The following is a 122523-nucleotide window of genomic DNA, read 5'->3' as shown; positions in this document are numbered from 1 at the left end:
TACGAGAATATAAATTAAATTTTCTCAATATAACCGGTGACTTAATGATGATATAATGAATAACTAATAAATCTCTTCCTACATATTATATAAAATGTCACATAAAAAATACCAATAGTGATTATGATGGAATCAAAAATTAGTCACGAGGCAAAAATATCCGTTGGACACGAATTATGCTTGTAATGAATAAAAATTAATAATTTATATTAATTGAAATTAATAAAACTCCTATAATTCTTGATTGTGTAGACTTCTGAAGAAAATTTTTTATAAGAGAGATAGAGTGAAGACGGGATAAATTTTTAAACAGTGATGTATATAAGAATATGATTTATATGAGAACTTATAATCACTTGTAAAGAAAATTTTTAAAAGATAATTTTTGAGAATTGCACCCCAACTTAACGCTAGGCACATTCAATGTGACAAGTGATGATTGGTGGAATGAAATAAATTTTCTTGACTATCGAATGGACTTGAAAAAATCTTAAATACGCTGAGATATATATTAAATTGTAAAACTAATCAAATAATGTTATATAAACAATAAGAATTAAATATTCGAATATTTATAATAAATGATTTATTAATGCCAAATTTATTCAATTATTCTCGAGAATATACAATAATAATTGTTAATAAATTCCTAGGATCAGTTTCCTCATTGGGATAAAGTTCCGAATAGGTGAACCCTCCGATTTTTTTGAAACTACACTATTTTTTGTATTTTTGCACGCTGATTACGAATATGATAATGAAAATTTGCGACAAGATCATTTTCAAGGTCAAAACTAAAAAAAACTTAAAAAATATCACTTTTTTGACATTATTTCGATAAATATTGATGTAACAAAGAAATGTTTCAAATAAAAGTTGTAGTTCTTGTAAAAATACATTATTTATGTTCTATACATTGTTTTCGTAAAACTGATAGTTCTCGAAATAAATTAGATAAGAAGAACCCTCTCAAACATCAATATATTCTTCGTTTTCAGCCGAACCCGAAGTCAACGACGAGGATGTGACGAAGAACTGACTCCATTTAAGCACCGGACGATAAGAAAGAGAAGCCTTCACTTGCGCACAGTATAATTGAACACGTTGCAATTGCACACAGTGCTATTACGCACATAAAGTTGCGCACTGTTCTTTTGCGCACAGTTCATTTGCATATAGTTTTTTTTACACACCGTTCTTTTGCGCACAGTTCTTTTTTTTAGAACAGAAGCGTATCAATGCACACACACACACACACACACACACACACACACACACACACACACACACACACACACACACACACACACACACACACACACACACACACGGGGGGGGGGGGTGCAAGGGGGAGGGGGGCCTTCGGCCCTTCGGGCGAAGGTCCCCCTTCGGCCCCCCCTCCCGCACCCACCCCGCCGGGTGTCATGAGTAGAAGCACTGTGCGCAAAAGAACAGTGCGCGAAAGAACTGTGTGCAACAGAACGGTGGGCAATATTATGTGTCCAATAGCACAGTGAGCAATTGCAACGTGTCCAATTGTACTATGCGCAACTGAGCCTCTCCCGATAAGAGATAGACCTTACTTTGCACTAAAAGTCGCAAACCCATGTAAAGCAGTGTAATAATAAATTTTGCATCCAAAGCACCAAACGATGGGTGGTAAGCGTTGCTTTGCACGAAAAGTCGCGCACGAAAAATATGTGCGCGCAGAGTTTATATTTATTAAATCTTCGCCTTACTAAAAATATGATGAGTCTACAATATACTAAAAATATTAGATACAGAAAAGATTAGCAACACCCCTAAAAACTTTTGAAACTTTGAGGGGAGGATGGACAGGAACCATATCGGTTTTTAGTCTTTAACATCGATTTTCTCGAAAACTTTCAGTTTTACGCAAATAATGTATAAGGCATAAATGATGTATTTTTACAAAAACTACAACTTTTATTTGAAACATTTATTTGTTGCATCAATATTTATCGAAATAATGTCAAAAAAGTGATATTTTTTAAGTTTTTTTAGTTTTGACCTTGAAAATGACCTTGTCGCAAATTTTCATTATCATATTCGTAATTAGCACGCAAAAATACAAAAAATAGTGTAGTTTCAAAAATATCGGAGGGTTCACCTATTCGGAACTCCACCCCCTCATTGATATAACATATATATAATATAAACATAATAATATATATATAATATACACAATAACGTATACATAAACATAATAACATATATATAATATAAACATAACATATATATAATATACGCTATTGCTTGGTATCGTACCAAGAAAATTTGTGCCCTGTGCACACAAATAAGTTTCAACGAAAAACTTATTTTCTCGTTGAACTTACGCACTATCATCCGCGTTTAGCTCTTATGGCCTTTAAATTTAAGTTTATATATAATATAAACATATATACAGGGTTTACCAAAAGTGTGGAAACCCCTTAATATTTCGGAAAATACGCATTTTAAAAAAAAATGTTTCATACAAAAGTTATAGGGTTTTATGTGGCTCATTACACAGCAACATTATTATGACCTCGAATAGCGTTGTGAAGGTTATGTGAAGGTCACCTCCAACTTTTTAAATGGGACACCCTATATGTTTTTGTATATTCTTGTAGCTTATCTCGAGAGCTTTCCAAAACACTATAATTAAGTTAGTTTTCATTAAGTACTTTCCGAGTTATGAGGCTTGAAATCATTTTTTAATTTTACATAAACCGTAAAATATCTTGTAAAATATTCATTTTTCGATTATCTTACCTTAATACTTTTATGTACAAAATAATGAGAGGAATCAATTGGTGTAAAGAAAAAACATAGTTGTTTTTAAGAAAAAATATGGAATTGTTAATTGCAAATTACATATTTTTTCTTCAAAACAACTATGTGTTTTCTTTACACCAATTGATTCCTCTCATTATTTTGTACGTAAAAGTATTAAGGTAAGATAATCGAAAAATGAATATTTTACAAGATATTTTACGGTTTATGTAAAATTAAGAAATTATTTCAAGCCTCATAACTCAAAAAGTACTTAATGAAAAGGTACTTAATTATAGTGTTTTGGAAAGCTCTCGAGATAAGCTACAAGAATATGTGATGACAAATAGTAGGTTCCATTTAAGAAATTGAAGGTGACCTTCATGTGACCTTCAAATGACTCTTCAAGGTCAAACCAATGGTATTATCTTATGGCCCCCTCGAAACCAAACAACTTTTGTCTGAAACATTTTTCTCTAAAATGCTTAGTTTTTGAAAGAAAAGGGGTGTACGGGTGGTCTAGGACATCCTGTATATATGTATTTATTGGTACATATTAGCACATAGTGGTTTTAAACAAAAGAAAATAAATTTTGTGATTACACCTACGAAATTTTAGGATTGGTTAGTTACAAAAAGCAAAGTAGGTGAATCTGATAGATGTTTGATGTCTGATAGATGATCTGCTTTTTGCAACTGACTCTGTGTTATCAATGTAAAAATAATTTTTGTATTGCATTTTTTTATTTTTATTGCATGAACCTTTGTAAAGCTTGATTCTTTATATTTTTTTGTTTCCATAATTTAAAAAATTATTTTATTATTTTCAAAAGATTAGAATTAATTATCAAACAAAATTTTATTTAAATGTTAAAAATTTTATCAATATATTGACTTTTAAATTGATATAAAGGGCCTAGGGGGATAAGCATGTAAAAGTTGCCCCCGCCCGTATCAAGTCGAGATTGGCATCATAGATTGGCATCTATGTGTCTAAAAAATCCTGTAAATATCAACCTTAAAATTGCATTTTTGTAGGAGTTATGGAGAGGGAAAGCAAAATCAAAAAAGTGATTTTTCTCGAAAACGACTGAACCGATTTTGATGAAAAAAATATATGTTATGAACATCAACAAGACTATTTTAAGAATAAATTAAAAAAAAAATTCTGACCAAAAATACGAGTAAAAAAAATTTTTGAATTTTTCAAAATTTTTTTTGAGGTTATGTTTTAGAGATACACCTCCAATTTTTTTTTTTTTTAATCTTAAAATGTCTGCTTTAACATCTATTTTTTCCAAATTTTTCGTAGAGGTACTTCATGGCGAAAAATGATGAAAATCATGCATGCGGCGCGGTACCACGCTTTCACAGAATACTCTCGCTCCAGGCGCGTATATCGAATGTTCTAGTCTGGTTAGTATGCTGGATTCTTGAATTATTTTACGACAAAGTTAGTAGAAATGACAGAAAGAGATTTGAAAATCTTATTCACCGGTTCATACCAACGCGGTCAAGCCATATCATATTTGGCAGAAATGGTTGACAAAGATGGTAAACTAAAAATTGAGTATGTTAAAGATCAGTCAAATGTACTCAAATTGAAAGTTCCATCTCGTCATATTTGTCGAACAGCATATCGATGCTTCTTAAGATATAAACCTAACAGTGTTGGTGTTTCTGGTTTGACACATTACACATGTGAATGTGCCAATGGCAAACGGTCTGTTGGTTGTTGCTCCCATATTGCTGCAGTGGTGTATTATTTATCTCATGCTAGGTATTTATCAAAAATTTTCAAACCGGCCGAAATACTCAGCGAAGTATTCAAGAAATACAATTACATTCCAGTAATTGAGAGTGATAGTGATGAAGATTAAAAAAATAATAATCTCATCTCCTATAAAAAGTACCCGGTTTTCTGAGAGGCGAGGGGACTCACACTAACAAAGCACTCCGATAAGGAGTTCAACCGTACTGCATCCTTTTCATAGTGAATTCTGGACACTTATTTTTATAGACTAACTGCAGATCTGACGAACTGACGATCCTTATTTAAATACTTTATATACATAAAATGTTAACATTCTTTTTAACCGTTTTTCACGAAATAGATTTTCAATTATTTCATCTGATCTGATGAATCACGTAGGTATCGTTACAGAAATCATAATTTCACTAAAACTTAACTTTTTCGAAAGGCGCTTAAAATAAACGTACAAGTAAAAATAAAATCTAAATTCTTACTAACTTTGTCGTAAAATAATTCACGAATCCAGCATACTAACTAGACTAGAACATTCGATATACGCGCCTGGAGCGAGAGTATTCTGTGAAAGCGTGGTACCGCGCCGCATGCATGATTTTCATCATTTTTCGCCATGAAGTACCTCTACGAAAAATTTGGAAAAAATAGATGTTAAAGCAGACATTTTAAGATTAAAAAAAAAAAAAATTGGAGGTGTATCTCTAAAACATAACCTCAAAAAAAATTTTGAAAAATTCAAAAATTTTTTTTACTCGTATTTTTGGTCAGAATTTTTTTTTTAATTTATTCTTAAAATAGTCTTGTTGATGTTCATAACATATATTTTTTTCATCAAAATCGGTTCAGTCGTTTTCGAGAAAAATCACTTTTTTGATTTTGCTTTCCCTCTCCATAACTCCTACAAAAATGCAATTTTAAGGTTGATATTTACAGGATTTTTTAGACACATAGATGCCAATCTATGATGCCAATCTCGACTTGATACGGGCGGGGGCAACTTTTACATGCTTATCCCCCTAGGCCCTTTAGATTTTTATATAATATTCTGTGTTCTGTTATTAAAGTTCCCTTAATTATTCAAACCGTGTCATTATTTACGAGTGCGCGGGTGCCGCGTAATTAGCATGTGCCGATCGGTTGTGTCGCGCGCGTTCGATAAATATCGTTCCGCGGGCGCAATATTTTGGGGGCCCCTCCGGGATAAAATGTTGCGCCCGCGGAACGATATTTATCGAACGCGCGCGACACAACCGATCGGCACACGCTAATTACGCGGCACCCGCGCACTCGTAAATAATGACACGGTTTGAATAATTAAGGGAACTTTAATAACAGAACACAGAACTCGGAGAACACAGAATAACGATATTTAATAAGCCGCGGATCGAAACGTGTCCGCTCAGCTTGACAGCTGGCTTCCAACTTGACTGTCATTCGTCTTGTCAACATTCTTCTTGACGACGCGCTCGAAGACGATCTTCAGCCGAACGTCACGGGTGACCAAATAATCCGCAGGGAAGAAACACGGGGACGCAACAATATTATAAAAATTACTAATTAAAAACAATATTACAAAAACAAAATTACTAATTAAAATACAATATTACAACTTGATGAAAAACGTAATATTAAACGTATAACAATAAATTAAATTTCGTTGACAAACATTTCAATCCTCTCCGGACACTTTTTAATGTCGTATAAAAATTTGAATAGAAAAAACGAGTCGAAATATATAGTATATATAAATTCGGAAGCAAAGGTGACCAGATCTGATATACGGACGTCAAAACAAAACAGATGAAAAAACAGTCGCAATGTTTTAAACGCAATTAACGAAAATATGTCAATGTGTAGTCGCATATATAAAAAATTAATGTATGAATAAATTAAATAAATACATTCGAAGTAATTCGTAGAGAAAGCGCCGCCGATATGCATCCAGATAAGCTTTATTAAAGACGTAATGATATAAGCTAAGAAATGTGTCCGTCGTTATCCAATATAGTAATTATTACGCCTTAGCTATCACATCTGATTTAATTAATATTAACTATTTTGGAGACTATCTATAACTAAAGAAAACTTGCTTGAGTAAACTATTTTATATAGTTTAATGAAGAAAAATATATTCTCCTATATACGCAAGAATATATATATTATTGTATATTCTCGAGAATAATTTGACATTAATAAATCATTTATTATAAATATTCGAATACTTAATTCTTATTGTTTATATAACATTATTTGATTAGTTTTACAATTTAATATACATCTCAGCGTATTTCAGATATTTCAAGTCCATTCGATAGTCAAGAAAATTTATTTCATTCCACCAATCACTTGGTACATTGAATGTGCCTAGTGTTAAGTTGAGGTGCAGTTCTCAAAAATTATCTTTCAAAAATTTTCTTTACAAGTGATTATAAGTTCTCATATAAATCATATTCTTATATACATCACCGTTTAAAAATTTATCCCGTTTTCACTCTATTTCTCTTACATTCGATATCACTACATAATGCTCTGACTTTTACAGATACAGTGAAGAATGAAAATTTTGATATAAGATATGTTTTATCGCAACGTATGACGAGCTGTCTTGAGATCATAGACGTTTTTCTCCAACAACCATACCCAGTATTATCGTCTACGGTAATAGCCGAAAAACACAAATCTACAAATAACGACGACAAAATTGATCATGTCGCCCAAATTGTTGGCAAAATCCTTGGTATTGAAAACATCTCGGTAAATATTAATGACAGCTTCGACAAACTCGGTATCGATTCGCTAAGCTATATGGAAATAAAACAGATTCTTGAAAAAAAATATGATTTCATGTTATCGTTCCGAGAGATGTATGTCTTAACGTTAGGCAAATTATTAAATTTATTAGCGACAAGCAATGAATCTCACGATTCTTCAACGAGTTAAAGAGTTAAAAATGATTGCAAATCTTCTACAGAGAGAGATATATTCTTTAATTTTTTTATCGTCTACGATAGTAGCCGAAAAACACAAATCTACAAATAACGACGACAAAATTGATCATGTCGTCCAAGTCATTGCCAATATCCTTGATATTGAAAATATCTCGGTAAATATCAATGACATCTTCGATAAATTTGGCATCGATTCGTTAAGCTATCGATATATGGAGATAAGACAGATTCTTGAAAGAGAATATGGTATCTTATTATCTCCGAGAGATGTATGTCTTAACGTTAAGTAAATTGAAGGAGAGTGAATCCGTAGGGCTGCCCAAGTGCTTGAGTATTTTCCTAGAAATAAACAGATAGACCACCCGAGCACTTGAGTTAGGTATAAACAGATAGGTCGCTCGAGTATTTTACGGTCCGCGATACGAATAGTCTTTGTGTCGTTGCGAGAACGCGAAGACGTACGTTAGACGAGCGTATCTCTTTGTTCATATTAATCTTGTAATCCGACAAATAAATATCTCAGTCATTTGCCCTAAAAAGTATTCTATTCCATTTTACATCCTTATACCAAAATATCCTACATTATATTAAGTATATTATGTTATTTTTAAGTAAAGTTATATTATATACGTTATTATATTATAAGGTTATTCGATGCAAATAACGATAATAATAACTCGTACAATTATTTTATTTATTTTAATTATTTATGTGCTATTGGAAATTTGTATTTATTTATACTAGAACTAGTAGTTTTATACTAGAACTAGTAGTTTTATACTAAAAACGCTACGTATTGATTCAAACTGCATTATATGATTGTCACAGAAAACGTATAAATCATTTTTTAAATACATTATTACTTTTCTTATAATCAGAATATCTTTTTATATAGCAAACGTGCCTCTTATGCCAGAGAGAAGATACGGTAAATGTTTACTTTTGGTTACACAGCTCGAAAAATTTTCATTTTTACATATGTTGTAGAGGATGCATATTTTCCTAAGTAATACACCGTTTGAATTTTCCGGCGGTCTCTCTTCGTTCCTGAGATATGCGATTTTGAAATTTTATACTTACTTGTATCATCTTTTCGTTACATTCTAAATATGTTTATATATTTCTGTTTACATTTACCGAGGTCATCTTTCTGAATAACTTTCAACAGGTTTTAGCCGTTTGTTATTTATTAAAAAGTTATTAACAAAAAAAGTTTCATGAATAGAATATAATTTTAGTACATCATGTATGTTTAAGAAGAGAGAATATAGATAATTATGCATAAAAAGGGCCCAACAATTTAAATTTATATAGAATTTAATACAATTTAATACAATTAAAAAATATCACAAATGTATGTGTACACACACACACACACACGCGCGCGCGCGCGGGGGCTGCGAGGGGAACCTTCGGCCCCCCCTCCCGCAACCACACCGGCGGTAGGAGACGCATTGCAAAGAGTTCAGTCACAATGGATATATGCTGTAAGTTGTAAAGCGAAGTCCACCTTGCCTACCGGTGGGGTGGTTGCGGGAGGGAGGCCGAAAGCCCTCCCTTGCAGCCCCCGCGTGTGTGTGTGTGTGTGTGTGTGTGTACACATTTGTGATATTTTTTAATTGTATTAAATTGTATTAAATTCTATATAAATTTAAATTGTTAATCTTTTTTTTATTAGAATATTTATATTAGAATATTAATTAGAGATAGCAAACGTAAACAAAAAAATATAAACATACAAGTAAAATATAATATGAAACCGTGATGAACAAATGTAAACAAAAAATGTAAATATATAAATAGGATATAACGGAAAGATGACATAAAAATATGAAATTTCAAAAATGCATATCCCAGAAACGAAAAGAGACCGCCGCAAAATTCAAACAGTGTATTACTTAGGGATGTATCCTCTACAACATATGTGAAAATAAAAATTTTTCGAGCTGTGTAACCTAAAGTAAACATTTACCGAAGATACTCAGAAATACATTAATATGAAAAGTTTAATAAAATTCATTAAACAATTATATATACATATAATTACTTTTATTTATGCATAGAACTATTTTTGTTTTATACATATATAACTTTTTTGTCAAACAATTTTTAAAGATCTTAATTCTTTTTAATATAACGCGAGTATCTCCGTGCAGAAAAATAAATTACAACGGAATGTAGCTAATAAAACGTCATGGCAACACATGATCAGATTCATCAATCGAAGTCAGTTACTATTGTGATCGGTAGCCAAAACACACTACCGCGTTACTTATCGTTTGATTCAAACTGCATTATATGAATATTACAAAAAATTGTGTACGAATAGTGGATTTTGAAAAGCATACGTAGTAACACAGTCGTACGAAATGTCATAATTACATATTTAATAAAAGATATAGCAAATATGGAAGTGAATTCGATTATACGCTGCGTGTTCTTGAATATGGCTGAAAATGTTACAAGATCTATAATTCTATAATTTCTTTGATCGTTTGTAATTTGATTGTGGTTATCTCTTTATCGACGTTTTTCTACTATAATATTAATGAAAAAGGAAAGCTGATAATAATTATATTCCTGTATTCGCTATACAATCCAATGAATATGTATCATTTTGCATTGTCAATTGTTTTCCCAAAAAGACAGAAATTATTTACTTACTAAGAATTCTCTAATTTAATCTTAAAATATATACTGATCGTGACCATAAAGAGAAATCTAAAAACATAATATTAAACGATAATAACTTGTGATTCGTTAAAACTGAGTTTTAAGGAATTTATCGAAAATATATGTATATATATGAATTAATATCAATTCGAATAACACATCAGAATTAGTAGAGTAAGAAAAACAACTAATTGAAGATTCAACGGAAACCGATTGAGTGCAAACATTTACGAAAAATGCAAATTATGTTTGGAACAATTTTATGTGTTTTATTGAAAGGTTCAGTACTGACAAACGCAACTATCACTTCTATACCGAAGGATTATGCCCCTTCAAACAGCCTCCAGGAAGAAAGTGTTTCCAAATGTCCGGATTTAAATTTCACGCAGGTAAGAGATATTTTTCGCTTGATTAAGAAATAATTGAATATTATTGCAGCTAGTAGTGCAACTAAAAATGAATGATAATAAATTATATATTCTACCTATAATAAGATAAGATAAAATAAAACAATTCAATATGAAAGAAAGAAGTATGTACGATGTTGTAAAAAAAAAGATGGATAAAGTTTCCAAAATTTGTTTACATATGGATGTCATATAGTATATTAAATTTAATTAAATATTAAAGTATTTTAAAATTTGACTGTATTATTTTGTTTCTCTCACTCCCTCTCTCTCTCTCTCTCTTTCCATATATATATATATATATATATATAATTATTATTTCTAAAAATAACAATTTTTAAAATTAATGAAGTCTTCTGTCTACTATCTACTACATTAATATATACATACGATGGCACTTCAACAGATTCTTATGCTATTTCTCTTCAATTTTTAAAATTTCTTTATTTTCCTAGATATATATAATAATATTTATTGATATATAGTAAGCTTTAGACTAATGTAGATTTTATTTTATAAAATTAATTTAGAAAGTTAGCATCATTTCTTTGTGTTAAGGGTAATTATACATATAACGGAACAGAGCTACTAAATATCGAGATAGAAAGTCTGTCTAATAAAAAAATCATTCATCAAACATTCTTCAAGTTGTATCTATTAACACTAATATTTCAATCGACAATATATTCAATAACAATCACTAGAATTTATATTAATTTTCATTGTACATATATCCATTTATATACAATTATATCCACATATTTTTATCGAGGCATTATCGGTTTATACTATCGGTTTATACTATCATTTCCAAAGTTTGTTTGTGTTAAAAATATAACAACATTCGAGAAAAAACTTGACAAGGTAATAAATAAAAGAATTTATATAATTCTATGACTAATATTTAATAACTGTAAAGAAACAATATTTTTAACCTTTTTATTCTTGAAGTAAAAACATTAATAAGACTTTAGTAATATCGGCAAATTTTTAAAAAGAAATATGAGTTACGGTAGAATTGAGAAGAGTTAACTAACCTATCGTGAGAAAGAATCAAATCGTTAGACAAAATTGTTTTAATAATTGCAAAGAGCTACACTTTCGCTTGTTAAAAGCTGTTATGAATCCTCATTGACTCCCGTTAACCAATTAATTGATTTTATTTTTGACATGAGTTATGTTTGATATACAAGATGTCTTAAAAAAAATAAATAAAATATAAATTTTACGATACGAATAAAACTACATCATATTCAATTTATATAATTTAGGAATGGTATATATCAAACCGGTATTATTAAGCGAACAAAAAACGAATGGCAATTTTTCGTTTAATTTTATAAATTATCATTAAAAGCACCAGAAACAACCGCTTCAACAATACTCACTTAATTCTTTTCGTATGTTATACTTTATGAAGGATATTTCAATGTCCGAGAAAAGTGATCATCATATACTAAATTTCAAATCTGATCGGAGTCATTCTGATAGTACTGTGAGAAATGAGCGAGAAGTCGACGAAGTTACACTTGCAAATATTTCTGTTATCCCAGAATCTATCGGTAAGTTGCAAAGAAATACATAAAACATTAATAACAAAATCTATGACGAAAAAGTGTAAATATAATTTAAATTCAAGAGAGAGTGGAAATCAAATCTAAAAATATCTTCCAGTAGTGAGAAGAATATAAATTCTAATTCCGTCCAAAAAAGAAATAGAAAAGCATAATATAAACATAACATTGTATATAAAAATTGTCATAATTTAAGGTAAAGTCAATTTTATTAATATGCTACTCTGTTTTAAAGCAATCGCAAATATTATACTTCTGATTTCTTAAGCTATAGGAATTTTTCGAAAAGTACTTGTCACTTTATTAAAAGTTATTTATTCATTTTGTTTATGAATTAACGATTACTTTTCTAAATCTTAAATGACGCAAAAAATTCTTATATTATTTTTTTAAAGGTCAATACTGTGCTAATTTCCATATTTTGTAGTTTACATTTATTTTTTCTTCTTCCTTTATTTTCACATTAAATTGTTCTTTCTGATTTACTGAGATAATTCACTTAATCTTATATGTAATTATGTTAATATGTATGATCTTAAAATCTGTAGGAAGCAGTTTGACCAAGCCAACATCTCTCAGAGCATTTGTACAATTCGACAGTCAATTCACAGAAAAAGTAAACGACATTTTTGTGACGTTGAGGTAAGGAATCTAAATTCTCAGTTTGTATTTTTTCATTTTTCTCTCTTTATCTTAAATTCAACGACATAAATATATCAAAATGGTAATTCTGTTATAATTTTGTTAAATAAAGAAGGATAAAATTTTATTTTTTTACAGATGGAACCAACCTGAATTTACCGATGAAATAATACAAGGGTACACAGTGCAATGTTTTTTCATCGAGGACTTAAAAGAGATTCAAACCTGCGACGATAAAAATATCACAACTACAAAATTGGAGCACACGGTGCACAATCTAATATCTAACACGACATATTATTTTCGAGTACGTGCGCATACTAAAATTGTTGCTGGTCCTTACACGGATTTAATCAAAGTGTCGACTACACATAAAAATCCAATACCTAAATTATTAGTCACAACGAATCTAGGTATGGAAATATTGGACGTGGATTTAAACATTACTAATTTCGTAATGTCAGAGTACGTATACTGATAAAAAAAATAGTTATAATTATCATAAATTATTTTTAACACTATCTATAAAGTTAAAGTTATTATTATTATGCAAAAGTTTATTATTAACATTATAGCACAAATTTATTATCAATATTACAGTAGTAGTAACTGTAATATTAGAAATCTCAACTATAATGTTTTTACTATACAATTATAGTTGGCTCCTCTTTTTTTTAGATTAGTATCATGTGCCGTTTATTCGATACAAGAACATAGAATTTATTGGTGTACCAAAAATGTCCTAATGACATTGAAGATTAATGAAAATAAAACCACAAAAATAGCTAGCTTTGATCATTATCTACATAATCTTTGCATTAACTGGGTAGCAAGGAATCTGTATATGACCTATCACAACTTAGACTACTCTTATATTGTAAAGTTTGACTTAACAATGTGGGAAAATGGCATAATTAAATTTGATGAGATTTTCAAATAAAAAATTGCTAATGACCGTTTAAATGTATCACCGTCTATGGGGTACGTTTACTATCGTTCACCTGAAAAAATAATTTTCCATTAAAGATTAATGCATATTTGTAATTTTTCTATAATTTTACGTGGTTTTATAATTAAGATCATAAGTAAAAAAAATAATAAGTTATATAATTATAAGAATTTCGAATTTTCACTACCTACAAGTTTCTGTTTTTGTTAAAATAATGTTTTATAATGAGTAAAATAATTACATATTTTTTAGAATTTTATATCACGTATCATACAATTGGACGAATACAGAATATGATATAATGAAATATCATCTCGATGGAAAAATCGAGTAAATTGTTCAAATATATTTATCCCTTTGCCTATCTAGTATGTTTTATTATAGTCAATTAATAAAATTGACAACATGAATAATGAGGAGCCGTTAATTTACTCGTTAAGTATTGATCACATATTTGTGTCAGACATTAACGTTTCTATGTGCAATAAGATTTTACACAAGGAAAACATAAGTGATAACATCGTATTTCACTCTATGACGATTGACAAAACAAACATTTACATTATAGCAAGTGATTATTGGTTTCAATTTACTCTCTACGTTTTGAAAAAGAAATATGCAAATCTCAAGAGCGTAAATGCAGCCGAATATGTTGAAAAGATAAAAATAAGATCATATAAAAGGCTTTATAATATTTACGCTTTTGATCTTTACAACCATATCCTCCAATGAGATGTCTGGCACCTGACGAAAAAGTTTATAATTTTGAGAATGTGAATGCAACGGCAAACAGCATCGTTGTGAATCTTCCGGAGCCGGTTGTAAAGAGTGGATGCAAAAAATATAATTTACCAACTACTATACATACTATCTCTGTAAGCTGTTTAGACAACAATCTCAACAAGTCTGAAAAATTCAATGTGCTGACGTGCGAGCGTTATTACGAGATTCAAAACTTAATACCATTTACAGAGTACAAGTTGAAGTTTACTTTAAGCAATTTTTACTTTGATCAATTATCAATAAATCCTTTCGATTCGAATGTGATACTAATAAAAACTAATTCGGGCAAGCTTAATGCACCAGAAAACATAAGTGTTCTAGCTTTGACGTCTACTATAGCAGTAGTTCATTGGATGCCACCCAAGGAATTGAACTGCGTGGTCGTGACCTACGAAGTGCATTGGTCAGTTACATTAGTGAACGGCACGCAACAAAAGAGCAAACAATTTATCAATATGCCGAAACGTATGGCAGACGGCAGATTTTTCACAAAGATTAACTTGTCGCTACCAGTAGAAGATTACTTGATATACGTGCGTGTGTATCCAATTAATTTCAGCGATTTCTACAACGAGAATTTAAGCAAAATCGTTCATATATACTCAGAACCAAACAATATTACTTTGAGCGGGGTCAACATAAATAGCATGAACATTTCATGGATCTCAAACATTAATCCGACGGTCTTTTTTACACTAGAGTACAAAGATATTGCAGCAGAAAAGTGGCAAACAATGAATTATATTAAAATTAATTATAACAATAAAGTAATATACTATGTCGAAAATTTACAATCGGGAACTTTATACAAGTTTCGCTTGATATTGAGATATGTCGAATATGAGGAAAATTTTATATGGCCGGCTGATGAAAGATTTATTTTTTCAACACGTGGTAGCAAACGTGGTAAGCAAATAAAAATACGCATACAGCACAATAAGGTTGTGGATATATTGAAGAATAATTTCATTGAAACGTTGCAATATTGTAAATCGATTGCGAAACTCTGCTGAGTTATTGTTATAAGATGGTGATGAAGTTAAGCTGTCCGCTTTTCGCAATGAAATATTCTAGCAATATTACAGTGTAATATATTGGAAAGAATGCAATGTTATTGCAATCATATTTTTGTTTTTGATGAATGAATATCTTGGAAACATTTAATTAAATTAAAAAGCTTGATATAAATAGAAATTTGCAATATCTATGATAATCATATTTAAGATAACATTATTTTTATAGATAAATTAAAGAGTGTTATAGTTTTACAATGTTTTTAAAATATAAATATCATATTGCTATAATATCTAATTCATATTTTGTTCATTGCAATTTGCAATATTGCAATATTGTTGCAAAGTAGTTGTAACATTCTGTGCTGCATAGATATTATAATATTATGTGCTAATTTTTTTAGATATGAATTGGCCTAAAATTTAAAAAAATTAAATTTTTGTAATAAGGTTATAAGTAAAAATAAATTTGTAAAAACACACGAAGATATTAAAATTATATTTTTGCTTAATATAGATATTTCGAGTACTCCTGGAATAATAGCGAAAAAATATTACTTATTATTCATGTTAAGTTTTATCGTTATAGTTACTATAATCTGCGTCTGCTACCTTTATTGTTGTAAGTATATTTGATTTAGGTATCGACTTGAATTGCAGATTATACACATATATCTGATATAATATCTAAAAATTTACTAAAAATAGTAATTTACTTATATAAAACTATTCGAATAAATTTACTAAAAAACAGTAGATTTTATAATACATATTATTACATAATTAAGTCGAAATTTCATAACAGTGTATCGTCAACGCAGAGGTAATGAACAATTTTTGTCTTCAACAATGACCGATGTAGAATTGGCGATCTTACATGAAGTACCTTATCGAAACACTCAATTCAATATGATGTACAGTTCTATGTTACATTATAATCCGGATGAATGTGCGATAACTACAATCGCACGTAAACAAATTACATTTACAAAACTTCTTGGTAGCGGCGCATTCGGAAAGGTAAAAATTAATTTTTTCAAGCAATGTTTCAAATTAATTTCTGGATCAACAAAACAGATATGTATTTTCGAATAAAGATATAAATTACATGAATTTTTATAATAGATTATAAGTAATATAAAATTTAGATGAGACAACAAGCATGCACTTTATTATATATTTTTCGTTGATATATTTAATATAAAGTAAAATGTAATATTACTTGACATTAAACTATACATTTTCTAATGAAATGCGCATGTAAATTTGTGTGAAATATTTCGTAGGTGTTTCAAGGAAAGGTGAAGAATTTAGAAAGATCTGGCACAGAGATATCCGTTGTAATAAAAACGCTTCCAAAAAATGTTTCTTTCCGTGAGAAAAAGAAATTGTTAAAGGAAGCCAAGCTTATGAATCATTTTCGACACAAACATGTATTAAGATTGTTGGCCGTTTGTTTAGATGGGAATTCTCCGTTACTAGTGTTGGAATTGATGGAAACTGGTGATCTGTTAAAATATTTGAGAGATTGTCGAAATTTGCAAGCGTCAGATTCGCCTGCTCTGCGTTTACAGGATTTGCTCGCCATGTGCGAAGATGTTGCGCGAGGTTGTTGCTGCTTGGAAGAGTTGCGTTTCGTACATAGGGATCTAGCGTGTCGCAATTGCTTAGTATCTTCGAGAAATCGCGAGAATCGTGTTATCAAAATTGGAGATTTTGGACTAGATATCTACAAGGATGATTATTATCGCGTGGTAAATACAATTATTAAAAAAATTAATGATTAAAAAATGAATTCTTTCGAAAATACTTTCCATTTTTTATCATAATGGTATCGTGCATTGTTTGTTTAAGTAATATAGAATATAAATAGTTTTTATTTATATATAGCAAGAGATAAATGAACGTTTTTCATTTTGCACATATTCTAAAAATGAACAACTTGAACCAGAAAATTAAATTTTTGTTAAAATCATGTTTTAGAAAGGAGAAGGTTTGCTTCCTATTCGCTGGATGGCACCTGAATCTTTGATGATCAGAATATTTACTTCTCAAAGCGATGTTTGGTCATTTGGGGTATTAATGTGGGAAATTACATCGTTGGATGAGCAACCTTATATTGCCAAGACTAGTGAAGAAGTGATTATGTACAAATTATGTACGTGCTGGAGGCAGGTTGCCGATGACTCTTAACTGTCCGTCACCATTGTACCAGTTGATGCTACGTTGCTGGAGTTCAGCGGATGCTAGACCAAATTTCAAATTTTGTCTGAAAAATATTATAGCATTTAGAAAGAACATAGAAGATACCTTACTGAATCCAGTTGATATTATTTAGCCGATATAATTAAATTAATGTTTATCTTCTTTCCCGAACGATTCAATAAATCTTAATGTAGGAACAATATTTCTAGAATATTTCTAAATTGGTTCTGTTATTTTCAGATTTAATTTTAATATTAGATTTATCAATGAAGATAAAAGAAATTGTTTAATCTTACCTTCCATGAAATTTTGATTATTAAAAAATATTACATCCGTTTTCATACCCACAAAACATTATTGTAAGATATACATAGTATATACACTGTATATACATCCATGTACAATTATGTGTACCATGTATATGCTTTTGTGATGCACTGTATATACAAAAGATGTGTACAGTATGTGCAAATGTTATCGCAATGATGTACATTAAAGATTCTCTGTATATACACATGTACATAAAATATATGTGATTTATACTTTCTATGTATATACCCATAAAACATTAGAATATATGTCATGTACATACAATGTACATATAATCATGTATATACTTTGTGCTTCAATGTACATACAAAAGATATGAAATGAATGTACAAATGTTACCAAAATGATATGCTGAAATGATACTGAAGGTTCTTTATACATACACGTATATATAAAATGATTTACACATTTTTATGTATACAGGGTGATTCTGAACAGACGTTTGTCTTTAAAAAGATAAATTGTCGAGTCTATTCTAAGACGATTTTCCCTTTACCAAAATTGTCTACGAGGCTTAGTTTTTAAATTATTAAATAAAATAGTTCGCGAATTACGGAACGAGTACAAGAGGTCGACAGGGACGGCGCAACTCACCGTCCGATACAGGCGATCATGTGGGGCGCGCGACGCGATCAGCTGATTGCTGCACACGATGAGTGTAACAATCAGTGTGTGTGTGTGTGTGTGTGTGTGTGTGTGTGTGTGTGTGTGTGTGTGTGTGTGGGGTGTATTTATGCACGCGTATCCACACATGCACCGTACTCTCTCTCTTTCTCTCTCTTTCTCTCTCTTTCTCTCTCACTCTCTCACTCACTCACTCACTCACTTATTCTTACCTTAATAATGAGATTCTTCATACTGCTGATAAATAGCAGTGCCCAGTGTGTTGCACGATAATAATCGTCGTCGACGAGACGTCGTTTCTTCAACACGCAGTCTGACACAAATAAGCGAAGTTTTTTCTTTTATTACTTTCGACACTTTTACAAATTTACTCGTGCACTTAATCACTCACGATTGTTAAAAGGAGGAATTTACCAACGGTTACGGTACGAATTTAATAAACGGTTAACGCATTTAATTATTAATTACACACTCGATTAAAGAAATGCGTTAACAGAACGCGATACTCGCGCGTAATGCTACACGTTTATGTTTGGCAGCGCTAGAGGCACTAGTACTAACCTGACCTGCTTGTCGTCGGTCGTCGCGTCGCGCGCTTTGCATCGAGTATCGCGTTCTGTTAACGCGTTTCTTTAATCGAGTGTGTAATTAATAATTAAATGCGTTAACTGTTTATTAAATTCGTACCGTAACCGTTGGTAAATTCCTCCTTTTATCAATCGTGAGTGATTAAGTGCGTGAGTAAATTTGTAAAAGTGTCGAAAGTGATGAAAGAAAAAACTTCGCTTATTTGTGTCAGACTGCGTGTTGAAGAAACGACGTATCGTCGACGACGATTATTATCGTGCAACACACTGGGCACTGCTATTTATCAGCAGTATGAAGAATCTCATTATTAAGGTAAGAATAAGTGAGTGAGTGAGTGAGTGAGAGAGTGAGAGAGAAAGAGAGAGAAAGAGAGAGAAAGAGAGAGAGTACGGTGCATGTGTGGATACGCGTGCATAAATACACCCCACACACACACACACACACACACACACACACACACACACACACACACACACACACTGATTGTTACACTCATCGTGTGCAGCAATCAGCTGATCGCGTCGCGCGCCCCACATGATCGCCTGTATCGGACGGTGAGTTGCGCCGTCCCTGTCTACCTCTTGTACTCGTTCCGTAATTCGTGAACTATTTTATTTAATAATTTAAAAACTAAGCCTCGTAGACAATTTTGGTAAAGGGAAAATCGTCTTAGAATAGATTCGACAATTTATCTTTTTAAAGACAAACGTCTGTTCAGAATCACCCTGTATATCCTTATTCGTTTATCAATATGTACATGTTGTATAAAATATATATAAATGTGTATTTATGTATCATTATGGCACGAATATACATACAAATTTGTTTATATAATACATATATAGAATATGTACAGGATAATTCATCTTAATCTACTCAATTTTTCGAAAAATAATATTTCTCAAAAAACATATTTTCAATAAAATCTGTACATATTATATGTATACACATTTTTTATGTACGTATAATTAATTTTAATCTAATTAGATGCTTTTTTGGAAAAATAATGTTTTTTGAGAAAAAATGTTTTGTAGTTATATAGTTTTCATGGAGATATAATACAGCTACTTTGATTTTGGGAAGATTTCTCAAAATCAAGCTTAACTTAGTTTTTTAAACTATATGTATTTTTTCTAAAAATAATACATTGTGTTGGAAATACTTTTTTTGAAAAATATCTTATTTTTCTAAAAATTAATTGGTTAGATTAAAGTGAATTACCCTGTATATATTTTGTATATGTATATTATATAAACAATTTGTATATTAATGCCATAATGATACATAAATACACATATGTATATATATATATATATATATATATATATACATATGTGTATTTGTACAATAAAATAATTAGTACGTCATAAATGAAAGGAAAAACGAATTAAAACGAACATTATAATATTAATCATAATTATATAAACATAATTATATATGTCATACATAAAAATAAACATATAATTATATTTACAACATATGTGCACGTTTCGTTTTGCAAAAATATGAAAAATAAAGTTTCTAATAAAAATTCAAATTAAATTTATAATATATTATAACACATATGCTTAGAAATTTATTCTTAAATGGTAATAATTATCGTAATTAACATCTAAAATGCACGCAAAATTAAATAAACTTATTCTTAAATGTTATTAATTGTTACTTAGATTATAGAAAAATCTATCATAATATAGTATATGTTGCATAGTAAACTATAGTAAATATATATCTTTTTATTTCAAATATTTCCTAAATTAGTCTTTACGCTGCGGATCTTGTATATCCGGATTTTCTTCATTATTGAATGTTTCTGTATCTTCATCAACTATTTCTTTATTTTTATTATTATTATTAAATCTATCCTTGCTTCTAACAAGCCATGCTTTTACATTTATTATTTCAACATCTGTACAGTTTTGAGCATTCTTGTTAAGTCGTACGGCAGCTATAAAATAAATAAATATATTGTAGGAATTAGGAGGATTAATATAAGACATTTGTGTTTATCTCAACGAGTCAGGGCATCTTTGTCACTGCGAGTGAGACGCGATGCCCTTGTTTATGTAGGCAACAGCTAAGCGCGACGGTTGATCGCCTGTGCTATTCGAAACGGCAGAAGAAATCCGCGACAGAGGAAGGTCGTGAGCTCTCTCAAGTATCTTCCGAGGAGTGTAAAAGACGGACTCGAATAAAATAGGTTTAATCCGAATTCCTCGAGTTGGTTTAATTAACGATATCTCCCACAAGACCCGCGAATCCTACAATATTTGGAGGCTCAGCCGGGATCTGGTCGGGACGTCGTGCGCAGTTGCGCTGAGTGCGGTAACGTTGATTCTGAGTGAACAATACTAAGTGCGGTGATACTGAGTGCAACAGAGTTGGATGCGGGTCTGATGTCCCTGCGAGTCAACAGAAAAGACGAGATGAATTCCACGAAGAATCCGTCTGATTTTACGGTGGTTGAGCTCAAGGAGAGACTCAAAAATTTTGGCTTGAGTACGTCTGGCTCAAAAAACGATCTCATAAACTGACTGATGGAAGCGGATCCTGAGGGCGGATGGCTTCGCGAGTCGGGCCTGCGGACAGGTGAGCAAAACGATCTGTCGCAGAATGGAGAGATGGAGGCGAGTGGGTCGGAGAGCCGTAATGCATCTGAGATGCCTAGAGTGGGCGAGGCAGGGATGCTGCAAGAGATGAAAATCATCAGGAGAGAGAAGGAACTGCTGGAGAGAGAGCTAGCGTTAGCGCGACGGGAAGCGGAGTTCCTTCGTGAGAAGGAGAGAGAGCGAGAGAGATTCGAGGCGGCCGAGCGGAGGATGGATCGGGCGGAGGCGCGGCGAGGGGCGAACCCCACGGAGACGATTGAGACGACGGTGCGGCCAAGTATAACAGCAATCGCTGAATTGTTGGCGCATTTCAATGGAGTGAGTGATTCCTGGGAGGTGTAGGAGAAGCAGGTGCGACTCCTTGCGTCGACATACCGCCTTCGGGATGAAATGGCAAGAATACTGATAGGCGCAAGACTGAAGGGTAAGGCAGCTGAATGGTTTCGTTCTAAGTCTGAACACTTGGAGATGACGGCGAACGATCTCCCTGTGGAAATGAAAGCCATGTTCGACCATCGCCCGAATAGGCTGGCTCGGAAAAAGGAATTTGAAGAACGGATTTGGAAGAGAGGCGAGGCTTTCGGTGCATACATGCATGACAAGATTATTTTGGCAAACCGAGTGCCGATCGGAAAAGACGACCTCGTTGATTATATCGTGGATGGTATATCTGATTTGAACCTGCAGGACCAAGCTCGAATTCAGGGGTTTACGTCGACAACATCTTTGTTGAGAGCCTTCGAGAAGGTGACCTTGCGATCAAGAGGACAGCAGGATCGCGGCGCCGTCCCGACGGGCCGACCGGATGCGGCTACTGCGGGCGGAGAGGTGCAGAAATCCCGCGGAGGAGCGAGGCGGTCAGGAAGCGACGGGGAAGAGCGGAGCCGTCCTAGACGATGTTACAATTGCGGAGGACAGAATCACGCGCGAGCGCGAGCGCCTGAGCGCGAACTGCCCGACTAGGGAAAATGGGGTGAAGTGTTTTCGTTGCGGCGAGCGCGGGCACGTGGCGGCGAAGTGCGCCGGGAAAGCGAGCGTAGAAAAAACTAGCTGCGTGGTAAGCTGGTATTGCGATGATAAATGTTATAAAGACGTGTTTATAAACACACATAGAATATTGGCGATGATCGACACGGGTAGCGACATGTGTCTCATGCGCGCGGAATGTCATGGCAGCTTGAACACTCCACTTAGAAAAAATAAAATTTATTTCCGTGGTGTGGGTTCAAATAATAATGAGACGTTAGGCGAATTTGACGCGGAAGTTCGGATCGACGATGATATTTATAATATTAAAATACGAATAGTTTCTGACGAGCTTATGCGATACGATTTTATCATTGGCGCCGACTTTTTAAGAACGGTAGACGTAATAATGAAGAAGGGCGAAATATTAATTTCGAAACCGAAAAGAGACCCCGAGCTACCGGAGATATTTCAGATCGACTGCGTATGCGAAACAAGCGAATTAGCCGTTGCACATCTCGATGATGATCGTTGGAGCGCGTTAGAAGATATGGTTCGCGGTTATGTGCCGAATAAAACGCGTGATGTAAATATTAGGATGAAACTGATTTTCAAGGACGATGAGCCTGTATACCAGAGAGCGCGACGATGCTCTGAACAGGAAAAGCAAATAATTAAACGACAAGTAGACGAATGGATGCGCGAGGATATTGTGCGACCGTCTTTGTCGGAGTATGCCAGTCTGGTAGTTCTAGTAAAGAAAAAGAACGGTGCGTATCGTCTATGTGTGGATTACCGGCGATTGAACCAAAAAATTATAAAAGATCGTTATCCGTTACCCTTAATTGACGATCAATTAGATCGGTTGCAAGGCGCGAGAATCTTTACGACTTTAGACCTCAAGAACGGATTTTTTCATGTCGACGTGGGTGAGGACAGCCGTAAATTTACAGCTTTTATTATACCCGACGGGCAATATGAGTTCCTGAAAATGCCATTCGGTCTATGCAATTCGCCAGCCGTTTTTCAGAGATTTGTAAATGCGGCGTTTAGAGATTTTATTTGTGACGGGACTGTATTGACCTACATGGATGACTTGATTGTGCCGTCCGAAAATTACGAAGATGCGTTTATAAAGCTGCAGCGGATACTCGATAGAGCGAGTGAGCTGGGTTAGCAATCAATTGGGATAAGTGCCAGTTCTTGAGAACGAAAGTAGAATTCTTGGGACACATAATAGAGTCAGGTGACGTGCGGCCGTCGAAGGCGAAGACAGACGCGGTAACGCGATTCCCCGAACCGAAAAACGTTAAATAGGTGCAAAGTTTTTTAGAGCTATCGGGTTACTTCCGAAAGTTTATTGATAATTACTCACTGATTGCGCGGCCTCTGACAAATTTGTTAAAAAAGGATACTGTATTTCGTTTCGAAGAGAGCGAAAGAAATGTATTTGATAGATTGAAGACTGTCTTGATAAATAAGCCTGTTTTAAAATTATATAAATTAAGCGCGTCTACCGAGTTGCATACTGATGCGTCGAAGCACGGTTATGGTGCTATCTTACTTCAGCGTGACGATAATGATGTATTGCGTCCTGTTTACTATGTGAGCGGCCGAACAACTCCGGCAGAAGAAAAGTATAGCAGTTATGAACTTGAAGTGCTTGCGATCATAAAATCTTTGAAAAAATTTCGAGTTTACTTGATAGGAATCCCTTTTAAAATCGTGACTGATTGTAAAGCATTCAGCTTGATTATGAATAAGAAAGATTTGTGTGTGCGAGTTGCGAGATGGGCCCTACAATTAGAGAAGTTCAATTACGTTATCGAACATCGTTCGGGAAAAGCAATGACGCATGTTGATGCGCTCAGTCGGAACCCGTTGCCTGTGTGTATGTCGAGCGAGCGTGAAGAGAGTATAGCGACGCGAATTCGGAAGGCGCAACGCGAGGAAGCACATTTACGAGAAATAATTGATCTGGTTGAAGCGAAGAAGGCTGTTGGTTTTGTAATGCGAGCAGGAGTTTTATTTAAAATAATTGACGACGAGGAGCGAATGGTGGTTCCACGGTCGATGCATTTACAAATCATTAGGCATATACACGATAGAGGACATTTATCGGCAATTAAGACCGAGCGATTAGTGGCAAAGGAGTATTAGATACAGGGTTTGAAAGCGAAGGTCGAGAGGGTGGTCCATAGTTGCGTGCCGTGCATTTTAGCTGAGAGAAAACATGGCAAGAAGGAGGGACTGCTGCATCCGATAAAGAAGGGTGAGGCTCCCTTGGATACTTTTTATCTCGATCATCTGGGACCGTTCCCTTCGACGCGAAAACAATATAGACACATATTGGTTATAATCGATGCTTTCGCCAGGTTCGTCTGGTTGTACGCGGTTAAGACTACTAGTACTGCGGAGGTTGTGTGCTTGGCGAGGCAGGCGCATGTTTTCGGGAATCCGAGACGAATTATTTCGGATCGTGGTTCAGCGTTTACGTCCGGCGACTTCCGGAAATATTGTGAGGCGGAGGGAGTGCAGCATGTCCTCACGACGACGGGTATGCCCAGGGCCAACGGGCAAGTGGAGAGAGTCAACCGGACGCTGATTCCAGTATTGACAAGGTTGTCTGCCCCCCCGACCAGAGGAATGGCACAAACATTTGAATAATGTGCAAAAGTATTTAAATGCCACTTCACATCGGAGTATTGGGATGACGCCCTTCAAGCTATTATTTGGAACGGACATGAAAATGAAAGACGATATCTCTATCCGTGAGCTGATAGAGAAGGAAATAATTTCTATCTTCGAGGAAAATCGAGATGAGATAAGGAGTCAAGCAAAAAAAACATAAGACGAGTACAGGAGGAGAACCGTCGAGGATTTGACAAACGAAGGAAACCGGCGACAGCCTATAACATCGGTGATCTCGTGGCTATCAAAAGAACGCAGGCCAAGCCTGGATTGAAACTCGCACCTAAATATCTTGGTCCCTATCGAGTTACGAGGATATTGAGAAATGATCGCTACCTTGTCGAAAAAGTCGACAAACACGAGGGATCTTATGAAACATTCACCGCAGCGGAATACATTAAGCGTTGGGCGGATGAAGATGACGAAGTGACAACGGATGAAGAAAATGACACTATCTGAGGACAGATAGCGACGCAGGATGGCCGAATGTAGAATTAGGAGGATTAATATAAGACATTTGTGTTTATCTCAACGGGTCAGGGCATCTTTGTCACTGCGAGTGAGACGCGATGCCCTTGTTTATGTAGGCAACAGCTGAGCGCGACGGTTGATCGCCCGTGCGATTCGAAACGGCAGAAGACCGAAATCCGCGACAGAGGAAGGTCGTGAGCTCTCTCAAGTATCTTCCGAGGAGTGTAAAAGACAGACTCGAATAAAATAGGTTTAATCCGAATTCCTCGAGTTGGTTTAATTAACGATATCTCCCACAAGACCCGCAAATCCTACACTATGTACATACAATATATATTATACACACACACACACACACATTTATATATATGCATAGAAGTGTATATTATGTATGTTATATACTTATCTTTAAAAAATCTCGAAATTTCGGGATTATGTGAGGAGCAACGTCAATAATTACACGTATAGAGTTGTTATCATTCGTTCTCTCTCCGTCCCGCGCTTATCTTTGCTTTATTTTGATCCGATTGCTCTCTCGCGACCTGCGTTTACTCTCACGTGCTTGATGAAAATATTCAGAATATACTTTCAATTAGTCAAGTCGCGATCCGCACCGACACAGTTGAAATATAATAGAAAGCAGGCGGACAGTAAGCAGAGATTGGAACAGTAAAATGTCGAGGCTCTACGTACACGTAGAGACCCTCAAGGGAGAGTCTGGAAAACGTCCGCCATTATGCAGCAAACTAGTAACTTTTCTAGGAAATTTTGAAATAATGAAACTCGCGTATTAAATACAATAAAATTCTATTTATTTAACATTACAATGCATTGCCATCGTTTTACTGTTATAAGATCTTTTTTTAATTGTTCTTTTTTTATTTGCTATTTTTAGTCTAAATATGATATATTTAGATATAATTTTGCTTCTTAAATTGTGGCAATCTATAATATTGCAATTAATTATTGCAAATTTATTTTGAAAATATTGTTTTAAATTTGTTTTTATTTTTCACGCAAGGAAAATAACTTCTAAAAATAGTTTCCATGTTTAAAAAAAAATCAAATATATATGGTTTAACAAAAAAAAGCGTTTCTTTTTTATAGCATTTAAGTAAAACAAAATTATTATATTTAAAATTTTGAGGGTTTTGTGAACCAACAGACAATATGCAGTTATTACAAGAAGTCATATTTTTCTTAATATTTGCAATTATATATCCTGCTATATTATACAGTACATTGAGTTCAATATTATGAAATACAATATTACTATTTAATGAAATTGGGGAAAGTGGCCTATTACAATGAGCACTAATACTTTGTTTTTTTGTTGAATTAGAATTATTTAAAAATTCTGTTATCATATCACTGTCATCTTCATCATAATTACTTTTCTCTACTGTCTTAATATATTGAGCGGTTGAAATAAGTTTTAAGTTATTTTTAAATTGAAGCGCAGTAGGAGTAACATTTTTTGAACGTATAACTGAAAAAAAATTTTCCAAGCAATCCTGCGAAAATCTACCTGTTAAAACAAATTTAAATGCTTTATCATTAAGTAAATATTCTGTTAAATGTAACATTGAAGTAGTTGATATAATTACTCCAGTTTGCACAGGTTTGTAATGGCCCTTTTCACCAATTTTTAAATTTTGAAAGAGCTTAATAACTTCTAATAAAAATAATCGAGATTCCTCATATTTATTTTTATTATATTTGCTTAAAGCTAATGTTAGACTACGTGAAGTCATAAGGTCAAACCATTTAGAAATAACTTCAACAAACCATGCTGTTGTATTTAAATCTAAATTTGATTCTTCGTTCGCTAAAAAATAAAGCGATGAACTTACATCTCTACTAAAAAGATTTTTTGCTTTACATACTTTCATTTTATTGAAATGTCCGCTAGGTTGTACATCATCTTTATTAATTTTTGGAGTTAGTAAAAAATCTAAATTTTCTTGTAAAGCAACAAGATGATCAAAATGTTCCCACTTTACAAGACGAGATGTAAGTTTATATTCTTGAAATTCAATAGGAAGTTCAATAATTTTATTATTAGCTAAGCAACATTTTAAATTTTTTAAAATATGTGGAACGTTCGCAAAAAAATATAACTTTTGTTGTGGATTTTCTGGATGTATACAATAACATTTACATGTGGAATATCGGCCGGCATATATATCAAATGCTTTCCACATTGCCATATTTACAGGTCCCATGTCAGAAGTAACACTATTTATAAACAAACCAATTGTATGAGCCTTTTTAATTATCTGCAATATTATAGGTTTTAATAATGAGCCATCATAGCTATTGGAGGTAAAGTAATATCCGACAGTTTGTTTCCATCGGCTACTTATACCAGCAATCATAAACACTAAAGCATGGGTAGCATGCACATTACCTGTTTTATTTAGTAAAGTTGTATTTCCAATCATAGTATGAGTAGAAACATCATATGAAGTTCCTGGTAAAATAGCCATTTCATCAAGAGTAAGCATACATTCTTTGTCATTATTATCTTTAAAACCATCTACTTTAAGTTTTAAATACTCAAAAATTTGATCATCAATTCCATCATTAAATTGTAGATGTTCTAATCTTTTTCGTAAAGTTCTAAGACATGGTAATGGTATATTTTGTTTTATCAATTCCTCGTAACCGTTATTTCCACATGTAAATCTTAATTTTAATGCTTTTTTTATTGTCGCAGAAGACCACTTTTTTATCTTTTTCCCGTCTCTTTCCAAAAATTCAATCTGATCACTATTAAAAACTTTTTCTAATATATTTGTATTGTTACGTCCAGACCCTTAAAAGGTCGGGCCGTCTGGAAAGACGCAACCTACTTACCCGGTGACACACTTTTCGGGCGTGTGTATAGATCGGGTCGAGCGCACTGTCAGGGGCCTGGCACAGGTCAGTGACCAGAATGGTCCCTTTAACTCTGTGAGTGTCCCAGGCCGTTGCGCTCGTCGGTCCCTTTTCGGTAAGAGAATCGAATCTCTTTTACTCGGGACGGGACTCTGTGCGATTTCGGACTTCAAGGAATGAGAACGGGTAGCAAAATTAAATGAAGATTTTATTATAAATTATCATTTATTCAATAATTAGTCGTTTGAGCAATATGAAATGTTTACATAAAGATCTTTTCTAAAAATACAAAATATAGTTGAAAATTTTATATGTGTGTTGTTTGTATGTGTGAGGGAATTTCCGCGGGTGTTACATTGGTTCGGAGGACGTCAGCCAGGAATAAAAGTGGTAAATCTAATCTTAAGTATTACCCCTGGCTGGAGATTATTACAATTTTGTTACTTTTAATTTAAAATTTGCTATCTAAACAGGTATATTATAGGTGGGGAAGAAGAAAAAAAAAGGGGGGGGGAGCACAAAAGGTCAAGGATTTTCAAATTGGATAGTGGACGGAGGGAATTTCTTCCACAGGGCTTGTATAGGAACTCCTAATGGAAGGTGGAAGCCAGGGAGATGCCAAGCAATTATAGCATCGGGAGGGGCAGTGGTAAGGTAGTGAAGGAACTCCTCGTGATAAACAGGACCGGGGCCCACACGGAAAGTTCCTTCGGGAATGGGGAAGTCGATGAGGGGAAACTGTGATAGGAAATTACTTAGAGGGTGAGGAGGGAAAGGTTCGGGAGTTTCAGGGGTGTCGGGATGTTCCGACAGGGAATCGGGAGGGAAGTCGAAATCGGGGGAATCTTGTTCAAGGTCGGGAAGATCTCTCGCGAAATCTTCCAGAGCCTCGCTGAACTCAGAAAACTCCGAGGAGGTGGAAGGAGAAGGAGGGTCTGAGTCGAGGGTGATGACAGGTATGGGAGGGGTACGCTCCCGGACAGGAGGTGAGGGGGAACGAGGGGGTTCGGGAGAAGGCAAAGGAGAGGGTTCGAATACAAGGGTTGATGAAGTAGCTGGGGAAGGAGAAAATTCTGGTGGGGTCGGGGTAGGAGATCTGGGGGGTGAACCAGACGACCGCGCGGGGCCTGGAACAGGTGTACCGTGGGAGGTCGAGGAATGCCCTGGGGATGAGATTGGAGAATAATTCGGAATACGGGGTGAGGAAGAGGGGTTAGGTGTGTGTGTGTTGGAGTCGAGTTTATTACTGTCTATACTAGTGGTCGAACGATTTACTGGACCGCCGATAGCCTGAGCCAGCCCTTCTCTTAACCGTTTGTTCCGGCGATTCCGCCAACGCCTATTGTTTGACCGCGAATTATGAGGCGACACTAGTAAAATTTAAGATACGCGATTTAAATACGGTAATTATTGATGAAGATAGATGATCGATCAGATATATTAGGTCTCTATCAAGAAACGATCTTCAAGGTTTATTTATCGTTCAATCCTTTCATTTGAAATATATCCGATCACAATTTGAAGAAGCAATTATATATATATATATATATATATATATATATATATATTTATATCGAGAAGAAAATTAAAGGGAACTAATGGGATAGATTGCTGTAAAGAATCTTTGGAGAGTGGGGAAGTATTCGTGAATTCCAATTCTGAAATCCGCAACGAATAGATAGGAGGAATATTCGTGAATTCCAATTCTGAAATCCGCAACGAATAGATAGGAGGAATATTCGTGAATTCCAATCCTGAAATCCGCAACGAATAGATAGGAGGAATATTCGTGAATTCCAATTCTGAAATCCGCAACGAATAGATAGGAGGAGTATTCGTGAATTCCAATTCTGAAATCCGCAACGAATAGATAGGAGGAATATTCGTGAATTCCAATTCTGAAATCCGCAACGAATAGATAGGAGGAATATTCGTGAATTCCAATTCTGAAATCCGCAACAAATAGATAGGAGGAATATTCGTGAATTCCAATTCTGAAATCCGCAACGAATAGATAGGAGGAATATTCGTGAATTCCAATTCTGAAATCCGCAACGAATAGATAAGAGTTATATGGAAAGGGAATTGAATTGTTAAGGATAAATTACTATTGATGGTTATTATGAAATTCTAACTGATCGAGAGTATTATTGATTAAATTTTTATTATTTTAAGGATCTATAGTTCAAATTCTTTAATTACTTAAAGATCGTTTTTGATATCGCCAGTCGAATGGGAAAGAGAAATAGGAACTGAGAGAGAAATTTAAACTTACTACTTATTGTGAACGTTGCAAGGTGTTGAAAAAGAAATTTAATCCGACCGGAGCTGAAAGCGCAGGTGGGTGGCTGTTGGTTGAAGATGAGTAGAATGCTCAGTTGATCCAAAGTTCACCTCACTCACTTCACTTACTTATTGACAATGATTGAATTTAAACAGATACTCTGTGCTGCACGAAAGAGGTGTCGTAATTTCTTTAAAATGAACTGTGTTCTATGAACTGTGAACTGAAGTGTGTCCGCGTCTTCGGCTCGCAAGTTTTAAGGATTTTACTCCTCCTCCCTTCTGGATGGTGGGGAATCTTTTTAGGCGAATGAAATGATTTCTATTACTCCCTTCCTAAGGTCAAGGAGCTTGATTTTTTAAAAGGAGAGGGGTCTCTTGAGTTTTTAATTGGTTAAGCCCTTTGGCTCGAGACTTAGCTCCATCCAGTAGAGAATGGGAGTGAGCTGATTATCTTATCGCTTGATGATTTGGCGATTCGGAGAACGCTTGAGGGTGGCCTGTCGAACGAGCGCACGTGCACTATCAATTTCGAAAGGTTTTGTCTTACGTTTATTATTTGTCACTCTTCCGAGGACCAGATCTTTATTTTGAAAATTCTTTGGATAGAGATGCTTGGAACATAAAGCCGTACCCATAGATACGGGACAGTTAGAATTTCTCATAACAACTTTTCATCATATAACTCGTAAATTTATTTAGAGTTTCGTTGACGCTATCTCGACTGGCCATTCTCAGTATTAGATTTGTTAAAGTTTAATGACGATACCCGCGGGTGAGGTTGCGTTCTTCTAAGTGCTATCTTTATTTCTAAGAAGAATCGCTTTGCATTCCGAATGCAAGTCGATCCTTGATTTCCTTCTTCCACGAAATCGTTTCGAGGAAAGAAAAGAATCGTGGAGTCCACTGGACGTAACACCCCCCGCCTTAGACAAATGTTGGGGGTACACGACATTTGCAAATAATAAGATTATTAGATTCTTTTCTTTTTGAGAAACGGAAAAAGGAAATTTATACGCATTATTATTATATATTTAAAGTAATATGTAAGAGTATAGTATAAGTGTGTTATAAATTTTAAAGAAGGAGGAAAGAAAAGGCGACCTCCATAACCCCTTCCTTTTATTCTTTCGTCCTTCTTGTACATGATTTCTTTTTATATATGTTTCTTTTTTTTTATATATATATATATATATATATATATAATATGATTAAAGATTATATAAAGGCAACTTAACATAAGAAGAATATAATGATAGTTTAATAAAAATTATTGATAATTGATATTTTAACGCAGTTATATAGTTGCGTGAAAGAGAAGACTGGAGCGGAGAAAGGATAGTAAGGACAAGAGAGAGATGTGGACATTTTGTCTTTGTCAGAGTCGATACCAGATGTGCGTATGAGAGAGAAAGACAAGGCTCCTTCTTTGTCTTTTGATCTTACTCTTCTCTCTTTAAGGGAAAGACTGGTATTCCCCACCCTCGATTCAGGTCAGTCTCGTCAGTCTTCCAAAATGTTTCAATACAGTTTACACATTCGTTTGCAGGTCTGATTCTCATCATGGTTTGATTGCATTGCGTGCAATTTCTTAGAGGTTCAGTAAGGTCTGTATGAATTAGCATGTGTGGCAACACCATTAAGTATTTACGTCGGTGGCTTTTTGGCACTGTAAGGTAGCAGTGGGTGCAAATTTTTTGATGATTTGTGAGGTGTTGGAAAATATAGTTTCTTGATTGCCTGACACACCTGAGTTCTAATAAGTAATCTGGTGTTCCGGAATGGTCTTGTGGTCTTGTTCCTCTGGTAGATCTATGAATTTCTTCTCCATGCGTGTCGGGGTTCCAGGAAAGCCATTGTCTTTCTGCCATTTTGTGCTGTGGTTGATGGTTAATTATTCAAGAATTAACTGTAAATACTTGGAATGCGAACTTATATATATATATATATCTTATATTCTTGGTTTTTTATTATATATATTTCTAGTATTATTTTTCTTCTCTTATTATTATCATCATTATTATTATTTTTTTTTTTTTTTTTTTTTGTTGAGGAACAGTAGTGAATAATATAGAGACAAGCAAGGGCATGTGGTTATGGTTACAAAGTCAGGATTTGATGGTGAGAGTGCGAGGGGGATAAAGGGGGAAAAGGTTTCTCTTTTCACTGTTATGTTTCTTCCCATCGGGCGAAGACAGGCGCTCCCCATCCTTCGCTAAGATATGCTTTATCGGTGTTCAAGTATTTTTCGATGCATCCTTTGCACTCTTCAGCTGGTCTAATTTTTATTATTATCTTATAGCATTGTGTGCATCTGGTTTGATTTTCTACTGATGCTCTATGTACTAAATTATGTGGTGCCACTACAGCGCATTCTTGCTGATAGTCTTCCGGAACTTTAAAGAAACATAAACTGCAGATTTTATAGCAGTCTGAAATACGTTGATAAATTTCGCCCTCGAGTGAAACAATACATCGAAGTTCAAATAGGTAGCTGTAGGTTTCAGGGTGATCGCTTGGTTTTACGCCGTCAATCAGTTCATCGTCTTCTTCCTGATTTTCAATGGATAAGTAATGGTGTCCCGGCATTTCTACGCTGTAAGCGATTATCAAGTGTTCAAGGGTGACTCTTGTTGTATATATATATAAAAGAAATTAGAATAAATAGCTTTTGCGCTATATAGTTGTTATCCTATGTGTTTTACTTATTGTATATATATTTTGCATATATTCATTATATATATATTATTATTATTATTATTATTTTTTTTTTTTATTATTTTTGTTGTTATTATTTTTTCTTTTTCTTTTTATTTTATTTTATATACATATATATATATATATATATATATATATATATATATATATATATATATATTTTTTTTTTTTTTTACACTGCGGGGGAAACATGCTCCATAATGTTTTTGCTGTGACGAGCTATTCCTAATTTAATTAGTGCTTCTTTAAAATCGTATGACGCATCGAAATTTACAGATTGTAGTCGAAGATTAACTAAAGCAGCTCCTTTCCAAAGAGGTTGTACTATGTTTATCCATCCTTTATTACCCTCAGCGACTATGCGAGCTAGATTTTTATTAACCTCTGGCCAGGTGGGAGTGGGGGGTTCTGATCCTGTGTGAGCTAAAGCACAAGCGATGGCACGCCACGGTAATTTTCTGAACTCATCGTCAAGTTCGTACAGTTCATTATGAGACAGACATATTTTCCGGCCAATGTCCTTTAGAAAGATTTCGGCTGCTCCTATTAGTCTGCTGACTCTGGTTATTATACCTCTATGCCAGAGCTTGTTGTGCATTACGCTGACGGCTTGATCTTCATGTATATTTGTCATGAGTTTCTTATTAGCGGCCATTTTTATTTGTAATTTATTTTGCAGTTTTTCGTAGGCTTTTTCATCATTTCGGAGTTGTACCCAAAAGAGTAACGGTGATTCCACGCATACAACTCTTACTTCTTGATGCCCTGAGCGCAAATGTGTGGTGTCGATGGATTCGATTTCCATTTTCTATAAAGAGCGATAATGTCGATGGTATTATCGAAAAGATATTTCCTCCAGTGTTTTTATCAAAAGATGGAAACCGTGCGATTATTTTAATTGTTATCATTATTATTACTATTATTGTCATTACTACTATTGACATTTTATCAGGGAATATAATATATATATATATATATGTGTGTATATAATTTTAGGGCAGTACAAAGTACAAATTATAAAGAAATAGTGTATAGGTACAATGAGGGAAGGGGGGGAAGGAAGAAAAGGAGAAGAGTAAATTTGCTGATTTAGTACTTAATGTGAGTGTATTGTATAATTTTTTCTTACATAGATTAATTCGTTCAATGTATGCGTATTTTAACGCTGAATGGATTGTTATGATGCTAATATCCTACGGTGTTAGTATATATATATTACCTTATAAATTAATGTAAAAGGTGTGTGCTATGGTATTAGAAGTATATGTATGTATATACTAATGAATATATATATACATATATATATATATGTAACTGAGTAGTTTTAATATACGTAATAATAACATGAGTATATAAAATATCTAGAATAAGTATATTAGTATGTAAAATGTAATATATATATATATATATATATATATATATATATATAGTGGAGATATACTAATGATATAAATGTAGTTGGGTTCTCTAAAACCCCCTTTTTTTTTATTATATATCTATATTTTTTTTATATTTTTATTTCTTATTTTTATTTATTTATTTTTTTTTATATTGCGGGGAATACATCTCTTGTTATTTTAGTACTTAATTCTACGTGTCCTAGCTTAATTAACATATCTCTAAAGTTGTAGTTTCCTCCATTATGTTCGCCCTGTATCGTCAGCTTGACGAGGGCCGCTCCCCTTCCTAAAGGAAGTATAATGTTGATCCAGCCGGTATGACCTTCGGCTAGGAGCCGGCAAAGTTCTCGGGTTTTCTCTGGCCATATTGTCGAATTATCGGGTGATCCTGTGTAGGCGAGCCCACACGCAAAGGCTTGCCAAGGCAGGTCTCGAAATCTATCTTCCAGGTGATAGGTTTCGTGCATTGGTCGCCAGGTTGACCAACCGTGGTCGCCTAGACGTACTCTGACCATCCCCGACGCCTGGCTGATTTTCTCTATCCATCCTCGCCGCCAGCCGTTACCTTCTTTGACTACGACGTCCATTTCCAATTTTATGTCTTCTGGGAAGCATATCAGGAACTTGCTCCGTCTTGACATACGGAGGGCAAGTTCCTCTTCCAACTCCTGAAGGTCCTGGTCACCGTTTTTCAACCGGACCCAAAATAATAAGGGAGACACGACCCGGAGAATAAAAACCTCCAGCCGAGATCGTGTAAGGCTTCCCGTGTCAATGGCTGCTGGTTCCATTTTTCTATAAAAGAGGTTAATTTGTCTTATCATTTGCGACTTTTTCGTCGATTATCTATTTGAGTTTTACGGAGTTGAGATAACGTTGACAGAAGGCTGTAGAGAGGGGATAGAGGTTTGTAGCGGAATGCTTAAACCTTCATTCCCTGAGTTGTAGAGTATAGGTAGTGTTCTCTTTATCAGAAAGAGATGGATAGATACGGTCTGAGGATCCTTCAGTGTCAGCGGGGTGTTTATTCTTTTGTGGATTCTCGAGTGGAGCGGATGGTTTGTTTGTTGACGGTGGTTGCTTTAGTTTTAAGTGTAATAAGAGCTGAGTGAGAGAATCCCAGATGGCTCCAAGCAAGTATATGGACCAACCATATACTGTATGCAAAGCGTAGCCATGAACTAGAGTATCTAATATCAATTTAAAAATTCTAACGGATAGATATATTCCCATTATTCCAGCGCTGATGTTTCCGAAAATTAAAAATCTATTCCAAAATTTTTCCCAGGTAGAGACGGCGATTTTTTCTATTGCGTCTTTGTCTAAAAGATTGGTAATTGAACCTCCCTGTAAGGATGTAGGTCTTCCCATTATTCCCCTGGCGATGGTGTTAAGTACCGCGGGCCTCTCGGCAGGGAACATAATATGGTCTTTTAGATCTTCCAGATCGTTTTCGCTATATATGCCACTAGTGGCTAGCGAACCAGGGCTAACGTACTTCCAAGTAGGCTTGGTTAGAGGTTTCATAATGGCAGGGGGTACTGTATCTACTGGTTTAGGCATAAGTTTATACCATGAATCTCCCAGCAGGTACATTGCAGGTGCAAATGCGTTGCATGCCGTTTGTATCCCCTGACGCAGTATTACATGTGTCTGCGGTGTCAAAAAGAATGTTCGATTTCCCCTTAATACAGGAAGTTGATTGTAACAATATTCTGTTTGAGCAAGTCTCACCTCGACAGGTACGCATTTTACTATGTGGATTACTTCACCGGCTAACAGTGCCATATATCCTGGTCCTTTCATTAAATAATATGCAAATATATCAGGCGATTGAGTTGCTATGGCTAAGGCGTTTTGCAATAATTGTTGCTCCAGATTACATTGTTGTAAAAGTATATTTCTATATAATTCACTTATTTGTGTACGTATATGTCTTTCTACATACACGAATTTGGAATTCATGTATGTAAAAATGTCAAGATTTGATACTTTTGATTGCTTCTTAAAGATTTCAATGCCAGGTGATGCTTCGAAAATTATTAATTTTGGATGTTCAGTACGAATTAGAGTATATCCACAAGTAATATATTTCCCACGGCTGGTTAATGCGAATATAGTGTTTTGTGCTGTTAACGAATAAGCTACTTGTGATTGCTGATTCATGCTGTCAATTATCTTGTCAGCATATCCTTCATATAATACGCCATAGCTAGAAAATTTGCAAGTATCAGCAGGTACGGGATCCCAGAAGGTATCTCCTCCTTCTATATCTAAACAACTTGTAGCGCTGAGTTCACACGCTACTCCAGATCTGAGGTGTACTTTATTAGTATTTATTTTTACGTCGGCTATGTAATCTTGGAGAGTAATTTTAATACTGCCCAGTACAATGACGTCCGCCCATGTTCCATATGGGTCGGAATAAGCGCTTCCGGAGCACGATCCTTCCGAGTCGACGTGACCAGCTAATATTATAGGACGTGTCAGGGTTTGATTTGATTTTAACCCAGTTATATATGTTCCTGCCAATTCATAAGTTCCATAAGTGTGCATACGGCGGCATGCTTCGCGAGTGGTTTCTTGTATGAACGAATATTTGCCGTTAAAGACATCCATGGTGTGAGAAAACATCCCGCATTTCTTAATTAATCGGTCGATTTCAATTTTACATTGTATTACTTTCACAGAGTCAAATTCGTTAATTTGAAGTAGTTGAATATAAATTCGGCTTGAATTGACGCTTTGCTGGGGAATATCACATTCTTCGATGTTTAGTAATGATAAGGTGGTGAGATTAGCAGACGCTGAACCACAATCGTAGCCTATTATTCCATGGGTGAATTGTAAGTTCACGAGTAAGAATGTTAACGTAGCTATTCCCCTGGGATCCATCTGCAAATTTTTCTTATATATATATATATATGACATAATTAACCTATCTATTTATCATTCATTTACGTCGATTAATTATTATATTTATTATTTAGTTACTACCTAACAAAAGGATATTACATGTATACGTATATGAGATTTTATTATTACTACTATTATTAATATTATTATTATCACTATTGTTTATCCTCTTGATGGTTTGATGATTTATTAATAGGTTTAATATAAGAAATTCGCAACCGATTTGGATGTACTATTCGGCTGTTCTTTTTTATTTTTATCCTTACATTATTTTTATTTAAAATTTCTAAAACTTCATGAGGACCTGTGTAATGATCGCCGAATTTTCTCGGTTTCAGGCCCTTTAGTAAAAATACCTGATCTCCAGGTTTAAAGGTTTGAGGATTGATTTTTCTGTCATAATATTTCTTTGATCTATGCTTGGCGCTGATTACATTTTCTCTTGCATTCCCTTGAATGTTGTGTAGCTGTGTTACAAGGTTTATCAGGTATTCATCGTAATTCGCTAATCTATCTTCGGGTGCTGGAAGTTCACTTGAAGGAACTCTTGCTATTTTTCCAAATACTAACTCGTATGGAGTGTGTTTCGTAGCTTCGTGGACGTTTGTGTTATAATTAAACATTGCAAGTCCTATCCATCGGTCCCATTGCTTTTGTTCATTAGCATATTGTTTAAGATATTCTCCTAGTGCGTGATGTGACCTTTCCAAAGATCCGTTTGATTGCGGATGAAAGGCGGTAGTACGGAATTTACGAATTTTAAATAATTTAGCTATTTTCTTCATTAAGTCGCTAATAAAGTTTCTGCCTTGATCTGTTAATATAGCCTTGGGGGATCCAAGTACGCAAACAAAACGGTCTACAAATGCTTCTGCAATTGTTTCAGATGTCTGGTTTGGCAATAGTATTCCCATGCAAAATTTTGTTAATTGATCTTGCAATGTTAATATATATTCGTTGCCTCTCTCAGTCTTTGGTAAAGGACCAACGATATCCATTGCTACTTTATCGAAGGCAGATCCTGGAGTGTCAGTGATTATCATGGGCTGTTTAGTTTTTACTCGGACTAATTTCTTTAACTGACATTGTAAACATTGTTGTATATATTTTTGGACGTCTGATTTTAAATTTTCCCAATAATAATTATGTTTTATTCTATGGTATGTTTTAGTAACGCCACGATGTCCTCCTGCTGGTGGACAGTGCGTTTCGCCGATTATAACAGGGCGTAAATCTTTAGGAGGATATTTAATTAATCCATTACATATTATTATTTTAATAGGTGTGTCGAGAAGTATTAATCGAAGCTGTATCTTAATATTATCCCACGGGACATTGTTAACATAATCAGTCTTTGCTATGCTGAGTGTTTCTAATTTCAATGTTTCAAGTAGATTTCGTAAATCGTTTAATACTGTAACGATTTGGTTGAGAGTTACTGTAGGACCTTCTCGTTGTCCTTCGCTGACAGGCAGTGCCACGTGGTAATAGTTATTATATTTTATGGCGTTAGCTTTACCCAAGGCAAGAGAATTTAGATGTGGTAATTCATTTCGCTCAAATAATTTTTTAGATCCAGAATCCAGAGGATTTCCCTCAGTATCAACAAAATATGCAATGTTGTCTTTTCGTAAAAATAGTAATTCACGTGAGTCGACAATATTACTCTTTAAGAATTTATTTCCGATTATAAAGGGTTTTATTTTCCTGGATTTTAGATTCTTATTAATGTCATCTTCTTCCGTATCTTCTTCTTCCGTATCTTCTTCTTCCTTCCTTACTTCTGTTGTGCTTAATTCATTTATTGTTTTATAATTTTTATCAGGTGGATCATTTCGTTCATTAATTTTTTCGGTATCAATCTTGAATTTAGCTGTCTGACTTCTTGTTAATATTCTGTTCTGTTTAGGAGGGTCATGTATCAATGCTTTCTCTGTTAGCTGGGCCTCGACTGGTTCATTTAATTCTTCTAAAGTAAATGGAAGTAAGTCAGGATTGTCTTCCGTTATTATTTCTTCATTATCCTCGCTATCGGAGAGATGTAAATGAAAATAGTCGCTTTCTTCTTCTTCTTCGTCTTCTTCAAGTTCTTCTAACATTTCAGATATTACTAGAGCATCTTCGGGGTTGTCAGGGTTTAAGAGTTCTTTATTTCTTATAATTTTGCAATCAAATTCTTCAATACTTGCTGGATTCCTGGATAGTGCATCTGCATTTACATTAGTTTTTCCTGCCTTGTATACTACTTCATAATCATATTCGGCCAATTTCAATCTCCATCTTAATATCCGCATATTTGCATCTTGAGCGTTTTTAAACCACATTAGTGGTTTATGATCTGTAACTAAGGTGAATTTTCTTCCGTACAAGTATGGTCGGAAATGCTTAACGCAATATACTATTGCAAGTGCTTCTTTTTCGTAGATATCGTACTTTAATTCATTGTCCGTCAGAGTTCGTGAGGCATAGGCTATTGGCCTGTCTTTATTTACTTGTCCTTGTGATAGGATTCCTCCTACAGCTATGCCAGAAGCGTCAGTGGTTAAAATAAATGGTTTAGAGAAATCCGGGTATTGTAATACTGGTTCTTCGCACAATTTTTGTTTTAAAGTTTCAAATGACTCCTCTTGAGTGGCCGTCCACTCAAATCGTACATCATTCTTTAATAATAATGTTAATGGTTTCGCTAATTTAGAAAAGTTCGGTATAAATCTTCTATAATATCCGGCAAGTCCCAAAAATTGTTTAATATTTCTTGGTGTTTTCGGTCTTGGAAAGTGTTGTACTGCTTCTAATTTTTTTGGATCTGGTTTTACTCCATCTCTGCCGATTACATGTCCCAGATATGTTACTTCAGATTTCAGAAACTCACATTTATCAGGTTGTAATTTCAGGTTAGCCTCACGAAGACGTTCAATTAATGCATTGTATTTCCTTTCATGTTCTTCCAATGAAGATGCGTAAATGACGATATCATCCATATAAACAAATAATTCTTCACCTTGTAATCCGGTCAACACTAAATCCATTAGGCGTTGAAAGGTCGCTGGAGCGTTTTTAAGACCGAAAGGCATTCGCTCGAATTCATAATGTCCAAAAGGCGTTGTAAATGCGGTTTTATGACTATCTACAGAATCCATTTTTATTTGGTGAAAACCGGATGCTAAGTCGCATACTGAAAAATAACGAGCTCCTCCTAATTGATCCAATATATCGACGATATTCGGAAGAGGATATGCATCTCCTATAGTTTTTTCATTTAAAGCGCGAAAGTCTAAGACCATTCTCCACCTTTTATTACCCTTTGAATCTTCCTTTTTTGGCACAATCCATATAGGCGTATTGTAAGGTGATTGTGAGTGTTTCACAATGCCTCCTTCTAGTAATTCTTCTACTTGTCTATTTATTTCTTCTTTGTGTATTTGTGGGAAACGATACTGTCGGGTATTTATTGGATGGTCGTCTGTGGTCGGAATTTGATGTAGTAATACGTTCGTCGCAGTCAATTTTTCTCCGGGAATGTGAAATCGATCTTGACTATTCGTTATTAATTTTATTACGTTGTCTCTCTCTGTTCCATTTAGGTGTTCTAATCGTAGAGATTCTATTATTTTAACGAGTCGATCCTTCATTTTTATTTCAGTGACCACCAAACACTTGGAATTTGCAGTATTAATTTGTTGATTTTCGTCATGTTTTGATTTACGTTTTCGCATAAATTTATCTATGATCTCTTGAGATTTGTTTAACAAAGACGTGGAAATTCTCGAAGACGGTCTGTATTCTTTGAGACCTTTAATTTTTAATTTTTTATTTTTCCGAGTCATCGTTTGAACTTTATTGAGGAGATTTTTTAGAGAAATTTCAAATTCATTATCATTATTTTTTGAAAATAATTCGAATTCCGGAAATTCGATATCAAAGGGGGATAAGGAATCGCTCCCCTTTTTAAAACAAGAAGGTGTCGAATTGTGTAATGAGGTTTGGTAACTTCCCTCCTCACAATTGACGGAGCTAGGATTTTCTGTCGAGGTTTGGAAATTTCCCTCCGAAATCCTAGAGTTAATTTCCTCTGGAGAGGTCTGGTAATTTGCCTCTTCTAGGATTTTTAAATTTATTTTCCTGATTTTTTCTTCATGGTTATTTTTATTTTTAGTTTCTTTCTTGTTTTCCCTTTTGTTTAATATCTCTTCTTTATTTTCATTCAATATTCCATCAATAGTAGGATTATATTGATGGTTTTCATGTTTAAAGTCTGCTCCATTTTTGCAACTTGCAGTTTCCTCTTCTTTCTTCCTTTTTATTTTTATTTTATTTTTATTCTTATTCTTGATTTCATTTTCTTCTTGATTTATTATTTCTTTATTAGTTTTGTTTTGAGATTCCTTGATGCTAACTTCATTTATATTTTTATTTTTATCTTCGATTTCCATCTCACCCTTGTAATTGAGCTCTTCAATCTTTTTGTTAAATTCCTTATGTTTAATTTCTTCCTCCATACGGACTGATTTTTCTAAGTCGTTTCTATTTTCCAGTGTAGATTCATGGTCGTCAAGCACTTCATTCAACGGTTTTAAGCGCAAGTTCGGAACTTGTACTTCCGTTTCTTCGTCTAGGGTACTTATGATGTTTAAATACGCTTTTCCGGATGTATTTTCGACAATGGTGTCCCCTAGATAAATTCCGTGAGTTAATTTTAATCTGGGTATATATCCTACTTTTATTTCTGGATTTTTTATCCTCACATAAAATAATGACTCAGATCGTGGAGTCACTACGATCATCTCCGGCGTAAAGAAAGGTATGTTAATTCCGGATGCAACCAGGCATTCTTCCGCATAATCTATTTTCGAAAAAGTTTGTTTAAAAAATTCGTTGCCTAATATTCCAGATTGCGGAATTGGGAAATCGTTAGATACAATATGAAAGATGACTGGTATTTCAAAAAGAGTTAATACGATTTCACCGAGGGTGTAAACAGGGTAATCATTTATACCATTTAATTTTAATATATTTTTGTAATTAATATTAAGTCCCTCAGGCGCGAAATTTTCTTTGATAACATTAGGTCCAGATCCTGTATCTAACATAAGAGTTATGGAAGTCGGCATATCTTTAACGTTAACCCGGACAGTAGGCACTAGGCTTTGCTTGTTGAGATTTACTGTCACAGGCTGTACATTTATGTTATTACTTCCTATTTGACCACTTGAGATTGTGAAGGGTGTGAGGTCTGCCCGGCCCCCTGCTGCACACCCGACGTCGAGGGGCCCTTGTAGTTTCCCTGACTATTTTCCTTGCGACGGTTGTTACTCGCGATACGTAATTGACAATCATCGAGTAGATGACCTCGGTCTTTGCAATATCGACAGAATAAATCGTTCTTAGGCGCCGCTTGTTGATTAATTTTAGAACGACATTCTTTAGAGGTGTGTCCGAATTTGTCGCAAGTTTGGCAAGTAATTCTCGGTTTATTTTCGAGGTTTCTCTCTTCATTTTGTTTTTTCCAGCAATTATTGGCGGAATGCCCTGGCTTATCACACCACTGGCAAATTACAGAGACTTTATTGGGTTGACTATTAGTATTTTGTCGACAGGTTTTTGCATTATGTCCTGGTTTTGAACATAATTGACAGGTGACAGCTTTTTCCTGTATTACGTTTATCGTTTGTCGAGCTTGAGGATCGCGAAACCGACATTTGTCAGCACTATGCCCTCGTTTCTTACAAATCTGACATATTAATATTTCCATGCCTAGATCAGATTTATGGTGATTTTGTAGTGAAAATTGAGAGAGTTTTCGACAATTGTTTGCTACATGCCCCTCTTTGAGGCAAATTTGGCACGTTTCTCGCAATCGATTAGTAGGTAATATTTTTGTTCTGTTTGAGTCATTGCTCTGTCCCTGTCGTAAATCTGTCATTACCCGCAGTTCTCTTTCTATCCTTAAGGCATCGGCGACCGTTTCTTGTACATCTAAATCCCTCGCTATTCTTTGTTCGATTTCGGGCTTAAGCCCCCTTATAAAGCATTTACTCATATCTTTTTCTAGCGATGTCTTAGTAGCTTGGTCTGGCAATGTATTTCCGGGTCCTCTATACGCTTCTAATATCTGTTTTCCTAAGATCTTGACGCGGTTAGCGTAAGTAACTACATCCTCGTCATTTTTCTGATAAACACATCCTAGTTCTCCTTGGAGTTGATAGACGGTTTTTACCGGCCCATAAATTCGTTTTAAATAAGCAGTTAGTTGCGATACTTTATCAAAATCTTGGTCTTGAATCGTTCTGCGTGCTTCACCTACTATTCGTGTTCTTAAAATTTTAGTAAACTGCGGTTCGGCTTCCTTAGGAAGCATTGATCTTGCTTCTTCGCAGCCTTCAATAAAATAGTTAAGCGGAATGTTGCTGCCATCGAAGAAGGGGACAGCGTCAACCGCATATTTCAGTGTGGCGAAAGGATTTTGTTGCGCCATGATTTTAGGGTTTTCAGGATAATTTTCAAAGTTATTACTATCAACTATTTTACTTATACTAGCGTTTGCGGCGGTAGATTCGGAATCGTTGGAAGACGGCTCAGGCGAATCGGCAATTAAGGTATTTTCATTTAAATTGGAAGAATTTTCCTCAATAAATTGGACTTGTTTAGATGTCGCTTTAGGGGTAGATGTGTGTAAAGGAGTAGAAATAGCTCGAGTGTTTTTTGGTTTACTATATCGCTCTATTGCAGTTTTATAAAGATCCTCTATTTCGTCTTTATTGACTTTACTTCGAGTCCCGTCACTCATTCCGGTTTCCAAGATCGCACATTTCAATCCCGGACGAGCCCCCAAAATTAATCAGTATGTTACGTCCAGACCCTTAAAAGGTCGGGCCGTCTGGAAAGACGCAACCTACTTACCCGGTGACACACTTTTCGGGCGTGTGTATAGATCGGGTCGAGCGCACTGTCAGGGGCCTGGCACAGGTCAGTGACCAGAATGGTCCCTTTAACTCTGTGAGTGTCCCAGGCCGTTGCGCTCGTCGGTCCCTTTTCGGTAAGAGAATCGAATCTCTTTTACTCGGGACGGGACTCTGTGCGATTTCGGACTTCAAGGAATGAGAACGGGTAGCAAAATTAAATGAAGATTTTATTATAAATTATCATTTATTCAATAATTAGTCGTTTGAGCAATATGAAATGTTTACATAAAGATCTTTTCTAAAAATACAAAATATAGTTGAAAATTTTATATGTGTGTTGTTTGTATGTGTGAGGGAATTTCCGCGGGTGTTACATTGGTTCGGAGGACGTCAGCCAGGAATAAAAGTGGTAAATCTAATCTTAAGTATTACCCCTGGCTGGAGATTATTACAATTTTGTTACTTTTAATTTAAAATTTGCTATCTAAACAGGTATATTATAGGTGGGGAAGAAGAAAAAAAAAAGGGGGGGGGAGCACAAAAGGTCAAGGATTTTCAAATTGGATAGTGGACGGAGGGAATTTCTTCCACAGGGCTTGTATAGGAACTCCTAATGGAAGGTGGAAGCCAGGGAGATGCCAAGCAATTATAGCATCGGGAGGGGCAGTGGTAAGGTAGTGAAGGAACTCCTCGTGATAAACAGGACCGGGGCCCACACGGAAAGTTCCTTCGGGAATGGGGAAGTCGATGAGGGGAAACTGTGATAGGAAATTACTTAGAGGGTGAGGAGGGAAAGGTTCGGGAGTTTCAGGGGTGTCGGGATGTTCCGACAGGGAATCGGGAGGGAAGTCGAAATCGGGGGAATCTTGTTCAAGGTCGGGAAGATCTCTCGCGAAATCTTCCAGAGCCTCGCTGAACTCAGAAAACTCCGAGGAGGTGGAAGGAGAAGGAGGGTCTGAGTCGAGGGTGATGACAGGTATGGGAGGGGTACGCTCCCGGACAGGAGGTGAGGGGGAACGAGGGGGTTCGGGAGAAGGCAAAGGAGAGGGTTCGAATACAAGGGTTGATGAAGTAGCTGGGGAAGGAGAAAATTCTGGTGGGGTCGGGGTAGGAGATCTGGGGGGTGAACCAGACGACCGCGCGGGGCCTGGAACAGGTGTACCGTGGGAGGTCGAGGAATGCCCTGGGGATGAGATTGGAGAATAATTCGGAATACGGGGTGAGGAAGAGGGGTTAGGTGTGTGTGTGTTGGAGTCGAGTTTATTACTGTCTATACTAGTGGTCGAACGATTTACTGGACCGCCGATAGCCTGAGCCAGCCCTTCTCTTAACCGTTTGTTCCGGCGATTCCGCCAACGCCTATTGTTTGACCGCGAATTATGAGGCGACACTAGTAAAATTTAAGATACGCGATTTAAATACGGTAATTATTGATGAAGATAGATGATCGATCAGGTATATTAGGTCTCTATCAAGAAACGATCTTCAAGGTTTATTTATCGTTCAATCCTTTCATTTGAAATATATCCGATCACAATTTGAAGAAGCAATTATATATATATATATATATATATATATATATATTTATATCGAGAAGAAAATTAAAGGGAACTAATGGGATAGATTGCTGTAAAGAATCTTTGGAGAGTGGGGAAGTATTCGTGAATTCCAATTCTGAAATCCGCAACGAATAGATAGGAGGAATATTCGTGAATTCCAATTCTGAAATCCGCAACGAATAGATAGGAGGAATATTCGTGAATTCCAATCCTGAAATCCGCAACGAATAGATAGGAGGAATATTCGTGAATTCCAATTCTGAAATCCGCAACGAATAGATAGGAGGAGTATTCGTGAATTCCAATTCTGAAATCCGCAACGAATAGATAGGAGGAATATTCGTGAATTCCAATTCTGAAATCCGCAACGAATAGATAGGAGGAATATTCGTGAATTCCAATTCTGAAATCCGCAACGAATAGATAGGAGGAATATTCGTGAATTCCAATTCTGAAATCCGCAACGAATAGATAGGAGGAATATTCGTGAATTCCAATTCTGAAATCCGCAACGAATAGATAAGAGTTATATGGAAAGGGAATTGAATTGTTAAGGATAAATTACTATTGATGGTTATTATGAAATTCTAACTGATCGAGAGTATTATTGATTAAATTTTTATTATTTTAAGGATCTATAGTTCAAATTCTTTAATTACTTAAAGATCGTTTTTGATATCGCCAGTCGAATGGGAAAGAGAAATAGGAACTGAGAGAGAAATTTAAACTTACTACTTATTGTGAACGTTGCAAGGTGTTGAAAAAGAAATTTAATCCGACCGGAGCTGAAAGCGCAGGTGGGTGGCTGTTGGTTGAAGATGAGTAGAATGCTCAGTTGATCCAAAGTTCACCTCACTCACTTCACTTACTTATTGACAATGATTGAATTTAAACAGATACTCTGTGCTGCACGAAAGAGGTGTCGTAATTTCTTTAAAATGAACTGTGTTCTATGAACTGTGAACTGAAGTGTGTCCGCGTCTTCGGCTCGCAAGTTTTAAGGATTTTACTCCTCCTCCCTTCTGGATGGTGGGGAATCTTTTTAGGCGAATGAAATGATTTCTATTACTCCCTTCCTAAGATCAAGAAGCTTGATTTTTTAAAAGGAGAGGGGTCTCTTGAGATTTTAATTGGTTAAGCCCTTTGGCTCGAGACTTAGCTCCATCCAGTAGAGAGTGGGAGTGAGCTGATTATCTTATCGCTTGATGATTTGGCGATTCGGAGAACGCTTGAGGGTGGCCTGTCGAACGAGCGCACGTGCACTATCAATTTCGAAAGGTTTTGTCTTACGTTTATTATTTGTCACTCTTCCGAGGACCAGATCTTTATTTTGAAAATTCTTTGGATAGAGAGGCTTGGAACATAAAGCCGTACCCATAGATACGGGACAGTTAGAATTTCTCATAACAACTTTTCATCATATAACTCGTAAATTTATTTAGAGTTTCGTTGACGCTATCTCGACTGGCCATTCTCAGTATTAGATTTGTTAAAGTTTAATGACGATACCCGCGGGTGAGGTTGCGTTCTTCTAAGTGCTATCTTTATTTCTAAGAAGAATCGCTTTGCATTCCGAATGCAAGTCGATCCTTGATTTCCTTCTTCCACGAAATCGTTTCGAGGAAAGAAAAGAATCGTGGAGTCCACTGGACGTAACAGTATGTTTATTCATATTTCTTAATTTTTCCTTTAATCTTTTTAATTCAGCTAATTGTTGTCTAATTTTATTTTTCATAACTTTTTGTATTTTTATTGAACGTTGATATTTTTTTACTAATATATTTCTGTTCGCGATCATATTTACATTTTGGAAATTTTGACTTACTGCTATTGTTGATCTTTCGATTTGATCTTCTACGACATTCATAACTTCATGTTCATTTTCATTTTCATTTAGATCTGCGACATTCATAACTTCATGTTCATTTTCATTTAGATCTGCGACATTCATAACTTCATGTTCATTTTCATTTAGATCTGTGACATTCATAACTTCATGTTCATTTTCATTTAGATCTATGACATTCATAACTTCATGTTCATTTTCATTTAGATCTTCTACAATATTTATAGCTTTATATTCATCTCTGTTGTAATTTGGATCTTTTTCCTACAAAATAAGAAATGTCACATTAACTATTTTACTTTTATTTATAAAATGTATTTTTAAAAAATATTTTATTTGTCTTACCTCTACTAATGATTCTGTCTTTACTAAATAATTTTGAAAAAGAGTAGGTATTGCGTTAGATTTTAATTTTCTTTTACCATCAACACGAGTTGTTTCCCACATGTTATCTGGAAAATGTATCTATAAACATAAAATTTTTATTATATTTTTATTTTATTTTTTTTTATTAAAAATATATTACACATATGTTATTTCTTACTTCACATATGTATGCATTATCACGGTGTCCAATTTAGCCTTGAAACGCATGTTGCCCATAATGCTTTTCTTGTTGGATTTTTAGGAAAGCGTTTCATAATAAATCCTTTTTGGGAACTATTAAAACATTGTGGCACGCAACAACCCGTCATTGTTACTCTGTACGTATAATTAGACGCATAACCTCGAATATAATGAAAGGTGCATAATTTCAGTTGATCAAAACTCATCTAAAATGTAACATCTAGTAAATTTGCTGCAAAATGGCTGCACCAATCACGAAGTGAACGTTACGTTTCCAGACTCTCCCTTGAGGGTCTCTACGTACACGTAGCCACGTAGCGCGGTAGTGACGAGGAAACAGCAGAACATCGAGCCTAAAGTCTCCACATACACGATGCGATAATGCATTGCATCGCTTAAAATTTAAGGCCTCTCTGTCACTTATTGTTTGTTTCTAACGAAAAATTGTCGCTGTCGCTAACGATATTCTCGCATTTTTTAAATTACAACTTTTACATTTAACCATACATATATTAATGAAATAATATTAGTATAATTCTTAACAGCACAACATATCCAAAAGACATTCAGAGGATATTCAGAGAACATCCAAACATCATCTGGATGTCCTCTAAACGTTTTTCGGATATGTGTACTGTTAGGGAATAATTTATATTATTAATATATGTTTAAATGTTTATTAATATATTTAATATATTTATGTTTATTAATATATGTTTAAATAAAAGTTAAAAATAAAAAGTTAATAGAAAAATTAAAACTCTCTCTCTCTCTCCCCTCTTAGAAATTAATACAAAAATTAAATATTTCCACAAAAATTAAAAATTAATACAAAATAAAAAAATTTTTAATATTAATTTAAAGAACTTGGCGTCGCAAAATTTTAAAGTATATATATTAAAGATACAATAAAATAATAATAATATTAATAATATAATAATAATAATAATAATAACAATAATAATAAATTTAATTTGGATCTTTAATTTAAAACTATTTTTAATTTAGTTACATCAATAACTGCAATGTAAATATATATGAAAGAATACGTTAATTTTATTGTTCAGCATATTGTTTAGCAGCATTTTTTCAAGTTTTTTTAACTAAAATTTTTAAATTTTTTTATTTGTATTACTTCTTAATTTTTATAGAAATTTTTAATTATTTGTATTAATTTCTAAGTTTTAATGTTTCTATTAATTTTTTATTTTATATTTTTTGTGTTTTGTATTGTTGGATTGTGTTTTGTATTGTTTTGTATTGTTGGATATATTTTATATTCTAATAACGTAGAATGTACATGAAATGTACATACATTTAATATTGTGCGTTGTATATACATATGAAACACATTAATGCATACATGTATTACGTACCATATAATGTATATTCAAATCACGTATATGAAATGTATATACATTTAATATTATATACTGTATATACATATGAATTACATTAATAAATATACATATTACGTATCATAATGTATATTCTAATAACGTACATAAAATGTACATACATTTAATATTGTACGCTGAATATAGATATGAAATACATTAATGCATATATGTATTACGTACTAAAATGTATATTCAAATCACGTATATGAAATGTATATACATTTAATATTGTGTGCTGTATATACATACAAATTACATTAATAAATATACATATTACATACTATAATGTATATTTAAATCATGTATATGAAATGTATATACATTTAATATTGTGTACTGTATATACATACAAAATACATTAATAAATATATATGTCACATACCATAATGTATATTCAAACCAGGTATATGAAATGTACATAAATTCTACATACAGGATATTATTTTCACATAATGGAGAAAAAATGCATATACATAGGATGTCCGATGTTATGTGGATAATTGTAAACAACGTAATACAATGATATATCTAATTTATGTTTTTGAGTAATCGAAGCGAAACCTAATAATTGCGATTATATATATATATATGTATAAACAATATTTCTTTCAACATAAAAATATAATTAATTTTCGACATTATATATAACCAATAATTACAAACTGATTGTAAAATTTGTGAGTAAAAGAGGAAACGCGAATAATATCCTCTATAATAATTAGTTGTGAATATATAAATATAATAATATAATTATTTTTAAATTTATAACAGTTATCATGTATGAATTTTTACATCATTCGGGATAAGTATATACATATATTTTATCTTTATATTTAATGACTTACTGTATATTCAAATTATATATTACAATGATGATTACAAAAGTATGCAGTTGTAAAAATGAACTATACTTATTGCTCTATCTCCACTGGCTATATTTAATAAAGCTAATAATGTATAATATTTACACACAATTACGGTCTATCATTTCGAAAGATCACCAAATACTGACAACGTCTTATAGATATGTATGATATTATGCATTATAAAAAATATTAAATAACATATGAGATTATATAAACCATTTCATAATCGATGCACAGATACAACGATGCAGTAATCTGGCGAGCTTATTTTCCCGAATAATTCTAATCTTCATACTACAGTATACTAATAATCATAAATCCACAAGTTATAAATTTTAAGTAAAAATAAAGATGGATAGAATTATTGCGCGGAAATAACAAATATTTTAATATTTTAAATAATACTAATATATATTAAATGAAGTAGGAGTACTAACTAAGGCTCACCAGATTCCGCGTCTTATTGGCTGTTATTTGTCAATTTTTAATTATCTTTAATTATAGAATTGTGTAACACATTGCACATGACGAGCGCTAAATCATCGAATCGAAATTGGAAATCGCTGTTGTGAGTACTGTTGTGGAAATTCAAGTTAGTTTATCAATAAAAAAGTTTGACTAGTTAAGATTAAGCTGCATTCACAAAAATTTATTGGCACATATATAAAAAAAGAATTCTACATATATTCTTCTATATTCTAATATATTTCATTTTTTCATAATACAATATTAACGTTGCACTTTTAATCTTATAATATCTACAATATCTACAATATGTACAATATCACAATATTCTCATAGAAAAAAATTAAAAAATTATATATGTATGATTTTAAAATACGTATATTATAAATCCTAAATTTTATTGTACACACTACCGATCAGAAAGTACTTCGTGCATAATAGCGATATCAGTTGGATAATTTTTTGACAAGTTTTCAATTGGTACGTAACGAGTGCCTTCGAAATGAGAAAAGTATCGTCCTATCTCTACATTATTTATCCATTTTGGTGGACTTGTTATAGTATCTAAAATAAAAAAAATATATTTTATATATTTATGCGCATGCATAAAGAGATGAAAAATGATATAAAATATATATATACAGGGTGTCGCAGACCACCAGTATCAGCCGAATATCTCAAAAACTGAGCGCGGCAGACAAAAATATGTCAGACAAAAGTTGTAAGGTTTCAAGTAACGCATTACATGGCGATATCAGTATGACCTTGAAGAGTGTTGTCAAGGTCACGTAAAGGTCACCTTGAATTCTGTAAATGGAAACTCCAATTTTTTATTGAATATTCTTATAGCTTATCTCGAGCTTTCCAAAGCACTATAATAAAATATTTTTCTCTTAAGTACTTTTCGAGTTATGAGGCTTGAAATCATTTCTTAATTTTACATAAACCATAAAATATCTAGCAAGATATTCATTTTTCGATTATCTTACCTTAATACTTTTATGTACAGAATAATGAGAGGAATCGATTGATGTAAAGAAAACACATAGTTGTTTATGAGAAAAAAAATGTAATTCTTAATTGCAAATTAAAAAGATCGCCTTTTTCCTTGCTTGCCTGTTATTTATTGAAACTGAAGAAAAATCGCGATGACTCGCACAATAACGCTAAAATCGAAATTATCTATTTGCATCCTGGCGCCTCTCGTCGCTTATACTATTTTTAGTTCGCGTTATCATCGCATTTCAGTTGACGATTCTTTGCGATTCCTTCGCGCGACGATGAGTAACGCAAAAGGACCTTTCTCTCTTTATTTAATCGTAAATTTCGCAAATATAAATAAGAAACATTAGCTTTAATGCAAATAAACCATTGTCCGAATTCTCGTTTGCTCGTGAAATTTCGCGAAATTAATGAGAAGCTACAGCGTTTTTCAAAATTAAAATAAAAAATTCTTTAAAAAATAAATTAAAATTCTAAAAATCTCGGATAAAAGAGATATTCATATTTATTTATATAGATAAATTCTCGTCTTTTTAATTCAAATCAATTGGAGAGTACATCGACTTTTACATTATTTACATTTCCTCTACTTGCCTTCCATTCTCTCGAAGTTGACAGATAACAGTCGAGGAATAGAAATTTCACAGACCGTGTTTTGCGAAAAAGCTTACGTTAGATTTATTATATAATACATATATTTCTCTCGCGGGACTGATTGTACTTTTCCTCTGACAATTGTAATTTTCCTTGAATAAATCCTCGTTAAGTGGAACAAAATAAAACAGTAGCACGATGACCATTGTAGTTACATAAATTTAAAATTAATTTGTACATATCACGTGTTTAGAAAATAATAGTCCATGTGAGAGGGAAAATTAATCGGATTTCGCTATATCAATGCAGAAATATTCTTAGTTATGTAATCGTAATCCGATCGTTCGATGATTTGTCCGACATGAATCTATTTTTGTATAATTTGTCAAGTTTCTAATTACAAGAATGTATCGGATGATCTTTTTTTTTCTTTCGAGAAATTCTAGCAAATCGATCGCATGAATCAAAGAAGAGATACGGTGAGGGCAAACGTAGAGAAATTTCTTTCCGATTCTGCCCACATCTTCATTCATCCAATTTAACCCAGATTATCTGTCTTCGGAAATTCTCATTTTTTCCTAGCTACTTCGATTTTTTCTCTATCGCTTATTAAGGATGTTTTGTACCTATTTTCAAAATATTGAGAATTTAATGAAAATTGTACAGAATGTTCTTACATATGTTTAGAATCTTCAGTACAATTTTTAAATCGATTCACTAAAGCGTTCACAAGTTATAAGGATTTTAATTTGCACCGAATTAACAGTGTTCTTATGGGAAACGTATAACCACGTCGATTCAAATGACAAAAACACATGGAAATAATATTCAGAATTTGTTTAAAATTTACAAAAGTGTAGTTTAGATACAGAGGAAATATTTGGTCAAATAATATTATACAAGTACTAACTGGTTAAAAAGATATTAAATATAATTCAATTAAATTAGCCATGTATCTGACACAAGGCGAAATTCTCTGTGAAAGTTTGGCAACATCGCACTCGGCTGAGAAGAATGAGAGAGACGGGAATAGTGCCGAAGCATGTTGAAGCTGTATACTTAGAGCAAATTACAAAAAAATATTAATATATATATACGAACTAATCTTACACCTCGAGCAATTTCTGAAAATCTGTCAACCTACAAATGCGTATAAGCCATCGACTGATATAAGCTGTATAGGCTTCGTGTGTAGAGCGCGAAGTCCGGCCAACTTACGAAAAATTATAGTACAACGTTGTCACATTTCACGCTCGCCAGAGACATGACAATTTATTAAATTTATTAATTAAATTGCTATAAATAATGCATTTTTTTAATTAATAAATGTTTTAATATTTATTCTGACACTTTAAACCACTCAGTATCGTTAAATTATTTTATTCTCAAAAATGAAATTTCGTGTTGTCAAGTTGAATTTGAGGTATCGTCACTGCCAAAACTTAATCATTTCGATTAACAAAATTCGGAATATTTCAGTAAAAACGCAATAAATATCAAGAAATACATCTCTGCACTGTAGCTAAGATCAAATTGTAAAATTCCACGCAATTTCTCATACTCAAAATACACCAAAAGTGACGTCTGCCTAGCTGGCCCCCCCACATTGCGCAAATGCAATAAAAAAATTATATAATAATGCACTAATTATCCGCTCATCAAATTCATAAAAAAAAATTTTTGCGCTCATTTAGTTTAGCAAAAAAAAATTTTTTTTGTGGGGGGGCTGAGTGGACAGTTAGTGAGCCCCCCCACCCGTTAAAAACAAATAATTTCGAAAAATAAATACACAGAATTTATGCGCTAATTATGTGCTATTATATCAAGATAATTTTGATTTTTGCGCTGCGGCCCTTAAGGGACTTCTCTCTTGAAGCAAAGGGCGATATTTTCATATAGCTCTTTTAAAATCGCATAAATGAGGAAATTAACTATACACGATAAGATTTTACATTATGCGCTATTATATCCAGGTAATTTTGATTTTTGCGCTGCAACCCTTAAGGGACTTTTCTCTTGAAGCAAAGAGCTATATTTTTATATAATTCCTTTAAAATCACAAAAATGAGGAAAATAACTATAATACGATAAAATTTTGAATTATACATTGATATATGACACTGACTTTTGCAGCATAAAATCCTGCTAATATATGTGTATATATATATATATATATATATATATATATATATATGTATAATCCTGCTAATATGTATAAATAACAAATATGTATTTATTAAGCGTGTGTGAAATAAAAAACAACTTTTAGAGATAGTAGGCATAAAAAAGTTTGACAGATTACAGGCACTTTAAAGTTTGTTTATTCATTTCTGATCTAATTATATATATAATATAATAATATGATATAATTAAAAATAATATAATTTGATAATTTGATTTTATAATTTTGGTTTAAATATGAATTCATAAAGTATAGATATATATTTCTTGTTTTTATTATATACTATAGATTACGATCTGTACATTCGCTTTGTATGTTCCTGGCAATCTCTGCGGTTTATTCCTGCAGTCATCATATTCAATCCATGTATTATTTTGATAACCTACAGCTGTAAAATGTCCAACAATATTTTCGTCGAAACTTCGCGTGTATGCAGGTAATTTAAAAATGATCACACCCCTTAAAATATATTCCTTTGGCATAAACGAACGTTGAAGTTTCTTGGGTATTTTATTTAATTCCACATCAGCTTTTATACGGTATGTGTCATATATTTCTAATATTAAAAAAGAACCTGCAATGATATTATTAAACCAATGATATATTGATATCGAAAATAAATTAAAATTAATAATATATGTTACAAAACATCTTAATTTTTAATTTTATTATGTTTTAATTGGTCTAAGTTGCATAAAAAATATATATTTTGTTAAGTATCATATTGTTATATTTGTTATTATTATTGTCATTTATTATTATTATTTGAAAATACTAATAACAATGGTATAGTAACGTACAATAGTACAATGTATGAACTAAAAAGTATAACTTACAAATAAATTTAGCTACTCACCAACTTCTGAAATTTTTGTAATCTGTGTTCCTGTACATTTTGCGTTGTCCACTTCATTGGTCTTTTTATGACAACTTTTTGATTTTAACATAAAACTATTTACAATAGCATTTGGAAATTCAAAATGCAATAAGTCTTCTAGTTTTACTTGTATAGTAGGAAACGATTTTTCTCGGATATTGTCATATACATTGCATGATGTAATTTCTTTAAGATTAGGAATATCATGAAATAACTTTTTACAAAGATATCCTACTGATACCTCACAATTAATTATGAAGCAATTATCAAATGTTTTCTTGGCTCGAAAGATTTCAGTTAAGGTTATTGCTCTTGAATAATATGTATTTTTTGTTATACCATGTTTAAATGTGTCCAAAATTATTTTGAAAAATGTATTGTTATCTAAATCTGTTGCTATAGTTTTAAAGTCTTCACTTTGAAATAACATAAGAAGAAATATTTGAAAAATGCTATCAAAAGCGCATGTTTGTATTAATGACAATTTTTTGCCTTTTATATTAATTGGCTTTAAAGATATATTATTGCCATTTTGTAAAATGGGAATATTTCTTAATTTTGTGTTCTCTAAATCAAGACAAATATTATTTTTATCTAAATATCGTGATTTTTTTTTCGTTGATTTTAATGTTAAGCCACGCCAATTTTCCACTTCATTGCTATCAATAGCATTTAAAATATCTTTTTGAGACATGGTATTTTGACAGGAAGTGCAAATTCTTTGTAATTTTTTAGGTTCTTCTTCAATATTAAAAATTTGTGAACATCCGTTGGACGTACATACTGATTTATTGCATGCAATGCACAAATAATTATTTGTTGGTCTATTGTCAGCTTGACATGCTAAACATGCATTAGTATCTGTATTATGTAATGATGTCTTTTTATTTACAGATAAATTTTGTCCTTTATCTAAATTAGTTTCCATATTTTGCTTTAGATTTACTTCCTTCTGAGATGAAATATTACTAGTTTGTGCATCGATAAGTTTCATGCGTTCATTAATGTATATGTTGAATATTCTATATGTTGAAGTACAAATAAATCTGCTCTTGTTGGTAATGCATTTGCAAATAATCTACATTTTATATTATTAAACTCAGCTTCTATAACTGCACTGGAAGCAGAAATTCTACCATATCCAAATTTTTTGATACATATACATGACCATAAAGGAAACCATTTAATATCACGCATTAAACGTTCAATCAAAGGTGGATAAAAATGCGCATTCGTGCGATCTCCATTGTCGACGATCTGACTTAAAACTCTGTTATAAATATTATTAGCCCATTTTCCATATGCATTGCTTATATCAGATATATCTAAATCTATTTTTTTCATATCTATTTCTTCATTGGGAGAATTAAAGTCTTCAAAAGGTGATGGCTCAGTCAGTACGTGTTTCATTTTCTGCTTATATGTTTCACTGAGTGTAAGTATTCCCTCAGGAAGGGATCCTTCAGTTTCACTTTTAGCTATAACTATTATTGCTTCGAGAATTTCTTCTGCTTCTTGTAGATTCTGTGCAAGAATTAATTGTCCTATACATTTAAGATAAAATGTTTTTTATGAATTTGATGAGCGGATAATTAGTGCATTATTATATAAGTTTTTTATTGCATTTGCGCAATGTGGGGGGGCCAGCTAGGCAGACGTCCAAAAGTGGATATATTCGTCAATATTGATTTTCAGCTACTTTTTGCTGGGATTGTACATACAAAACATCCTTAATATGCAAATATCTTTAATGAAACGCACGCCATTTTTAATGATTTTATTACACAAATACAAAGAACAAAAGTTCATGAAAAAAAATTTCTTCTTTCTTTTCTCTTTAATGAAATTTTCTATGGATAAATTTTTATCTATTTATTTTTTTAGTAGTAGAATTTTTTTAGTAGTATCTTTTTCAATTTGGAATATAACTTTCTAAATAGGGGAAACCGGGGACAAAAGTAACAACGTCATGAAAGTAACAAGCCTCGTAATAAACTACACAATATGTTGAATAATTTGTACTATGTAGTCAAACACGTACGCCCCGATTCTCTTCCTTTTCAGCTAATTGTTGTAGAACGATCGCGCCGATTGCACATGCAGGAGTGAAATTAGTGTATGCATTATTCACCTAAGTATTTCTTGTTTTAGTTTTTTTGTATCTATGCCTAATTAACGTGTATTAATTGATGTAATTATTTGCTGGTGTATTCTTCTAAAATGTATTCATAAGTTTTTATAGTTGATGTGTTTGGGAACAAAAGTAACACGACACTCTGTGGACGAAAGTAAAATGTTTCAATGCTTAAAGTATAAGGGCTGGTACCATAATAACTGTACCAAAGGCGATTCTTATTACGTATGCCATAATTGTGATTCGGAATAGATACCAATCTCTTTTGTATAAGTAGTTATCATACAATTTTTACACTATTATTTAGAATTAAGCTATTATTTAGACTTAAAAAAGTACAAAACTGGTGTGATATTAAGTATAATTATTTTATGATATTACTTATAATTATTTTACTTAACGAAGATTATTTCTTTTAAGATTTTCAAAGATGATAAAAATAAATATTTATTTTATTTTTTATTTTAATATAATATTATACAAAAAAAATTGTAATAAAAGTTATCTTGTTTAATAAAAGATTACAATAAAAGTTGCCTTAAATTGAAAAAAGTCATATTTATTTTATTTTCCCGAAAATAAGAACTGGTACTTTTATCCCCAGACTATGTTACTTTCGTCCCAGGCCCCCAGGATGAAAGTAACAATCAATGTACTTGCGAAAAGCTATAGTAGCTCTTTAAATATCTATCATTTGAGATTGAAACATAGGTATAATAATAGAGCAACAAATGGAGTTTTTTAACATATAATCTTCTTTTTTATATCTCTAACGATAATTAATTAGTGACCTATAATACAAAAAATGTTACTTTTGTCCCGGTCTCCCCTATATATTTATATGTATGTATGTATATGTATATGTATGTATATATGTATATATAATTTGAAATTAATAAAAATTAGTTTTTATTTTGTCCTTATTAGAAAGTGAAAAATATGTTTCCTTAACTATGGTTTTAAAAACGTTTTTATAGAAACGTTTCTTATTAATGTTTTACGATTAAAAAATATTGGATACGTTTAAGAAATGTATGTAAAACGAATGTGTGCTACCCCTCGGGCATCATAGCATATTTTAAGTTATTTATTGACGTCAGCCACGTATCATAAGACGTTGAGTTTCGTCATCTATTGACAATGCGTAATTAAAGGTTAACTGTCCATTTGATATTAATGCTGTCTTGTTGCAATGTAGCCGAAATTAAATCAAACTTCAAATTTTGTCTCGAAAATATTATAGTTCTAAGAAGTGACGTAGAAGAGATGATATGTTAAATACTTGAATGTTTATTTTCTTACGATACTTATTAGATATTAAACATGTGTACTTTTGTATTAGTAGGTATACTAGGCCGGTTCTAACGCAGGTCCTCTCAGGGAGGGTGAGGCGCGAGGGGATCTCAGCGGCGCGTGGGAATGACGTCACGCGGGACGGAGGGGATTTCGTAGGCGCGGGGGCTGCGGGGCGGGGGACGCTTGTGTTGGATGTTTTATGACAAGTATAAACAATCATAAACCGATGTCCGGTTGATAAACAGCGGTATTTGAAGAGGATTGGGTCTTAAGGCTGATTAACGCGTCGGGACATGTTTTTCGCAAACAAAATGGCTCTTGCGGTACACCCCCTCTCCCACAATATAAGTAATTCTAGATTTTTTTCGAATTAAACAATATAAGCGGTATTCTTTTGAAGGATTGGATCTTGGAACCTTCTTTTTCTTTTTTCTTTCTTCTTTATTTATTTATTTTTTATTTATTTATTTTTTATTGCTGATGTTCGGCTGCTTTGTACCCTTGCCGCGCGTGTGAGAGAGAACGATAATATCGCGTGCGAAAAGAATGCGTACGAGAGAGAACGATAGCGAGACTTATAATTAATGCGAGAGTACGCAAAGGATTGGAGCGCAAAGGAAAGGCGTGTAAATAATTGCAATTTTTTTTGTTACAATTATAGAAATATATAATTTATTTAAATGTGTGAGTTTAATAAAAAGTATACAATATAAAAGAAAAATAATATATAAAATAGACTGTCGAACTATGTTGGGGAAGCCGTTTCTGAAAACATATGCATTTCATTAGTTTAAATTATTTAATAATTTATTTTAAGATACTTTTGATATATAATAAATTAAAAGATACTTACAATGTTATCCATGACTCATCTATTTTAATTTATGCAAATAGGGCACATGTTGCAGGGCAATATTTGATTCAAACATTTTCTGCACTCTTTGCATGACATATTTTCCAAATGAACATAAGCTATGGTTCTATGTTCTCGAACAGAACTAATTTCTTCAAACTGATGCGGATCTTCTAGAAAGCATTTGGTACAATATTTTGATTTATTTTCCATATAATAATAGGAAATGCAACATATCTTTGTTGCTTCATTGTATGTCATTATTTCAGGTATGCTTAAATCTCGCTGTTTCTTTTGTAACCGTTCATCAAGAATATCGACACTATTGTCACTATCGTAATCACTGTCCTTCTCCAAGGGTTCTATATCAGATCCATCATCTTCCATCTCTCTCCTCTCTCTCTCCTCTCTTTCTATCTCCATCCTCTCCGCCACAACTGGATCCATCCAATAATCGTAACCATCATCCGTATCGTCGTCGATGATAATTACGTTTTCTTCAGCCACCGTATCATTGTCGATGATAATTACGTCTTCTTCAGCCACCGTATCATCGTCGATGATAATTACGTTTTCTTCAGCCATTGCACAAGACCACCGAAACACAGAAGAGCAACGAAAGAAATGACACTCTAGTGCAGCAGACCCCTCTTCATTATATATATTTTTAACATAAACAATATAAACACCAGTATTCCTTTGAAGAGGATTGGATCTTAGAATCCCCTTCCTTTTTTTTTATGTACATGCTTTGTACCTTCGCTTCTCACATTCAAAAGATGAGAAAGGATTGGACGAAATATATAAGGAGGAGGAGGATTGAAAAATATCAAATCATAGTACGGAGGCGTGGGGTGGGGGACGCTTGTGTTGAATGTTTTATGACAAGTATAAACAATCATAAACCGATTGATAAACAGCGGTATTTGAAGAGGATTGGATATTAGAGCCGACTCAGAATTATTTTCCATATTTTTTTTCTAGGAAGAATTGCAACGTATCAGCGCCGATCTTCGGCTGCTTTGTGCCCTTGCCGCGCGTGTGAGAGAGAACGAATTCTTTCTGAGATGTAAATAAATGATTATTATGATACACCACTTATTTATTTTACACAAAGATGAAAAGGTTTAAACAAAATATAGGGAGGATTGAAGCGCATCAAGTCACAGTACGTGATTTGAACGCGCATCGATACATCGGTTGTCAGAGTATAGCGATATTCTGTTAGAAAGATTTTTGCGCGATTATGCAATGTATGTGTGCAAGTGCTCCATAGAAAACTGTGACATAGTGTGTTAAAAGTGTGAAAAAGACAGGAAAAAAAAGAAAAAAAAGAAAAAAAAGAAAAAAAATGGAAAACATCGAACAGACTGAACGCGACCTGGTGGAGCGATCCAATCAAATTGCCACCTTGGGCGAATATTTTGCATGGCTACAACGATGCAACGAGTACATCGAGTCGCTGGAAGAGCAAAGTCGGATCAAACGACTACGATTATCAATCGGGAATCGACAATCGTTGATTGCTCGGATCGCGCGACTCGAAGGTGCAAAGACTCGATTGCAGAGACAGTTTATGCCCAGTGGTGGTAATTACAGTGACGACAATAACGCAGGTGCCGGATGTAGCACGCATCAAAATGAACTTGTGTGGCGCGAGATTGATACCGCGTTCGATAACCGTATTCTGACCGGTGCTGTGATTAACGCAAACCATATCGAACCTCGTCAATTTCTCGATGACGCCAAAGACATTGTGATAGAACATGTGCAGGACGTTATAAGAAGACACAACAGTGTAAAAGTGAACACTATATTTAATGGTGAATTTGTGTCGGGTGATAAGCGCGCAAATAAAAGTACCAATACGAGAAACTGCGAACTCTTTCGCACATCCGATTTACACGAGTGGTACGAGCGTCGCGTTATCGAACCCACTCTAGCATCGCTGGAAGAATTTCAGGAACGCGATAGCGGGTGGGCATTGTCGCGAATACAGAATTTGACTGTAAATATAAATAAGTATAATCCTATGCGCGCGGGATGTCATATAAAATTGCCGCGGGAGATTGTGATGAAGAGAGCGGTGATTAACGTACAATCAAAAGACAATGCGTGTTTCGCGTGGGCAGTGGTGGCCGCTCTATATCCCGCTGAAAGAGACACGAATCGGGAATCTTCATATCCCCACTATACGACGGTATTAAATGTACAAAATATTGAGTTTCCGATGACGTTGAACCAACTAAAAAAATTTGAACTTGTCAACGATATTTCGATCAACGTCTACAGCATCGAGAAAGAAAACAGCATTGTCCCGGTACGTCTTTCGGAGCAGAAACGAGATAAACACGTCAACCTGTTGTATGTGGAAGACGGCAACAGCGTCGGGCATTTCGCTTGGATCAAGAACTTATCCCGGCTCGTGAGCTCGCAACTAAGCAAAAAGGACCATAAGAAATATATCTGCGATCGGTATGTATAATTTAAATAATTATAAGTTATGTAGCAAATTGTATATAAATCTTTAATTTTTAAAAAATTTTTATTTTCTTTTATAGATGCTTGCATTACTTTGGTTCGGACGACAGGTTGCAGTCACATACGGTAGACTGCGGAAAAATAAACGACTGCGCTATCCGGTTACCGAGCGATAAGGACAAGTGGTTATCATTCAACAATTATAACAGGAAAGAGCAGCTTCCATTCATCGTGTACGCCGACTTGGAATGCGTTCTGGCCAAGATGGAGGAAGAGAAGAATATGTGCCAGCACCATCAAGTATTTAGCATAGCATATTATATACATTGCTCGTACGACGACTCATTATCCGCATATCATTCGCGTCGCAGTACCGATTGTATAGCATGGTTCGTCGAGCAACTTAAAATGTTAGCATTTCGTGTAAAAAATATTTTAACTACTAATGTCCCTATGGTAGATTTAACATTTGAAGAGTGTGAAAAATTTAATAGCGCTACTCAATGTCATATATGCGAAAAACCGTTCGCGCAAGACGATACACGCGTACGCGATCATTGCCATTTGACTGGACGGTACAGAGGTCCCGCGCATTCAAATTGTAATTTAAATTATAAAGAGTCTTTCTGTATTCCGATAGTGTTTCATAATTTATCCGGTTATGATTCGCATTTCATTATCGAGGAAATAGCCACAGCGTTCGAAGGGAGAGTCGAGTTACTTCCAATAACGAAAGAGAAATATATATCGTTTACCAAAAATGTCGATCTTAAGGAAGAAAAACCAAAAAATCAAGTAAAATTACGCTTCATCGATTCATTCAAATTTCTTACGGCAAGTCTCGACAAATTAGCATCTTATCTAGATAAAGATAAACTGGATATTTTAAAATCAGAATTTCAAAATTTATCGAATGAAAACTTCAAATTATTAACACGGAAAGGTGTGTTTCCATACGAATACATCGATTCCGTTGACAAGTTGCAAGATACATGTTTACCACCGCGCGAATCATTTTACAGTTCCTTAACCGGTGAAACTATATCCGAGAGCGATTACGCGCACGCCGAGAACATCTGGACGCGATTCTCCATTCGAACGCTAGGCGAATATAGCGATTTATATCTTAAAATCGATGTCTTGTTATTAGCCGATATTTTTGAAAACTTTCGCGACAAATGTATCGAAAGTTACGGGCTCGACCCCGCGTATTACTATACTCTCCCCGGATACACGTGGGACGCCATATTGAAGCATACCAAGATTACGTTTGAATTGCTTACCGACATCGACATGGTCATGTTTATCGAACGCGGTATACGCGGTGGTCTGAGTCAATGTTCCAACAGATACGCGCGTGCTAATAACAAGTACATGGAGTCATACGATCCATCGAAACCATCGTCGTACTTGATGTATTTCGATGTAAATAACTTATATGGATGGGCAATGTGTCAACCGTTGCCTTACGCCGATTTTCGATGGGTCGACGACGTGTCAAGTTTTGATGTATCATCGATCGCGCTAGATTCGCCTACAGGCTATATCCTCGAAGTCGATCTCGAGTATCCGCAACATCTTCACGATGTGCACACTGACCTACCGTTTTGCCCGACACGCGACAAACCACCTGGCAAGCGGGAATTCAAACTGCTCGCAACGCTATACGATAAGAAACGTTACGTGATACACTACCGCAACCTGCAGCAGTGTACGCGTCACGGTCTTCGCGTTACAAAAATACATAGAATTTTACAGTTTTCTCAATCTCCCTGGCTTCGAAATTACATAGAACTCAATACACATTTTAGAACATTGGCTAAAAACGATTTTGAAAAAAATTTATACAAATTAATGAACAATGCGGTGTTTGGCAAAACGATGGAAAATGTGCGCAATCGCGTTGATGTAAAATTACTAACGCACTGGGACGGGCGGTACGGTGCAGAGGCAATGATCGCTAAACCAAATTTCCACAGCAGAAGCGTCTTTTCGGAAAATTTAATAGCTGTGGAATTGCGCAAACTCGAGGTGAAATTCTACAAACCAATCTACGTGGGTATGTGTATACTCGACATATCCAAGACATGTTTGTACGAGTTTCATCACGAGTATATGACGCCAATGTATCGCGACAAATGTAAGGTCATGTACACCGATACCGATAGTCTCATATATCACATCGAGTGCGAAGACATGTACAAAAATATGAAGCGCGACGTCAGCAGATTCGACACTAGCGATTATGCTGCGAACAATGCGTACGGTATGCCGCTCGTAAATAAAAAGGTACCGGGTCTAATGAAGGATGAAAATAACGGTGCCATAATGACCGAATTTACCGGGCTCAGAGCAAAAATGTACGCATTACGAGTCGATGGGAAAAAGGATACGAAGAAAGTTAAAGGCGTCAAGAGCAACGTTGTCGCGAGAACGATAACGTTTGACGATTACACACGGTGTTTGAAAGAAGAAATTGAAATGACGCGCCAGCAGTCGTGTATACGATCGAAATTGCACCAAGTATACACAATCCGCGAGACAAAAATTGCTCTGAGTCCGTACGACGACAAGCGGTATATCGTACCCGAAACCACCGATACGCTACCGTGGGGGCATTATAAGATACCATTGTAAAATGTGTGTGTGTGAAAGAAATATTAATAAAGATTTTTGTATTTTTATATTTCATATATTTTTATGTAATGCATATCTCATACATCTTATATTAAAAAATACATGTACTATCGCAAGGAATATTGATAAGGATTTTTATGTATATTTTCATTTTTCAAATATTATATATGTTGTACACATATATTTTTCCAGAAAATTAAAAATAAACACTGTATGAATTAAATCACATTGTCTTTATGTATCCAAGAATTGTGCGAATTGTCAAATCCCAACCATTTCACGTAAACCTTGTCACCCCTCCTACGCAGTACTTTCTCCACGAGATACACGTCCGGATAATTCGCGCGATGCAACTCGTGCTCATAGAACGCTCCAGCGATAGGTTTTTTGCGATAATCCTCAAGTAGATAGCTTACGGGATTAGTATGCTGCACTTTTACAATTTTAAACACTTCGGTTGTCCAATTTGGCGTGTAACCTTTCTCAAAAATTGTCTTGTACTTGCTAACGCGTACCGAGTCACCTACTTTGAATTTTGCCGGACCCGCGATATTTACACGGTTATACACAGCAGCCAAGAGTCTTTCAGCGACCGCGGGGGTAACGTCGACGGGTCGCATACCGATCGTTCGATGCTTGCGCGCGTTGTAATCCGATACGAGTCGCGGCAACGCGCTGATCCACTTGTAAGATCCGTTCAGCGTAAACATCTTCCACATGTCGTTTTTCAGCGTGCGATTGAATCGCTCAACGATCGATGCCTTCAATACCGAATATGTAGAATAGTGATTGATGTCATGTTTCCGCATGAGCCGTTGCACGTCAGCGTTATAAAATTCCTTCCCCATATCAGTCTGTAAGTTTTTCGGACATCTTTTGCTATTTCGAATTATCTCAGCGATAGCGTCAGCTGTCTCGCTTCCGCCTTTACTCTTGAGTGGTGCGGCCCACGCGTGCTTGCTCAACGCATCGATGACTGTGAATATGTAGTAGTAACTTCTGTTGAAACGAGAGTACGGACGCATCTCGACAATGTCAGCTTGCCACAGGTCATCGTATCCCCGCACTATGACGTGTCTTCGGGGAAAATTTTTTCTCGCCGGCGCGTGCAATTCGTTCACCAACTGCTGTTTCTCTAAACTATGTTGTTTCTTCGCTTCCTCGGTTATTCCCGATCGCCGATCCATCGTTGTTTCGATTCGTCGATCAAACGATGTGTGCCCCGAGTATCACCTTGCGTTTTATCATTCGTTACTGTTCGATAACCGTTCCTGCCCCGTTCGATAGCCGTTTCTGACCCGTTCAATAGCCGTTCGTTACCGTTCTACCCCGTTAGTTGTCGTTCCTGCCCCGTTCGATAGCCGTTTCTGACCCGTTCGATAGCCGTTCGTTAGCTGTTCCTGCCCCGTTCGTTGCCGTTCGATAGCTGTTCGCAGCCGTTTGTTGCCGTAATTGACCCTGTTGATAGTCGCTTCTAAGTAGTCCGTAGCCTCGTTCACAGTCGTTTCTGACCCGTTCGCAGCCTCGTTGGCAATCGTTTCTGACCCGTTCGTAGCCGTTCCAGAGTTGTATGCCGCCTCGTATGTAGCCGTTCCTGACGTGTTCATAGCCTTGTTCGCAGCCGTTCCTGAGGTGTTCATAACCTCGTTCGCAGCTGTTCTTGAATTGTTCGTAGCCTCGTTCACAGCCGTTTCCTCTTCGATCACTACCACTCATTGTAGTTCGATAACCCTTCGTTCGATAAGCTTTTGTAGATGTTCAATAATTGTACAATAGCCGCTCCTTAGCCGCTCGTAGCTGTTTCTGAGTGTGAATCGCACGCTGAAGCTCGTTTATCGCAGTCTGCAAAGCTCGCACGTCCTTCTCGAACGCAGTCAGCTTCTCGTCTGATTCTTTCTGCTGATTCTTCAACGTTTTAACACATTGTTCTACGTACAGTTTGTTGACTGCATCGGTATCAGCCTCAGGTTGCGCTACACGGCGAATCTTGCGCGACCTCGCGTCATAGTACGTAGCGACGTGACACAAAGCGTTTTGACGCAAGTAACTTGTCACCGATTTACCCCAATGATCGCTTGTTCTAATTGCTTCATTTCTCTGTTCGAATAATCCAAATTTGTTGATGGGCATTTTTTTTTCTCGATGCGAGTGACGTCGATCGACTGATCAGTTTCGTTGAGACACCGTTTAATTTATAATAAGGCCGACTTCGCGAAGTTCCTCTACAATTGACAGGATCTCGTTGTTGTGAGCGTTGTGGCCAGCTCGGCGCGAAGCGTCGAGCAATCGTAGACGATCCACTAGCTCGTTGGGATCGTCTCAGTGCACGTAATCGATCTTATTGTCGGTTAGCGTCATCGCGCGAGGCGTGAATACTCCCGTACCGCATTTTTTCTTTTTCGATTCAATCAACATCAACGGTGCAATTATGTGTTTATACTTGTATCCCCTGTTGCTCTTTAATTGACCTTGCGCATCATATTGGCGTTTATGCGCACTCGTCGCCATTAATATGCTCTTATATTTTTGCATATCGTCCTCAGTGTATATGTCATCATCGGGAATTCTCTTGAAGATCAACTCGTATAATCCAGGTGTACCAATGTACCTCACTTTGTCTATGATTATAGAGTCATCTGCGTCGATGTCGAATCGTTTGTTACCGAGCCACATTTCATTCTCGTTGAAATAGACACCGTACACGTGATCGATCTGATTTTTTTCGTCGCCACTAAGGAAAGCGCTCATGTACTTTTGTGGCAGTGGCCCGAAGTACTCTCGTAACATTTTTTGACCTTCCAACGTTTGTAACATGTTTCGAACAGATGGTGATTCGAGCGGATTGCCCGTGGTTTCGAAAACATTTTCGATTGCGAGTGATTCGGGTATCGTGGGTTGTACGATTCTCGTTGTCGCGGACGATGTGGAGGTTATCAGCGGTTCATCCGATGTATGCGGTGTCGATAAACGATTCGCCTTCAATCGTTGTCTCTTTTTCGGTGTCGTATGCTCCTCCTCCTCCTCCTTCTCCTCTTCTTCTTTGTACCGCTTGATGGGTAACGTTTTAATTATAGCGTCAGCGTTACTCTCCGGCTCGTTTTTCACCGCGATTAAGCTAGAGTTGTCGATGATTTTTTGTAGTGGCTCGATAATAGGTCTAAAATGGGTCTTGACCGCGATATCGTCGTCGATCTTGCCGGTCTTCAAAGCGCGGTGTTTCTTGCGGATCGATTCGCTCGTTTTCTCAATCTCCCTCGCAATCTTTTCACGCTCGCGAACATTATCGCTTTCAGCCATGTCATCGACAGAGTGTCGGCAGCGACTAATCGTTTTGCGGTATCGCGAACACGTTAAATCCTTTTCTGTATCGCCCGTTAGTAAATGAGCTGTCCTTATCTATCACTAGGAATCCATACTTTTGTTGCCAACAAGTACGACATAATTCACTGAAATCCCCGTACGACATGTCGGTATTCACGTGATCGTTATACACATGTTTCAAGTTAGTACCGTCCTGTTTAAACAAGATCAGCAGGTTCGCGTTGTCGCGTATAAGATGTTTTGGTATTCTCGCGTACGTCTGACAGAGATAGAAGCAGTCGACGTTCGAGTGACGACCCATTGAGAAGTACTCTCTTATCGTATTTTGCTTGTCGCACGCCACGTCATCGAAGACGAAAATCGAGTTTGCTTCGCTCGGTGGAATGACGTCACTGTTATTGGAGAACGTAAAGTAGCCGATTTCATCGATCGATGTCAACAAATTCTCCAGATATCGATATTTCGGCTGTTGCAGCGACTTCGAGTACACGTACACATTCTCGAAACGTACACCGTGCGGACTTCCCAGTAGACTTATTAGAACATTGGTTTTACCACAATTCGAGGGACCGCAAACGATCGCGCGTATAGTAGTCGGTAGCATCGTACCGTGCCTGCGCATCTCCGCATTGTCCTCCATTGATCGTAATCTGTCGTCGCAATTTGTCACGCATATCGTCAAAGGTTGTCGCACGAATCTCATTTTTTCAACACTACCGATTGGATAGAACGCCTGCCTATTTATAGGTGCGTGAAATCACGAGTCGCTCAGTAGAGAAAAAATGTTCATCCTGCTAACAAATCCTTCCGATATTCGCGATTTGAGCGTCGAACAACTACAATTTGTGTCGAAAGCAGTTCTATTGAGAACGTGCGGTGATTACGTCCACTATGTGTGGGACAAACTTCCGGAACACATAAAAGCGGATCCGGAGGTTCAGACGTATCGTCGCTGTAACAAACACTACAATCAGCCGTGGCAGGAAACGCACATCGACGGTCCGGTGCCATTGATAAAGAATTGCAGCGAATGTCAACGAAAATAGGTAGAGGCCTATTAAATCACGCGATAAACGCACTTCCGATCGAATTCCATATTCCCGGCTATCAGTTTTGCGGGCCAGGCACACGGTTGGAGAAGCGATTAGTCAGAGGCGATCGAGGTATAAATCCATTGGACGCGGCATGTCGCGAACACGATATAGCATACTCTCGGAGCAACGATCTCACCGAGAGACACGCGGCGGATAAGATACTCGCCGAGAAAGCGCGGAATCGCATCGTTGTGAGAGATTCGACTCTCGGTGAGAGAGCCGCCGCCACAGCTGTCTGGACAGCGATGAAAGCCAAGACGAAGCTCGGTATGGGTCTGAAGACGAAGAAAAGAACGGCGAAGAAACGGATACTTCCGGTAGCGAAATGCGGCGGTGTATTGCCGATTCTACCAATGTTGGGTGCGCTCGGATCCCTGATCGGTGGAGCGGCTGGTGTAGCGAAGGCGGTGAACGACGGAAAAGCCACGCAACGTCAGTTGCAAGAGATGCTACGTCACAATCGCGCCATGGAAGGTCGCGGGTTATATCTCGCTCCTTACAAATACGGACGAGGAGCCTCAACGAGAAAAAAAAAAAACGTCAAAGAGACGCTAAAAATGCCGCAGGGCACAACTACCAACATACAATTGCTACAACTGGCAAAACGTATGCACATTTCATATTTTAGAGGTGTTTTCATGCGCAACTCGTTACCGATCGGTGGTATATATCAAAATGAGAGTGGCATTGTAAATTTGGATAGCGTCGAAGGACCAGGTACTCATTGGGTAGCGTATGCAAAGAGGGGGAATCGCGCTATATATTTCGACAGTTTCGGCAATCTTCGACCGCCGAATGAATTAGTGCGATATCTCGGACGAAATGTAACGAAGATACAGTACAATTACACATCTGTTCAAACTTACGATCAGAGCATCTGCGGACAATTGTGCTTACAGTTTCTTCGAACGATCGATGCATGTGAATTTAAAGACAGATATTGCGCTATTTAACTCAGTATTCGTTAAACAGTTTCGTCGACATGTCTATGACGTTCACATTGACTGGGAAGAGTAGCGTTCTCACGGCAAACTTCTTTCCCACCATAGATTTGAGCGACGGCGAATACGAGCTCGGTCTAACGGATTTTGAGACTTATCACACGATACCGAATGTGAATTCCTCGAATAATAAATTTTACTTTGGCAAAGACGACAAGGAAATTACGATTCCCGAGGGATCGTATGAGTTGCAAAATATACATGAATTTTTGAAACATGCAATTTCATGGAAACATCGCGATAAGAAAAACATTGACGGTGGTGACTATGAAGATGATGAATATCCGATAGTGCTCCGCGCTAATTACAATACAATGAGGAGCGAGATCAAATGTGCCTACAGAATAAACTTTACCAAACCCGACAACATTGGATCGCTGCTAGGATTCTCGAATCGTATTCTCGAGCCGCGAAAATGGTACGAATCAAACATGCCGATTAACATTCTCAACGTGAATATTATCCGTATAGAGTGTAACGTGACCGCGGGTGCGTATAACAACGGCATACTCGTTCATACGATACATGAATTTTCACCGAGGGTACCACCGGGATATAAGATATCGGAAACGCCTGCCCAGATCATTTACCTGCCGATCATCGCGCGGAGCATTACGGATTTAACGTTACGCGTTGTCGACCAGAACGGACGATTGCTCGATTTTCGAGGAGAAGAGATCACCGTAAGATTGCACGTACGTATGCGACGTATGAGATGCTCGTATTGAACGGATCGAAAGACGTGAGAGATAACGCAATCTTTACGAGACCAGCAACACCAACAACAACAACAACAACAACGTCGGCGTTCGCTAATATCAAATCATCCAAGAAAAAGAAACTCAGCGCATCGAACGTTGCGTTTTTATAATCTTTGGGATTTGCGGTGCGAAACAGCTGAACGATGACCGACATTCTCAACATCGGTGATGAACCGATCTTTGACAATCGTATCATCAAGATCGAGACTCACACGTACAACCCGTTCGCCAATACAACGTTCGGACACAGTGATGAGATAAGAATACCCATACAACAACAGGATCTGTATACATTGCCGTATGAGAGTTTCCTATACATCGAGGGACAACTAACGAAAAACAAACCAGCTGAAGGAAGTGATGTGGAACTGGCAAATAATTGCGCTGCATTCATGTTCGATGAGATTCGATACGAACTCGATGGCGTTGAGATTGATCGCAATAGAAACGTAGGAATAACTACTACGCTCAAAAACTATGTAACGGTATCATCCGATAGAAACGTGATTATGAAAAACGCCGGCTGGGATCCGTGGACCTATGAGAATGGACATTTCAATTTTTGCGTACCGCTCCACATGTTATTGGGATTTTGCGAGGATTATAAACGAGTAGTGATTAACGCTCGTCACGAATTGATCTTAATACGATCGCGCAACGATAATAATTGTCTGTTTGGAGATTCGACACTGGAACCTGTGATCAACATATTCAAGATACAATGGCGAATGCCACACGTGCTGTTGAGCGAGATCGAAAAATTGTCGATGCTGCGTGCTCTGGAAAGCGGACGATATCTCAGCATGAGTTTTCGCTCGTGGGATCTATACGAGTTTCCGCTATTGCAGCTTACAACCAAGCATTCGTGGGCCATTAAGACCGCGACTCAACTGGAGAAACCACGATACGTTGTCTTCGCTCTGCAGACAAGCCGGAAAAATATCATGTCTGAGGATATGAGTCGATTCGACCACTGCAAATTAATCAACGTGAAACTCTATCTGAATTCGGAATGTTATCCGTACGACGATATGAATCTGGATTTCGAAAAAGGCAGATGTGCCATTCTCTACGACACGTACGCGCGCTTCTGCAAGAACTATTACGGATACGAGTATCTCGAGCCGAGTCTCTCCATCTTACAGTTTCAACGTCAGGGTCCGTTCATGATTATCGATTGTTCTCGACAAAACGAATCGGTTAAGAGCGCAACCGTGGATGTGAGGTTGGAATTCGAATGTAAGGAGAACGTGCCGGCGAATACCACTGCGTACTGTCTCATCATACACGATCGTGTGATCCAGTACAATCCGTTGACCAACGTTGTACGCAAAATCACCTAAGCGATAACATCGACACAAGAGAGAGAGGGGAGGAGGATATAAATCAAAGTGCTGCGAGATGATTTTAGAGTTTTGTCATTCATCTCGACTAACGTATCGAAGAGAGAGAGAGAGATCTCGTCATGTCCGTACCAACGTTTGTGGATCTGCAAGGATTTATTGTCGGGAGAAATTTTGTCGTGAAGGAAGCTGCGGTTCTGAGAAAGGGATATGTTCTCTCGCATTACTTTTTCGCAAGTCCCGTACCGTGGAGCGTGCTTACAAAATCTGAGCGATGTCAAGTCTCATGGGTGATTAGAAATCATCATGGATTACAATGGGAAGACGGAAACGTTCCGTATGGTTTGGCTCAGCGTGTAATTACAACAGCTGTCGTTGGTACGATACACGAAGAAGAAGAAGAAGAATCGTCTGCCGTGTACGTTAAAGAACTTGAAAAGCGAAAATGGCTGACCGATATACTAGACGATGCGGGAAACGGCTATATTATTGAAACCTTGGATGCAGACTATGAAGATATTGATTCTCTAAATAAATTAGATATTACCAATAGTATGCGATGTGGAAAACATGTTAAGAATTGCGCATTACAAAATGTATTCCAAATATTTAACTGGTGGTCGCAACGCCAGAAAGAATTGCAAGAAAATAAAATATGTAAACATTAATATGTTTTATCTCTTATTTCCCCTTCCTAGACCTTTCCTTGCGTTTCTAAGAATTTTTTGTCTGAGCGTTGTCTCCCCTTCTCCTAAAATTCAAAGCGTTAAAAGCATTGATCCCCCCACCACATTATACTTTTGGAAGATGAGCATCATGTATACTCGGTTATTTCTTATACGATCAGTGTCATGTGTTAACACCGCTCTCGTGGTTCACTTTTCATAACTCCCAGAGAAATGTATTACGTCGAAAGAAACGGAAACAGCGGCAGCGGCATCGGAAGACGCGTGACTAATTATGTACCGAGTCGTGATAAAACTCCATCGTTTGAGAACAAATGTGACGAGTAAGTTTTATTTAACTTTTTCTATTTTTCGATTTTTACAAATTGTATTATTACTATTATTTTAATTTTAATTTTTCTGTAGCATTTCGTTGGAACGTCGTGCGGTTCGTATACTAGGTAGACGATACGCAGCGATACGTTGACAGCTACGGAATTCAAATTCCTCGAAATTGGTATCAACGTGGGTCCACCGAGTTACGTGGAGATTGCCATAGGAGATCATCGAGGAAAGGAACTGATATTATCTCTCGAAATGTGGAAGGGACTCTACGAGCAACGTCGCAATATTCAAAATTTACTTTGGAACAACTCTAAAGATGACTACAATTTCATAAGCGTTGGACCGCTAACAGTGAGAGTTCATACGATTAACGATGTCAAACTCATAAGTCTCGAATCTTCAAATGTATGCTTGATGATGGTCGAATCGACATTACATCGTATGTTCGATCTCGATCAATGCATAGATGTAACTTTTGATCGATTGGGTAAAATTATCGAAACAGTTGATGTCAAGTTTACGTAATTCTCCAATTTCGCGTCCACTGTAATAAATCCAAAAGAAATATCGAATGTAATACGCGCAAGTGACGCTTTCAACAAGCATCAACTCGTCGATTGCGAGCTGGCAGCTTTAGTTTTTAGTCCATAGTACGTAAGAAAAATATGTAAAACAAGAATAAAGAGTTTTAAGTCTAAATCATGATGTAATTTCTTCGCACGCATTTCCATCCACCCAATCCTCTTCAAAGGAATACCGCTTATATTGTTTAATTCGAAAAAAAAAATCTAGAATTACTTATATTGTGGGAGAGGGGGTGTACCGCAAGAGCACAAAGCTATTTTGTTTGCGAAAACATGTCCCGACGCGTTAATCAGCCTTAAGACCCAATCCTCTTCAAAGGAATACCGCTTATATTGTTTAATTCGAAAAAAAAAAAAAAATCTAGAATTACTTATATTGTGGGGAGAGGGGGAGGGTACCGCGAAAGCCATTTTGTTTGCGAAAAACATGTCCCGACACGTTAGTCTCGGCCCGAAGACCCAATCCTCTTCAAATACCGTTGTTTATCAACCGGACATCGGTTTATGATTGTTTATACTTGTCATAAAACATCCAACACAAGCGTCCCCCGCCCCGCCCCGCAGCCCCCGCGCCTACGAAATCCCCTCCGTCCCGCGTGACGTCATTCCCCCGCGCTACCGAAAACCCCCTCCATCCTGCGTGACGTCATTCCCCCGCGCCGCTGAGATCCCCTCGCGCCTCACCCCCCCTGAGAGGACCTGCGTTAGAACCCGCCTTGTATACCTACTTATCCAGTAGACTGTGAAAAGGTATGGTACTTTTTACAACAGTATGTGTACTGCATTACCAATGAAAAGTATTATCGAAACTTTGTGTCTTTGGATATTATTTAGCATGATATAAATGAATTAATGTCTACTTCAAAATAAATATATTATAGAATTACATAATAGATTATAGAAATAATTTTACGTTTTTCTTAAATAATAATTACGCTAAAATTAATTCATTTCAACACGTAGTAAACGTATATTATATAAATATAAATACATATATGTATATATATATATATATATATATCCGTGAAAATACTTAAATGCAATATTTGTCTTCAAACCATATCTAAGAGAAAATTAAAACAGCATCTTATATTTGCGCATCAAACACGTCTTACTTCTATAATTTATACTTGTCCTTATAAAGCTTGTGGGCGTTCTTATTCAAACTATAAAACATTGCATAAACATCAAAAGGTTTATAAACATTTTGAAGAAGTTTCAATAAATACTGAGGAATTGCCAGTAACAAATATAAATACACAAAATTCAGAAATTAGTGTTTCTAACGATTACATATCAGATTGTATATTACCTTGCAATGATACAGTTGTGTTTGAACATTCGCAAGTTGAAAGTGTACGAAATTAACTTTGGATGGTCGCGTTGGCAATGATTTCTTCTTTACAATCTGACCCTACATTGAGTCGAATACAAAGTGATCGGATTGCACGTTTATTGTATTCATTTCTTAATACAAAATATTTTAACAATTTAAAACAACAAATATCTGCTATGCAGTCGCAAAATTCTAAGTATATAGTGGAAAATTTCGAAATATTTCAACATGTGTTCAAAGATCTTGATAATGAATACAAACGTAACAAAATATTAACAAATCTTGGATATAATATTGAACCAACGCCAATATTCTTTGGAACTGTAGAAATAAGAAATAAAGACGCACTGAAAACTGATAATGTGTATGGGCAATTAATATCATTACAAAAAGTATTAAAAGTCTTTTTCGAAATAGATGATATATTTAACAAAACGTGTAAATATATTACATCATTGAATGAAGATGATAACAATGAAATTACTAATATCATACAAACTTCTTTTTGGAAATCTAAAATCACAAATAAGGAATAACTTATTATAACTTTCCCATTCTCTTATATGAAGATGCTTTCGAAACGGCTAATCCACTAGGCTCGCATGCAGGTATATATAAATTAAATGGTATATACGTTTCAATACCATGTCTACCACCGGATCTGTATTCAAAGTTAAATAATATTTTTCTCGCACAACTGTATCATGCAAATGATTGCAAAATATTTCCGAGACAACGTATTTATTCATACATAATCAAGGAGTTACAACTTCTAGAAACAAAAGGTATTTCATTAGTAATAGAAAGTTCAAATATTCAAGTATATTTTAAACTAGCGTTAATTATTGGTGACAATTTAGGATTAAATAGTATCTTAGGATTTATTGAAACTTTTTCTGCTAATATCTGCTGTCAATTTTGTAAAATACAGAAAGATATGTCTCGTAAGTTATGTTATGAAAATATTAATGCATTACGCAACAAAATTAATTACGCGGAAGATGTAGCAATGAATAACGCAAATATTACGGGTATTAAAGAAACTTGTGCATTTAACATTTTACAAAGTTTTCATGCCGTTGAAAACTACAGTGTCGATATTATGCACGATTTATTAGAAGGCGTTTGTGTCTACGAAGTGAGTTATATTTTACGTAATTTTATTGTGGAACAACGATTGTTTACGTTAGACACTTTAAATTGGCGTTTAGAATATTTTAATTTTAATTCTATATCTAGCCGCCCTCCTACAATTTCAAGCTCACAATTACATACTAAATCTATTAAAATGTCTGCTTCAGAAATGTTAAATTTTATTTTAAATGCTGGCTTAATATTCGGTGACCTCATAATTGATTGTAACAAACACTGGGAACTTCTTACATTGTTACGAAAAATTCTTTCTATAACACTTCAATATAGTGTTACTGAATCGACAGCAGATCTACTAGAAAACTTAATTAATGAACATCATATATTGTATATCGATTTATTTGGGAAAACTTTAAAACCCAAACATCATTTAATGTTACACTATCCACGAATTATGAAAATTGTTGGCCACTTCGTTCCTTATGGTCAATGAGATTTGAGGCTAAACATCGTCCTTTAAAACAGTATGCACGCGCAATTACTTGCAGAAAAAATATACGTTTTAGTATTGCTGTCAAACATCAATTAATGTTAAGTGATTTCTTCATCACATTACGATATGGCGGTACTCCATGTATCATATATATACACTGATAAAAAAATCGATGATAAAATTGACTATAATTGCATGGTAAAAAAATTATAGTTAGGATACTCATTTTTATAGTAAATTTTACTATAATACTGGTAATATAAACTATATACGCATGGTACCGAGAAACAATGAAACTTTCTACTATAATTTATAATAATTTCAAATATCATATAAGTAAAAAATGAAAGAAAGGAATGATACATATAATTTTACTATTCATATAGTCATTGTAACATTAATAATGATAAATATTACTATTTTATTATTTGTCGTTTAGATATTAATATAGTAGTAATAAATGAAAAAAATTATAATAACAGCTATATCTAAATAGTAGGAACCTTATGAATAGCACATTTAACAACATAAAACTTATTATTTGGAATGATTGTATGTAGGCACATATGTTTCTTCGCTTGCCGTTACGTGGCGCACTACTCTTAACTTTTCTCTTATTCAATATTTAGCATAAAATGTATATAAAGGACTAGTATTAAACACGTAAGATCTAAAGTATATTTTTTTCCTCTTAGCACACTGATAAAAAATTATAGTTGAAATTATCATAATTTCACTATAATTTATAGTATCTTAAGGCGCCAAGCATATATAATAGTGCATTTTACTATCAAAAATATAGTTGATATAACATGAAAATATAGTTCGTAAAATCATAATATCCATTTCATGTAACCATATGGTTATGGTATACGTAATGTTCCGAAATTCACTATCAGTACTGAAAATCTGTAATACATGTTACGTATATTACAGATTTTTAATATACGCAGCACCAAGTCGTTTAAAAGTTATTTCCGTCTATAATTTCAAATAATCTGTTTAATATTCTGAATCCTAACAAGGAATCCAGATTATTAAATAAATTATTTTAAATTCAGTTTGTCTGAAATTAAACTGATAAACAGTGATACGTCAGAAAGAGGATGCTCACATGCATACAATCCGAGAACCTGCGTGTGAGCATCCTCTTTTTCGGAATGATCGGAATGATCGAAAATCGGTCATTGATAATAAATAGTTAAAAATAAATAGATGAAATAGATAAATAAATAAATAAATAGATAAAATAGTTAAATAAATATTTAATATTAATATTTTATATGATAATAGTAAAAGTAATAAATATTTTAAAAACACTTATTTAATCTAATTAATTTTTAAATAGACATCATACGATGTATGGGTATCACACACATTCATGATAATAATAATATTAATATGTTAAATGTTTATTATGTTTACCGCATTCTTCAATCGAACACATGATCGCGTTCGATAGCGCCAGTAGTACCTTAACCTACCGCAACCTACCATGACAAAAAACTACTTGCAGTCGCCGAGTAATTATCGTCGCATTGTCGCGTCGTGTAGTAACGTGTCCGCGCGTGTTTCTTTCATCGAGTGATTTTTAATCGTCAACAGTTATTATTCGACAGTGATTAATAGTGATTAGTGATAGAGTCATTAGTAAATTTCTCGTCTCATCGAGTGAGTAAATAAATGTGATTACGTTAAAGTTTATAAAAGAATACAGTTTATGAAAGAAAGAAAACTTTCAGTTAATAATTTAGTGTGGATTTCTTGTCTTTTGCAACGTGATATCTACGTCAAATTTGAGAACGTACGATCTATCGGAAAATTCATTTTTCCTTCAAGCAATTACAGCAATACATCAAAAGTCATCGAACAAGGTAATAATAACTATTTTTTGACGTTATGTGAAAACAGATCTCGGGAAGTCAGAGGGACAGTGTGTCAAAGGAAATTCGTGAAAAGAGAGGGGTTTTTAGTGGGTAGGGAGTACCGAGTTGGTAATTCGACTTGGTACTCGAGTCCCACATAACTCACTGGATCGACCGGTGGGTATGCATAAAATGCATTTTCCCCTCTCTCGTAAAAAAAAAAAAAAAATTACAGGTGAGCGAGCGAATGAGAGAGAGAGAGAGGGGGGGAGAGGGGGGAGAGAGGGGGGGAGAAAGAGAGAAAGAATGTATGTGTTCGCATGTGTGTCTGTAAGTGTATAGCGACCAGCTGATCGCAGCAGGCGCCCCGCGTAAGCACCCGCGTCTGACGGTGAATCGCGCCACCCTTGCCTACCTCTTGTATTCGACCCGTCATACGTTAACTACTTCCTTTAATAATTCAAAAACTAAGCTTCGGACGAAATTTTACCAAAGGAAAAATCGTCTTAGAATTGATACAAGAATGTGTCATTTCAGGGACAAGGGGGTTATTTTGAATCACCCTGTATTAATCAACGTAGAAAAATGTGGAGTTATGTAATCGTAATCGGATCGTCCGATGATTTGTCCGATGTAAATCTATTTCAGAAATTGACGGATCAAAAATTAGTGTGGACGTTCTTTTTGATGAATCCGAATATTACGACACATTTAGCACTGATATTTTATGCACACGTTGCGCAAGAAGTATGTGATGTCAATAACAGATAATATTATAATATTATAATATATTTTTTTGTATATCGATTATTATTTTATTAGAGGACCGATAAATATCGCGGGACGAGGAGATCTCCGAAACTTGGAAAATCTAATCTGGTCATTTATTATAATCCATAGCTATGTGTTTTGCTTCTATAAACTTTTTCTGATGGAAAATTATTTTCTATAGGAGATCCTGCACACAGCGGTTGCACTTTAAGAAAAGAAATGACACGTGGGATTATCGACATTGGATTTTAGCGATCTTTCTGCTATTGTCATAAAATGTCAAAAATGAATAAGTTTGCGTTGAAATTAATTGTTATTAATTTTTGAGAATTTGTAGAATAATATATACTAATAATTAATTTCTAGAGAATTGATTTTTACGAGTAATAAAAATAATATATATACTAGATAATTGGAATATATATTATAAGATTAAAAATCAAAGTGTCTTTTAAAATTTATCTTGCGATTTTCTCGATTATAGACGAGATGATTATATATATAACATTCTCTTACTAATATAAATTTTGTAATCTCCTGAAGTATTTATCTTGATTTGGTAATTAAAGGGATTTTTTCGAGAATAATTCAAGTTACTAATAAATAAAATCGTAAAATTTATCGATCGAAGTATAAGATATTTGTATAATTTGTCAAATTATAATTACAGGAATGTGTCAGATAATCTTCTTTCTCTCTTTCTCGAGAAATTCTATTAAATCGATCGGATGAATTAAAGAAGAGACGCGATGCGGGCAAGCATAGAGAAATTTTTCTTCCTTAGAAATTCTGTCATCCCTCCACATCTTCATTCATTCAATTTATTCACGGGATGAAAAAGAACGATATAGAGAAAAATATATCTCTATTGCACGAATAAGGTGAGACTCTCACTTCATTATGTTACGAATATAAACTAATTATGTTCGTTGTGTATCGAATAAACGTTGAGAATTAAAATACTTAAAATATTTTATTGCAACCTTCATCAATAAGTAAGATGAAATCTATAGTGTGACACATAAAAAAAAGAATAATTCAAATCTATCTAGTAGAATAATATATACCGAAAACAAGAAGCAAAATTCTCCATTTCTCATCAACTGCACAGCATCTATCTTATCACTATTAGATTATTTATGTTTTGTAGAACAACTTTGATATAACAAAATATAAATAAAATTTATATATATATATATATGAAATATGCACACGTTGCAAATAGTTGATAAAGAGCATATAATGAGTGATTCTATTGGGATAATTAAATTCCACATTTATAAAGCAAAGTTCTTTGCAGATCTTTATATTTTCTTGATGTTTTGTACATGTACATTTCCATTTCTTGTTCGACAAAATTAAAGAGATAAAAATACGCTTATGTAAATATTAATGGCTTCTCAATCTTAATAAATTTTTGCTGGAGAAATCATCTCATAAATATAGATAATTATAGCTGTTTTTCAATTAAGCATAATTTCCGTATGTATTCCTTACCCAAACCTTGCAATGTCTGCGCTTGTTTTTTTTTATCATAGAAATAAAATACAATATGTATGTACAGGGTGTTTCTTAAGTGCGAAAAATTTTAGATGATTTTTTGTCGAAAATTGAGGGTGATTTTTCATATAATCATATACTCCTACATCCCTTGCTGTTACACTCCCTTGGAGTTACACTCCTCCAAAAATGGGGGTGAAAATTAGATTTTTATTTTTTTCTCAAATTTGGAACAAATTAAAGAAATGAAATTAGGTGGATATTTTCTATTAATAAAAAGATTATTTATTAATATTTTTTCAGCCTCCCGTATTGTTATAAGGTGATGAAACTAGAAACTCCTATTCAATTTTTTATTAGAACTTTTTAGTGGACCAGAATATGATCATCTAAAAATATGCATTAAAAAATTTGATTTGTTTAGAAACTTTTCTATTTCTTTTATTTTTTTCATAAAATGAATAGTTTTCAAGAAAAAAAACAAAGTACGTTATCGTGCACAGCACGATGCTAAATAACATAGGTTTCGAATTACGAGGTTAAATTTTAAAATAAAAATAAAATTAGAATAAATGTTGGGAAAATGGGAACAAAAACAAAATTATAATAAAAACCTAAAAACCTAAAAAATAAAAACTTAATTTTTACCCCCATTTTTGGAGGAGTGTAACTCGACAGGGAGGGATGTAGGAGTATATGTTTATATGAAAAATCCCCCTTAATTTTCGACAAAGAATCATCTCCTAAAACTTTTCACACTTATTATGAAACACCCTGTATATATGGAGGGGAGGGACAATATATAAGAGCTGAAGAGATATTTTTTACAATTAGTCTGACTGTCGCCTCCACTTCCTGATGTCTTTCTAAATAAGAAAAAAAAGATGATGAAGAAACGTTTCGCAATCTTGTTGCTCGTATGCGTGTTCGCTTATACCGTGCTGGGTAAGTTTGCGATAATTTGGTGATAGAAAGATATAATGAAGAAGAGATACTGATCTCCGGATGCGGCGAAATTCTAATTTATAAGTTAATTTATAATTCTAATTTCTAATTTCTAATTAATATGTTGCACGAGTGGACGATAACTTTCTACGATAGGATTTTATTTACATAGGTAACTGTCTGTTTGAGAACGAGACTCTAAGTGTGGGTAAACACATTCGTCGATGCTTACGAATCACTTGCACCGCGCAGGGTACAATATTAATACTCGCGTAAGTCCAAGCTTTATCTGTCAAATTAATTCTTCTTAAAATATCTCTCCTCGTTACATCAAGACTTTGTGATATCCTGAAAGAAAAAATCGCGTTGCTTTTAATTGATGTTTTCGAGCGTTTATTTCTCTATTCAAGAAAACCGGTTCTTATATAACGAACTTTTGATTACCGGTTATCCCGACCTTCCACTTTGCAATTGATTGCAAAAATAGATTTCCATGAAATGCGCGACAACGATAATTGATACACGATTGATCATCCAATTTAAAAAAATTAAAAAAAAAATAATCGAGAAGAGTCTACTTGAGATTGCGACGCAGAGAAAGTATATGATTTCTAGAGCACGATTTATTTGTCAATAAATTAAAGAGACTATGGTTTATTTTAGTTATACTGTAACAAGATGATACTCTGTGAAATAAGAGAGATATCTTATATATTACTTAACATTTGCAAATTTTACATCTTTCTAACAAATATAATAACACTAATGATATCTCTATATTTAATAATAAATAAAGTTTTCTTTACAAAATTATTTATCCATTTCCAATACTTTATCTATTTTCTAATCTCATTGAATTTCGACAATTTCAATTATTATTATTTCTATTATTATTATTATTATTATTATTATTAAAATTATTATTATTATTATTATTATTATTATTATTATTATTACTACTATTATTCTAATATTTATATTATTATTATTATTATTATTATTATTGTTTCTTTCCAGGTGTCCTTTATACCAATGTCCGGTAGGGAAGGAAATCGGTTATCGCGAAGTAGATCTCAGCAAGCCTTACCCAGAGTGCTGCGCAGGTCCGATTTGTGCGGAGTAAAAGTCCTAATGGAACTCCTATATATAATATAATATATAAGAGCCTCTTTTATATCAAATATTTTTGCAAAATAAAAATATCGTTTTCGTCTGCACTTAAAAAGATCGCCTTTTTCCTTGCTTGCCTGTTATTTATCGAAACTAAAGAAATATCGCGATAACTCGCACAATAACGCTAAAATCGAATTTATCTATTTGCATCCTGGCGCCTCTCGTCGCTTATACTATTTTTAGTTCGCGTTATCATCGCATTTCAGTTGACGATTCTTTGCGATGCCTTCGCGCGACGATGAGTAACGTAAAAGGACCTTCCTCTCTTTATTTAATCGTAAATTCCGCAAATATAAATAAAAAACATTAGCTTTAATGCAAATAAACCATTGTCCGAATTCTCGTTTACTCGTGAAATTTCGCGAAATTAATGAGAAGTTACAGCGTTTTTCAAAAATAAAATAAAAAATTAAAAAAATAAATTAAAATTCTAAAAATCTCGGATGAAAGAGATATTTATATTTATTTATATAGATAAATTCTCGTCTTTTTAATTCAAATCAATTGGAGAGTACATCGACTTTTACATTATTTACATTTCCTCTACTTGCCTTCCATTCTCTCGAAGTTGACAGATAACAGTCGAGGAATAGAAATTTCGTAGACCGATATTTTCCGAAAAAACTTGCAAAAATTGTTGTCGATAAAGTCACTTTGGACCGAGTCGAAGTATTAATGTAGCTTCTAGATCGCGATTCCAGTAGAGAAAACATTATTATTAATATCCGGTAATTTATAGAATAATATATACTAATAATTAATTTTCAGAGAACTGATTTTGACAAGTAATAAACGTATAATGACGTTAGCAAACATAATATACGTTTACATCTTAATCTCGCAACGAAATACGTGGGTCGTTTGATAAGTTTGGTAAATTTCCGTGAAATTGCGCCACAATCCATTTGGTGACTTATTGCTTGTAAAGTTCCCTTTTTCGTACCCCTCCAAAAAAAATGTCCGGCAAAAGTAACGCGTTGTTTACGTTCGATAGTCATTTGAAGCGAGTGGTTTGGCTGTTGTTACAAAAATGAAAAAAAGAAAAAAAAGAAAAAGAGAATTGGCAAAATTACACGAATTGGGTTTCAAATTAATTCCTCATCCATCCTATTCTCCGGATTTGGTTCCGCGCGAATTCTTCCTGTTTCCAAATTTAAAAATCTAGCTCGGTGGAAAGAAATTCTCGTTGAACGAGGAGGTTGTCGCCGTCAACGAGTATTTTGCAGGCTTTGAGACAGCCTATTTTTCCGACGGTATTAAAAAATTGGAAACTCGTTGGACCAAGTGTATAGACTTCAATGGAGACTATGTTGAGAAATAACGTAGATTTTTTCCAAAAAAATGTGTTTTACTTGCTTTTTTACCAAACTTATCAAACGACTCTCGTATGTTTTATATGTATATTGTGACCGTTAATTTATTAAGGGCTAATGACATTAAATGACCGGTGATAATGGCCCACGGCACACCTTCGGCGCGATCTTCTAATATAAAAGAAAAGTGTTTCTTCTCCAAAGTAAAATATATGGGCGCCAGGTGCGGGAATCCGCACCACTCTAATAACATTTAACGTATCGGCAGTACACACGAAAAAAATGCAAAGCTCTCAGAAAAACCGCGACGGACGCTCGGCTAGCCCCGTCGAAATTGGTAGAGGGGCGGTCCGTTTTAATAATTCACAAGGAAGGATCGAGAATACAAAGTGGCTGCAAATAAAACATAATATTATAATAACAAGAATTAATATATTTAACATATGAATAAATTTTAATGACAGACAGATTCGTGTAGATGCAAAGCGGTTTTATAATATTGATTATCCGATTATTAGCCGACAGCGACGGGCCGGCCTTCGAGCGCGATCACCGCGGTATCATATGTCACGCGGCAGAAAAAAAGCGTACAAGAAAAGTCCCGAAATTCCGCGCTAAACGAGACTTGTTAGAGTTTCGGCAGCTACGAATCCCCAAATAACTTTTAATAATGAGCACCGCGGTGTCGACTCCTTTAATGGCATCCGTCTTTCGCGAATAGAAATAATTAATTATAATAATGGATCTACCCGCCGCACACGCAGTTAACAGAAGCGATTATAGATGCGAACCGATTATACAGATCTGCTGCTTTAACGGAAGGATTGAGCGACTACTAACGTATCTAACATGAACGGTTGAATCTAGACATGAAAAACTATCAATAACAAGAAAGTATCAAATGATTTGAGCCTCGGAAGTATGCGAGCCGATGCCGCGACGTATTTGTCGGTTATCGGATATCGCAATCGCCTTTGTGCGTGAGCTCGGTTACAGTACTTTTAACAGACAAAGTTTTACAGCTAACAGTAATAATTGTACAAATAAACATTTACAGTGACTGTCGGCGCGCAACTGGGAGAGAGGGCACTTAATTTTACGAAAGCTCGAACAAAGTCTTTCGGCCGGCCGTCCTACTCTAAGACGCAAATATCGAGAACGCGGAAAAAGAATTTCACAATAAATTTAATGACGGCAGCTATACGGCGCCGACATTGTTCGAGCTAATTCTACCTGATACTCTAAACGATAAACGGCCTGATGGGGTCGACGCTCGTCTCACCGATGACTCCGTGAGATCCTCGGCGCTCTCGGCATCCGCTTGAGAAAATCGATGGATTTGGGCCGTCGTGCTCCTCGCCGGTCCGCCGAACAGTGACGAGCGGAAGGCCCGTCGGATTCACGCCGGCAAGTTAATGTGTAATTAGGCCACTTGTGGCGCTTCCGCTACCCTCAGGATCGTCACGCGTCTCAATGAATCCTGCGGCCTTCAGGGCCGTATTCGCGCCTGTCGCTCCCTGTCTCTTCTCTGATTATTTTTCTTGGCCCTCCTGTTGAAGCCCGGTGTGAGGGGTTTTTACGGTAGCCGCTCGCCGTAACTATTATGGTTCTTCGGTAGCGCTTAATTCGGCCGCAACGGCTCCGTTTTCGGGGCTCCGGAGTTCGATCTCATTTCTCGGTCGACCTTCCCCGATTGTTCCTCGTACCTGCTGAGTATAGGGAGGTTTACAGGGGCGGCAGCGAAGTCTTAAATTGACGTTACAATTTTAGGAAAGTAGAAAGAGAGGTACTTAGCTCGGCGTTCTCCTTCCGGTCGGCGCCTCCGCTCGTCCCGTATCTCTTGGTCCGGTCTTCTGCGCCGTGTCGAGTCACCGGGTGAGATTCCGCTAGCGTCCCCCATTACAGTAGCGTCTAATCTTAACATTACTATCGCCATAATAAAAAAAATGAATGTTTACGCAAGGGAGGCGGGTCTACTCCCGTCCCCAAAATCCGCTCTCTCTCCCTAAATCAGGGGAGGACGAGGACCCAAAAATTCCTCCCGGTTGGATCTCGCGATCCTTGTGACGTGCCGCCAGGCGTCACGTCACAATTCCCCCCTCCTAAGAGAGGACCGAGGAGGTCTCGGCTACCGACCAACGTCGACAGCCGTCAGCCTTCTAATGCTCCTAAATCTCCAAATTCAAAATTAGTCCACTGTCCTCCATAGCCGCGCCTGCAGTCATCCTCATACAGGTTACGAACACGCAACACCACAATGATCATGCGACCACAAAGCCAAAGCAGAGTACTACTGAAACAAAGAGGAGCTCTTATCCTAGGGGGCGTAACAGTAGGAAAGGGCTAGGAGGATAGAAACCGACTAAGGCGATGCTGTGGTCCCTCAATCTATTTTTATTCTCCACCAGAGAGGAGCCGGAAAAAAAAGGGTACAAAAGGAAGGCAGAAAAGAGAAAAAAAAATATAATACATAGATGGAGGGGTTGGCGGCAGCTATTAATGGCCCAAATGTCCTCTGTCGGGGTGGTAGGGCCCCAGGTCTCTCCACTCCTCCCGGCATCTGGGGCAGGTCCGAAGGGTGACTCCGTCCCGACCACATCCATAGCAGTACCGGTCCCCCTTGGGCCACGGACAGGTGGAGTAACGATGGTCGGGGGAGCGGCAGTTCCAGCAGGTCGTGGAACCTCTGGTTGGTGGCCTAGCGGCCACCACCGCGCCCGAACGCTGTGGTTCCCCCACGAGTTGAGCGGCGGCACGACCTGTCTCCGGTGGAGGCGGAGATGGGGGAGTATGACCCCCCATCGTCAGGCCGGGGCGCCTCAGAGAGGCTGACAGTAGGAGGCTTTGGCCTCTTCCCCTTCCGGGAGTGCTCCGGTGCACGGCAGCTATTGCGGATGGAGGGGTGTTCGCCTGGACCCCTTGGGACTGGGTGACGGCCGCTTCCGTCTGGGTACCCGCGTCTTGTGACTCCGGTGCGGCAACCCCGAATAGGCGTTGTCCCAGGGTCCTTCCTCCGGAGGCCTGGGTCCCCCGCTCCCTAGTACGGGGAAATTCCCGGACGGTCGCTCCTCGGGTGGTAGTGCGGCGGCGGTCCCTATTTTCTGCGAAGTCCCGGAGCTCTATCCAGAACTCCGGGTACCGCTCGTGTATCTCTTCAATGGCATCCCGGTATCGGAGCCTGAAAGTTCGCCACTCATCCATTTTTCGCTCGGTTTCCTCAACGCTTATACTTTCGGCAGCTATCTAGGGAAGCGGAACATGGTAGGGTTTAAGATCCTGCACGTGCACCTTACCCGCAAAATCGCCACTCAAATGGACGAGCTCACACACAACAGGCGAAAGCATGCGATCAATGCGAAAAGGTCCGTGGAATTTCGGTGATAACTTTGCGGCAATATTCTGCGCCGCTGACGATAAAATATGGTGGCGTTTTAATACTAGATCGCCAATCTGAAAAGCAACATTGCGTCGCTTCAAATCGTAATAAGTGGCTTGTTTGCGGTAGGCCTGCTCTAAATTCTCGTTCACCCAGTCGTATAGGGTACGTAATCCTCTCATACGCTCGGACCAATCCGCGGGGTTCCGCGGTTCGATTTCGGCCGTCCCTCGGCAACGATCGCGTAAACTATTGAAGGGATCTAACTCTCGTCCTAAGTTTAAGAACGCGGGTGATGCTCCGATCGAGGAATGATGAGCCGTGTTATAGGCGAAACGAAAGTCTTTCAAGTGCTCATCCCACTCCCGATGGTCTCGATCCAGGAACGCGACAATCATTGTTTTTAAGACCCGATTCACTCGCTCTACGGGATTCGCTTGTGGGTGGTACGGCGGAATAGTGGTGAGTTGGATTCCGTGCTCTTCAGCGAACGTTTGCAATGTTCGGTTCGCGAATTCCGTGCCGTTGTCCGTAAGCAGGAACTTTGGCGTACCCCACCGCGAGACTACTTCCTCTAAAGCCTCACAAATCTTTTTCCCGTTAGCGGCGCGTAGCGGAAAACACTCTACCCACTTTGTAAATAAGTCCTGTACGACCAGGACGTATGTGAGGGACTTACTTTTGGGAAACGGTCCCATTATATCGGCAGCAATGACAGTCCATGGGCCCTCTACGACGCGTCGGCCCATAAGTCCTGTCGTGGGAGCCTGTTCCACCTTCGTACGTTGACACGTGTCGCACCGCCTAACGTATCTCGCGACATCCCGAAACATGTTCGGCCAAAAGTACGCGACCGCGAGTCTCTGGAAGGTCTTTTCCACCCCTAAATGTCCGGACTGCGGCTCGTCATGCGCCTCTCTCAGAGCCTCCCCTCGCCGTTCTTGCGGTAGTACTAATTTCCACCGATCTAAATCCTCGACAATGTCCGACACGATCGCCCTTGGTCGACAGTAATACATTTGACCATCTACAACTCTCCAATCCGTATATCTTTTAGTTCGGTCAGATACCTCCCTGAAACGCCGGCGATACCACTCATCTGCGGTATCGGCAGCTGAATCTGCTTCCGCGGCAACTAATACTTTAACCTCGGTGTCACCTTCATACATTCTCGACAGAGCATCCGGTACGTGATGTAACGCGCCTTTTCTATGCACTATCTCGTAATCGTATTCGAGTAGCTCTAAGGCCCACCTTGCGAGTCGACCCGTAGGATTCTTAAGATTATGCAACCATCGCAGGCTACTGTGATCGGTTATTACCGTAAACTTATAACCCTCTAGATATGGTCGAAATTTCTTAATAGCCCATACGACAGCTAAGCACTCCTGTTCTGTGACGGAGTATTTCTTCTCCGGATCGGACAATGCTCTACTCGCGAAAGCTATAATATTTTCTAGTCCCTCGACTGTTTGTGTCAAAACTGCTCCGATCCCGACAGAACTCGCGTCTGTTTGCAAAACGAATGGAAGATTAAAATCTGGACACGATAAGGTTGGAGCGGCCATCAAATGCGAACGGATCTGTTCAAACACACGGGCTTGATCTTCCGCCCACTCCCAACGTTGACTCTTTTTCAGTAATCTTGTTAGCGGTTCACTGAGAGTCGCGAATCGCGGGATAAAACGCCGATACCAGGACGACATACCTAGGAGCCGGCGTAACTGCTTAACATTCCGTGGTGGCGGGTATTCTAAAATGGGTTGAACTTTGTCAGGATCCACGGTCAGCCCGTCCCTTTGTACAATAAACCCGAGGTAGCGAACCTGTGAGCGACAAAACTTACATTTCGCCGGATTTATCGTGAGACCGGCAGCGAAGATTTTGTCTAGTACACGTTCCAACCATTCCAAATGTTCGTCAAAAGTGGGCGTTACGATTACTATGTCGTCCAGGTACGCGAACGCGTGCGGTTCCATCTCCGGCCCGATTAATTTGTCTAATAAACGCTGGAATGTCGCGGGCGCTCCTGTCAGCCCGTAAGGCATTCGCGTGAAGTGGTATAATCCTTTTCCGGGTACGCTAAAGGCGGTGATCTCCCTGCTTTCCTTGGCCAGAGGTATTTGAAAATACGCCTGACTCAAGTCAAGAGTCGAGATGTACTTTGCCGATCTTAGTTTATCTAGAATGCCGTTCATGTTCGGCAGCGGATATGCATCCTTCTTGGACACGCTATTAACCCTTCGGAAGTCTAAACAAAATCTGTATTTCCCGTTAGATTTCTTTACCATGACGATAGGATTTGACCACTCACTAAAAGAAGGTTCTATAATCCCAGCCTCTAACATTTTATCCACTTCATCGCGAATAGCCTCCTGAACCTTAGGTGAGACTAAATAACATCGCTGTTTAATAGGTCGATGGTGACCAACGTCAATAACATGCTCTGTAAGAGAAGTGACACCGGGGTTTTCGATAGCTATCGGTACCCTATTCTCCAAAAATGACTCTAGGCGTTCATTCTGCAAGGGTGTCAACTCGGGGAGTCCACAGCATACTCGCGATTCCTCGCTCTCCGACTCAAACGGATATCTCACGGCAGGACTATCTCTAAAATTCCACTCCGATAACTCATAATCCACAACTACGCCAAATTTTCGCAAAAAATCCATGCCGATTAAACACGAGATGGTCAAGTCCGGCAGCAAACAAGCGGAAATGGTACGAATCCGATCCCTTAGTCGAAACGATAGATCGACCTCCTCGCGCGCTCTCGCTATCTGCCCATTCGCGGTGCGAATCCGAGTAACTCGTTGCCGAGTGGGCAGATTCAACCTTCGAACAATTTTAATGGCCTCAGCCCCGAGGATCGTACGAGTCGATCCCGAATCGACGAGCGCCCTTAAAGGTTCCTTATTAATGGCAACGATAAGATAATGCAATGGTGGTAGCTCTAAAGAATCGGTGGGATCGACCATGTTCGATGACAAGACTATCTCGCGTGGAGCTCGCGACGCGGGCCTCCCCTTCATTATTCAGAGTCGCAGCGGCCCTCCCTAACGACTCTCGACCTCGTTTCTCGTACACGAGGGGCACGTTTTCACGGTGACATTCGCCTTGCCGCAACGGTAGCAGTATTGGCGGCGCGATTCCGAGCATTCACGCGCTATATGGCCGGTCTTTTCACAATTCCAACACTTCACCTTTCGGTTGGAAGTCACTGAATTGCTAGAAGTCGGAGCGGAAGTACCGGCGGTCGCGGCAGCAGGAGGCGCAACGGCAACGGTCGCCGGTGCCGTTCGAGTATCGGTCGCCCCTTTCTGGGCTCGTTTGTCGTTCTTCTTCTTCTTCGTAGGCTGCACGTCAGTTATTCCGGCGGCAGCTACGGCAGTCGGGCCTTTCGCGGTCTTTCGCGGAGGACGATACGCTAAATCAGGAAAAATAGACTGGTCCGGAGTCGGCGGAGGACGATATTGCGCTAAAGCGTCGTAGCTACGTTCAACACGCGTAGCCGCATATTCTAGCGAGGCGAAATCGTAAACATTACAGCGGTGAACCGAAATCTGTAAGCGCGGCAGCATATTACGATGGGCGTAATTTAACTGTTCCTCCAAACTCCACGGAAGACTTAATCTATCGAAAAGAGCGCGAATACAGGTTAAATAATCCGCGATAAGTTCGTGTTCGCCCTGCGTACGCCGCATGATCTCGTCTCGTAAGGCAAATTGGAAGTCAGGGTTCCCGAATCTTTCACGCCATGCAGTCTCAAAATCTCGCCATGTCCTCCACTGATTACGTTCACCACGGTACTAGTATAGCGCGATGCCCGTTAAAAATAATGGAATGCATTTAAAAATTTCTTCGTCGCTGACTGTTATCAACGCGCGGCCCTCCTCGATACGCGTTAGAAACGTCTCCGCGTCGCTACCTCTCGCGCCGGAAAATTGCAAATTCCACCGACGCATGATATGATAAACGTCCATGGCGGAAGACGCTGGTCTCGGTGTGGTTCGATTATCCACGGGTTGCGGGGGTAGTTCTATTCGCGGGGGTCGTACACGCAACCGAGAGCGATCCCCCTCTGCCGCCCCCTCGGCAGCTACGGACCGCTCGTCCCTGTCACTGGGCCTTCTAGGCGCCCCTTCCGGCTGTTCGAACGCTTCCAGATCGACTCCGGTGGGTGTTCGCGGCGTCTCCCATCCCAGTAGTGTGCAGTTCTCATGCTTAATTAATCGAGCTCTTAACGGGGGGGCGGTACCCTCACTGCTCTGACCCCGTCACTCCAACTCCGCCCTCAGCTGGTCCACCGTCAGCGCGTGAACCCATTCCGTATCGTTCCGATTTTCTACATCGCGAACACTCGATCTCGAAACAAAATTCAAAATTGGCCGTTATCTCACGGCAACTATACGAGTCGAAAATATACGTGTTTCGATCGACGAAAGCTGTGGTTCCCCGAGGACGCAAATATTTGTGTTATACTGCGAAGGCTTTATTCGAGAGATCCTTGAGAGAAGCTAACAATGACAATCGTTAAATTCGAAAATAATAGGCGAACGCTCCGAACGGTAACGCACAAAAATATAAACACTAACGCGAAGACAAACGACTCTAATGTTCCGAAAACTCCGAGCAAGCAATCCTTACTAGTATAATTTTCCCAAATAATTTCCCTTTTATAAAATCACACCGAAATTCCACAGATAAAAAAAAGATTGGTTTAAAATAAGAATTTTATTATGGCAATTAAATCCTGGAAGAAAGGCACATTAATACACAGAATATACATCAAGATAAATAATCTCAATCGCTAACAAGGCAAACGGTAAAAAGAAAAAAAAATACACAAGAAAAAGAATCCAAAAATAGCACACATCAATATACAAGTTATAAAGCCGAATATTATAGCGGTAGGCAGCAATTAATGCGCCAATAAATGAAAAAAAGGAGAAGGGGTGCGCAAGCATTCCAAATTTAAATACACAATAAGGTCCCCTATATTGACTTTTAATTCGCTACGTTGACTTTTCAACAGCTTACAAAACAAAAAAAACGAAGAACTAATTATAATATCTAAAAAAAATTAAGCAAAAGATTACGAAGGTTCCAAGAAGTTATCAACAATCATTAATAATAACCGAGAGATAATAATAAAAGCTCCAGAAGTGAATAAAATTCTTGAAAAAGTTGAATCCCAATATATAGTATCTCAGAAGTTTTAATATTGAAAACAAAAAATTTAATATTTTCATTAAATTAAAATAAATTACAAAATTTTTTTTTTTCAATCGACAGCTATAATTTTAGATATTTCATTAAATCGATTAAATAGACGATATTACTAATATATGAAAAGTTTCCCGTACGGGAAAAATATTAATCTGTATTATATATGCTTCTGAGACTTTCCGATACTTTCAAAACGGTTGTTTTCAAAATCATATTTGCTTGCGACCCTCAAATACAAGAGAAATACATGTTCAAATATCAGACACAGAGAGATATCACAACATTCAAAATTCAATATATATTACAGTTGACCTTGTTATTCTCGAGTTCCTTCTTCCTCGTGCCAACGAATCTCTAACGGAAAATTTGAAATCATGAGATGCCCTGTTTTTAGTGGGCTCCACGTTGGGCGCCAATTTGTGACCGTTAATTTATTGAGGGCTAATGACATTAAATGACCGGTGATAATGGCCCACGGCACACCTTCGGCGCGATCTTCTAATATAAAAGAAAAGTGTTTCTTCTCCAAAGTAAAATATATGGGCGCCAGGTGCGGGAATCCGCACCACTCTAATAACATTTAACGTATCGGCAGTACACGAAAAAAATGCAAAGCTCTCAGAAAAACCGCGACGGACGCTCGGCTAGCCCCGTCGAAATTGGTAGAGGGGCGGTCCGTTTTAATAATTCACAAGGAAGGATCGAGAATACAAGGTGGCTGCAAATAAAACATAATATTATAATAACAAGAATTAATATATTTAACATATGAATAAATTTTAATGACAGACAGATTCGTGTAGATGCAAAGCGGTTTTATAATATTGATTATCCGATTATTAGCCGGCAGCGACGGGCCGGCCTTCGAGCGCGATCACCGCGGTATCATATGTCACGCGGCAGAAAAAAAGCGTACAAGAAAAGTCCCGAAATTCCGCGCTAAACGAGACTTGTTAGAGTTTCGGCAGCTACGAATCCCCAAATAACTTTTAATAATGAGCACCGCGGTGTCGACTCCTTTAATGGCATCCGTCTTTCGCGAATAGAAATAATTAATTATAATAATGGATCTACCCGCCGCACACGCAGTTAACAGAAGCGATTATAGATGCGAACCGATTATACAGATCTGCTGCTTTAACGGAAGGATTGAGCGACTACTAACGTATCTAACATGAACGGTTGAATCTAGACATGAAAAACTATCAATAACAAGAAAGTATCAAATGATTTGAGCCTCGGAAGTATGCGAGCCGATGCCGCGACGTATTTGTCGGTTATCGGATATCGCAATCGCCTTTGTGCGTGAGCTCGGTTACAGTACTTTTAACAGACAAAGTTTTACAGCTAACAGTAATAATTGTACAAATAAACATTTACAGTGACTGTCGGCGCGCAACTGGGAGAGAGGGCACTTAATTTTACGAAAGCTCGAACAAAGTCTTTCGGCCGGCCGTCCTACTCTAAGACGCAAATATCGAGAACGCGGAAAAAGAATTTCACAATAAATTTAATGACGGCAGCTATACGGCGCCGACATTGTTCGAGCTAATTCTACCTGATACTCTAAACGATAAACGGCCTGATGGGGTCGACGCTCGTCTCACCGATGACTCCGTGAGATCCTCGGCGCTCTCGGCATCCGCTTGAGAAAATCGATGGATTTGGGCCGTCGTGCTCCTCGCCGGTCCGCCGAACAGTGACGAGCGGAAGGCCCGTCGGATTCACGCCGGCAAGTTAATGTGTAATTAGGCCACTTGTGGCGCTTCCGCTACCCTCAGGATCGTCACGCGTCTCAATGAATCCTGCGGCCTTCAGGGCCGTATTCGCGCCTGTCGCTCCCTGTCTCTTCTCTGATTATTTTTCTTGACCCTCCTGTTGAAGCCCGGTGTGAGGGGTTTTTACGGTAGCCGCTCGCCGTAACTATTATGGTTCTTCGGTAGCGCTTAATTCGGCCGCAACGGCTCCGTTTTCGGGGCTCCGGAGTTCGATCTCATTTCTCGGTCGACCTTCCCCGATTGTTCCTCGTACCTGCTGAGTATAGGGAGGTTTACAGGGGCGGCAGCGAAGTCTTAAATTGACGTTACAATTTTAGGAAAGTAGAAAGAGAGGTACTTAGCTCGGCGTTCTCCTTCCGGTCGGCGCCTCCGCTCGTCCCGTATCTCTTGGTCCGGTCTTCTGCGCCGTATCGAGTCACCGGGTGAGATTCCGCTAGCGTCCCCCATTACAGTAGCGTCTAATCTTAACATTACTATCGCCATAATAAAAAAAATGAATGTTTACGCAAGGGAGGCGGGTCTACTCCCGCCCCCAAAATCCGCTCTCTCTCCCTAAATCAGGGGAGGATGAGGACCCAAAAATTCCTCCCGGTTGGATCTCGCGATCCTTGTGACGTGCCGCCAGACGTCACGTCACAATATATATATATATATATATATATATATATATATATATATATATAATGTATTTATCGACACCTAATAAATCGAATATGCTATATAAATATTCTGTTTCGCACATAATGCATACAGTGATTTATTACTTTTCCAATTAATTATTATACCTATTATATACCTTGAGTTCCACAGTATAACTTTTATGTAAAAAATTTATTTCTCTTATTTATTTTAATAGATAAAAATTATATTATTTATTTTATTCAATTGTTCTTAAAATTTATATTATGGACGTTTTTGAATTATATACAATATTTAGGATCAGTATTATCTAGGATAAGAAGGATCACGAAGGACTAGATTATCCATCATTGAATTATACAAAAGATCATCGAATAAATTTTATTATTTAATATTTTTTTGTATCAACGTATGACTTATCGATATGATATATGGGCACGATGGTAAGAAAGATATATATCTATTTCACGAATAAGGACAGACTCTCACTTTATAAGGAGTGTAAACTAATGTTTGTTGTATCGAATAAACGTTAAGGATTGAAATACTTACACATTTTATTGAAATTTTCATCGTCGAATAAGATAAGATGATCTACAGTGTGGCACATAAAAAAAAAATAATTCAGATCTAACTAGGAAAATAATAAATATAGTCGAGAGCAAAAAGTAATTTTCATTTCTCATCAACTTATGCACACTACTTATCTTACCAATATGTTTTTTGTGTTATATAGAATAACTTTGATATGACAAAATAAATAAAAATATATATCTACGTGCATACTAAAAGCCACAAAAGTTTATTTAGTATATTAAAACATTATGCATGTGCGTTTCACCCATTAAAGCGAATAAAATAATTTGAAGATATAAAGTATTTGCCGTTATCGTACACATATGCTTATCTAATTTCAAGAGTTTTTCTCAATATAATCTTAGAATATTATGTCATACTGAGTACTGAAAAATTTTAATGTGTATTAAATGAATTAATATCATATAAATATATAAAGTGTTCAATCAAATACGTGACAAGTAATTATGTAGGATAATTGCTTTGAAGAAATACACTTAAAGTTTATTTCTAAAATATAGTTGATTATAATAAGATTATAACAAAGCGTTCTAAGATTCATAAAGGCCAATCAAAACGAGAGACTTGCAAGCTTTTTACATTGATTTATATTATAATCCGCGTACTTTATTAATTCTTTTTAGTTTTTAGATGTGTATACATATTTTGTGGATGAGCTTATAAAAAATCTGACGGTTATTTATGTAGAATAAATAGATTTAGTCATCTTGAAGGAGATTTAGTGATCCTCGATGATTTTTTTTTCAGTTTCCTAGTGACTTATTTATTCATGGCTTATTCATGGCCGAACTCGGCGCGATCATCGTCATATTCGTCTTCAATTCTTCGATGACTTATGACCTATATAAATACTATTTGATATTAAGAATAATAAGCTCGATACCCACGTTGCAAATATTTGATAAAGAGCTTGCATATAATGAATGGTTTATACAATTTAATTCTATATTTTAAAGTAAGTTTTTTGCGGATCTTAGTACTTTTTAATTTTTTGTATATATGTATATTTGTATTTGTATATGTTTTACTTTCGTAAAACCTTTATATTGACCCAGACCTTGCAATGTTGGTGATTGTTTTTTTTTACCGTAGAAATAAGATAACAATATACAGTGGGTGTAAAAAGTATTCGTACACTAGGAATTTTCACAAAAAATGGATTATTTCTGTGTAACAATAAATAATAAACAAATAATTATTTGTTTATACTATAAATTCTTCTTTTCTTAATAATATTTAAAAAAAAAACTCCTTAATTATAACATTTTATATTTCAAAACAATAAAATAACAAAATATAACGATTTTCGAAAATATAAAAAGTATTCGTACATTATGTCACGTCCGGTGACCCCTAGATCTAGCAGGAATTTTTTCTTTTCTCACTATCTTCCATCCAATAAGCTACAAGCACAAACTAACATGAAACTAAGAGAGACACATTTATATGTCACCTATAATAAAATGCGAATCTGAGAGAGAGAGACATATATGAATCATCTATACAAGCGAGATAGACTTATATGTAATACTTGGGAAAGACAAGGACCGATATAAGGAAATCCTTTTAAATATGAACTCCTTTTATTATACAAAATATATAAAAATAATGTAAAATATATCTAAAAGATTAAGGAGAATTTATTTATGTAAAATCATGATAAATGACCAATATTTTAAATAATCAATTATTGTAAATCTTTGAAAAAGGTCATTTATCGTAATTTATTATAACTACTATAATGTATGTAGGACACAACCTTGCAAGCAATGCATTCAGAGAATCAGTTAATACGTATTCCTAGAAAACTTTCTCTTAAAGACTACCCAAGAAGTTCGCAAAAATTCCTTTCATAGAATAAGCCAAGGAATTTGTTCTTAAAACTCTGTTATAAATTACCCCTACCACTCAATATCAAAAATGTATAAAAACACTTCCAACAACGGAAGAGCGGGGCATTCTCATAGATTCACTCTAGACTTAGACTCACTCAGATTCTTACTCGCACTGTAAAACGCTAGATCAAGTCAATTCAGAATAAAGAATTCAAATCTTAAACAAGAATATACTTCTTTAATCATCATCAGTGCAGAAAACCCAACTCAAAGCATTTAATTATTTTGGGGTTTTACCCCCTTAACCGCAAGAAGAACCCATAACTAAGACGTTCTGCCGAACTCGTAAAATTGTTGGAAGATCCTGTCTCACGGAACCAACTAATCGAAGTTACCAGAACGTGACAACAAAAATTTGGTGGCAGCGGTGGGATACGCTGATTCCTTCAAATCAACCGGACTGAGGCCTGGATCCTGTCTACACTCCAAGAGAAAAGGAATACCTTGTCCAGAAGGAACGCGACAGCGAGGATAAGACTGCAAACAAGGAATCAAGTCTTCATGGATTTGCGTATTCTCATACTTTTCTTCACTGCGTGCTATATGTAAGTGCTACGAGCATCATATTTCAATTTCTTTGGTGCGATATTTATTAAGAATATTCTACAAATATGTCTCATACTGGGGAAGTAGATGCGTTGACTAGACAAATAGGAAACATGAGTGTAGCCGACGATACAAGCGCCAATCGTAGAACTAGTAACACTGTACCATATGTAAGCTTGCGTGACGCAGCCGAGACAATTCTCTCATTCGATGGAAAAAATATGCCAGTATCACAATTCGCTGATAGTTGTTTACATGCAAAAAATATGGTCTCTCCCGTAGCAGAATATGGTTTGGTACAAATGATTAAAAACAAATTAGTCGGACCTACTTTAAGAGTGGCTTTGAGCGGAGAATATAACGATATAGAATCTTTATTAGCTGTCATAAAAACTAGATTTGCACCCGTTTATTCTTCATCACAACTACACGGAGAGCTTTCTAAAGTGACACAGCATCCAGATGAATCTGTGGTGGATTATGGTAGCCGCGTATCAATGATATTGCAACAATTGAAATCCTGTTATCAGACCGAAAATCCAAATCAAGCGATCCAATTTACTAATTCTGCAGAAGCTAATGCCATCAAAAATTTCTTAACGGGATTAAAAACTGACATATATACTAGACTTTATCCGCGTGATCCTGTCAGTTTAAATCACGCTATTGAATCTGCTATAAAAGCCGAAGCTGAATATAATGAACATGCACAACGAGTGAAAATTATTGAGGGACTTATGCAATCAATACGCAATAATTGTCTGGGATATGGACACAATGCTTATTCATGTAGCACCATTAACCCACTGGCCCAAGTAACTCATGTCCAGTGGCAACCTAAAGTTTATACATTATGTAAAAATCCAGGACATACACGTGCAGAAACAGAACCCTTCAATTAAGAGGCCTAAATTATCGAAACACCCCGATAAACAATATAAATCGAAATATGAATTATAATCAAGTAAATCGACAAAATCATACAGCTTTCAGAAATTTTAATTTAGTATGTCGTTATTGTAAAATACCAGGACATAGCATTGAACAATGCAGGAAAAGACAATATAATAACGATCCACGAAATCAACTAACCCGATCCAACAATCAAGAAAGTCGAATCAGAGAAAGTCAGGGAAACAGGGAGCGGGTGCAGCGAAATGGCGCAGCGCTGAACGAACACCTGCGAGTGCGCCTAGTGACTCCCGAACAAACTCACGAAGAAGCGCAAGAATAAACCTCGCGTGTAACAAAATCGGTAAACCACCTTCCGTCATTCTACCCAGCAAAGATTTGATAGAGGAACGTGCTAATTTTATGATAGATACTGGTTCCGATATAAATTTGATAAAGAAGAATTCTCTTCATGAGAAAGTGCTTATTGATAATAATGTCGTATTTGAATTAAGCGGAATAACAAAAGGTCGAATTCGCACGTTAGGCGTAGTTAAAATACGCATTTTCGGCACCGACACGTTATTTCATGTAGTTCCAGATGGCTTTCCGATTCAACAGAACGGAATCCTGGGCACAGAATTCTTCAAAAATCAACGAGCAACTATCGACTACCCGAGGGCTAGTCTAGTTGTAAACGGAATCCCATATTATTTTCATAATGATGAAACTATCATGATTCCAGAACGAACACGAAAACAAATTTTCATACGAGTAGCTAATCCCGAAATAAAAAGCGGATATGTTCCGAAATTAAATGCAGGGCCGCAGGTGTACTTAAGTAACGCCGTCGTATCCAATCATCACGGAATTGCACATCTATATGCTATAAATTCATCAGATGAGGATATAAAGTTAGCGATCCCTACAGTAAAATTATATCCGTTTGAAGAAACAAAGAATAACAATGAAATAAATAAAATCAACGAATCTGAGTCAAGGAACTTAGAATCACGAGTCAATAAGGTATTGCAGTTACTACGTCTCGATCATTTAAACGAAGAAGAAAGGATAAATGTCATTAACTTGGTGACGAAAAATGCGGAAAGATTCCGTTTACCAGGAGAAGCTTTAGGAGCGACTAACGTGTTAAAACACCGTATATTTACTAACGATGACCGTCCAATTAATGTCAAACAGTATCGATATCCTCAAGTGCATAAGGAAGAGATACAACGACAGATTGGGGAAATGTTAGAAAAAGGTGTTATAGAACCATCAAGTTCACCTTATAATTCTCCTTTGTGGATTGTTCCAAAGAAAGATGATTCGTTAGGCAATAAAAAATGGCGTTTAGTCATAGATTTTCGTGCCTTAAATGAAAAAACAGTCGATGATGCATATCCATTACCAAATATTGTAGATATACTCGATCAATTGGGAAGTGCAAAATATTTTTCAATATTTGATTTAGCATCTGGATTTCATTAAAATTTAATGAATAAAGATGACAAACATAAAACAGCTTTTTCGACGCCTTACGGACATTTTGAATAATAATCGCATGCCATTCGGCTTAAAGAATGCTCCTGCTACGTTCCAAAGATTAATGGATCAAGTACTAACGGGATTGCAGGGAATTGAATTATTTGTTTATTTAGACGACATTGTTATATACGCACGATCGCTTGAGGAGCATGAAGTAAAATTTCAACGATTAATGAAACGTCTATCAGAAGCAAATCTATTCCTACAACCAGATAAATGTGAATTTTTGAAAAGAGAAGTAGCATATCTTGGACATATAATAACCGAAAATGGAGTACGACCAGATCCAAAAAAAATAATGGCCGTAAAAAATTTTCCAACACCAAAAATCAGGAAAAATATTAAGCAATTTCTTGGACTTGCCGGATACTACCGAAGATTTATAGAAAACTTTTCTAAAATAGCCAAGCCATTATCAAATTTATGGAATGGAAGGAAGAACAACAAGAGGCTTTTGATAAACTGCGAGAAGTTTTGTGTTCAGAACCCATATTACAATATCCAAATTTTAATGAGCCGTTTAATTATAACAACAGATGCATCCGGATATGCAATCGGAGCAATTTTGAGTCAAGGAAAAATAGGATCTGATCTCCCTATAGCTTACGCATCTCGAGTATTAAATAACGCCGAAACTAGATATTCACCTACCGAAAGAGAATTATTGGCTCTTGTGTATGCAGTCAAACATTTTCGTCTTTACATTTATGGTCGTAAATTTACACTTATTATGGATCATAAACCTTTAGAATGGTTAAACTCAGTATCAGATCCTACATCGCGATTAATGAGATGGCGATTAAAACTCGCGGAATATGAGTATGAAATAAAATATAAACCTGGAAAGAAAAATAAAAATGCGGATGCTTTATCTCGAAATCCTATCGAGGATATAAAAAATATATATCCACTACATGCTAAACGCGCATTCTCCACATCTAGTGATACGTCAGCAGAAAAAGATCATAAGAAGATCAAAACGTTACATCCTATTTCCAAAAGACAGTTAACGACGGATAGCTACGGATCTGGTAACCCGGCACCATATACATAAAAAGATAAGAACTGATGATGTACCAACTTACAACGATTCGAACAAGGAAGAGCAAGTCGAGTTGCATGAAGCATTGTCAGACAGTGATAGCAGTACCGTATCTTATTATTATGACACCGATATTGATAGCGACGATAATTCTGAGATAAATTCCAAAAAACACAAAAAAAACACGAAAGCAGCTCATCTGGTCAAGGGCGACGCGTAAAACGAAAAAATCGAAGGAAAATGCATATAAACGTCGAAAAATCAAATTCATCAACCGAAGAATGCGTTAATCTCGTTACCACACCTGGAACATCGCCTATAGAAATAGCATCCCCTGTTGAACATCCACATAAAAAAATAGGAAATGAAGATTTCGAAAGCAACAAAATTATCAGCATATAGAATTACATAATATGGAACAAAAGCCGATGAAAATAGATTTATCTGACGATAGTTTAAAGCTGAAACTAATATTAACGAGGAAGCACAAATTCACGTATCTTATGGTTCTGTGAGAACACCGCAAAATCTAGAAAATGTACAAACATCGCAAAAAATCCCTGATAACGTAGACAATTCAAGTCATAGAAAAGGATATTCCATTAAAGAAAGAAAAGATGGAAGCTATGAAAATAGATCAAGAAGAAAAAATGGATTATGAAATAAATTACAGTCCTTTAAAATATCGTGAACAGAAAAAACCTGAAAGTACCTCAATTGGAAGCAGCACCGAAACCCTTTCATGCTTCTTCACCCTTTCATGGAATGAATCCCAAATTAATAGAAATGACTAAAGGTAAAACAAAAATAAAAACTCCCCTTACTAATAGAAAACGAAAAAAACAAACAAACATAAAACCTAAATCTCCTAAAAAACAAACTAAAAAACTAATGAAAAGGAGTAGCTCATCTTTGCAAGTGCCAAGAATTGAAAAAGAAAGAAAAATTCTCACTAATATTTTATATACACGCGATCATAATTGGATGAAGAAGGATCATATAATATATTTTATAGACACAAAAGGCAATCCAGTAAACGAAATTGGAAAAGAATTGATATGTAGAAATATCTGTCAAATACCTGAAAATTTTAAGGGTACTCTAGGACATGTATTTACCGCAGGCAAACCTAATAAAAGAACTTTCGACATAATTATTAAAGAAGAATTAAAACAAGAAATATCTGAAGAAATCATAATGCGAGGATTCAAAGAACTGAAAAATGAAATGAGACAATTCAACATACTACATGCTAACATATCTAAAAACAAAAGTAATATAAATATATCCTGGTTTAAAATCCGCAATATGATATGCCTTGCATTTCTGAGAACTAATCTACAGATAACTATACGTCAAGGCCGAGTATGCATACCTAAGCACGAAGATAGACTACGAATTATTCGCGAACATGAATCAAGTATAGGAGGACATAAAGGTATAACTAAAACCATGACACGCGTACGTCATAAATATTATTGGAATAATATGAAAACACAAATCGAAAATTTTATTCATACATGCAGTAATTGCCAAAAGAAAAAATTAGTTCGAATAAAAACAAAACAACCTATGGTTATCACCGATACACCGCTTGATGCATTTGACAAAGTTTCTATGGATATTTTTGGACCATTACCTGTGACAAATTCTGATAACAAATATATACTAACAATACAAGACCAGTTAACAAAATATTCAGTTGCAGTACCGCTAATCCAAGCAAATTCAGAAGAGACCGCAAAGGCATTTACCCGACGATTCATATGTCAATTTGGAAGTCCTAAAGCAATCCTAACAGATCAAGGGACAAACTTCACTAGTATTGTAATGAAAAGATTTGCAAAATATTTTAAAATAAAACAATATCGTACAACGGCTTTCCATCCTCAATCCAATGGTTCTTTAGAAAGAAGTCATCATGTATTAACCGAATATTTAAAACATTATATTACAAATGAATGCGACTGGGACAATTGGCTCGAGCATGCCATGTTTTCATATAATACTAGCGTACACGAAGGAACAAAATTTATTTCTTTCGAACTAGTATATGGTAGAATAGCTCGGTTACCTTCGCAATTAGAATCAAACGATTCTTTAGAAACATACAACGATTATGTAACGGAACTTGTTGACAAACTAACAGAATTAAGAAAACTAGCCGTTTGAAATCTTATAAACGCGAAAGATCGGTATAAATACTATTACGATAAGAAATTAAAAATACAAGATTACAAAATCGGCGACTTTGTTTATTTATTAAAAATGACTAAGAAACACAAGTTTGACGACGAGTATACCGGACCATACGAAATCATAGAATTATTAGACAATAATAATATAAAAATTTTAATTGCGCAAAATAAGACGAAAATAACACACATAAATCGTATAAAACCTGCTCAAATTACAGACCCGGGATGACTAAGAACGAATACACTATAACGCCGTTAAGAGATAACCCTGGGATATTCTATGAAACTATCGGTAAATTACGCACGACTAAAATCTATTGGAAAATGATTACCTATATAGATATAACCGATATTTTTAACATCTTAGGAAAAATTCAGAAGAAAATAGAATTAACCATACAACAATGCGATAATATTTCAGAAATATGCATAGCACAAAAATAACTCGTCCTATTACTTGCAAAATTACATAAAATCGTCCAATATCAAAACCACATTCGCGAGCTTATCGGAGACCATCGAATAAAAAGAGCACCTTTTGAATTTATTGGACAAATCAGTAAAGTATTATTCGGGACAATGACAACCGAAGACGCTTATCATATCAACTCTGCCATACAGCATGTAGAAAATAAAACCAATGACCTTGCTTCATTGTTGATCAATCAAATATCTGCAACGCGAATTTATTTCGGAGAACTATACGAAGCTACTTCGAAGATACAAATGAGATTATCTAATCTTAGTCAGCATAAGGGATAATATCAGCATAATAAAAGAACAACTTATTCGAAACAATATCCAGTGGCAATTCGAGGAAATAATCGAAAGTATTGACCATACTTTAATAGAACACGAAATAGATCTAAATATTTTAATAGATGGCATCCTTTTTGGAAAGCAAGGACTAATACATCCAAGAATGATATCCCCACAACATTTAATTCAAAATCTCAAACTCATAAGAGAACAAATACCGTACGCAGAATTTCCTATTTCAATTAACGAAGGAGAAATAGACAAATTAATAAAAATATCACATTTACAAGTCGCCTATGCTCACAATCGTTTAATTTATATTTTACACATACCATTGCTCACATCAGGAAAATATACTTTATACAGACCGATACCATTACCAGTAAAACAAGAATTCGATGCAACAAAATTCGCCATCATTGAACCTAACGTAGAATATCGGGCTGAATGAAAACGCTGATAATTTTTATCTATTTCAAGGAAGAGAGCTAGAAGAATGCATCGCACATGATGCAACTTTTATCTGCCCAACGACCTTCCCTTTAAATAAATTGCGAGAAACGCCTAATTGCAACGTAGAACTTCTTTTAAACCACCGAATAAAACCAAATTATTGTAAAATAATAATGAAAGAATTAAAAAGTATTTATTGGAAAACTCTTACAACCACCGGAATTTGGATTTATTCGACCCCGACGGAAGAGACTATATCAATAGAATGTCCGAATTATGTGAAGCAAATCATAATCAGTAATTCTGGACTCATTACAATACAACGTGGCTGTAAAATTAATACGAGGACCACTGCTATAACTCATCCATCTGTACACGAAACAAAAGTCTTGCAATATTATGCGCCTATCAGCAATCTCAGCATATTAAATTTATATCAACCTACATATGAAAAATATAATGTCGAATTGAAAGAAGCTGCACATGAATTATGGCAATTGAATAATAGCCAAATAGGAGCTACATTCAATGACATCATTAGGAAAGCTGAACAAATAAAAAATAGAAAAACGCAGCAATGGAGAACTACTGTTCATTATACTTGATTTTATGTTACCGGACTTCTTAGTACTCTCTTCACTATCGCTTATTTTTTCCTGCTAAGTCCTTGGTGCACGTGCATCATAGAACAGCTAAGCAAGAGACAAGAGAATAACTCACCCACGAGGAATCTAGGACAAAGAGATATGCACCCTATAAATATTAGCAAAGAACCGCCCCGCGTTCAGTCAAATACGACCAGTGTGTATGAAAGTAGTTCTGACAGACAACAATAAGAATCAAAAGCATTTCATATGGGTGAATATCAATCCCGGCAAAGACTTGTACGATTCATACAAGCCTCAATGGACATGGCAGAAGGTATTTATGATGGAATATCTTTAATATATCTTGTAATTAAGATCTTCCTCATAAATTCAGACTCAGTCACTACCGGGCCGACGGATCCTGAAGTTTATAGTAGGTCCGAGCAACCACCTATGCAAAGGGAACCTATCTACGATCATCCAAGGCCAACTCCTTGTCCCGTGCCTGCGACAGACGATATCAGGGAAATACTAGACGATCTCGTGGCATACGAGCGACAGAGAACGAGTCTACAAGATAACAATGCGCGGATTACATCATCCTACGATACCTTTGGCACGCCGACAATGACAACGACCATTACAACGAGTGATCCAATATCAACGGCAACAGTAAGTGGATCAACCCGCATATCTACTTCGCAATTTCCATCACCGCCGGCAGCATCAACCCCCTCAACAGCATCCGTGCCCGAATCGCAAGTTCCGAGGACACACCAGCATAGGACCGTAGGAATAACCGCGCCGATTCCCCAAGGTTCACCCCCTGTAACGCCCTTGCAAAGTGTGCGACCTCCTGTATATTATCGAGATTATTTAAATCCAGACGCGGCACAAGCGTATCATTTCATTTGTCAATCCGCGTGGTATATTCAAGTGAGTGCAACCACAATTTATTGCGATAGTTGTGCTACAGCCGAACATATCTTTTGCGAACGACAAGTATCACCAGTGTAGCGACACTTACACATAATTTCTCAACACTTTCAAAATACAACATTACACTGCGGGCGATGCTATAATTTATTACTTCGTACTCGCAGAGCCATCGATTGTTTTCATTGCAGACAACATATCATGGACAATATCCATCGCGTAAATCATTTAGTAACACAAATTTTGTGCGACGTAACAATTTCCCGTAACTATATATATATATTCAACTATATACATATGATTTCATACACTATATATTTTATATTCTTTACATGTCTTAATATTATATATTCTACATATTATACACATATTATATATATATATATATATATATATATATTCTATACACTCTCTTTTTAACATTGTAACTACGATATAACTACATTTAAATAAATATGAACACTCCAGCTTATAAGCGTAATATAAAATATATATAAGGAAGCAATACTTATAGAATTTTTAATAAATAATATTGCGCTGAATATTATATAATTCAATATCCTTCACATATGCGTAAAAATATATGTCAACACCGACTCCACTAATGTATTTGCGTTTCACATTGGCAAAATTGTATCGTAATTCAAGCATTTGTACGAACTAAATAATCGTAATTTAGGAATAACGAGTTTTCGTTTTAACTTTTGCTTTAGAAATTTTTTAGTAATAAGTATACAATTATTATATCTCTCTCTCATTCCTTTAGAAATAAAATATAAAAAAAAATTTTTTTTATATATAAGATATATTACATTTACTATAGAATGGTTAAAAAGAAAAACTAAAAAATCCAAAAATTTAACATGCCTCTGTTTCCTACATTTAATAGAAAGCGTTATATATATACAAAATCAAATAAATCCATTATTCATATTAACTAACAATTATTATTATTGTTCTCATTATCAATCCCTTTTCTGATCTCCTCATATAACATACACATCTTATATTAATAAAATTATTAGCATTTCTTCAACTAATAAATTATTCATTATTCAAAAGCATCTCTTATAAGAAATAGTATTTTAAAATTCGGGGACCGAATTTCTCCAACGGGGGAGATGTCACGTCCGGCGACCCCTAGATCCAGCAGAAATTTTTCTTTTCTCACTATCTTCCATCCAATAAGCTACAAGCACAAACTAACATGAAACTAAGAGAGACACACTTATATGTCACCTATAATAAAATGTGAATCTGAGAGAGAGAGACATATATGAATCATCTATACGAGCGAGATAGACTTATATGTAATACTTGGGAAAGACAAGGACCGACATAAGGAAATCCTTTTAAATATGAACTCCTTTTATTATACAAAATATATAAAATAATGTAAAATATGTCTAAAAGATTAAGGAGAATCTATTTATGTAAAAATCATGATAAATGACCAATATTTTAAATAATCATTGTAAATCTTTGAAAAAGGTCATTTATCGTAATTTATTATAACTACTATAATGTATGTAGGACACGACCTTGCAAGCAATGCATTCAGAGAATCAGTTAATACGTATTCCTAGAAAACTTTCTCTTAAAGACCACCCAAGAAGTTCGCAAAAATCCATTTCATAGAATAAGCCAAGGAATTTGTTCTTAAAACTCTGTCATAAATTACCCCTACCACTCAATTTCAAAAGTGTATAAAAACACTTCCAACAACGGAAGAGCGGGCATTCTTGTAGATTCACTCTAGACTTAGACTCACTCAGATTCTTACTCGCACTGTAAAACGCTAGATCAAGTCAATTCAGAATAAAGAATTCAAATTTTAAACAAGAGTATACTTCTTTAATCATCATCAGCGAAGAAAATCCAACTCAAAGCAGTTAATTATCCTGGGGTTTTATCCCCTTAACCGCAAGAAGAACCCACAACTAAAACGTTCTGTCGAACTCGTAAAACTGTTGGAAGATCCTGTCTCACGGAACCAACTAATCGAAGTTACCAGAACGTGACAATATATATATATATATATATATATATATATATATATATATTGTGTATATGTATAACTTACACAGAATATTTTCTATGGAACACGTTGTAACGCTGTTTTTCCGCAGCTTGTTACGCGTACGATTGTTACGCCACTGCGTGACAGCGAGTATCTATGACGCGAAATTCGAGAAAGAAAACGCAAGAGTGTAATGCTTTAGTGTGCGCGTACATGTATACTGACGTATACTATTACACGCAAGATGAAAGAGAAGGATGGTACGAGATTGACTCTCCTTGTCACACAAACCGATTACAGCTCCATCTATCGCGACATCGGGCAACTAATCTACGGGTCTGTTTTACTCTTTTGCCTCGATCTCACACAAACACATATGCACAAAAATTTTCTGCACAGAAATTTTTTTTACTACGCTTCTAAACGCATTTCTGACTGTTCACTTATATTCCTTCAGGAAATTCCGAGCTGAGTGTGCTCTTATTTTGTACGTACAAACTATAAAACTTTTATATTCAGCTAATAGTGTTACGAGTTGATGTCAGAAGCCGATAAGAAAACTGTAATTTTCTAAACGTTCGCTATCCTCTCTTTGTATTCGTTTAATATCAATATTTATTTGATTGTATTATAAATAAATGTGTTATAACATCGACACTTGACTCGTATTGCCATTATAATTGTTTTGTTTAATTTTATATTTCGAGTCTTATATTTATTATTTTTTGTAATTTTCTATTTTTTCTTTATTTTAAACATAAAATGGTTCACTCTCATATTTCTTGCTATGTGTAATTTAATTGTGGAGAAGTATTTATTATTCTGTGCAACTAATAAAAAGTTTTCTGTGCACAAAATTTAGCGGTAATACAGAAAGGTCCGGCATCCTCTTAATCGTGAGCAGTGAGTTTGAATATAATTTTCAAAATCTTCAACGCAAAGTGGAACGTATAATTAAATGCCTATGAAGTTACCAAGAAGTATTTGTATTTGAATAATAATATACATATTTATATATGAATAATAGTATGAAAAAAAAATATATATATATACATACATATCCTAGCAAACACCAAATAACAGTTATATAACTGTTAGTTATAAAATTTTCCATTCAACAATAAAACTGTTACATATTATATAACAGTTATATAACAGTTATATTAGTGGGAAATTACAACTAACAGTTATATAAATAACAGTTATATAACAGTTATATGAGTGGGAAATTACAACTAATAATTATATAAATGTTACTTGGTGTTTGCTGGACATATATATTATATTCGCATAGAGAGCGTGTCCTAGAATTATCGAATGTTCTTTCAATCACGAATACAAATTTCTGATTGGAAGAATTTAATACGCGATGATTTTGGGAAACATTCTGTTGAACATATGATACGATAATTACGACATTAATACGTGAGTAGCGAGTTGACGATTGGTTTCCTCCGCGTCGAAGATAAATTATAGTACAAAAAGAGTATTTGATACACACATACACATATATAGGACACATAGATACAATATTCTTCAATACGATGCGTCTGTAATATTCGTTTTTATAGCAACGTGTACGAATTTATCAAAATATTTCTACCCATACAGCACAGACCATTGTTGTTACATTGCAGCAATATTGTAGCAATGTTCCAGCAACATCGCAATATTGCCGCAATATTGCTACAATGTAACAGCAATGGTTTGTGCTATATGGGTACAGATTTACGATCGATCTCAGCAAACACCAAAGTTATATAACTGTTATATAACTATTAGTTATATAACAGTTATATTGTTGAGTGGGAAATTATAACTAACAGTTATACAGGGTGAGTCAAAAGTATGTTTTAAAAATTTGTGAGCGTGTTCCTGGATAAAAAGGAAGAGATAAGATGTTGAGATAATGGACATAAATCAGCAGTATCAAATAATGCTTTATTTGAACGTTTACAATTTTGTTATTGTTGTTTGTTTTTTTTTGTTTTTTTTGGTTGGTAGTGTGGTTTGGTTTGGTTGGGTAGGGGGGTAGGGGGGGTGACGCATTCGTTCAAAAACACGAATCACAAAAAAAAACAAAAAAAAACAAACAACAATAACAAAATTGTAAACGTTCAAATAAAGTATTATTTGATACTGCTGATTTATGTCCATTATCTCGACAACAAAGCATTTGCGACCATATGTTCATATGAACATTTGTTCTTCCTTTTTATCCAGGAACACGCTCACAAATTTTTAAAACATACTTTTGACTCACCCTGTATAACTGTTGTTATATAACTAATAGTTATATAACTAATAGTTATGTAACAACAGTTATATAACTGTTAGTTATAATTTCCCATTCAACAATATAACTGTTACATGTTATGTAACAGTTATATTGTTGAGTGGGAAATTACAACTAACTGTTATATAAATGTTACTTGGTGTTTGCTGAGATTGTATATTAATTACATGCGGGGATAATTTATACGGGATAATGCACGGGTTGAAAAAGAAAAAAATACATTGATTGATAGCGTAATTCTCGTGTAAGAAAGTCTGTTTTTTTATCGAATTTTGATACTCCTTTTTTCGTCGTGAATGTTTGTACGTAAGTTTTGATACTCTTTCTTTTTCGCGAGTACACTTTTGCATATTTTATACGAGAAAGCGATTCTGCGTGCGAAAATGATACGAAACGAGCCTAGATTAGTTTCGCTTCTCTCTCTGCACGATTAATTCTTTCGTTAAGGGATCTCCATGTGGAAAGAGAGAGCCAGTAAACATGGACGACATATCGGACGAGAGACGTAAATGTACATATCGATAGTGAAATATATTTTTTTATAGCGCCTTTTATACTTTATAATTTCGTAATAATTCGCGACGTTAATTATACTAGACCTCGCGAATCGGATTGGCACAATAGTTGATACCACAAGAGTAGCAATCCCATAAATTTGTTGAAAAATCTGCAGAAGCAATTGAAAAATTTTGCTCTTATGATCGATGATCAAAAATGCATTTTTCGACAAAATTCTGTCATCGATATACACTTATCTTTGTTTAGAAACCTCAACATTCGTTTCCCAAGAACTTTATCAAAAAGTGACTAAAACAAATTACGCGATAATGTGCATTTTATTCGAGATACGTAGAATTATGTAGCTTCTAGGGATCACGACTTCAGTACAAGAGAAACATCATCTTCTAGAAGCTACATTCGCGCGCTCATTCGTGATGCACCACGATTTGTACATTGGATTTTTTATATCTCTAGAGGATATTTTGGACCGCATGTGTGATGTGTATGAAAGAATGATACGTATGTATATGACTAGATTAAGGAGATCGATAAATTTAGATTTATTATACATGTATTTTTTTTCTCTCGCGAGACCGATTGTGCTTTTCCTCCGGCAACAGTAATTTTCCCTGAATAAATCCTCGTTAAATGGAATAAGGTAAAACGGTAGCACGATGGCCATTGTAATTCCATAAATTTAAAATTAATTTGTACATATCACGTGTTTAGAAAATAATAGTCCATGTGAGAGAAAAAACCAATCGAATTTCGCTACATTAATCAACGCGGAAAAATTCGGAATTATGTAATCGTAATCGGATCGTTCGATGATTTGACGTAAGTCTATTTTAGGAATTGACGGACCTGTAAATTAGCACGGATCTTCTTTTTGAACGAATGTCACGATGATGACACATTCGGCGCGGGTATTTTATACATGACGTGTTTATGCAAATGTCGCGCAAGAGATGCGCGATGTCGATTAGAGACAATATTTTGTACACCGACTATTTTTATTAGAGGACCGGGAGATTTCGCGGGACGAAGAGATCTCCGAAACTCTGGAAAGTCTAGTCTGGTAATTTATTATAATCCATAGCTACGTGTATTTTGCTTCTATAAACTTTTTCGCGTTCTAGAAGCTATTTTCTATAGGAGATCCTGCGCACAGCGATTGTATTTCGTAGACGAAAGAAATGACACGTATAAACTTTTTCGCCTTCTAGAAGTTATTTTCTATGGGAGATCCTGCGCACAGCGATTGTATTTCGTAGACGAAAGAAATGACACGTGGAATTATCGATACTGAATTTTAGCGATCTTCCTGCCTTATTGTAGCTTTCTATATATTGTTTTATACAAAAAATAAATATCAGTCTTTTTATCATAACAATATTTTTTATTAATTTAATTAATAAAATTATATTTAATTAATTTAATTAATTTTTTCATACAAAAGTGAGTAAGTGCGCGTTGAAGTTAATTATTATTAATTTTCGATAATTTATGGAATAATATATACTAATAATTAATTTTCAAAGAATTGATTTTTACGAGTAATAAAAATGATATGCATATTATTGAATTATATATAAAATGGATTAAAGTGTCTCTTAAAATCCTTGCGATTTTCTTGATTATGCAGCTAAAGAAGACGATTGACCATCCTCGCACTAGTACAAATTTTATGAAATTTTATTTTATTCTTTTGAAGGATTTATCTTGATATCTTTGGTAATTAAAGGCATTCTTTTCGAGAATAATTCAAGTTACTAATAAATACAATCGTAGAATTTATCGTAGTATAAGATATTTGTATTATTTGTCAAGCTTCAACTACAGGAATGTGTCAGATGATCTTTTTTCCTCTCTCTTTTGAGAAATTTTAGTAAATCGATCGAGTGAATTAAAGAAGAGATGCGGTGAGGACAAGAGAAATTTCTTCCTGATAAATTCTGATAACCAATCATCCAATTCTATCCAGATCATCCGTTTTTGATCCTTTTTCTTTCGCTCATTATGTATTATTAATATACAGATTTCTTTAACAAAACGATTTTAATAATTTTAAATATGAGGGACAAAATATCATGAAAAAAATTCCCTCTCTCTCTCTCTTCTCGATATTTTTATTAAAATTTTCCATGGATAAATTTTTTTCTTCATCTTCTTACTTGGAGGATTTTTTTTTAAATTTGGAATATAATTTTTTAAACATGTATAATTTTAATTTGTTGTTAATTTTCTCAAACGCAGAATTCATAGAGATACTTTGGCGTCTTCTCAAGTTGTCATGATTGTAGAATAATTATTATTTTCTTGCACAAAGGCTTAGTTTGGAAAAATGTAACTTTTATTGTACAACGAATTATTTGTAAATTATTGTAATATTTTTCATGACTTTTCTTTACATTTGATATTTAATGTCGAACGAGATATAACAAAGTTTAAACGCATAATGACGTTAGCAAACATAATATACGTTTACATCTTACTCTCGCAACGAAATATGTTTTACATATATAATGTATTTATCGAAAACACCTCTAATAAATCGATTATAATAAATATAAATATGCTATATAAATATTCTGTTTCATACATAATAAATAGAGTGATTGATATTTTCCAATTAATTATTATACCCTGAGCTCCAAAGCATATTTTTATGCAAAAAATTTATTTCTCTTATTTATTTTAATAAATAAAAATTATATTATTTATTTTATTCAATTGTTCTTACAAAAATTTATATCATGGAAGTTTTCGAATTGTATACAAGATTTAGGATCAGTATTATCTAGGATTAAAAGGATTACAAAGGACTAGATTGTCCATCATTGAATTATACGAAAGAATAAATCGAATAAATTTTATTGTATTAACGAATAATTTATGGGGTGAAAAATGAAGATGATAAGAAAAATATATAATACATCTATTGCACAAATAAGTAAAATTCTTCCTAATTATGATACGAATGTAAACTGATTATGTTCGTTGTATATCGAATAAATGTTAAGGACTGAAATACTTGAACATTTTATTGGAATCTTCATCGTCGAATAAGATAAGATGATCTACAGTGTGACACATAAAGAAAAAGAATAATTCAGATCTAGCTAGGAAAATAATAAATATAGTCGAGAGCGAAAAACAATTTTTATTTCTCACCAACTTATGCACACTACTTATTTTATCAATATGTTTTTCGTGTTATATAGAATAACTTTGATACGACAAAATAAATAAAAATATATATCTACGTGCATACCAAGCCACAAAAGTCTATTTAAGTGTATTATGCATGTGCGTTTCACCCATTAAAGCGAATAAAATAATTTGAAGACATAAAGTATTTGCCGTTATCATACACATATGCTTATCTAATTTCAAGAGTTTTTCTCAATATAATCTTAGAATATTATGTCATACTGAGTACTGAAAAATTTTAATGTGTATTAAATGAATTAATATCATATAAATAAAGTGTTCAATCAAATACGTGGCAAGTAATTATGGATAATTGCTTTGAAGAAATACACTTAAAGTTTATTTCTAAAATATAGTTGATTATAACAAGATTATAACAAAGCGTTCCAAGATTCATAAAGGCCAATCAAAACAAGAGACTTGCAAGCTTTTTACATGATTTATATTATAATCCGCGTAGTTTATTAATTTTTTTTAATTTTTTAGATGTGTATACATATTTTGTGGGTGATCTTATAAAAAATCTGGCGGATATTTATGTCGAAGAAATAGATTTAGTCATCTTGAAGGAGATTTAGTGGGTCCTCGATGATTTTTTTTTCTTTTTATCTGATCAATCATATCAATTATCATTGTCGCGCATTTCGTGAGAATCGATTTACAATCAATTGCAAAGTCAAAGGTCGGGATAACTGGTTATTCAACCGCTCGTTAATAACTGATTTCTTGAATAGAGAATTAATAAACGATCGAAAGCGTCGATTAAAAGCGACGCGATTTTTTTCTTTCAGGATATCACAAAGTCTCTACATCAGGAATAATGAGGAGATTTTAAGAAGGGTTAATTTGAGAAATAAAACTTGAACTTACGACTCCATTCTCAATTTATTATCACCAAAACAATTGATCCTCGAGCATTGACGAATGTGTGCACCAACACTTAAAGTCTCATTTTCAAACACACAGTCACCTATGTAAATAAAATTCTAGAATAAATAAAATCGTATCATCAGATATCAATCGGCATCAATCGGCATCATTCACTCATACGTTGGAAGCGTCATTAGCCCTATAACATTCATGTTCGGAATATCTATTTAAAGGACAGAATCTCGCTTCTCCAAATCGTTCGCGAAATCTTAAACAGTTCCACCACGTATAATACGATATATTTATAATTTCGTGGCATCCGGATTTGCATCTCTTCTTCAATATATTTTTTTAATCACCAAGTTATCGCAAACTTATCTAGTGTAACGTGAACGAACACGCCTATCAGCAACAAGATCACGAAGTGGAGCTTCATCGTCTTTTCTCTTGCTTAGAAAAATATCAGGAAGCGAAGGCGACAATCAGACAAATTGTAAATTACCTCTTCAGTTCTTATATATCGTTCCTCCCCTCTAGTACCGTAGAAATAAGATGCAATATATATATTATTATCTTATTTCAACGTAAAAAAAACAATCGCCAGCATTGCAAGGTTTGGGTCAATAATATATGCGGAATGTATTCTTGACTCAAACCTCGCTGTGCTAGCTCATGTACTTTTTATTGTAGAAATAAGATATAAGATATTCATATATACAGGGTGATTCAAAATAACCCCTGTGTCCCTGAAATGACATATTCTTGAATCAATTCTAAGGCGATTTTTCCTTCGGCAAAATTTCGTCCGAAGCTTAGTTTTTGAATTATTAAAGGAAGTAGTTAACGTATGACGGGTCGAATACAAGAGGCAGGCAAGGGTGGCGCGATTCACCGTCAGACGCGGGAGCTTACGCGGGGCGCCTGCTGCGATCAGCTGATCGCTATACACATACAGACACACATGCGAACACATACATTCTCTCTCTGTCTGTCTGTCTGTCTGTCTCTCTCTCTCTCTCTCTCATTCGCTCACTCACCTGTAATTTTTTTTTTTTTTTTTTTTTTTACGAGAGAGGGGAAAATGCATTTTATGCATACCCACCGGTCGATCCAGTGAGTTATGTGGGACTCGAGTACCAAGTCGAATTACCAACTCGGTACTCCCTACCCACTAAAAACCCCTCTCTTTTCAGGAATTTCCTTTAACACACTGTCCCTCTGACTCCCCGAGATCTGTTTTCACATAACGTCAAAAAATAGTTATTATTACCTTGTTCGATGACTTTTGATGTATTGCTGTAATTGCTTGAAGGAGAAATGAATTTTCCGATAGATCGTACGTTCTCAAATTTAACGTAGATATCACGTTGCAAAAGACAAAAAATCCACACTAAATTATTAACTGAAAGTTTTTCTTCTTTCATGAACTGTATTCTTTTATTAAACTTTAACATAATCACATTTATTTACTCACTCGATGAGACGAGAAATTTACTAATGACTCTATCACTAATCACTATTAATCACTGTCGAATAATAATTGTTGGCGATTAAAAATCACTCGATGAAAGAAACACGCACGGACACGTTACTACACGACGCGACGACGCGACAATGCGACGATAATTACGACTCGGCGACTGCAAGCAGTTTTTTGTCATGGTAGGTTGCGGTAGGTTAAGGTATTACTGGCGCTATCGAACGCGATCATGTGTTCGATTGAAGAATGCGGTGAACATAATAAACATTTAACATATTAATATTATTATTATGTTAAATGTTTATTATGTTTACCGCATTCTTCAATCGAACACATGATCGCGTTCGATAGCGCCAGTAGTACCTTAACCTACCGCAACCTACCATGACAAAAAACTGCTTGCAGTCGCCGAGTCGTAATTATCGTCGCATTGTCGCGTCGTCGCGTCGTGTAGTAACGTGTCCGCGCGTGTTTCTTTCATCGAGTGATTTTTAATCGCCATCAATTATTATTCGACAGTGATTAATAGTGATTAGTGATAGAGTCATTAGTAAATTTCTCGTCTCATCGAGTGAGTAAATAAATGTGATTATGTTAAAGTTTAATAAAAGAATACAGTTCATGAAAGAAGAAAAACTTTCAGTTAATAATTTAGTGTGGATTTCTTGTCTTTTGCAACGTGATATCTACGTTAAATTTGAGAACGTACGATCTATCGAAAAATTCATTTCTCCTTCAAGCAATTACAGCAATACATCAAAAGTCATCGAACAAGGTAATAATAACTATTTTTTGACGTTATGTGAAAACAGATCTCGGGGAGTCAGAGGGACAGTGTATTAAAGGAAATTCCTGAAAAGAGAGGGGTTTTTAGTGGATAGGGAGTACCGAGTTGGTAATTCGACTTGGTACTCGAATCCCACATAACTCACTGGATCGACCGGTGGGTATGCATAAAATGCATTTTCCCCTCTCTCGTAAAAAAAAAAAAAAAAAAAAATTACAGGTGAGTGAGCGAATGAGAGAGAGAGAGAGAGAGACAGACAGACAGACAGACAGAGAGAGAATGTATGTGTTCGCATGTGTGTCTGTATGTGTATAGCGATCAGCTGATCGCAGCAGGCGCCCCGCGTAAGCTCCCGCGGTTCTGACGGTGAATCGCGCCACCCTTGCCTGCCTCTTGTATTCGACCCGTCATACGTTAACTACTTCCTTTAATAATTCAAAAACTAAGCTTCGGACGAAATTTTGCCGAAGGAAAAATCGCCTTAGAATTGATTCAAGAATATGTCATTTCAGGGACACAGGGGTTATTTTGAATCACCCTGTATATTGTATCTTATTTCTATAAAAAAAACAATCGCCAGCATTGCAAGGTCTGGATCAAGAATGCATACGGAAATTATGCCTAGTCGACAAATAGTTGTATTATCCATATTTATGAGACGATTTTCAAAAATCTATTAAGATTGATAAGCTAATAATATTCACATAAATGTATTTCCGTCTCCTTAATTTCGTCGAACTAGAAACGAAAGTAAAACATATACAAATAGAAATATACATATATACAAAAAATTAAAAATACACCAAAATCCGCAAAAAACTGCTTTAAAAAATATAGAATTAAATTATATAAATTATTCATTATATGCAGACTCTTTATCAAATATTTGCGACATGTGTATCGAGCATATTATTATTAATATCAAATAGTATTTAGGTCATAAGTCGTCGAAGAATTGAAGACGAATATGACGATGATTGCGCCGAGTTCGGCTTTGAATAAATCTAGGAACCTGAAGAAAAAAAAAAGATTGATTTTTTTTTCCTCTTTTTATTTAATCGTATTAAATTCCGCAAATATAAATAATAAACATTAGCTTTAATGCAAATAAACCATTGTCCGAATTCTCGTTTGCTCGTGAAATTTCGCGAAATTAATGAGAAGCTGCAGCGTTTTCAAAAATAAAATAAAAAATGTTTTAAGAAATAAATTAAAATTCTAAAAATCTCGGATAAAAGAGATATTCATATTTATTTATACAGATAAATTCTCGTCTTTTTAATTCAAATCGACTGGAGAGTACATCAACTTTTACATTATTTACATTTCTTCTACTTGCCTTTCATTCTCTCGAAGTTGACAGATAACAGTCGAGGAATAAAAATTTTACAGATCATGTTTTGCGAAAAAGCTTACGTTAGATTTATTATATAATACATAAATTTCTCTTGCGGGATTGTATATTTCCTCTGGCAATTGTAATTTTCCTTGAATACATCCTCGTTAAATGGAACAAAGTAAAACAGTAGCACGATGACCATTGTAGTTATATAAATTTAAAATTAATTTGTACATATCACGTGGTTAGAAAATAATAGTCCATGTGAGAGGGAAAATTAATCGGATTTCGCTATATCAATGCAGAAAAATTCTTAGTTATGTAATCGTAATCCGATCGTTCGATGATTTGTTCGACGTGAATGTATTTTTGTATAATTTGTCAAGTTCTAATTATAAAAATGTATCGGATGATCTTTTTTTTTCTTTCGAGAAATTCTAGCAAATCGATCGCGTGAATCAAAGAAGAGATACGGTGAGGGCAAACGTAGAGAAATTTCTTTCCGATTCTGCCCACATCTTCATTCATCCAATTTACCCAGATTATCCGTCTTCGGAGATTCTCATTTTTCCCTAGCTACTTCGACTTTTTCTCTATCGCTTATTAATATGCAAATATCTTTAATGAAACGCACGCCATTTTTAATGATTTTATTACACAAATACAAAGAACAAAAGTTCATGAAAATAAATTTCTTCTTTCTTTTCTCTTTAATGAAATTTTCTATGGATAAATTTCTATCTTTTTATTTTTTTAGTAGTAGAATTTTTTTAGTAGTATTTTTTTTAATTTGGAATATAACTTTCTAAATAGGGGAGACCGCGGACAAAAGTAACAACGTCATGAAAGTAACAAACCTCGTAATAAACTACACAATATGTTGAATAATTTGTACTATGTAGTCAAACACGTACGCCCCGATTCTCTTCCTTTTCAGCTAATTGTTGTAGAACGATCGCGCCGGTTGCACATGCAGGAGTGAAATTAGTGTATGTGCATTATTCACCTAAGTATTTCTTGTTTTAGTTTTTTTGTATCTATGCCTAAGTGTATTAATTGATGTAATTATTTGCTGATGTATTCTTCTAAAATGTATTCATAAGTTTTTATAGTTGATGTGTTTGGGGACAAAAGTAACACGACACTCTGTGGACGAAAGTAACATGTTTCAATGCTTAAAGTATAAGGGCTGGTACCATAATAACTGTACCAAAGGCGATTCTTATTACGTATGCCATAATTGTGATTCGGAATAGATACCAATCTCTTTTGTATAAGTAGTTATTATACAATTTTTACACTATTATTTAGAATTAAGCTATTATTTAGACTTAAAAAAGTACAAAACTGGTGTGATATTAAGTATAATTATTTTATGATATTACTTATAATTATTTTGCTTAACGAAGATTATTTCTTTTAAGATTTTCAAAGATGATAAAAATAAATATTTATTTTATTTTTTATTTTAATATAATATTATACAAAAAAAATTATAATAAAAGTTATCTTGTTTAATAAAAGATTATAATAAAAGTTGCCTTAAATTGAAAAAAGTCATATTTATTTTATTTTCCCGAAAATAAGAACTGGTACTTTTATCCCCAGACTATGTTACTTTCGTCCCAGGCCCCCAGGATGAAAGTAACAATCAATGTACTTGCGAAAATCTATAGTAGCTCTTTAAATATCTATCATTTGAGATTGAAACATAGGTATAATAATAGAGCAATAAATGGAGTTTTTTATCACATAATCTTCTTCTTTATATCTCTAACGATAATTAATTAGTGACCTATAATACAAAAAATGTTACTTTTGTCCCCGGTCTCCCCTATATATTTATATGTATGTATGTATATGTATATGTATGTATATATGTATATATAATTTGAAATTAATAAAAATTAGTTTTTATTTTGTCTATATTGAAACGTGAAAAATACGTTTCCTTAACTATGGTTTTAAAAACGTTTTTATAGAAACGTTTCTTATTAATGTTTTACCATTAAAAAATATTGGATACGTTTAAGAAACGTATATAAAACGAATGTGCTACCTCGGGCA

General features: G+C 35.4%; 6 protein-coding genes and 1 pseudogene across 7 annotated transcripts; 5 read left to right on the top strand and 2 right to left on the bottom strand.

Annotated features, from left to right (window-relative positions):
- Positions 1–10221: 10221 nt before the first annotated feature.
- On the top strand, positions 10222–17900 carry LOC145965779 (proto-oncogene tyrosine-protein kinase ROS-like; annotated as a pseudogene). Its single transcript, XR_014436801.1, has 10 exons — positions 10222–10553; positions 11992–12133; positions 12694–12787; positions 12926–13252; positions 13466–13768; positions 13989–15425; positions 16050–16151; positions 16338–16552; positions 16819–17286; positions 17516–17900. The product of XR_014436801.1 is annotated as a proto-oncogene tyrosine-protein kinase ROS-like (transcript).
- A 6503-nt stretch (positions 17901–24403) lies between these two features.
- On the top strand, positions 24404–26004 carry LOC145965672 (uncharacterized). Its single transcript, XM_083089323.1, has 3 exons — positions 24404–24459; positions 25230–25475; positions 25707–26004. Exons 1-3 carry the CDS (start codon positions 24404–24406, stop codon positions 26002–26004), a joined length of 600 nt encoding a protein of 199 aa, XP_082945449.1.
- Positions 26005–35455: 9451 nt separating this feature from the next.
- On the bottom strand, positions 35456–38527 carry LOC145965781 (uncharacterized). Its single transcript, XM_083089458.1, has one exon. The coding sequence runs from the start codon at positions 38226–38228 to the stop codon at positions 36228–36230; it is 2001 nt and encodes a 666-aa protein (XP_082945584.1). The 5' UTR covers positions 38229–38527; the 3' UTR covers positions 35456–36227.
- Positions 38528–43222: 4695 nt separating this feature from the next.
- Positions 43223–45000, bottom strand: LOC145965671 (uncharacterized). The gene has a single exon (XM_083089321.1). The coding sequence runs from the start codon at positions 44998–45000 to the stop codon at positions 43411–43413; it is 1590 nt and encodes a 529-aa protein (XP_082945447.1). The 3' UTR covers positions 43223–43410.
- A 16873-nt stretch (positions 45001–61873) lies between these two features.
- On the top strand, positions 61874–63703 carry LOC145965670 (uncharacterized). Its single transcript, XM_083089320.1, has 4 exons — positions 61874–61924; positions 62207–63231; positions 63318–63537; positions 63698–63703. The coding sequence occupies exons 1-4, from the start codon at positions 61874–61876 to the stop codon at positions 63701–63703; spliced, it is 1302 nt and encodes a 433-aa protein (XP_082945446.1).
- Positions 63704–64961: 1258 nt separating this feature from the next.
- On the top strand, positions 64962–65965 carry LOC145965223 (uncharacterized). The gene has a single exon (XM_083088620.1). It carries the CDS (start codon positions 65092–65094, stop codon positions 65872–65874), a length of 783 nt encoding a protein of 260 aa, XP_082944746.1. The 5' UTR covers positions 64962–65091; the 3' UTR covers positions 65875–65965.
- A 16933-nt stretch (positions 65966–82898) lies between these two features.
- LOC145965588 (uncharacterized) lies at positions 82899–84194 on the top strand. Its single transcript, XM_083089257.1, has 3 exons — positions 82899–82990; positions 83163–83262; positions 84008–84194. Exons 1-3 carry the CDS (start codon positions 82930–82932, stop codon positions 84111–84113), a joined length of 267 nt encoding a protein of 88 aa, XP_082945383.1. The 5' UTR covers positions 82899–82929; the 3' UTR covers positions 84114–84194.
- The last annotated feature ends 38329 nt before the right edge of the window (positions 84195–122523 follow it).

Source organism: Camponotus vicinus, unplaced genomic scaffold (assembly GCF_025532165.1).
Source record: "Camponotus vicinus isolate PSW18456_S1 unplaced genomic scaffold, iyCamVici1.0 SCAF_14, whole genome shotgun sequence".
In the NCBI taxonomy this organism is placed as follows: Eukaryota; Metazoa; Arthropoda; class Insecta; order Hymenoptera; family Formicidae; genus Camponotus; species Camponotus vicinus.
Note: the sequence above shows the minus strand (reverse complement) of the source record. Positions and strands in the feature narration are given on the sequence as shown.

What these genes read in the sequence shown, in the direction of transcription:
- LOC145965223 (XM_083088620.1), top strand. Translation starts at nt 65,092, where the DNA reads ATGAACAATGCGGTGTTTGGCAAAACGATGGAAAATGTGCGCAATCGC.
- LOC145965671 (XM_083089321.1), bottom strand. Translation starts at nt 45,000, where the DNA reads ATGAGTGACGGGACTCGAAGTAAAGTCAATAAAGACGAAATAGAGGAT.
- LOC145965670 (XM_083089320.1), top strand. Translation starts at nt 61,874, where the DNA reads ATGAAAAGGTTTAAACAAAATATAGGGAGGATTGAAGCGCATCAAGTC. An exon ending in TTGAAGCGCATCAAGTCACA is followed by an intron (nt 61,925 to 62,206) that starts GTACGTGATTTG and finishes CGATGCAACGAG; the next exon opens with TACATCGAGTCGCTGGAAGA. An exon ending in AAGAAATATATCTGCGATCG is followed by an intron (nt 63,232 to 63,317) that starts GTATGTATAATT and finishes TTTCTTTTATAG; the next exon opens with ATGCTTGCATTACTTTGGTT.
- LOC145965672 (XM_083089323.1), top strand. Translation starts at nt 24,404, where the DNA reads ATGGTGCTATCTTACTTCAGCGTGACGATAATGATGTATTGCGTCCTG. An exon ending in TATTGCGTCCTGTTTACTAT is followed by an intron (nt 24,460 to 25,229) that starts GTGAGCGGCCGA and finishes TGCTTTCGCCAG; the next exon opens with GTTCGTCTGGTTGTACGCGG. An exon ending in CTGATTCCAGTATTGACAAG is followed by an intron (nt 25,476 to 25,706) that starts GTTGTCTGCCCC and finishes AAAAAACATAAG; the next exon opens with ACGAGTACAGGAGGAGAACC.
- LOC145965781 (XM_083089458.1), bottom strand. Translation starts at nt 38,228, where the DNA reads ATGTCATATATATATATATATAAGAAAAATTTGCAGATGGATCCCAGG.
- LOC145965588 (XM_083089257.1), top strand. Translation starts at nt 82,930, where the DNA reads ATGATGAAGAAACGTTTCGCAATCTTGTTGCTCGTATGCGTGTTCGCT. An exon ending in GTTCGCTTATACCGTGCTGG is followed by an intron (nt 82,991 to 83,162) that starts GTAAGTTTGCGA and finishes TTATTTACATAG; the next exon opens with GTAACTGTCTGTTTGAGAAC. An exon ending in GGTACAATATTAATACTCGC is followed by an intron (nt 83,263 to 84,007) that starts GTAAGTCCAAGC and finishes GTTTCTTTCCAG; the next exon opens with GTGTCCTTTATACCAATGTC.